This window comes from Natator depressus, chromosome 20 (genome assembly GCF_965152275.1).
Source record: "Natator depressus isolate rNatDep1 chromosome 20, rNatDep2.hap1, whole genome shotgun sequence".
NCBI lineage: Eukaryota > Metazoa > Chordata > Testudines > Cheloniidae > Natator > Natator depressus.
In genome coordinates, this window is record NC_134253.1 from 23153885 (window position 1) to 23293291 (window position 139407).

Consider the following 139407-nt stretch of genomic DNA (forward strand, 5'->3'; position numbering starts at 1 on the left):
AAAGGCCCCAGAGCATCCTGGGAATTGTAGTTCCAGCCAATGAGCTCCAGGAAGGGGAAGCCCTCGCTGGCTAGGCATCATGGGAAATATAGGGTTCGCCCCCTCGGGCTGATGGGAAATGTAGTTTCTAGCGCTAGGCATCATAGGAAATGGAGTTCCAGCCCAAGGCAGCATGGGAAACGCTGCCATTGGTGCGTTTCCCTGTCAGCCTCAAGGCCTGTGGGCGGGGATAACGGACTTCGCGCTTGTATTGGTTGACCTTCTCGGCAGGGGGCGGGTGCAAGCGACGAGGTGGGCGATGATTAGCGGCGAGGCGGGGTCGCGGCGCGCCGATTGGCGGACCCGGAGGCAGGCGGGGGGCGGAGTCTGAGTGGCCGGACCGGGACGGGACGAGGCGGGGCGGCCAGCCGGTGCCCAGGGATGTTCGGCCGGAGCCGGCGGGGGCCCGGGGCCTCGCGGGGGCTGGGGCGGCTCCTCCCGCTGCTGCTGCTGCTCGGGGGCGCCGCGGGCCGGATCCACCGCCTGGTGCTGACGGTGAGCGCGGCCTGGGGAGACCGGACCGGACCGGACCGGACCCGACCCTCCCCCCTCCCAGGGATCAGACCGGACCCGACCCTCCCCCGTCCCGCGACCCGACCCGACCCTCCCGCTCCCAGGGATCAGACCGGACCGGACCCTCCCCCGTCCTGCGACCCGACCCTCCCCCCTCCCAGGGATCAGACCGGACCCGACCCTCCCCCGTCCTGCGACCGGACCGGACCGGACCGGACCCTCCCCCCTCCCAGGGATCAGACCGGACCCGACCCTCCCCCGTCCTGCGACCGGACCGGACCGGACCGGACCGGACCCTCCCCCGTCCCGCGACCCGACCCGACCCTCCCCCTCCCAGGGATCAAACCGGACCCGACCCTCCCCCGTCCTGCGACCGGACCGGACCGGACCGGACCCTCCCCCCTCCCAGGGATCAGACCCGACCCCCCCCACCCGTCCCTGGATTGAACCGAACCGGACCCTCCCCCCGGGTACCGGCACCGTCTTCTCCCACCCCTTGGGAAAGGACCGACCTGAAATCCCTAGGACTGGACTGGGCTGATACCCCCCTCCCCCACGGATTGGTCCCCCCCCCCCCCCCAACCCGGGATGAGACCAGCTCCTGAGCTGGGAACCCCTTCCCCTGGGACGGGACAGGACTGGACCCCCCCTCGGATGGGGATCATAATCCCAGGATGGGACTTCCTGACTCTCAGGACTTGACCAACCCTATCCAACCCTGGGAAGGGACCGACCTACCTTGGCTTTGGGGACTGCCCACAACCCACACCTGGCATGGGACTGACACCCCCCCCCCCCCCGGCTTTGAGCTGCCAGCTTCCCTTCCCCCCCACCACTCTGAGGCCTCCCCTGCATGATTCCCCCCCCCCCCGCCACTTGCTGGGACTTGAATTACCCTTGGGAACACCCCCGGGAATCTCCCTGAGTCCTTCCTCTCTCCCTGACTTCCCTTGCCTTCTCCCCAGCACCTCATGATCCCCCCCCCCCCCCCCAGCCTTCATCTCTCCCCTCCCTGTCTCAGTTACGCCTTCCCCATCGTCCACCTCGGCCCTTCCACAAACCCTCTCCCCTCCGCCACTCCTCCCCGTGGTGCCTGGCCCTGACCAACTTCCCAGACCACCTCCTCCCTTGGTGGCCCCTCACGCAGCAGCCCCTGGACTTCCAGGTGGAAATGCTCTGAGAACGCAGTGGTGGGGGAGTGGGGGGTCTGGGTAGCTGGGGGGACCTGATGTGGACAAGGTCATTGGTGTTTGGGGGATCCCCAGATGAGGTCTGGGGGGAGTCCGGAGTGGATGTGAGTTTGCAAGGTGTTGAGACAATGTCACACGGAGACATGGGCTGCGGTTTGGGCAGCCCAATGTTTCCGGGGTGTGGAAGCCCAGAGAAGTAACAGGGGGTTGGACCCTCAGGCATGGGCGGCTGAGAAGGGTGTCAGCCAGGCTTTCCAAGCTTTCTGTTTTATTTCAGTATGTGGATGACGTTTATTTAGCAACTGAAACGCAAATAACACCGGGACACTAGATAACACAATTAAATGATCAGATGAACTCGTTGGCTACATGGGGGGTTGCTTTATTTCCACATGTTCTGCTGGATGAAGACACCGCCCTGCTCTCACCTCGTGTCCCACCCCTGGCCACCCTCCCCCATTCTACTCACCCAACACCTTAGCCCCCCCGCCCATTTCCCCCAACCTGTTCTTCTCCCTCCTCTCCTCTCACACATCCCAGTCTGATCTCCTTGGGGCAGGAGATCTATTATTTTAATTACAAACGGGCCAGAGCTCCGGTCTAACGTTTGTGTGTGCTTGGAGGGGGTGCTGGTGTCTGGGATTTGCTTTGCCCGCTTAGCAGAGATTGGAGCTGGCTATGGATTCAGGTGTGAGCTTCCCTACGGGCTGGGAGGAGGGCTCAGTTCTCAGGCTTTGATTTAGGTGGCGTCACAGCTGACTCCCTTCTCCGGGAGAAAAACATGGCTCAGATCCTGGGCTCAGTACCGCTCTGAGCCTGTCTGGTGCTGAGCAATGAACTCATCTTCTTTAAGCAACTGTGTCTACGGGAGCAGCCCGTCGCTGTAGTATGTGGGCTGGGTTAGATTTGGAGCAGTCCCGTCCCTATGGGTCACCATATTGCCACATCCCAGGGGACTCCGTGTGACGAAATGGCGCTTGGCTGATGCAGACATGTGATCTGGATCCGAAACCCTCTAATCTCACTCCTGCGCCAGCCTCTGCCCCCCCTGCGCCTCCGGAGTCACTTCCTCTTCTGAAGGGGAAGCAATTCTGATGCCTCTGCAGCTCGGGCGGTGAGATTAATCTGGCTCGCCAAGGGTGGAAGAGGTGTTCTGGGCCCCACCTCTCTGGCTGGCTGCACCAGAGTGACTTTAAAGGGCACCTTGAGGCGCTGCCCTCTGGCTGGAGGCTGCTGCGTGGGGCTGTCCCTTGTTTCCCATCCCTGACCCCTGGAGCCTTGGGAGTGGCGTGGAGCCCTGCCTTGTGTTCTGTTGCTGTTGTAAGCCAGTCTAATGGGCTTGGTTGTGTGATGGCTTCCTGCCTTGTCTATTTCAGGGCGAGAAGAGGGCTGACATCCATTTGAACACCTTTGGCTTCTACGCGAATGGCTCCCTGGAGGTGAACGTGAGCCGGCTGCATCTTGGCCTTGGCAGCGCCAAGCAGGAGAAGCCATGGGTAAGCGCAGCGGCTCTTCCCAGGAGGACTGCAGTCACATAATAGTTCTTGGTGCATGCCAGGAAGCGAACCCCCCCTCTCCTCGCCCATGATTCCCAAGGGGACAGCAGGTGTGGGTATGAATGCGCCGCCCCAGGGTGGTTCACACCTGTGGGGCGCTCCTGCAATGAATCTAGCATTCTCTCCGCTGGGAGCAGAGATGGCTGGGTTGAGCTAAACTTCAGGTCTGAGACACCTGCTGTCCTGGGTTCAAATCAGGCAGAGGAAGAATGGCCCAGGTCCCTAGCCTACAACTGGGAGATCAGTTCTGTGCTCTGCCACCAACTTCCTATGTGACCTTGGGCAAGTCACTTAGATGGAGAATAGAGGCCCAGAGAGACACTTAAAAAAAAAAAAAAAAAAAAATGTTAACAGCACTTGGAAGGTTAAATACATGAAATATTGTGGGGTTGTGTGTGTGTATGTAGGTCATTTAAGTACCTAAGATGGATCAGATTCCTGGCGCTAGCCTATACCCTCAGCGAGGCCAGCTGGGGGAGTGTTTTGTATGTGGATGGGGGGCAGGGGGGGTAGAGGCAACCACCTGAATAAGAGCCCGAGTTACCTCTGCGACTGCGGTGATGACATACCCTAGAAGCAGCCAGCAGGGCTCCCCCTCCAAGGGGCTGTCCGTAAAATTCATAATGCATTAGGGGCTGGGTGGGTCCTTAATTTGGCGGGTTTCAGTATTCCAAGGGGGGGGTGGGTCTGAACACATTTTTTGAGGATGGTCAAGTAACTTATGGACTTCCCCCAACACTCAGTCCATCTGGTAAGAAATCCAAGTAGCCGGATACCTTCGGGCCTCCTGGAGTTGATCAGTGAGCTGGTCTGGAGGGCCGTAACTGTGTATCATGGGGCATCTTGATGCCCTGTGTGGGAGACACCATGGCTGGCTGCCTCTTGGCAGAGTTTCTGTGCCCTGCCCCACCTGAGCCTTCCCCATCTGCGAAAGGCTTAGGGATTTGCCCCTTGCTAATGCAGAGAAGGGCTTGGTTATAACAGATGAATCCTTTCTCTTTCCAGGTCGGCTTCAGCTTGTCCAGGACGAGGATTCGCGAGGCCCTGTCCTACCCAGTGAGTTGCCATTCTCTGTGTGTGCATGCAGACTCTTCTGAGTTTTTCGGAAACGCTGGTGTTCTGGAGGGGGAGTCCTGTTCAATGGGTGATGTGTTGCTGTTGAGTGACCCCTTCTGGCCGATCCCCTGAGCAGCGGTAACTGGCTTCACCGCATGGAACCCAGATGGGTTCTCCAGGGCTAGGCTGTTGCAAAGGAATCTGGAAGGGGGAATGTCCGGAATCTGCCATCAGTTACCTCTGGGAGCCACTGGAAAGACTGCCTGTAGGGGAAGTGAATGTGAATCAGTCCCTTGGAGAGGCAGCAGGGCCTAGTGGGTAGAGCTCTGGACTGGAAGTTGATAGGACCTCAGTTCTATTCCCAGCTGTGCCACTGACCTGTTGAGTGTCACATCCCCTCCCTCCCTCCCTGTCTTTTGGCTATTTAGATTGTAAACACTCTGAGGCAGGGACTGTCTCTTACTATGTACAGCATCTTACACAGCAGGGCCCTGATTTGGGGCCTACTGTAAATCCAGATGGTGGTAATTAGTTAGCTTGTACATGGTTTTTTGTTTTTTTTGTCCGATCTGATGCGGGGCAGTTTTCCTCTCTGCAGGGGAAGGAATCTCATAACTGCACCTTGGAACAAAACGGAGCGGAGTCACGAATCCTCTTCCTCATCGACGTCAACCAGAAAAGGCAAGTGAAATTCTGTCTGCGCTTATCTATATTTCATTGGACTCCTCATCCGGCCTCCCTCTAAATCGACTGGAGCCGTTAACGGCAAGTTAGCCTAGTTCCTAGACTCTTCCGGGTCCAGGGATCAGAGCAGCCCCTAGCAAATATGCAGACAGCTCATGTCACCATCACTGCCTGCAAACACCCCTGATATCAGGTGGTGTGTGAGAGAGGACTAGGATTAGACAGGGAATAAATAAGGAGATGTGATGGTGGTGTATAAATTAATGAGTGAATGGTAGACAGAAGATCAGTCAGGTGCTCCTATGTATCCTCTTGTTACAGGAGGTTACACAGTGAAATGGAAAAGGCAGCAGAAAAATTAAACTGCCACTTTTACTCTGAGCACTAGACCCTCCCAGCTGGGAGTAGAACCCAGGAGTCCTAGCTCCCAGTTATAACCACACTAGACCCCACGTCCCTCTCCCAGAGCTAGGAACAGAACCCAGGTGTTCTGGCTCCCAGTGACCTGAAACAGGAGGCATCCTTTAGTAGGGTGTGTCGGGAGAGCGACCCTTTGCATTACTGATCCCGCCCCCTCTCTTCATGTCCCTTCCGACTCTGGGGGGGGCGAACCCATCTCCATTGTGTCACGCCCTCTGTATTGACGCTTGGTTCTGTCCTTTCAGGGTCCAAGTGCGGAAGCTGGGAGAGCAGAAGAAGCTGCAGATTTATTCCGGTCTGATCCCCGAGGTGCAGAATGGGGGCTCAGATCCGAAACCAGCCAACAATAGCAAGGCCCAGGCTGCTGCCAGTAAAGGTGAAGGAGACTGGAGGCGGCTTAGACACCCAGGTCTTGCTGTCTCCTACTTGCCCGGCGTGAAGCAGCCTTCTCCATGCTGCTCAAGAAGGGGCTAGTTTTCCCCCTAACGAGAGCGCTGCAGTTAATTGCTTAACACGGCAGGTGCATCTGATCCCGCTAGCGTTGCCCCATGCACTCAGTATGTAACTCTGTGTGCTTCTGGGGTACCTTTGTTCCAAGGATCTCAAAGCGCTAGGGGGAACATGGCCAGATTACAGATGTAGCGGGACCCCAGTGCTTGAAATGCAGCCATCTTTGGGGTGGAATGTGGCAGCTATGTAATAGGCACCCAGCACTAGTACTCGTGTTTAGGATAGGAAGTTGAGGCTACTATGGCAGTTAATGCCAAGGAGGCAGGTCATCGTTGTCGGAGTTGGCCCGACGGACGGCTGGAGTTAATGTCAAGTATCCCATAATATGTACTGTATAATCATATTAGTCCTGTCTCAGCCACAGCTGCGATTGAGGCCGTATTGTGTTGGGTGCTGCATAGACACATAGTAAGAGACGGTCCCTGTCTTGGAGAGCTCTGTCTAAACAGACATGGGAAGGCTTTTCCCCAGGGTATAGATGGGGAAACTGAGGCACAGAGCTGGAGTGACTTGCCCAAGGTTATGCAGAGCCAGCGATTGAACCCAGATCTCCTCAGTCACGGTGCAGTGCCGTAACCACAGCCGATCCCTCCTGTCTGGTGCTGGGTTGGAAGGGAGTGTGCCATCCGCTTGTTCATTGGAGGTCTCTCCTCCGCGTAGTAACCCATCCTGACTCTGCTGAGCTTGTGGGATTGAGCAGCTGCACAGCACATGGGGCAAGCCAGCAAGGAGTCTGCCTGGTGCAGGGTGGTTTTTGGGGAGCAGCTGATGCAAGGGCCTGAGAGGAGGTGGGGAGCAGGGGTGGCTCCCAGCCTGAGCCACGCCAGCAGGAGCTGGAGTTAACGCCATCTAGTCCTTGACGAAGGGGCATGTTCGTTCTTTCAGGCACAGAAACACAGCAGGAAGTGCCTGGTAAAGGGCCCAATGCGGGAAGCCCCCAGAAGAAGACAGAGGGCGAAGCCAAGCAGGTACATGCCCTTCAGAGACTGAGCCTAGGGCGGTTCCCAGGCAGCTGTACCAGGTCACCAGACTTCTGCTGGCACCTGCTGCCTCCCGATTCCAGTGCCATTCTCTCAGCAGAGCCCAGGGTGCCAACTGCCCGTTGTGAGGCAGAGAGGCTGGGGAGAGGGGCAGGCTTTGGGGAATCGGGCTGGGTGGGAAGTGGCGAGCGATAGAGTCCTGGTCGTTGCTTGCGGCGGTATGAGAAGCAGCCCTCGCCCACGGACCAGCAGCTGGGAACTGTAGCACGGCTGAGCCGCCGGCGTGGTGGTAAGCCAGGCTCCAGGCGATCCCCGGGCAGAGCAAGCCCCGCTCTTTCCTCCTCTCTCACGGGCGGCAGGGGACTCTCCAGCTCTGTGCGCGTTGCTCCTTACTGGCCTTTCTTGTGCAGCAGGATTCCGGCCACAGAGTGGAAGATCTGGTCCTGGCTCTAGGGAACGTGAACGACTCCTACAACTTCAGCGTAAGTGTCGCCCGGCTGGATAGAGGAAGGGCCCTCCTGGAACAAGCCAACAGCTCGTGTTCTTCCCCTGTGTTTCCCCCCCCTGCCCCCAAGCTCAGACCTGTGGGCCCATCCGGCCTGGCATCTCCCCACCCTCACTTCCAAGGCAGGTCAGCCTGGCCCAACTATCCTGGTATCTGCTTCCCTGTAGCCTGTTCCCCTCTCCTCCCTGACACATCAGATCAAATAAGTGGCCTGGTCCAATGGCATCCCACCTCCTGCTGTGTGGGACGAGCCCCTTTGGTCAGTCTAGTCTGGTATCCCTGATCATTGCTGAATGGGGCTGGACCCAGCTGTCTCGCTACAAGGCCTGTCCTGGCCAGTGAGGGCTGCACACTGCTCCTTAGAACTGCTGCTGGGTTGACTTGCTCCCCGCCCTTCCTGGGCCAGAACGGGCTGCAGCCCAGGGAGGGAGGGGCAGAGCCCCTGGAGTCTTGACGTGTCTGTAATGGGAACTCCACTGAGCAGGGGGGATCCTCAGCCTGTCTCCTGCAACGAGTCAGGCTGGATACTTCCGATCAGAGCCCTGACCGGTAACTTGGGTCTCTCCCCCTCTGTCTTTGCAGTTCCACGTAGTGATCGGCTCGGAGGCGGAAGGTCTGTACAACCTCAACTTTCACAACTGCCACAACAGAGCCCCGGCAAACCAGATGCCTTACGACATCACCGTGAGTGTGCATGCGGGGGACGGTAGCCCCCGCCCCCCCCACGCGGAGGCACTAGAGTTCTGATCCTCTGCTACAGACTTCCCCTCTCTGCCTCCGGGCGGATTAGAAAGCAGAGTAAAGCACTGGGACTGGGACTCAGGAGACCTGGGTCCTATTCCCTGAGTGAGCCACCCCCCCCCCCGCCTCCGTGCCTCAGTTTCCCCATCTGTAAAATGGGGATAATGACACTGACCTCTGCGAAGTGCTTTGAGATCTGTGGCTAGAAAGTGCTATGTGAGCTAGATATTTGTATTGCTGTAGTGGCTAGGAGCCCCAGTCCCGGCCCAGGACCCTCTTGTGCTCAGCAATGTACAGACACAGAACGCAAAGCCAGTCCCTGCCCCAAAGACCTGACCACCTAAGTAGAAGCCCAGGCTGCTCAGATTCCCTACACTGAGCCCCAAACGCTTGTCCTGCTGCCATCGACAGGGTGAATGGGCCATGAGGGGTCCTTACTGGGCTGTGGAGTACAAGTGCCTGGGATTTGAACCCAGGTCTTCAGTGTTCCAATCCAGGGCTTTATCCGCCAGGCACGGCTAGTCTAGAGCAAACTGCAGGCATGCCACGCATTTCCAAAGCCACAGCACGTGGCGGGGTTTGTCATACATCCTTGGTCTGTGTTTGTTGCTCCCAGTCCCATCTAGCCTCCCGCTGCACCCCTGCTGTGGGAGATCAGACCAGCTAGCCCCTCTAGCCTGGTATCCCCCCCTGCATGTTGGATCAGATCAGTGGTCCATCCACTGTTTCCCCCACCACTCCGGACCAAAGCAAGGGGCCCCTCTAGCCTGGTGCTCCCCTGCCACCCTGGATCATACCTCCTGGCGGTGGCATCTCCCCCAGCCATAGCTCCCACTCTGCACTGACTCCGTCTCTGCTTTGCAGGTGATGATCCGAGAGAAGAACCCGGACGGGTACCTGTCGGCTGCCGAGATCCCTCTCATCAAACTCTACCTGGTCATGTCCGCCTGCTTCCTGGCCGCGGCCACCGTGTGGGTCTACTTCCTCTGCCAGCACAAGTGAGCCCCGCCCCTCTGGTCGGCTGTGTCCACACTGCTTTCCCCGGGCAGGCAGCCTTCCTCTCTGTTGTACCCCACCCTGCCCTGTCACGGAGCCGCCATGGGCACCTGCCTGATTGTGTCTCTCTACCTGCAGGTTCAGCGTGTTCAAAATCCACTGGCTTATGGCTGCCTTAGCGTATACCAAGGCCCTTTCTCTCCTCTTTCACAGTGTAAGTAGACAGCTACGCCGATGCAGGTGGGCCCAGTGACAAAGGGCTTGAGAGACCTGGGCGCTAGCCATTGGCCTGCTGGCTGATTTCAGGCAAGCTGCTCCTCTGTGCCTCAGTTTCCCCATCTATGAAATGGGAATGATGCTGCCAACCCTCCTTTGTAAAGTGCTTTGAGACCCATAGATGAAAAGCAATCTGTGAGCTAGGTGTTTGTAGTATGGTTGCTCTTATGAACCCCAGTCATGGACCACGACCCCATTGTGCTAGGTGCGGGACACGCACAGAAAGCCGGTAGAGCCTGGTGTTATTGGACAGCAGCCATACCTGGGTTCACTGCAGTCGGGCTCCCACTGACCCCCATGAGCCTCGGCCTCAGCCTAGTTGGGGTGTCTCTGTCTAAGAGGTGACGTGCCCAGGGCCTGCTGGCTCAGGGGATTGGGTAGAGGAAGACGCTAGCCTGTAAGGTGTTAGCCTGAATCCAGCGCCCCTTGAAAAGCTTCGAGGCAAACTGAACATGGTGGCCTGCCTGGTCCCAGGGTCCTCTCTCCTCTCAGTGCGCTGGCCGGGACAGTGTCCCCCTCCCTCCCTCTAAGCCTGTGTCACCCCTGCTAAGAATCTCTGACCCTTCTCGGGGAAGGGCCGATCTATCTCCAGGAAGACAATGGTGTCTCTCTGGCATGCGGGGCTGAGACCCGTTGGACTCCTCTTGTGCACTGGCTGCCCGACAGCTGTCTCGCGATGGCTGTTACCCGGCCGGGGCACGGAGGTGAATGGCTCTGAGTCCCCTCGGCTTTGCCACCAGCTCTCTAACAAGCAGATGGCCTCTGGGTGGCTGTGGTGGGCGCTCTCCCAGCCTGTCTAGCCTGAATCGGGAGGCTCCAACTGAGACCCCGTTCTCTGTCCTCTCTCTCAGATCAACTACTATTTCATTAACACCGAGGGTCACCCGATCGAGAGCTTAGCCGTCATGTACTTTGTGACCCACCTGTAAGTTCAGAGCGTCCGGTTACGGGGCCTACGCAGAGGGGACATTGATAGCCCGGCATCACGGCTGGCTCCGGGGGTGGGGGCCCTGGGGGAGCCACTGGATAATGGGGGAGCTTGCAAGTATTGTAGTCCCAGTTTCTCTCACCAGGGGGCACTGGCTGGGGGTGCTGCTTGCCACCGCTGGGAGGGTTGCTGGGGAGGTCTCGCTACCACAGTCCTCCCAGCATGAGGGGCCCTGGAGGGTGTCGTAGGACACTGACTGCATGGAGCTGATAATTGCAGGGGATGGTGTAGGAGGGCTGGCTGTGGGTGGAGCTTTTAGCCACTCCAATCCCAGCCTCTCCCAGTAGGGGTCACTGTATAGAGCAGGGCAGGAGCGCTTCCTGTGGGGGAAGCGCCTGGATACTGCAGTTCCAGCCTCTCCCAGCAGGGGGCGCTGTGAGGAGCAGGGGCAGTTGCGAAGGGGGAGGGGGCGTGTCCCGGTTTCTTCAGTCCCACAGCCCCTCTGTGGCTCGCCCTGGGCCCGCCCTGCCTCCCAGAACAGGGCGCCCGCCTGAGTTGCCTCTGGGTCTGTTGCAGGCTGAAGGGCGCCCTGCTCTTCATCACCATCGCGCTGATCGGGACAGGCTGGGCCTTCATCAAGTACATCCTGTCGGACAAAGAGAAGAAGCTCTTTGTGATCGTCATCCCCTTGCAGGTGAGGGGCGTGATGGCTGGGGCGGGGAGCTGCCACTTCTGTGGGCGGCCGCCTCCTCGCCATTCCGCCTTAAAAGCCAGAGCTGTGCTGGGTGGGGATATTGGGCTGGAGTCGGGGTGGGGTCGCTTACGTCCACCCTGAGGTGCCCCCTCCCCACCTCCTAGGGATACCGCAGCCGGATCTGTCCGGGCTCATTTCGGACTCCCGGTGCTGAAAGCGAAAGATTTGGGGAAGCGATTCCCTCGGTGAAGCCCTGTCGGCTCATGGACAGAGCCCTGGGCTGGACCTTGGGGGACGTGGGGTCTGCTCCCCGCTCCGCCCCTTCTCAGCTGGGTGACTTCAGCCAAGTTGCCTCCCCACCCCCCCCTGTGCCTCAGTTTCCCCATGTGCGAGATAGGGATGATGGTACTGCCCTTCCTTGTGGAAGCGCTTGGAGATCTTCAGATGAAAAGGGCTAAATAAGAGCCAGGTGGTAGCGCCCTGCTCTGCCCTGGCGTTTTGGCAAGCGGGGGGAAGATACAGGGCCCACGCTGGGGTGGCAGGTGTTTGGGCAGCGACGGCTAGTGCCCGCCTGCAGGATGCCCGCCGGGGGCTGCGAAGTCCCTTCACCACCCGCCTTTCCCATTGCGCAGGTGCTGGCAAATGTCGCTTACATTATCATCGAGTCCTCGGAGGAGGGCAGCAGTGACTACGCCTCCTGGAAGCAGATCCTCTTCCTGGTGGACCTGCTCTGCTGCGGGGCCATCCTCTTCCCCGTGGTGTGGTAAGAGCCGGGGGGGGGGGGGGGGGTTCTGCCCCGGAGCCCATCTCGGCGGCACTACTGCCTTGGGTTCGGAACCTGCCAGGTCTCGCAAGATAAGCTGCGTCAATGCTTGGATGGGAAATGGAGGAAAACTGCAGGGTGGGGGGTCTGTAGGGGGCTCTCTCCCAAGTCAGCTGTGACCCTGATGCTGCTGTACTGCAGGATGAGGGGGTAAGTAGGGGGTGATCTCCCCTTGGAGTCAGCGCTGACCCCACGGTGCTATGGGGAACCGTCATGGGAGGTTTTGTCATGTCCGTCTCTCTGGGGTCATGGTGGTGCCAATCACTCCCCACCCCCCATACGCCCCCATGGGAAGTGTCCTGTGCAGAGGGGCATCCCGGCTGTGTGCACTAACCTGGGCGCCCGACACAGTGCTGGGGGACCATTGAAGGCTTCATGGGGTGGGGTGAAGGGTGCAAATCTTCCCATAATCCCATGGGAGTCATTGCTTTGGCTTGGCCACGTCCCCTCGGAGGTGATCTCTGCATCCTGCCCCTGTGAGCCATGGGCCCAGCAGGCTCGTCTGCTCCAGGCCGGTGGAGTTGCCCCTGGGAAAGGCAACTCCAGAGCCGAGGGCGGGAACCGCTGAGCATCTGTTTGTCCATCCACAGGTCCATCCGCCACCTCCAGGAGGCCTCCAGCACAGATGGCAAAGGTGAGTCCATCTCGGCTTCCTCCGGAGAAACCCAGCTGCTCCCTCCACCCCCTCACTCTGGGGGGGACTCTGTCCCGCTCCGTCCCCCCCGATGTGGAACCTGCTCCCAGTGCCGTTTGACAAACTCCCCTTGTTTTATTTCCAGCTGCCACAAACCTGGCGAAACTGAAGCTTTTCAGACATTACTACGTCATGGTAGGTGCCCACAGCCCTGGCTCCTCTCTCAGGGACACTGGCAGCACCAGCACTGTGTGCGTGACGGGAGCGGGACCCTGCCCGTGGCCTCAGTCGCTCTCTCTCTCCCCCTCTTCCAGGTCGTGTGTTACATTTACTTCTCCCGCGTCATTGCCATCCTGCTCAAATTCACCGTCCCCTTCCAGTGGCAGTGGCTCTACGAGGTGAGGTTGAGAAGGGGGGGGTGGGGTGGGAGGCAGGATTCCTGGGTTCTATTCCTAGCGGTGTCACTGATCCACTCTAAGATGGGGGACATCTCCCTCCCTCCCTCCCAGCTGGGCTCTGGACATGAGTGGTGGTGAAGTGCTTTGAGATCCATTGGTGAGGTGCTGTATTGTAAAGACGTGTATTATAGGCCGAGTTTTCTTGCCTCTGGACTGGAAGTGGCGACTGGGGATCTGCAATGCAGGTGCCTCTGACCGGTCCCCAGCCTTTGCTTACCCTGCAACCCACCCAGCTGGGACTGTGAGCTGGTGCTAAGTAGACATCTGCTGGGCCAGGAGTTGGCTAGGAGACCACCAAGGAGAGCCCAGCTGCTTCGGGGGATGCTGTGAACTGTGGCACTCTTCCCACTGGCTACTGCAGCAGGCTGGTGCTAGGGGGCGCTATGCTGCACTCGGTCAGATTTAATGTAAATCCAAGGGTCTGAGATAGCTGCAGACATTTCAACAGCCCCCCTTTCCCAGGTCAGTTTCCTGCCCAAATTCCAGGGTGGGCAATACACATTCAGGCCTCGTTGTTGTTTTTTCCCTATCACTCATTGTGTGATTCTTCCCTTCCCTTTCCTAAACTGTTGCTGTGTGCTGTTATGTCCCACCCCAGAGCCAGCTGCATCAACAGCAGCTGCACTGATCTTGGACTCCAATCGCTAGGCCTAAGGACCCTTCTTTCCTTCCTTGCAGCTCCTGGTCGAAGTATCCACCTTGGTTTTCTTCATCCTAACGGGATACAAGTTCCGCCCGGCTTCGAACAACCCTTATCTACAGCTGCCCCAAGAGGACGAGGAAGAGGGGGAGGAACTGCAGATGAATCAGGTGTAAGCAGCTGGATCTCTGGGTGGGGCTGAGAAGAGGGAAGTCAGGCTCATTCCCAGTGCTACTGGGGCTGGTGTAGACTGTGAGCAGGGAAACTCACCCATCTTGTGTCTCTAACATCCTGGGACCAACAGGGCTACACCCAGTTTGCATACATGGAATAGCTATTTGGGCCTGAGTTATGCGCGTTCAGTTTCCCACCTGTGTGTGAACCTGATGAGTAGGCTTGGGAGAATTCGATGTTTATGGTTTTTATCATTTTGATGGATAATATCAATATATTTTTTAAAATATTCTCCCCCCTCCCCCCCCCATTTTTATCACTTTTCAATTTTCACAAGGAAACTAGAAGAGGATCCGGCAAGGGGGCAGACAATAATTAGCTAATGACAGTGGCCATTGAAATTGTCCGTTAAAGTTTTAAACACCAATTGGCAGTGTCCCATGGCAAAATGTACTAAGTAAATAGCCTTCGATCAAACACTGAGGTCTCAAGTTGCATTTTTCTTACTTTGCCTCTCAGTTATCGATGGAAATATTTGTGTGTGTGTGGATGTTGGGTGAGATCCACCTTCCACGTTTACCAGTAAAAATCAAATCCTTCCAAGCTCACTGGTGGAGGTCAGACTAGATCAGTGGTTTTCAACTCTTTTTCTGGCAACCCAGTTGAAGAAAATTGTTGTTGCCCGTGACACAACAGAGCTGGGAATGAGGGGTTCAGGGTATGGGAGGGGGCTCTGGGCTAGGGCAGGGAGTTGTGGTGCAGGAGGGTCAGGGCTGTGGGTGCAGGCTTTGGTGTGGGGCTGGGGATGAAAGGTTTGGGGTGCCAGAAGGGGCTCCGGGTTTCGTGGGAGGCTCAGGGCTGGGGCAGGGGATTGGGGCACGGGCTTACCTCCGGTGGCTCCCAGTCCATGGCACAGCTTGGGTGCAGAGGCAGGCTTCCTGTGCTGCACCCCGGAAGTGGCCAGCAGGTCCGGCTCCTAGGCGGAGGTACGCAAATGGCTCTGCATGGCTCTCGCCCACAGGCACACACCCCCCCCACACTCCCATTGGCCAGGAACTGGCCAATGGGTCCGTTCCCAGCCAGTGGGAGTGCGGAGCCAGTGCTTGGGGCAGGGACAGCGCACGGAGCCCTGTGGTCCCCCTGCCTACAAGCCGGACCTGCTGCTGGCCGCTTCTGGGGCGCAGCGCGGTGTCGGAACAGGTAGGGACTACTGGCTTTTACTGGCCGGCTGCCAGGGTCCCTGGGAGCTGAGCAAGGCGACCCAGTGCCTTGCATTCCGCGACCCGAACTTTGAAAACCACTGGACTAGATCATGAGGGTCCCGCCTGACCTTCAAGTCTGAGTCCTCTTGCTCCTGCTCCACAGCAACCTCTGTTGCTTGTCCGGGGAAGTTCCAGGTGTTAGGTGTAGCGGGTGTTATTGCTTTCCATAAGGGAGGGACTTATCCCTGCAGTTCCAGGAGCTTCAGGACCCTTGCTAGGGCTGTAGAGGAAGCACCCAGATCTGATCCATCCCATCTGAGTCTGGGGTCGTCTGTCTCGCTTTCTCTCTGCAGGGTCACAGAAGCCGGCGTCCATGAGGGTCTCTCCAAGCTGAAGAAGAGCAGGGTTGCCCGTGAGGCAGTGTGAGGCCTATCCACCCAGACTGTTGCTAGCACTCGGACCCTGGGGAGGCTGCCGGGTCCCACCCTGTGGCCCGGCCGAAGACTCCCAAGCGGGACAGAGAAATCTGGGGGTTTGTGTTAAATTCCTGCCTCTCTGCTCCCCTGCCCCACCTTGTGGCAGTGCTGAGAACTGCATGGCCCCGTGCAATTCCAGCCGCTGTTCCCAGAACCAGGCCTGTTCTCCAGACTGCAGGAAGATCAGACGAACTCTGGATGGCTGGGGGCTGCTGTCTCTTGTACGGGGCAGGGGGGGACTTTGGCCAAGCTCCGCTCTTCTCCTGCAAGAGCGGTTTCCAGAGCCGCTTCCTGATCCGTGCATCCCTGCTGCTGGCTTAGATGCATCCTCCACCAGCAGCCCCCACCCTCACCAGCTCTCCCACCCCCTTCTCCTTCACTCCATTGACTAGCTGGGGCCAAGCAGCAAAGGCGGAGCTGGCCTTAAGCACCAACATCTGGCTGGGGTCAAAGAGGTCCTGTACCACTGGGGTGAGGCGATAGATCGTTCCAGGGTGGAGGAGAAGTAGTGGCTGTCTTCAGCTGAGGCCAAGAGCTCCCCAGCCCCACTACATGCTGGTGGTGCTGAGCAATAGGCCAGGATCTAGACAACAACTGAGCAGTGACGCTTGGCTTACGCTCGTCGGGATCTCCGTGGTACCCGGTTAGCTGTGGGCCATGGTTTTCACTCGAGCATTGGTGGTCCCTCCTTCCTGGGAGAAGCAGGTTTTCGGGGGCATGCTGCCCCTGGCTTCTTGCTAGACCCTGTCGGGTGGTAGGTTCAGGTGTGATTCTCGCACCAGCTGGGACTGCAGGGCTTGCGTCTTGGTTGCCTCTCTGTGACTCCAGCATGCTCGCCTGCCGCGTCTGTCTGCTCTGCCCGTCTCCCCGGGAGCTGAGATTGGAGCTGGCTTCGTTCCTGCTCAGACCCCGGTGCTAGATCCTGCCCTTGGTTACCTGTGCAGCTAGGCGGAAACGGGGGTTCCACCCTTAAAGGGAATGAGCAGGGGAGAACCCAGCTTAATTTAGCTCCCAGCCTGCCCCTGTGAGCTGGGGCAACCAACCTCCTCCTCCCGTGGAACAAGCCTCTTTAACCCCAGACACAGAGTAGGTGGGACCCGCTCATGCACAAGGCCTGTACCCCTGCTGGGATTGGCCCAGCACCCCGAAACAGCAGGCCCTTAGCTGCTGTGCACCAGGCCAAAGGCAGGAGCTAACAGTGTGAGGCCACGGAAGAGTTTGGGACCCGGCCCCTGCTTGTGACACTGCTGGAGTTCAGGCCAGGGTAGAACAGCCAGTGTCCTGATCCTCAACGCAGGCTCTGTCTGCATTTATGCGACCTGCTCGGGGGCTGCAATGCGGGGGCGGGAGCCTCCCCACCAGGGAGATCCTACTGCCGGGGTGGGGGTGGGTGCTACCACCCTCTCTCTGGCTGCCTCTGTTCTCTACCGAATAACTCTGCCCTTGGCTGTGATGCCCTTGTAAGTGCGGGCTCAACACTTCTCCCCCCCCCCCCCCAACACCCCTATTGATTTAAATTCCTCATTATTCCTGGGAACTGTGATTATCACACTCCTAACCCCTGGGTGGATCCCCCTTGTCTCAGCAGGGTTGGGTCAATATGCCCACGTGGTAAGGAGTTCCTTGGCTTAATTGTAACTTTCTGCACAGCCTGGCGCGGGAGGTCTCCGGCTTTGTCTTAGGGGGGTGGGCTCTGTGTATAGAGGGCAAAGCCCTGCATTCCATGCTGGTGTATAAATGGCCCTTTCCGTATCTTGGCTCTGGCTTATTCATTTGGGTAAAACAGCTGCTCTGAGATTGAGGCTTCTCGAGCATGGCGTGTGTGACGGTGGGGGCCCGCCCGGTGCCAAGTGTCATGACTTGAACCTAAAGCAGTGTTCATCCTAACGCACGTGGTATCCAGTTCTCAGCTGGGCTCTAGGGTGGAAGGACCTGATCCTGATCCATCAGCCCTGGGGCCTGCGTGGGCATGAGGGCTGAAGGCTCAGCCTGTGCCTCTATTGCAGAGGCATGGATCAGCGTTCACGTCACGCTCCCCCTCAGTACCCAGCTCCGGCCGGAGCAGCTACTGATCCAACCAGCAGATCAACTTTGGTGAGGAATCCTGGGCGGGCGGCTTGTTGCATCTGTGCTAGGAAGAAGATTGCCCTGCTGACGCTGGAAGCTATTTGACTGACGTGGGCAGGCCTTAGGTCGGGCGAGCAAACGTTTTGGCCTGAGGGCCACATCGGGTTTCCAAAATTGTATGGTGGGCTCTGTTAGGGGAGGCTTCCCCCCCCCCTGCTTCTCACCCCCGACGGGCCCCCAGGACTTCTGCCCCATCCAACCTGCCCTGTTCCCTGACTGCCCCACCCCCCGATCCCCCGCCTGCTTGCCTCCTGCTGCCCCATCCAAACCCCTGCTCCCTCCTGACTACCCCCCCGGACCCCTGCCCCCATTGAACCCCCCTAGTCCCTGCCCTCTGACTGCCCTGACCGCTATCCACACCCCTGGCCCTGACCACCCCCCAAACTCCCCTGCGCTCTATCCAACCCCCCCTGCCCCCTTACTGCGCTGCCTGGAGCACCCGTGGCTGGCGGTGCTGCCGTCACACACCGTGCAGCACAGAGCACCAGGTCAGAGTGGGGCTCGCAGCCCTGCCACCCTGGAGCTTGCAGCCTGCCTGCCCTGAGCACTAAGTCGGTGGTGCAGTGAGCTGAGGCCGTGGAGCAGGGGCCGGGGGCTAGCCTACTGGGCCAGGAGCTCAGGGGCTGGGCAGGAGGGTCCCACGGGCCGGATGTGGCCCCCGCTCTGCCTTAGGTGATGCTTGTGTGGATGCAGTGGTGCTGGACCAGAGAACACAAGGCTGCCACTGGGGTGCAATGGAAGCAATTGATTATACATAGGGACTGTAGCCCTGCAGGATCAGCACGGTCTAGGACGTCCAGCATCCACCCCAGCACAGCCCCCATTGTGGGTTATGGCCCTGAGGCCTCCAGTCCTGGAGCTGGGTTATTGCTCAGGCTCTCAGCTCTGCCCCCTCCCCTTGATCTAGGTCAGGGGGCTTCCACCAGGTTCCCCGCTTGCCGTGTCAATTCCAGCAGCTAAGATGGAGTTCCTGGCTTCGTGGCTGTTGCTCCAGGCAAGGAGCCAGGTTCAATGCGGGGAGTGGAGGGTGGCTGTTGGGGGCAGGGATGGTGCTCTCCTCCTGGGGTAGAGCCCCAAGCACAAGAGGGCTTCTCCAGGCAACCATGATATTGCAGGGGTTTGGGCACAGCCACCCTGATCCTGCCTCTGCCACAGCCTTCCTGCATGACCATAGGCACCTCACTTAGCCCCTCTGTGCCACTTAACCCCTACTGCCCCAAGGTGGGGGGGAGACTAAATACACTTGCAGTTGTGAGGGGCTCAGCTACTACTGTAATGGGGGCTGTAAGTACCATGGATGGGGGGGGGGGGGAGGATAACTTATGGGGCAGCTGTAGGGCCCCAGCTGTCCTGCCTCTGCCCTTCCCTCTGCGGACTAAGAAGTGAGAGTTCCCACGCCTCTGCCGGGCAGCTGCCATTTTCCAACGACTTAAAAATTGACCCCAGCCACCAGGCTCCAGCACCTCTGTTTATTGAGGGATTCCTGCACCCCGGCAGGTGGATCGGAGGGGCTGCCTGGGCCCTGAACAGCTGCTGAGGGAGCGAGTCATTGCACGCCCTACAACACAGGCACATGCTTCCAGCGCTACCGGAGGTGCTGGGCAGGGGGCAGCAGCCCCCCCCAGGGGGAGACTGAGGAGAGGGGGAGATCAGGAAACTGGCCTTTGAAGGGTGCAGGGCCATGAGGAAGAGGCTGCAGACTAAACGCTCACCCCCTCTTGGGAGCTGTTGCGGCCCCCAGGGCGTGCCTAAGAGATGCCAGCTAACTCGCTTTGCTGCCCCGAGCCGGGCCACTCAACCCACTTGAACCCAGGGCCAGGAGCTGCATCGAACCCTAGCTGAGAGTCGGCCAAGTCTGGTTGCACTAGTACCCTCCCAGCCTGCCGGCAAACACGGTGCCCCTAACTCCAGCAAGTGCAGTAGTCATCCCCTCCCTGGACGAGCCACCCCGGCCATCTTCCTACAGGCCCCCGGTAGTGTCAGGGGGACACAGCCTGATGCCCCATGGCTCCCTTCGCCCAGGGCTACAAGCCCTGGCACACACCTGCTGGGCTACCTCCTCGTGGAGGATGTCTATCACCCCCCCCGTGGAAGCACAGCTGGGTCCACCCTCACAAGCCGGGGGGGAGGACAACTTAATACATCCAGGGATCTAGCCCCAGCTGTGGAAGGGGAGTGGTGCCTAGTGGTTAGAGCATTGGGACAGGCATCCGGACTCCTGGGTTCAATCCCTGACTCTGGGAACACCTGGGTTCTGTCCCCAGCTCTGGGAAGAGGTTGGGACCGGACTCCTGGGTCCTATCGCCAGCTCTGGGAAGGGATGGGACTCCTGGGTCCTAGGCCCAGCAGGGCCTCATTCCTCTACTTTTTGAAAGTTTTTTTTTTTTAAATCCTTTTAACACCCCAAATTTACTTAAAAAAAAAAAAAAAGATACAAAAGAATCAGCTGGCTAAAAAGAGGGCAAAGTGGGGGGTGTTGCTAGCCCCCTCCTGGATTCATGCTCCTAAACACCCTGCCCCTCCCCTCACCCCCCCCCCCCCCATCACCCACCGTGCTGACGCCTCCCCCTCGGTCCAAGGGTTTGTGCTTTTACAGTGGCTGTCCACACTGGAAGCTACAGAGCATGGGAGCGGGGTGGGGATCTATAGCTGGAGCTGTCTGTGTTGTCCAGGGAGGAGGAGGAGGAGGAAGGGGACTGGTGCTTTCGTCTCAAGGAGACTTGTTATAGGACACGTCCCTCCTCTTCCTCCACTGCAGCATCTTGAGGAGGCTGAGGCTGGCTTTGAAGAGCCGGTCATGCTGGAAGATCATCTGGTGGAAGGTGTTCAGAGGCAGGTTCCCGGTGGGGTCGGCGTGTTTCAGGGTGGTCATGGGCGTGTAGAGGCTGTTGGTCTGGTAGCGAAAAGGCGGCTTCTCTGCCATGATCACCTTGGCCGTATGCTGGGGAGAGCAGAGGAAGGGCCTGCCCGTTAGACGCTCGACCGACACGCTTTGGGCTTAACCCGCACAGGGCAGATCCCCAGTTGGTATGAAAATCAGCCACAGCTCCACTGGGGTCAATGGGCCACGTCCCCAGCTGGTATTTGTACAGCACCTAACACAGTGGGGTCCTGGGCGACGGCTGGGGCGCCCTAGGCTCTACCGTAATACACCTAATAACGTAGAGCACCTAACACAATGGGGACCTGGGCCAGGGCTGGGGCTCCCAGGCACAATGACAATATAAATAATCATGGCTCCATTGGACTCAATGGGCCAGATCTGGGGTAAATCAGCACCACTCGGATTAGCACTTATTGCTGGTCTTGGTAGCGCCTACGAGCCCCAGCCATGGCTCAAGCCCCACTACACTGGCCACTGTATGTTATTTCTTAGGTGTATTATGGTACTGCCTAGGTGATTAGAGTGGGGGGGCTGGGAGCCAGGACTCCTGGGTTCTGTTCCCAGCTCGGGGAGGAGAGTGGGGCCTGATGGTTAGAGCAGGGGGGGCTGGGAGTCAGCACTCCTGGGTTCTATCCCTGGCTCTGGGAGGGGAGTGGGGCCTGGTGGTTAGAGCAGGGGGGCTGGGAGCCAGGACTCCTGGGTTCAATCCCAGCTCTGCAAGTCCCTTCCCTTTTCCATGCCTCAGTTTCCCCCCCTCTGTAAAACAGGGATAGCTGTGCCGAGCTCAACAAAAATGCTTTTTATCTATTGATCTCCAAGGGCTGAGCAGTAACATACTTGCTTCACCACTGGTCACCCTGCCCTTACACAGACCCACACCCCACCCCACCCCACGCGGCAGATGGCTGGGACAGAGGCTGAGCAGCATCTGAAGGTTTAGCCCAGAGCTGATGCTGACAGCCCCGGCTGTTCCCAGTGCCACCACTAGATTTGGGGGTGCTGAGAACCTCTGGCAAGCAGGCCCCTAGGATCTAACTCCCCACCTGTCCTCCCTGGGTCCCCAGTGCCAGTATGGTTAGAGCCGAGTACTATAGGGCTAGGAAGGGGGTAGCGGGTCAGCGCGGGAGGGTGGGGAGATGGCTCCCTACCTCAGCCACCTCGTCTGGCGACTGCCCCAGCACCGTGAAGACTTCCTTGGAATAGGCCATGTAGAAGCCTTGGAATATGTCCAGTGTCTCCTGGTCAACGGCGGACAGGTCCATGCAGGCGGCTTCTTCGTAGAGTTTCCTTTCGAACTCGGTCACCACCGGCCCGGGTTCGATCAGGCTGATGCTGGGGAGGAGCAGGAGACAGTAACACATCACAGCTCATGTACCCAGCCAGGGCCTGGCTCCGGGCCCGTTAGGGCACACGCAGATAGGAGCTGGCATGCAGGGGCAGAGCACTGGGTTGTACAGGTTGGTGCACCACCTCCTTAGGCCAGTGGGCCCTCTAGTCCAGCACCCCACCTGCTGCCCTTCCCATATCAGACCACCCACCCCCCCTCCTTCCAGCCACCCTCCTTCCAGCCCTTCCGCCCTCTACCCACCCACTGCTCCACCCAACCATCCATCCTCCACCTTCCCCTCCTTCCTCCCTCTACCCACGCACTGCTCCATCCAGCCCTTCCTCCCTCTACCCACCCACTGCTCCACCCAACCATCCATCCCGCACCTTCACCTCCTTCCTCCCTCTACCCACCCACTGCTCCTTCCAGCCCTTCCTCCCTCTACCCACCCACTGCTCCACCCAACCATCCATCCTCCACCCTCCCCTCCTTCCTCCCTCTACCCACCCACTGCTCCATCCATCCCTCCCTCCCTCTACCCACCCACTGCTCCATCCATCCCTCCCTCCCTCTACCCACCCACTGCTCCCTGCCTCCCGCCACCTGCTTACCTCCATCCCTTCCTCCCACCAACTCTGGAGTCCCACCTCCCGGCATTGCCATCTCAGATGGCTGGGCCATATAATCCAATATCCTTATACCTGGTGCACCCAGCCTAAGATCCCAGCACTGCAGTCGATACTTCTCCCCTTCCATGCACACACGATGCACTAAGCCAGTGATCTCCAACCTTTTTATGCCCAAGATCACTTTTTGAATTTAAGGGCAACCCAGCATCTACCCCGCCCCTCCCACGAGGCCCTGCCCCTTCCCCAAAGCCCCACCCCACCCCCCCTCTCTCCATCCCTTGCTCTCCCCCACCCTCACTCACTTTCACCAGGCTGGGGTAGGGGTTTGGGAGGGGGTGCGGGCTCTGGGCTGGAGCCGAGGGGTTCGCAGCGTGGGAGCGGGCTCTGGGCTGAGCCTGAGGCAGGGGGTTGGGGTGCAGGAGGGGGCTCCAGGCTGGGGCAGAGTGTTGGGGTGTAGGAGGGGGTGCAGGCTCTGGACTGGGGCAGAGTGTTGGGATTCAGGAGGGGGAGGGGGTCAGGGCTGGGGCAGAGTGCTGAGGTGCAGGCTCTGGGAGCGGGGGTCAGGGCTGGGGTTCAGGAGTGGGCTCAGGGCTGGTTCGGGGTGCTGGCTCCGGGAGGGGGCTGAGGACTGGGGCTTAGGGGGCAGGAGGGAATTCAGGGGGCAGGAGGGGGTTCGGGGTGCTGGCTCCAGAAGCACTTACCTCTGGCGGCTTCTGGTCGGCGGTGCAGCCGCTCCCAGAAGGGGCCAAAGCACTTCCTGTGGCCCCGGGGAGGGGGAGCGTGCACGGCACATGGCTACGCACTGCCCCTCTCTGCAAGCATCAGCCCCGCAGCTCCCACTGGCCGCAGCTCCCCGTTCCCAGCCAATGGGAGCTGCGGGGGCGATGCTTGCAGGCAGGAGGGAGACCCCCCTGCCCCCGGGGCCGCTTCCGGGAGCAGCGTGGGGCCAGGGCAGGCAGGGAGCCTGTCTTACCGGCAGCCCCGCTGTGCCGCCGGAGATTGCGATTGGCCGGTTGGTGACCACTGCACTAAGCCAACAGTGCTAGGATGCCCATGGGGCAGAGGGGAGGGAGAGGCCTTCTTGACCCCACCCCTCACAACCTTGGTGGGTCCGTCCCCCTTTTCTGAGCACCAGCAAAGTCAGCCCTGGTGGGGGCTGCCCAGTCGGCCTAATGGATCAATGGCGCGACCAGGCACCTCCCGTCGGCTCCCTGCAGCCACCTGCCTGCAACCCCTCCGAGCTTCGGACGCGGGGGACGGCTGGGAATGTCCACTGCACCCCTGTAGCACTGGGGCTCATCTCCCCTACACAGCTCTGCCCCCCCAGACTTACTTCACACCAAACTTCAGTGCCTGCAGAGCCAAGCTCTCACAGAAACCCTCCACAGCGAACTTGGAGGCGCAGTAGATGTCATTGAAGAGGAGGCCTGGCGAGCAGAGGCGAGAGCGAGTCAGGTGAAGCAGGGAGAGGGGAGGGAGCTGGGCCGGCAAAGGGCGAGGCTCTGCTCTGCTGGGAGGGCCTGCCCAGAACTTGACGAGGGTTCGGCCGCCGGGGAGCGGAGACACCTGCCCGTGGTACTGACCAGAATTGTCCCACCAGCTCCTTGGGCTCCCACGTCTGTCTCCTGTCTTATATCTCGACTGTAAGGTCTTGGAGGCAGAGACCAGCTTCTTGCTCTGCGTCTGTACAGCGCCTAGCGCAGTGGGGCCCTGGGCCATGGCTGGGGCTCCTAGGGGCTACCGTAATACACCTGTGATGCATGGCTAGAAAGGGTTAAACATCCTGCAAAATAAATAACCCTCAAAAGACCTGTGGGGAGATGATGTTTGTGTTTTTGTGTATTTACAGATGTGTGAGTAGGGTGGACAATGTAATCAACAGTCCCTGTCTACGCTGTATTCTGATCATTCAGAGGTCAAAAGAAGATCCTAGCATTTAAATGAACTGTAAACACGGGATATCTCGGTATTCATCTCTCTTTGAACTGTACTGTGAATGGTGGAGGAACAAGCAAAAGGCCTTATGTTAATTCATTTCGCTAAGCACCGGTGATGGACCTCCTTCAAAGTCATCCTAATTACCTTTTGTTCCCCAAGGAAATCCCAACTTGTCAAAGAGGACATGAAATTGTATAAAAGAGCCTTGGGTCCTGATTCTGTCATCTCAGATCTGCTTAGACTTCATCAGGGGAAGTTTGAATTGCAAGACTGAGGTCCCAGTTATGCAGGTACACCCGGAATATGAGATTTGGATTTGGACATTGGACCTATGAACTATTTCCGAAAGAACTCTTTGCCACTACAAAGCTCACCGTCTCTGCTGTGAATCTGCACCTCAATGGCTTGAACTCATGTCTGTCTGTATATTGATCTTTTAACCAGACTCTCTCTCTCTTGTGTTTTAATAAATTTTAGTTTAGTTAATAAGAATCGGCTGTAGCGGGTGTTTGGGTAAGATCGGAAACGTGCGTTCACCTGGGAGGTGATGTGTCCGATCTTTCGGGATTGGGAGAACCTTTTCTTTTATAGGATGAAATAAGATTTACAGAAATTTTCATCATATTTGACGTGGGTACCTGGATGGAGGCCAAGGCTGGATCACTTTAAGGGAACTGTGTTCTCTGGACTTCTGAGCAGCCAGTGAGGTAATAAAGAAGCTATTTTAAGCTGGTTTGGTAAGTATTGGAATATCCACCAGCTTTTGGGGGTTTGGCTGCCCCATTCTTCACAGCTCACCCTAATTGAGTGACCACAGCTGGCTCCCCATTAGGACCCCGGTCACAACACCTAATAAATAACACACAGCACCCAGCACACTGGGGTCGGTGTCTCACGGGGGCGGGAGGGCTCAGGGCTCAGGGTCCCAGCAGGAGAGTGGGGAAGCGGGGTCCCCTGGGGAGGAAGTCCGGGACTCAATGAGGGGTCCCAGAAGGGGAAAGGGGGGAGGTCAGTGTCCCACGGGGTGGCAGGCTGCGGCTCTGGGTGGTTTCCACACAGCAGGGGCCCCATCACCTCCAACAGGAGCCTGGACCTGTCCCCCACACCAAATCAGCAAGGTGCAGCCGGTCCCCAGGGGCCACAGCCCTCCCTGCCCCGTCCCCCGGTCTCACCTTGCAGCCCCAGCACGCTGCTCATCACCACGATGTGGCCCCGGCGCCGGCGCTTCATGTCGGGGAAGACTTCGCGCACCAGTCGCACCAGCCCGAAGAAGTTGGTGTCAAAGAGGCTCTTCATGGCAGCGACGCTCTGGCTCTCCACCGGCCCGATCATGCCCAGCCCCGCGTTGTTCACTGCAACGGGGGGAGGTCATGTGAGGAACCCCCCAGTGTATGGCAGCTACTGGGGCGGGGGGGAGCGCAGACTGGAAGTGGGGAGCCCCACGGAGACAGGGGGCAGCCGGGATCCTCTTTTCCCCCCGGCTCCGATCACCAAAGGCAGAGGCACAAATGGCCCATCTGGCTCTCTGGCTGGCCCACACCATGGGGCTCCCTATCCTTTCCTTCGGCGGGGCAACCCCACAGGCCTCATGGCCTGACATCCTAGATGGGCCCATCCAAGGTAGTAAGGCATGGGGGCTGGGGGACGCCAGGCTAGATGGGCCCATGGGTCTGATCTCATATGGCGTTTCCTATGCTCTCCCTGAGCAGGGGCTCAGCTCTGCTGGGGAAGGCATCAAGATCCCCACTTTACAGAGCGTCCCCTTCCCTGTTCAGCCAAACCCTCCGCTGGGTCACCACCCAGCAAGGCCAGCCGGGCGCACGTGCGTGAGATCCGGTGTCAGCCACCCCCCCTGCCCCACACAGCAACCTTAGCACCGAAGAGCCCTCGCATTTGTGGCTGGATTTTTAGCGGGGGCTAATGAGCAGGGCGAAGCCACCCAACTCCTCCAGTTACACCAGCCTCCCCTCTGAGCCTCACACCCCTTTACCAACGCGTGTGTGCGCACAGGGCGTGCCACTGACACACCCAGGAGTCGGGAGTAGAGACTCAGGGGGGCAAATGCAGCAGCTACCTGTAAGGGGCTGTGTAAGTTACAGGCGAGAAAAACGGGAGTGTCTAAGTGGGCGGGGTCCAAGGCACCCAAGACAAGAAATTCCTTAGACTCCCTCCCTGGAGGAACCCCCAGCTGCTCCGGCACCCACTCCCACGGTGCGTCTGTAGGGCCAGGAGGTAAGGGAGCCACACTGCCTGCAGGGAAGAGCGCAGCGGTCCCCCAACCTCCCCCACCGGGCACGTTCCAAGGAAGGCGGCCCACGCAGCCCCGAGCGGCCGGGCCGGCTGTCCTACCCAGCACGTCCACCCTCCGCTGGGGAATGCCCTCCACGCAGCGCTGGATGGATTCCTCGCTGGTCACATCCATCTGGCGGATTTCCAGGGTCTTGTCCAACGCCGGCCCCGCCTGCTTCTCCAAGGCCTCGCGCTTGTCCAGGTTCCTCATGGTGGCGATGACTAGGCAGAGAGATGGGGGGTGGCCAGGAGGGTTCAAACCAGCCAGGAAGCTCAGGGCCCCACTCCTGGGCTAAGCAGGCTCAGGCCTGGCCAGTGCTTGGATGGGAGACTTCCAGGGCAAAGATGGGTGCTGCAGGGTGAGGGGCTCAGTAGGGAGCACAGGGGGGTTGGGGGCGGCTGTCTGTGCAGACTCTGATGCACTAGGGGGAACTGTGCTGCAGAACCAGGGTGGGGGCTCAGTAGGGGGTGCTCTCTCCTCGCAGGCTATGCCAGTGTGGCACCAGTGGGTGCTGTGAGGCAGAATGGTGCCATTTAATGGGGCAGGACCAGAGGTGGCTGCATCTCCGCAGTGGCTGAGCAATCTCTGTATTAACAGCTGCTGTAGGTGAGCATAAACTGTTACCACACCTCAACCCAACGGTGGCTGCATTTCAAAACTGGCTGAACAATCTCTGTATTAACAGCGGCCACATCCCACCCCAGAGGTGGCTGCATCTCAGTGGTGGGAGAAGTGATTCGGCACATAGGGCTAAAAAGCCCCTGGGGATAAAAGGCCATAGAAGTAGTAAGATCATTATCATTTCCCTGCCCTATGCCCCATGTTCCTCTTCTTCTCCAGCTCTTTGTAATTCCCATCCCGACCTTCTCACCTCGGAATCTCTTCAGCTCATCTTTAGCCAGCCGGACGGCCAGAGCCAGCCCTATCCCGGAGGAGCAGCCAGTCAGCAGCACGGTCCTGCAGGACATCCCTCTATCTGTCTGTCTGTTACAAACAGGCAAGAGAAGTCAGGTTCAAAGAGGGTTGAGGGAGTGGGGTCTCGTGGTTAGAGTGGGAGGGTTGCAAGTCAGGACCCCTGGGTTCTAGCTGCAGCTCTGGGAAGGGAGCAGAGCACCTAGAGGGGAGGGCGGCATCAAGACTCCTGGGTTCTATCCCCAGCTCTGGCGGGGAGAGTGGGGCTTAATGGGGGCTGGGGGTGTTAGGCGTGAGGCATAGAATCATAGAATATGAGGGTTGGAAGAGACCTCAGGAGGTATCTAGTCCAACCCCCTGCTCAAAGCAGGACCAATCCCCAATTTTTGCCCCAGATCCCTAAATGGCCCCCTCAAGGATTGAACTCGCAACTCTGGGTTTAGCAGGCCAACGCTCAAACCACTGAGCTCTCCCTCCCCGCACTGATCTACTCGGTTGTGCCAGTCCCATCTCCTGCTTCACTGATCTGGTTGCCCTCTGCATGACACCCCCCGATCCCGGTCTCTTCCTAGGAGAGGATTTCCATCAGGTGAAGTGGCGCCAGCCTCAGCTCATCCCCCTCCCGCGGGAGCACATGTGGTTCTATTCTGGAACCGCCTCAGCCTCTTATCCCCGGGGCCGGCTCCGCCCGTCAAACGGAGGCCGACGTGAGCGACCGGGCGCAGGGCAGCAAAGAGCCCAACCCCCGCGCGCCGTAACCAACCACCCTCACCCCTGGTGTAGACGCAGCTAGGCAGGACGCTCCCGTCGCCCAGGGCCGGGGCCGTTCTCATGCTGCCAGAAACCCGCTGCTGCCCGGAGGCTGCGTCTACACTCCAGGGCCCCGGCACCCGCGCCGTGCGGCCGGAGCACCGATGTGGCCACGTCAGCATGCTTGGGAACGGGGGCAGGGGGGGGGGGGGGAATCAGGGCTTGCTGGTGACCCAGCTCTGCCAGGAATCCACAGCACGGGGGGCAGACGAGGGCAGTGGTTCTATTTCCCGGCTCGGCCTCTGGGCGAGCTTGGGCAAGGCACTGCCGCTCTGTGCCTCTTTTCCCTCTCCCCTCCTTGGTCTATTTAGGCTAGGAGCTCATTGGAGCACGGGACTGACTCTCACCCGGCATGACGGGCCCCCGCCCCGATCGCAGATGGGGTCTCCAGGGGATACCACAACAGCCCCTAATAACTCGACAAGTTGGCAAACATCAGGTTTCGTCAGCGGATCCGTTTGACGGGCCAGAGACGACAGAGGGCCCCGAGCCAAGGCAGTCGGCAATTAATAATTACCAGGCAACAGCTCCTCATGGCAACTCCTGCCCTGGATCTCAGTTATTCAAGCCAGACCCGGGCCTTGGGTCTCTCCCCTGACCCAGTTCAGACTCAGCAAAGCTGCTCTCTGGTCGGCCTCAGCATCGGGTGGGAAATTATAACCAAACAAAGGACGGAAGCTGGGCTATTATTGATCTAAGCTTTGATTTCTTTGTGGACGAAAGGCCCATCCTGCTGATCTCACCCGGCTGAGACTTCCCTCACAACTGGGTAGCACAGGGAGGCACCCAAGCGGGCAAAGGGGCCAGGGGACGATTAACGAGGGGGTTGGGCCTGGAAGGAGGAGATCCTTCTCCAGATTTATTCTTGTTCAATTACGCTCTGTTATAAACTGCATTTATATTGACTGAGGAGATAAAAGGGAGCCCGAAGTCCACAGCCGACTGCTGAGCAGGTGGGATATACACAAAACAAGCCCAGTCGCTCATGGAATGAAAGGCCCTTTAAATGCAACACTTCTAGGACTGTAATTTTGTACTTTGGGGCACCTACAAGCCAGAGCTGAGATTGGGGTCCCCCATCACGCCAGGCGCTGCACAGAGTAAGAGACGGTCCCTGCCCCAAAAAATCTAAAGTGACAGGCAGACAAAGGAGAACTGGGCTCAGTTTCCAGCTCTGCCCCACGCAGCCCTGAAGCAAGTTACGGCCTCAGTTTCCCTGCTTGCAAAATGGGGACAATAATAATTCCTTATACCCAGCCTTCCTCTGTGTATACTGTAAAATCTCCAGGGCTGGGACTGTCTCTCACTATATGTCTGTGCAGAATCTGGCATGATGGGGGCCCGTGTAGTGCCTGGCACGATGGGGTGGGCCCTGATCACGGCTGGGGCTCTGTGCAAGGTCCTGACCGATGTGTTTCTGTAATACCAACACTGATGAAATGCAGAGGGCTTGTCAGTGTTTCACCCAGGCCTGCGGGTCAGAGAAGACACAGAAGCCAGGTGAGTCACCCCAGAACCCAGTGAGTACCAAGGGTCGGTACAAACTTTAACTGACCATGGGTACGGTCCAGAATGATGGGCCATGTGACTCAGGGGAACTCCGGGGCTGTGGGAGTCTGATCCAGGTGGGAGAAAGGAGGGGAGATGGTCAGCACTCCCCACTCCCTGGAAATTCGTGGTTACTGCTCAAAATGGCACCAGTCTCAGAGCTCTGTGTCCGTCCCTGGCTCTCCGGGAAAGCAGCAGACACAGCAGCTGTAGCCAGCCTGACTAATCTTCGCTTATTCTGGTGCTAGACCCTGCAGGGTCAGGCTATATATAGAAGATGGGGCTCCGCTCTCCACAGGAAGATCTCCGCCGGGCTCCCCACCCTGGAAGGTGGTTCTCAAGCCACCTCCCCAGAGAGCCACTCTGTACTGTACTTCCGATGGACACCCCCAAAACACCTTGTCACTGCTGCAGGCCCAGTTCCCAACACCCCCATTGCACTTTGCACCCCACTTCCAGCTCCACGTACTGCACCCGCCTCCCAGGGGTCCTTAGTTCCCAGATCTTGCTCCCCAGTGCACCCCTGCTCTCAGAACCACATGGCACCCCGATCTTTCCTGCCCCCCCCAGCTTTTCCCCTTCCTCAATGCACCCCCCGCTCCCCTTAGCTCTCAGCTCTTCCCAGTGCACCCCTGGGTCCGCCTGGGCTCCGATCCGCATTGCACCCCTACCTTTCTTACCCCCCCATGCACCCCAATCTCCCAGCCCCACAGGATCAGGGGAAGGCTGAGCACAAGGCGAAGCCCCGCTTTATCCCCCTCCCCCCCGAGACGGGGGTGGGGGAGGCCTCTTGCTGCAGGATTCAGCTGCCCTTGGAGCAGGGAGCTCGGAGCCCAGCCCCCCGCCTACCTGCACCGCTGCGAGCTGGATCGATCCCCGGCTCAGCCAGTCCCCGCCTTGCAGCGGCTCCAGCTACGGCTCCTTCACCCGACCAGCCGAGGGAAACGCCCCGCCAGCCCGCAGCACGCCGGGGCTTGTAGTCCCTGCAAGCCGGCCTCCCCCAGGTCCCGGGGCGGGGGCAGAGCCTGCCCAGCGCTCCCCTATGCCCCGCCCCTCCTGCCTGTCGCGCCCCGGCGGGGGGGGCCGGCACCCTCTGGTATCCCCGCCCCACTCCAAGGTAACGCGGGGTGCAGGGGGGCTTTGTTATTGTAGGGCTGGAGCGTGCACGTGGGGCTTTGTTTTTGTAGGGTTGGAGCGTGCACGTGGGGCTTTGTTGTTGTAGGGCTGGAGCGTGCACCTGGGGCTTTTTTATTGTAGGGCTGGAGCGTGCACCTGGGGCTTTGTTATTGTAGGGTTGGAGCGTGCACGTGGGGCTTTGTTATTGTAGGGCTGGAGCGTGCACGCGGGGCTTTGTTATTGTAGGGTTGGAGCGTGCACGCGGGGCTTTGTTATTGTAGGGTTGGAGCGTGCACGTGGGGCTTTGTTTTTGTAGGGCTGGAGCGTGCACGCGGGGCTTTGTTATTGTAGGGTTGGAGCGTGCACGTGGGGCTTTGTTTTTGTAGGGTTGGAGCGTGCACGCGGGGCTTTGTTGTTGTAGGGCTGGAGCGTGCACGTGGGGCTTTGTTATTGTAGGGTTGGAGCGTGCACGTGGGGCTTTGTTATTGTAGGGTTGGAGCGTGCACGTGGGGCTTTGTTATTGTAGGGTTGGAGCGTGCACGTGGGGCTTTGTTTTTGTAGGGTTGGAGCGTGCACGTGGGGCTTTGTTGTTGTAGGGCTGGAGCGTGCACGTGGGGCTTTGTTATTGTAGGGTTGGAGCGTGCACGTGGGGCTTTGTTGTTGTAGGGTTGGAGCGTGCACGTGGGGCTTTGTTGTTGTAGGGCTGGAGCCTGCACGTGGGGCTTTGTTTTTGTAGGGTTGGAGCGTGCACGTGGGGCTTTGTTGTTGTAGGGCTGGAGCGTGCACGTGGGGCTTTGTTGTTGTAGGGCTGGAGCCTGCACGTGGGGCTTTGTTATTGTAGGGTTGGAGCGTGCACGTGGGGCTTTGTTGTTGTAGGGCTGGAGCGTGCACGTGGGGCTTTGTTGTTGTAGGGCTGGAGCCTGCACGTGGGGCTTTGTTTTTGTAGGGTTGGAGCGTGCACGTGGGGCTTTGTTGTTGTAGGGCTGGAGCGTGCACGTGGGGCTTTGTTGTTGTAGGGCTGGAGCCTGCACGTGGGGCTTTGTTTTTGTAGGGTTGGAGCGTGCATGTGAGGCTTTGTTGTTGTAGGGCTGGAGCGTGCACCTGGGGCTTTGTTATTGTAGGGTTGGAGCGTGCACGTGGGGCTTTGTTGTTGTAGGGCTGGAGCGTGCACGTGGGGCTTTGTTGTTGTAGGGCTGGAGCGTGCACCTGGGGCTTTGTTGTTGTAGGGCTGGAGCGTGCACGTGGGGCTTTTTTATTGTAGGGCTGGAGCGTGCACGCGGGGCTTTGTTATTGTAGGGCTGGAGTGTGCACGTGGGCTTTGTTATTGTAGGGCTGGAGTGTGCACGTGGGCTTTGTTATTGTACTGTGGCTCACGACAGCCGAGTTGCTACTGCCCTTGATTTCTTTTTATATGCGCACTTTATTTTGAAGTAGCCAAACTTTGAAGCATGTGGCTAAGGTGTCTTTTGAGGTTTGGGCCATTTTGTTGTGCACTTCCAAACAACTGTACCCCAGGGCTGAGCCGCCGTCAGTTTATGCCTCTTGAATAAATTGCACAGCATTAGCATGCCAACATGCTCCTGTACTGGCCATGCCCAGCTCCGATATTTCCAAACACAACTTGCTGGGTCTCACTGTGTCGTGTGAGCCCCTCCCAGTCCTCCGTGTTCTGACCCCGGAAATGCTTTTGAGATTCAAAGAAAGTTCAATGATAAATTCTTTAAAATGATAAAGGGGGACCCTGCATTACTACTCACTACAGTATGTCACCTACCACTTAAATCAGCTTCTGGACCACATGGCTGGAGGATAGCGAACGTGATGCCAATTTTTAAAAAAGGCTCCAGAGGCGATCCTGGCAATTACAGGCTGGTAAACCTGACTTCAGTACCAGCAAATTGACTGAAACTAAGGTAAAGTACAGAATTGTCGGACACACAGATGAACACGATTTGTTGGGGAAAAGTCAACACGGCTTCTGTAAAGGGAAATCATGCCTCACCAATCTACTAGAATTCTTTGAGGGGCTCAATAAACATGTGGACAAGAGTGATCCAGTGGATATACTGTACTTAGACTTTCAGAAAGACTTTGACAAGGTCCCTTGTCACAGGCTCTTAAGCGAAGTAAGCCGTCATGGGATAAAAGGGAAAGTGCTCCCACGAACTGGTTAGAAGATAGGAAACAAAGGGTCGGAATAACTGGTCATTTTCAGAATGGGGAGAGATAAATAGTGATGTTTCCCAGGGATCTGTACTGGTGCCTGAGCTGTTCAACGTATTAATAAATGATCTGGGGAAAGCTGTAAATAGCAAGGTGGCAAAGTCTGCAGATGATAACTACCTTGAGCAATTTTGTAAACCCAAAACTGACTGCGAAGAGTTACAAAGGGATCTCACTAAACTAGGTGACTGGGCAAGAAAATGGCAGATGAAATTCAGTGTTGATAAATGCAAAGTAATGCACGTTGGAAAATATAATCCCAGCTGTCCATACAAAATGGTGGGATCCAAATTACCTGTCACCACTCAGGAAAGAGATCTTGGAGTCATTGTGGAGAGTTCTCTGAAAAGATCCGTTCAATGTGCAGCGGCCGTCAAAAAAGCGAACAGCCTGGTAGGAACCATTAGGAAAGGGATAGATAATAAGGCAGAATGATCACAATGCCACTATATAAATCCAAGGTATGCCCACATCACAAATACTGTGTGCAGTTCTGGTCACCCCAACTCAAAAAAGATGTATTTGAAATGGAAAAGGTGCAGAGAAGGGCAACACAAATGATTAGGGGTGTGGAGCAGCGTCCATAGGAGGAGAGATTAAAAAATCTGGGACTGCTCAGTTTAAAAAAGAGATAACTAAGGGGGGGGGGGGATAAACTGGAGGTTTCTAAAATCCGGACTGGTGCGGAGTAAGTGACTAAGGAAGTGTTATTTACCCCTTCACCGAACACAAGAACTAGGGCTCACCCAATGATATTACTAGGCATCAGGCTTAAAACAAACAAAAGGAAGTATTTCTTCGCACAGCGCACAGTCAACCTCTGGAACTTGTTGCCAGGGGCGGTTGCAAAGGCCAAAACTATATCTGGGTTCAAAAACGAATTAGATACGTTCATGGAGGTTAGGTCCATCAATGGCTATTGACCAAGATAGTCAGGGACCAAGATGCTCTGGGTGTCCCTAAACCTCTGACTGCCAGATGCTGGAACTGAGCAACAGAGGATGGATCACCTGATGATTGGAAGCATCTGGCATTGGCCACTGTCAGAAGACAGGACACTGGGCTAGGTGGACCATTGGTCTGACCCAGTATGGCCGTTCTTATGGTCTTAGTAACAATTTCCCTGCTCACTGCAGTTCTGGGATTTGGCTGGAGCAAGGCCCAGAACCAGCCCAGTGAGAAGCTGCCCACATGGGGGCTTTGTACCCCACAATTGCTGGAAACCCTGGGCTGGGCCCCTGATTCCCTGCTCTGGCTGAGATCCATTCACCACTGGCATCAGGGACGGGGCAGAGGTGAGTTTACACCATTTTTGCCCCTTCCTGCTTAGTTGCCTTGAGGCAACTCTAACCTACACACTGAAGAGCCACCAGGGCTTCCCTGCAGTGATGTGGAGCACAAGTGTGGCCAGAGCCAAGGGGGCATGGCTAGCGCACCACTAACTAATCTGGACTGCTGTTTGGCTAGTTTTTCATGCTGGCCATGCCCACTCCAGCTTGACCACATCCCCTGTGTCAGGAGCTTCAAGGGGTTAGCAGCTCAAGCAATGCCCTCTGCCAGGAGAGATCTCTCAGTTCTGTGGTCCCTTTACTTTGCAACGGCAGCATCAAAGGGGCTGTAGGGCAAGTGAGAATCAAGCCTCTGGATCATGGAAGGCTTTAAACAAACCCGCCACTTGCTGAGATGTGCCAGTTCCGAGCAAAAGCCAACCCGAATGCTCAGCAAAACAGCACGGGAGGGTCCTTTGCCTTTTACCCTAGAGATTGCTTGGGGTTGCTTGATTGCAGGCGGAGCCCAGATGTGCCAAGGCTGGGTCCGTGCTCAGGAATCTTAGCCAAAATGTTCCCCCTTCGTCTTCCTGCTGCGTAAGAAGGGGTGGGCACAGGGGGAAGCTTGGTAATGAAATAACGCCGATTTCTGATATGGTGCTTTTCATCACTGGAACTCAAACACTTCACACTCTTTAATGGGTTTATCCTCGACCCCCTGTGAGGCAGTGCTGTTATCCCTGTTGTTCAGTGGGGGAACTGAGGCACAGAGAGGCCACGTGACTTGCCCAGGGTCAGAAGAGGACAGAGTAGGGAATTAAACCGAAGGCTCCCACATCCTAGGTCAATGCTTTAACCACTAGACCATCATCCTTCCTTGTTTATACAGAGACACTGACTGGAGTAGCTCCTCCTGGATACTCAATTCCAGACCAGAAATCACTTTATTCTGCAAGTATTAGGGTGCTTCTAATGCAGAGTCATTCTGGAATAAAGTCACCTTTATTCCAGGCTATTTTAAATTATTTGTTTGATCACAGCACCCAGGACCGCACCGCGCCAGGCGCTGTACAACCACAGAATGAAAAGACAGCTCCTGCCCCAAAGATCTTACCATCTAGAGCATCCACATGGGGCATTAAGTTTCCCTAGGGGTATAGAGGGCTTGGAGTCAATCTAGAGCAGCCCATGAAATAAATCTCCCCTTAAGGGTGCTGATAGCCGTTTCCCTGCTGCCGCAAAACTTTATTCACATTCGTGGGATAAAACAGGTACAAACCCAGACAGATGCCTCAGGATAGCTCCCTCAGGAGGCACAAAGTTTCTGGATTGAGGATTCAGAGGGGGTGGGCATTGTAACAGGTGCTGTACAAAGGAGTATTCAGTTCAGTTCAGGGACGGTTGAAGTGTGCCACGGTGTAAAGAAATGACAGAGGCCTTGGGTATCTCAGAGGTGGGAACGACCCACACGAGCTACGGTTCCGTGCTCTGTCCTCTGTGTCCAGAGAGCTTGGATCAATAGAAATCGCAGAGTAGGGGGTATTACAAGGATAATAGAGGGTTATGGAAAACAGCAGTGTCATGAGCTGTGTGTACATCCACTGTTGCCCTCTACTGGATGGAATTTGAACTGCATAACTGTGTGTCATAAGCCCATGCTACGAGCAGCTGTAGGAGATTCTCCTGCAGATCCAGAGGCAGGGGACTGCATGCAGGAGGGCGAAAGTCCTACCCCTGCTGCTGTGAAATGTATAGAGGTTCTGCCATGACTCCAATTAACATTATAGATGGGGGCATGGAGGACAAGGGAGACCTCCCCACAGAAAGGGTGACAGCTAGTGACGTTCCTGGGTCCTCCTCTTCTCGGCCTATGAAGGGCAGCCGTTTGTCATCATGTGCTGGGCAAACTCCTCCAGCCCCTTGCAGAGAGCACGGAAATGTCCCTGTTGGCATTCCATGGGGTTTGGCCACAGCTCAACCCAGGAACCGCTCCCAAGCAAGTAAGCCATCCTGGGAAAGAGAGCAGGAGGAAACATTACCACAGCCCTTCGCGGGTGAGGGGGTGACCCCGCATGTCCAGCGTACAGCCTGGCAGAGATCACAGGGCATTAAGGGGAACCACCCCCCATTGTTAGTATGGGAGCTCTTGGCTCAGGGCCCCACTGTTGCTGGGTGCTGCACAGAGCAGGAACTGAGGCATAGAGATGAAGTGACTTACCCAAGATCACATGGGGTCAGTGGCAGAGCTGGGAATTGAACCCACTTCTCCTGCGTCCCAGCCTAGTGCATTAACCACCAGCCCACTCTTCCCCCCTCCTCATAATCCTCCTGCCTCTCCAGGAGCCTGCTGGAGACTCACTCAGTCTTCAGATCCCACAGGTCACTGCTGAGGCCCCAGATCAAGTAGCTTCTGTTCTCCAGCAGGTTCAGGGTCGCCTTGCAAGCCACTGGGCTGATAAATCGACGGGTCTTTCCCTGGATGCCTTGCTCTGTCCCTTTAAAAAAAAAAAGCCAGTGATGCCCTATGAGCATGGGGAGCAGAATGATCACTGATGACAGATCAGCGAACAGGAGCCAGACCCACTGCAGAAGAGTCTGATCTCAGTTAAACAGGTACCAATCCAGAGTGACTCTTGATTTCAAAGGGTCTCTTTTAGTTTGACATGTGCTCAGAATCTGTCTCCCTGGGGTCGCTCTGGATTGAGATTTGGAGGATAGGTCCATCCATGTCTGTTAGCCAAGATGGTCAGGGATGCAACCCCATGCACTGGGTGTCCCAAGCCTCTGGCTGCCAGAAGCTGGGAGTGGAAAACAGGGGATGGATCACTCGATGATTCATTCCCTCTGAAGCACCTGGCATTGGCCACTGTTGGAAGATAGGATATTGGGCTAGATGGACCATTGGTCTGACCCAGTATGGCCCAGTTCTTAGGACATCGGGGCAGGTGAGTTCAAAATCCCTGTCAATAGAGTCACTCCTGATTTATGCTGGTGTAAATGAGATCAGAATCTGGACTCTTCTATCTTGTTGGAAAAGGCCTCCCATGGTCACAAGACATGGAATCACAGTCTTTTAAATAGGGGGCGTTTATTAAAGGAAACAATCAGAGACTCTAACAAACTGGTTTCCACAGAGCTTGACATGCAGCTTTGTCTCTCATGTTTACCAGGGACCACATGCTGTGTGGGCCTCTTAAGTGCACAGTGACAGTGAGTGACTGAAATATATACTGCAAGTAAACGTGCGGCAGGTTTGATATTTAGGCTGGGCTTCTCAAAGGAGTCAAAGGGATTTAGGAGTCCAAATCACACTGACTTGAGTGTCTAACTCCTCTAGTCATCTTTGAAAACATGCAGCTGAATGGGATGAAAGCAGCAGCCAGTTCAGGGCCGGCATCACAAAGGGCCCTGGCTGCCTCTCAGGCAGGGGTAACACTGATCAACGTTTTTTTAACAGGACAATTTTCCATCGCAAAATACCGGTTTGTTGAAATCAGGAGGAACGTGTCGATTCGGACAAAACTTTGTTTAAAAAAAACGTTGAAAGGAGTGTGCTGATTCAGCCAAAATCCTCCACTTTGGGACTGGAATACTGAGGGTTTTTTTGATTCAAAAATTATTTTATTTTCTACTAGAACCGTCGGGAAAGTCAAGATCAGAACGGAAGCGTTTGGTTTGATCGCAAAGGAGCGTTGCCGCTGACCTGAATCAAAATTTGGTTGAGCAGGAAGTTTTGGTTTTTGGCTGTGTTCTGATCTAGAACGAAGACAACGTTTGGAAGTGTCGGCCTCTCCCGCGGAGCCCCTGGCAGGCTCGGGGAGCGGTTAGGAGACTACCAAGGTGGAAGCTGACAACTAAAAGCCACCGGGAGGGACGCGGGGGCAGTGCCACGCTGGAGATAACTGGAGCATTGATCAGTCTGGAGCGTTTTCTAGCCGCGCACCTCAGCGTGACGGGCTCTCGGGGACGGGCAAGGCCGTTTTTCACAACGTCTCTGATGACACGATGGGCATTGGCAGAGCTGAGGGGGGGAACACAGGGCTGGAATAGCAGGGGGGCTGTGGGGTGGGATTAAGGCGCATCAGCAGAGCTAGGGAGAGGGAAGCCCAGGTGTGGCATGGCCGGTACCGGGTTTACAATGATGCTGTGGCGTTGGGCTCACACTCAGAGGGGGCCCTGGCCCCGGACCATGGCCCCGCCCCCTGTGGCCCCACCCACTGCTTGCTCCTCTCCTCCCCCTCCCCCCAGTGCAAGTGGTGGGCGGGGCCTTAGAAGGAAGAGACTGAGCAGGGGCGGGGCCTCAGGGCAGAGCATGGGAGGGGTCTCGGTGGGAAGGGGCTGAGCAGGGGCGTAGCGGGGGACAGGGCCAAGGTCTGGGTGCCGGGGCCCACAAAAGATTAATCCAGCCCTGGGCATAGCAGGGGGTCTAAGGGACATGACTGAAGGTGAAAGGGGAGCCCAGGGGGCTGTGGGTCAGGATGGAGGAGCACCGGCAGAGCTGGGGAGGGGAGGGGGGAAGCCCAGGGCTGGGCTAGCAGGGGGCTGTGGGTCAGGATGGAGGGGCACTGGCAGAGCTGGGGTGGTGGGGGGGAAGCCCATGGCTGGGCTAGCAGGGGGCTGTGGGTCAGGATGGAGGGGCACTGGCAGAGCTGGGGTGGTGGGGGGGAAGCCCATGGCTGGGCTAGCAGGGGGCTGTGGGTCAGGATGGAGGGGCACTGGCATAGCTGGGGTGGAGGGGGGAAGCCCAGGGCTGGGCTAGCAGGGGGCTGTGGGTCAGGATGGAGGGGCACTGGCAGAGCTGGGAGGGGGGAACCCCAGGGCTGGGCTAGCAGGGGGCTGTGGGTCAGGATGGAGGGGCACTGGCAGAGCTGGGGTGGAGGGGGGAAGCCCAGGGCTGGGCTAGCAGGGGGCTGTGGGTCAGGATGGAGGGGCACTGGCAGAGCTGGGGCGGGGGGGAAGCCCAGGGCTGGGTCAGCCAGGGGCTGTGGGTCAGGATGGAGGGGCACTGGCAGAGCTGGGGTGGAGGGGGGAAGCCCAGGGCTGGGTCAGCCGGGGGCTGTGGGTCAGGATGGAGGGGCACTGGCAGAGCTGGGGTGGAGGGGGGAAGCCCAGGGCTGGGCTAGCAGGGGGCTGTGGGTCAGGATGGAGGGGCACTGGCAGAGCTGGGGCGGGGGGGAAGCCCAGGGCTGGGTCAGCCGGGGGCTGTGGGTCTGGACTGTGGGGCATCAGCTGCGTGGACTGACTTCATGAGCCCTCCTGAACTGTGCGGTTCTCAGCTGGTGCCATGTACTCCATCGTTTTCAAGGAGCACTAAATTCACCTCCCCAGATGTAGAGAAATAAAACGCAGGTTAAAAGCCCCTGAGCGGGGGACGGCGGATGAGAGAGGAGCAGCATTGCACCCTGTGATGAGGACAGCTGGCACGCAGGGTGAGACGCGGACAGACATTCACCGCAAGGGCCGTTACCTTCCTTAACGACCTGCACGATCCTCATAGTGAAGTAATTGTACATCCCGTTCTGCTCCACCTTCACCAGCTGAGCTTTATAGACTGGGGGAGAAGATGGCAGTCAGAGATCTGCTAAAGCCCGACGGCGCCATCGCGACCGTCTAGGTGGATCTACAGAATACAGGCCAGGTACCACGGTGATGGAGGTGTCTGCAGGGGACTGGACTTGATGACCCAGAGCGTCCCTTCCAGATCTGTGTCTTATGGGACAAGAACCTATACAGAACAGAATCAAATCCCACCCACTGGGGCAAAGGGGCAACACCAGTTGTCATCTAGAATCCCACTTGCTCAGCGCTTGGCTGCTTCCTTGATCAGTGAGGGTGTGGGATGTAGGGTCCTACATCAATGGGTCTCAGGCACTAAAGGGGAACCTGCAGGTGGGGGTGGGAATGGGCTTGATCCAGGTTGTCTTGCTGTGTAAAAGGCCTGGGGGAAGATACATGATGAATTCAGACTCTTCCCCACCCCCCACCAGAGGGCTCTGTGTTTGCCCAGAGAGCGGATCTCCCAGGCATGGCTGTCCTCAGTCTAATTGGGAACGGGGAGTGGGTTTTATTCAGACTGTTTAAAACTTGGTGGGTTTTAAATATTTAACTCAAATGGCTGAGCAACAGGTGGGGAAAAAACACTTGTTAAAAAAGTTCAGCCATCCATTTCAGATAAATCATTGTACCTAGGTCTTATCATCGTTAGATCTCAAATTAGGTCAGTATCGTTATCCCCATTTTATAGTTGGGAAAACTGAGGCACTGAAGGGATATGACCTGCCCAAGGTCACCCAGCAGGCCAGAGGCAGGAACAGATCCCAGCTCTGCTGAGTCCCAGCCCAGAGCCCCCATCTCTGTATCAGCCAAGGAATGTGGTGGAGTCCACATATACCCCGTTACGTGGCCTGCTGCCACTACGCTCATTGCAATTATCTTTTCCCAGATCAGGAGTTAATTGCCTCTGGGATCACTGGCAGATCTTGCCCCACCACCCCCCAGCTTTGGCCCTCCCTTGGACAACAGCTGATCAGGAGAAATAGGGCCAGAACACAGGGCCTGTCTTACCGTAATCCACCCCAGCCTCACACGCGGCTTCGATGCGGACAGAGATGTCAGCGGGGGGTTGTTTAAATTTCTTGATCAGGCTGCATTTCTCTGGGGACAGAAGCAGACGATTCTAGTGAAGTAGCAGGTTTACAGCCCCTTTCACACCAGGCTTTCGCTGCCCTTTACGGACATGAATGAATTCAGCTTCACAGCCCCCCTGGGTGATAGGTGGGCGTCACCCTCATTGCACAGACAAGGAAGCTGTGGCATAAACAGGGCAATGAGTTTGCCCTAGGTCACATGATGAATCAATGGCAGAGGTGGGAATAGAACCCAGGAGTCCTGACTCCCAGCCCTCCACTGCTCTGACCACTAGTCCCCACTCGCTTCCCAGAGCAGGGAATAGAACCCCGGAATCCTGACACTCAGGCCTGTGCCCCCTCCATGTGGGAAGGTCCCAGAGGCAGCCAGAGATCAGGGCCTGGCCAAGGGGAAGAGCTCACTTTGCATGTTATCTGTGCGAAGGTGGGAGCTGGAAGCGTCCACAGATTCTCCCCACCAGAGAACCACGGAGGGAGAGTTCTAGGAGCGCAATCTGGACCCAGAACCATTAAATCCCCCAAGCTCGCCCCACGCTGAGGGCTGCTGATCCCAGAGCTGCCACGGGCCGGCACCCGGCACGGCTAGTGCATTGGCGCTGCATCCCCCGTGCTCTCACTGGCCCAAGCCCACTAGGTCAGTTGCGGTTCCAACCTGTAGCATAGAAGCCAGTGAAGGGACAGAGCAGAGAAATTTCCCCCTCCCTTTGGTCTCCCTTTACCTTCCATGCAACGGCAGGCGTCTTCCTCACACAGCACCTTCAGCAAGCCGCTGTCTTGGGTTGGATGGTAAAATTTTGTGCAGCGGTTTTCTGAGAGAGAGAGAAAAGGTTTGTTACTAAGTGTATAATGGTAACACCTGGAGTTTGAATCTGCACCATGCACAGACGCACAATGAGAGACAGACCCCCGTGCTGGGAGACGGACACTCACACGGTGAGATCAGGGCCGCCTCGTGCCAGATGCTGCACCAACAGCGAGAGACAGTCCCTGCCCCGAAGCGCTACGGGTAAAGGACGGGTTATTCTGTCCAGAAAATCTGGTTTCGATTCCCTGGGGAATCTCTTTGTGTACTTGAGGATTTTATCCAGCTGCCCATCACTGTAGTATCTGGGCATCTTCCATGTAAAATCACTAGCGAAGTCCTTTGTGAACTTAATGGAGACTCTGGCTTGTCTCCCTTTTTAGAGCTAAAACTCAGCTGGGGAAAGGGTTTGATTTTATTTTTGAGATTTTATTTCTGTTGCCCATCCTGTACTGCCCCCTCCTGGCCTCGTGTGGCACTGCAAGCACCTTCTGCTTCAGGTTCCCTTTAGCACTCCACACAAAATGTATACGTCCAAATTCCCCTGCCGGGGTTCTTCTTTATTAAATACAAATAAAATTGAATTAAAAGCTTTTCCCTTAGGGTCAGGGGGGTTGCACAGCCACCTGCCTTTATGGGGCCTCTGTTTCTCCTGGCACTCCTCACCTTTAGGAGGGCTTCTCTCTATCAGCACCCCCTACTAATGATGGGCTTTTATCATGCCCAGGTGCTCGTTAGTCAATTAACCACCCAGGTGGGCTCATTCCCCTTAAATTAGCTTCTCAGAGGTCTGGATGCTCTGGTTTAAAGAGGCCAGCAAACTGGTGATCATTTCCTTGGGGGGGGCGGGCAGAAGGGGATGGAAGTGTTATTCTGATGGTGGAAAGGCTGTTTCCAGAAAGGAAACTGAGTCACAGAGTGACCAGGTCAAAAGCAGAGCTGGGGAATCAAATCCAGATCTCCTGCCTCTCAGGCTAGTGCCCCAGGCATTGCCCTGGTTTGCCTCCCTGAAGAGCTAGTGGGGTGATAAGGCTCAAGCCTGTCCTGATTGGGTAGCACACTGCACCAGGGTTCTGTCTGACTGTTCGCTGGGGCCAGCGTGCTTTGCTGGGCGCTAATGAGATGAGCGAGTGATGAATGCTCTAACCCAGGGAGTAGTACTCGTACACCATCACGGCTGCCGGCTGGATCAGACCCACTTCGAAGTGCTGGTGAGCTTTAAATTTCAGACAGTCTGTCTCTTTGCTGGACACCTAGCGAGGAAGAGAAAGGCCCTTAGGAGCTGCAATGGCATGGTCATTGCAGGCAGGAGAGAGTGCCAATAGCGTGGCAAAGGGCCCGATTCCCAGTTACTCCACTCTGCACTTGGGACAGGGGGCATAAGGGGGTGGCAGGGGCTTTAAACCCCACCCCCCCTTTGTGCTCCCCATATTGCGTGACTGTGCAGGGCCCCAGTGTAAATTAGAGCCACTTCAGGGCTGCTCTACAGTGTGTTCTGGCCAGGTGCCTGATCTGCCCCCTACACTGGGAGCAGGGTGGGTGCTGGATCCTTATGCAGTTTGGGGAGATCCCCTTCCCCAAATTAGAAAACATTAGCGGGAACATTGCCCCCCACCCCCAATCAGGGACTTCTGGGAGCCACCCAATTACAAATATTGGTCACACTTTGGAATTGAACCTTACTCTGAAGGGCTAATGCATGATGAATGGAGGCTATCCCCATGGCAGCCAGGAGCAGGATGTGCCACAGACAGCTATCAGCGGAAGGAGTTATAGGCCGTGTCTACACAGCAGTTGGGAGGTGTCATCCCCAGCTTGGCCGACGCACACATGAGCTTGTGCCTGAAAACAGAAGCATGGCTGCAGCCTCACGAGTGACAGCAGCTCAGGCTGGTTGCCCAACTCTAGTCTGGTCTGAGAGCTCGGCTGGCTAGCCACTGCAGCCACACCGCTATCTTTAGCGCACTAGCCCGAGCTGGGAATCGCACCTTCAGCTGCAGTGTAGACGTACCCAGAGATGGGTTAAGCAACCTACTGATCTGCTGGGCTCCAGAACAATTGATTGGCCATTTATTAGTAGCTCTGAAGCATTTATTAATCCATTATCCAGTGGGACCTTAATATTAAGTGTGACAAAGAGAGAGAGAGAAGATGGGGAAAGAAAGAAAGAGAAAGAAGGGGGGGCGGGGATGGCCAAGCCGTACCTTGTCTAGATAGAGGATGAGGGAACCTCTCTCAGACAGGTCCGTGTCCAGTTCAAACTTGGAGATGTATTTGTCCACACGGTTCGTGAGCTGGGCATGGAAACCAAACTGATCAGCCAGTAGAATCCGCAAGCTGGACGGTGCCCACTTGGGCCCCCAACTCTTCCAAAGCTTTGGGGGTGCCCAGCTCTGCCCCTCCTGACTTCACACCCCTTTCTCCACCCCCTACTGTCTGCCTCTTGCTCTCTGCTCTGATCCCATGAACAAGGCTTGGCCCACTGACATTCCCAGGGTCTGAGTCCTCTTGTGACACCTGGACAGGGCATCGACCGTGTGAGTTCCGCGCTCCTCACCCTCTCTGGATGTGGTTCAGCCCTGCCTGGGAGGGACCCCGCACTAGGAATGAGAGGGGAGCACCATCTCCATGGCCCATCTGACACAGGGGCTGCCAATGAGGGGGCTGGTTCGTGCCAATGACACAGTGACTTTCCTGTCCCACTAGGAACTGGGCTGAGACCCCATCACACAGCCACCGGCTGAGAACACCTACCGCTGCCCCAGTCTGTGACCGAGAATGACCAAGAGGTGAAAGGCACCAAGTCCCTGAGTCATGACCCAACAAGCATCAGGAGGTTGTGATGCCCTCCCCAGATTGCTAAATTTGTGTGTGTGTGATCCTGGCATGGAAGAGGTTAAAACCCCTGCCCGAACCACCACCACCACCATTCTTAGGTTGGTCCCAGGGGAGCAGCCAACTCCCCACACGTTGAGGGGGTGGGGCTCACCTTATCCAAGTCATCCATGTCTGGAGAGAAGCCGGTGGGCATGGAGACATCTAGGATGGTCATGGTGGAGTCCACCGTTCCCAGGAACCTGGAGGATGCAGAGAGGATTTGGCTAGGAAAACACCCGCCAGGCAACAAAGCGGATCCTCTCTGGAGGCCATCGGCACTGACCAGTGGACGCTGGCTGGACGAAGCCACTGGGGAGGCTGCTAGCCCAGCCGACTGCCTCCACGGCCCTTCCTGGTTGCAGCGGGAGAGGGGACGCGTGGATCCCAAGTAGCACCAATTCAGGCATCAATGGCTGCCGGACAGACCTCGGTGGGGAAAGCAGATCCTGGAGGCCACCCCCTCAAAAAATAACCCCTTGGGGGGCTGTGGAGGGGTGTACTAGCCCTTTAGGGGGCAGTCTGGAGCTTGTACCCAAAACAGCCGGGGTGCAGCCAAGGAGATCTGCCGGCCTTGGGGTGGGCACTATAGCCAGGAAAAGAAAGCCGAACGGGGTGGGGGGAAAGGGTAGGACTGGAAATCATGCAGGTTGTAGGCCCCAGGTTCCAGATCCTCCAAGGTATTTAGGTGCCTAATTCCTATTGGTTATTATTGTTACAGGGACAGTAACCACTAGACCAGGGGTTCTCAAACTTCATTGCATTGCAACTGCCTTCTGACAAGAAAAATTACTACACGACTCCAGGAGGGGGGACTGAAGCCTGAGTCTGCCCGAGCCCCACCGCCCAGCATAGGGGGCCAAAGCCTGAATCCCACCGCCCAGCGCAGGGGTCCAAAGCAGAAGCCTGAGGGCTTCAGCCCCAGGCAGGGGGCCTGTAAACTGAGCCCCATCACCCAGCATGGAGGGTCAAAGCCTGAGCCCCACTGCTCAGGGCTTCAGCCCCAGGCCTCAGCACGTCTAATGCCAGCCCTGGCAACCCCATTAAAATGGGGTCGTGACCCACCGTTTGAGAGCCGCTGCACTAAACGGAGACATGGACACACACCTCAAGCCAGGATCTGACACACTCTCCACCATTCTAGGGTGGGGGGCAGCTGTGGCGGGGGTGATGGCCGCCGGGGATGACTCACCGCATGCAGATCTGGATGAACACAGAGGCCAGGGCTCCTTCCGGCTTCTTGGCTGCAAAGACCCATCAACACAGCAGGGGGGTCACATTCCTGTCTCATCAATGGTGCCCCCCCACACCACCAGACACATTTAAAAATGATTCCAGAGAGGAAACGCACCAGGATCATCCCAAATTTATTCCCAGGGGAGGACTCCCCCCTCCTCAGGGATTCCCCCACCCCACTTACAGACACAGTCACACAAGATGGGCACCAAACTATCCCAGCCTGTTGTACACTGGTCCTTATCCTGCTCCCGTCACCCAGTCGCTCATCTAAGCAACATGATTCTCATCTGTCCTGTGTGGTTACTTGTCTCTCTTTCAGTGCCTCTTTGTCCTTGTGTCTCCTTTGGGAAGTGCCTGGGGCCTGACAGTTAAAGGTACATTGGTGTTTACCTCTCACTGGTTTCAATAGGAGCTAGGAGCCTAAAAACCTTTAAATATCTGTCCCTTTGAGAGCCACTGATGAAAAGCGCTAGATCAGAGCTCCGGGCTATTGCTCTTTCCACACAGGACTTCTCCTCTCTCTCCAAAGTATTTCTCCGGGCCCCATTGCCGTACTATCTGAGCACCTCACAGTCTGTCCTCGTTGTGGGGACAGTTTCCCATTTCCAGATAGGGAAACTGAGGCACAGAGAGACTAAATGACCGGCCCAAGGTCAGACAGGAATCTGTGGCAGAGCAGAATTGAACACGGGTCCTTGACTAGGCTCCTTCCTTTGTATGCATCTCTATCACATCCTCTCAGTTCCTCCCTTCTCATAAACCGCCCTAATCTTTTCAATCTCTGATACAGTTTTCCAGGGAAGTGTCAATTTTGACTAGTTTGTTTGCCAAGTGCAAGTTGCTTCCGTCATGGGAAGAAAAAGGATCTTGTGGTTACTGGCATGCAAATCAGGAGCCCTAGATTCTAGTCCCAGCTGTGGCAGAGGGGTGCGGTCTAATGGTTAGAGCAGGGGGACTAGGAATCAGAACTCCTAGGTTCTATCCTTGGAGGGGAATGGGGGTCTAGTGGCCCAGGTGGGGAATAGGAGCCAGGGTTCTATACCCAACAGTGCTGCTGAGTGATCTCTGCCTTAGTTTCCCCATCTCTAAGCGGCTAACACTTCCCCCACCACACTGGGACCTAATTAGGTTCTGAGATCAAAGCCTGTTGAAGAAGCAATTTTTCTTTTAGTGGGGAAATTCATCCACACCCCAATCTGCTTCCCCAGCCCCTTGCAGCTCCCAGCTAATCATGAGCAATGGGAGCAATTGCTGGGAGAACCCCTTGCTCAAATGCTGCCCGTGCACCCCTGCTCCAAGCAAGCCCCAAGCAAGCAGCTGGAGCCCGGTTCTGAAACAGCCTGAGTCCCAAATAAAGCCCAGATCTTCCCCCGCAGTGACTCTGAAGATGGAGACAGAAGCAACAAGGTCTTTCCCTACAGGGGAGCTTGTGATGCTGTCTGATTGAACCGATGAACGATAATGCCACGGTTACACAATTGCAACAAGTCTTGTACAAAGCGTGTCATATGAGGTGTCAATGGAAAAGTGATGATTTGCTAAGTAGGACTGTCCTGTTTATATGCATGTATCATCTGTGTACCTAAAGTTACGACTGTTGGCCAGGGACTTGTATTTCACACGTGCTGTATTCCTGGGTAACACCCACCAGATAAGATTTACATCAAGGCTAGACAGCTGTGTGGTGATAGCCCATTAAGGACACTTCACTCTAACAACGGGCCACAGGCAATGGCTGCCCCTGTGAATTATCGAACTTCCCAAGGAGGGGTGATCATTGTCCATGGGACCCAGACTCCATCTCAGGCCAGTCACTTTGCACAAACAGGTTTCAGAGTAGCAGCCGTGTTAGTCTGTATTTTCCACTGAATGCATCCGATGAAGTGAGCTGTAGCTCATGAAAGCTTATGCTCAAATAAATTGGTTAGTCTCTAAGGTGCCACAAGTCCTCCTCTTCTTTTTGCACAAACAGAGACAGCACGTCCCTAAGCACATGGCAGAGGAGATAAAAGACCCCTGAGACAGCTTCATTTTGCCACTTTCCTGCCCTGATTCTCTGGCCTGTGGATTTACAGTTAGAAGGAGCATTTTGAACTATATGGACTGCGGACCTTCGAATCTTTTGGAAGTTCCCAGAGAGACTTTACAAGCCAGCGGTCTATTGCATCGTTGCTACAGGACTTTGCAATTATTTGTATGTATATTATCTTTTCTTTTCTTATTAAACCTTTAGTTTTAGTTACTACAGGATTGGCATCAAGATGATTATTGGGTAAAATCTGAGTTACAGATTGACCTGGCTAAGTGGCTGATTTCTTGGGATTAGAAGGAGCCTACAGTTTGATTAAATTGGTTTTCAGTAACCACTCTTCATAAAGTCGAGTGGCTTTTCTTACTGGCTTGCTATAATCTCGTGACAGAATAACCACCAGTGGGGGGTGAGTCTGCTCTAGTTTTTCACCAGTTTATCTGGAATTTGGCATTCTCAGCTGTGACCCACTGAGGCCTAGTGACAGGGCTCTGTTCCTCAGCCAGCTTAGAAAAGGGGTAAGCTGCATGGAGGTTAACCCCTTTCTCACCGGGATATAGATAGCCATCTTGCGGCCTGGCACCCCTCAAACCAGTCCCCTCTCCCCTGATCAGGAATCCCAGGTCTTTACCATCAGGTGCCCTTTGCACAGAGACGCTAAAGTCAAACTTCTTGCAGGCTGCAGCCCTCTCCGTCAGGGGCGCGTAATAAACCGTCATCACCTGGGAAAGAAAGGGGCGATGAAGGGACGGATATTGACCAGGCTGCTCCGGCCCAGGGGTCTATGGGGAGGAGTCTCAGGCAAATCCAGGCTGTCGCAGGATTCCTAGGGCCAGATAGAAATGGCCAGACCTGAGAGAAGCTCGGGTTGGCGGAGAGAGAGACGGAACAAGGGATGCGGCCTCCCCAAAGCATCTCATTGCCCGGCAGCCCTGCTCAGATCCATCCAGCAGGGGGCAGCACTGAGATTGGGGGGGCAGTTGCTTCCCCCTCAGATCCAGGAGGATCCCTGCCAGCTGCGGAAATGGGCTTTCAGAGTCACACGCTGTATGTCCAGGAGCCCCCTAGGCCGATGGGAGGGTTCTCAGCAGCCCATACGTACCGACAGTGTCCCTTTGCCATGTCCCTTGGCAGAGACGGTGAAGCCGTCGGTCAGCTTGGTCTGTGGGGATGGGAGAGGGTAGGTTAGCGACCATGAGACATCCGATGAAGTGAGCTGTAGCTCAGCCCGGTCCCCCCTCTCCACGCCCCTGGGACTTACCCGCTCCGTCCGGGCCACCATGGCATTGTCCCGGTTGATCCTCCAGAGCAGCGGCCTGCTCCGACCCGGCAGGTTAATGGAAACATCCAGGGCCGTGTCCTTGGTTTCCGACACATCCATCTGGTACTGGGCCAGAGCCTGGAAGACCATGATCGTGGCCTGTCGCGAGGAAGGGGCAAAGGGGTTAATGCACACGGACCCAGAGGGACGCCCAGCAAACCGTGCAGCAAGACCCCTGCGGATGGGGTGCAGGGTGGCTGGAAATGCAGTGGCGGCTCTAGGGAGACCAGTGGAAGCTACGGCTTTGGGGAGATGGGGCCCCGAGGAGGCGGATGGGGGTGGCGGCGATTTGCGCTAAAAAAGGGCTCATCAGTAAAAGAGAGAAAATCTTACGCCACGGCCACGAAGGAGAACTGTGCTACTCCTTGGAGCGGTGACCAAGAGCAGGGAGGGGAGTTTTCCTCTGCGTGCGGAACTGGCGAGACTGAAACGCTGCAATGCCGGGGGCGCTGGAATGTGTGGGGCAGGGGGCCATGGCCCCATCACTTTTAAGGCAAGCCACAGTGGGGAGGGGGCAGAGAGGAGTGAGCGGGGGGCAGGGTCTTTGCGGGGAAGAGGCAGCGCAGGGGCGGGCATCAGGGGAAGGGGCAGCATGGGGGCGGGGCATTGGGGGAAGGGGCGGCATGGGGGTGGGGCATCGGGGGAAGGGGCGGCGCAGGGGGGAGGCTGCGCCTAGTTCTGGTGTGTGCAACAAAGGACGTGGGAATATTGGAGCGGATAGAAAAGAGCCACGAACATGATTTGAGGGGCTGGAGAAAATGCCTTTAGTGAGACACAGAAGGAGCTGAATCAGCTTCTCAGAGAGATCAGGAGGTGACTTGATGACAGTGTGTAAAGCACCTTTGTGGGGTGGGGGAGCCCCGGGTTCGAAAGGGTGCTTTGATCTAGTGGAGGAACGCAGAACAAGAACAAACAATAAGGCCAGACAGGACCATTAGACCATCTAGTCTGACCTGCTGGATTTCACAGGCCAGGGAACGTCACCCAGTTATCCTGGCATTGAGCCCTACCACTCTGTTAGGCTGAAGAAGGCCTTCCTGGAAGATGCTTTAGTCATTCTCTGTGCTCTGCGACATGCTCCGTGGACTGCCTGCTTTAGAAAGTGGGCTGCCATCATTAGGGACCAGAGTGAACGCATACTTCTGGTGAGCCACAGCAAAAAAGGAGCAAATAATACTCCATCACCAGCATTAGCTCCTGAGGGTTCAAACACCTCAGTGGGATAGCCAGGGGTCAGCTCCTTTCTCCCACAGCCATGTCAGACTGTCTGCAGACTCAGGCAGGCAGCGCACGCTTGGCTGGCAGTTTCCACAAAAGGCTAGAAGCTGAGATTCCGTGGCCGATTCTGTGGCCCCGGGGCAGATTCTGGGGCTTCATGGGATCCGCTGGGCCCTGCTTGCGCATTGTGGGGAGAGGCCTGACCCAAGATGCAGGTGGTTCAGACGCAGCCCATCTCGATCTCACCGGACCAACCCACGTGTTCACTGAGCTGCTGCCAAGATTTTAACAAGAGGCTCCTACAGCAGCTGCCCCTCAGTCTGTGATTAACCCAGGGCGGCTGGGCTGCACTTCCCCCTTGGAACAAAGAACCGTCTGTCTCCCATGCAGAACACAGGGCTGATAGCAACCTGCCTTGGCAAGGGAGTGTGGGAGAGGCCTTCCTAGGAACTGGGAGGGGTACAGATGGTGCTGGAGGCTGGCAAGGACTGGGGGTGGGAGACGAAGGCTTTGGAAAGGGGATAATCCTGGGGCGGGGGCATAACCCCTCCTTGAGGAGGAAGGCAAGGCTCTGGAGGGGGCAATATTGGGGGGCATATTCCCCTTGGGGGGCAAAGGCTCTGGAAGGGGATAATTCTGGGGTAACATATCTCCTCGTGGGGACTGGGGGTGGGGGGATCCCAAAGGAGATGTATTCCCTCCTAGGGGCAGCGGTGGCAAAGAGTCTGAGGGGTGTAATCCTGGGGGGCGGGGGACAGGAGGAGGGGGTGTATCCTACTCCTGGGAGCTGGTGGGGGAAAGAGGGGGAAGGCCCAAGCCCCAGCAGCAGAGCAATGGCCCACACCTCACGGCCATCTGGCCATGGGGTTTTAGCAAGAAGCTCCCCAGAGCCCCTTCCCATCACCCGTGACGTTGGCAGCTTGCCTAGAGCCAGAGGGACACACTGAGCACCCACAGGCTGGGCTTCGGGGAGGGAAATGCTTTACAAAGGGGGCGGGGGGGCGGGATCACTGTGCTTTTCCGAGGGGGAAAATGAGGCCTGGAGAAGGAAAGGGGCGTATCCAAGGTTGCGGAGTAACACAGTGGAAGAGCTGGGAAAGATCCCAGGCCCCCTGCTCTAACACTAGAGCCCACTCCCCTCCCAGAGCTGGGAAGGGAACCCAGGAATCCTGGCTCCCAGTCCTATGCCCTATCTGCAGGGCCAGGTCACCCCACTACATAAGCCTCCCTAGGATGTGGCATAGTCTCCCATAGGACAAATAGAAGCCCCATGCCAGGAGACGTCCCCAGAGATGGGATGATGCCCTGGACCCGGCAATATGCTGCAGTCAGCGGCTGGGCTAATTCAGCAGAGCCAGCTGCCAGATGGATCCTCACCTGCCATTTCTCATGTCACACGTGGGCCCGCCTCGGGTCTGGGTCAGGGATCCGCAGTGGTGATATTTACCTGGGTTGAGCCGTAGCCTCCTCCATAGTACCGCTGCTCCGTCAGCCACCGGACAATGGGCCCTGTCAGCTCCAACCTCTTCTGCTTCAGCAAGGCCAGCAGGGCGTAAGAGGTGGATTCGATGGAGTAGAGACGGGACTGGGGGTCGGCCCAGTGCGTTCCTCCTGCGGAGCAGCGAGGGACCCGCCCCGTCAGATACACAGCTGGCAGCTAGCACAGAATAGCCCGGTGCGTCTGGGAGCGGGAAGGGGTATCGGGCTGGGTGGGCCCATTGGCCTGATTTTGGGGGCAGGGAGGCAGGATACCAGGTTGGATGGGCCCATTGGTGTGATCACAGAATCACAGAATATCAGGGTTGGAAGGGACCTCAGGAGGTCATCTAGTCCAACCCCCTGCTCAAAGCAGGACCAATCCCCAACTAAATCATCCCGGTGGTGTAGTTATGGGGGGGGAGACACAAGGCAAGGTGGGGCTATTGGTCTCATCTGAGGTGAATAGGCACCGACTCCGTGGGTGCTCCAGGGCTGGAGCACCCATGGGAAAAAGAAGTGGGTGCTCAGCCCTCACCAGCCACAGCTGTTCGGCGGCACCCCCGATCAGCTGATTGGAAGCGCTGCCAAACAGCTGATCGGAGGCGCTGCCAAACAGCTGTTTGGTGTCTGGGGGAGGGCAGCGAGCAGCAAGCAGCAGGTGGGCGGGTGCCTTGGGGAGGGGGCGGAGCATGAGTCGGAAGTGGGAGAGCGAGGGTGGGGGCCTCGGGGGAAGGGCAGGGTGGGGGCAGGGCCATGGGGCAGAGCGGGGGTGGAGCACCCTGGGGAAAAAAAAAACTCAGCGCCTAGGCTGAGATAGCAGGAGATACCAGGGTAGCCGGGCCCATGGCTCTGACCCAATGCAGTGCTGGGGGAGATCTCAGCCCAGCTGGGCCTGTGGGTCTGATCTACACAGCAAAGGAGAGGTGGGATACGAGGCTAGTCAGCCCAATGGCTTGCTCTGTCTCAGCGTCTCTCCTGCTGCCCACCTGAGACGCAGACGTGGATTCTGGAGCCAGAGACTCACTCACCCGTGGAAAGCGCCATGAGCCTGTCTCCTGCTCCAGCGTGGCCCAGCAGCGCCAGCGCGTAGGACGTGATGGCCACGGAGTAGGGTTTCTTCAGGTCTTTCATGCGCCTCGCCAAGTAATCTCCAGCCTTCGTGATGCTTCTGCCCAAGCTCTGAAAAGGCACCGAGACCCCAGAGCCCGCATTAGAGCCCAGAAGGGAGAGAGCGTCGACTAGGGAAACCGAGGCACGGAGAGGGGAAATCATATTTTCCAAGGTTAAAAGGCGAATCAGCAGAAGAACCGGGAATAGAACCCAGGAGTCCTAGCTCCCAGCCCCCTGTTCTGACAACTAGACCCCCACTCTCCTCCCAGATCATGGGATAGAACCCAGGGGTCCTGACTCCCAGACCCCTACTTCAACTACCAGGCCCCACAGATCCTGACTCCCAGCCCCTTGTCCTGACTACTAGACCCCCACTCTCCTCCCAGAACATCCTGGGATAGAACCCAGGAGTCCTGTTGCCCCATCTCTTCCCACCCCAGAGCTGGGAATAGAACCCAGGAGTCCTGACACCCAGTCCCCTGGTCACTAGCCCCCACTCCTACATTCTTGTCCCTACATGAAAAAACGCCACGTGCTAGACTCGGTGGCCTCGCGTGCTGCCCGCATGACTCACCCCCACATACGGCTGACAGGCGTCTCTGGCCTCCACCATCGCAATGACAACGAAGGCCGTCAGAGAAGCGTCCGGCTCCGAACCCTGGTACCCTCCCTAGCAAGAGAAGAGCCAGAGGAAAGGCTGGGTTTCCAGAAGGCTCCGCATCCCGTGCCCTGTGTGCCCCGTTCCCAGGCGCTGCCCGAACTCGGAACCCGGATCCCGATCTCCCAAGCCGCTGCTCCATCATGGAGCAAAGCGACACCAGCTCCAGATCCAGCCCCCCCAGGGTGAGCAGCTCACCACCATCTCCCCGTGGATCACGGGGGCATCCTCCTGGAACGCCCCGTCAGGCTTCTGCGTCTGCAGGATCAGCCACTTCACAGCCCCGCACAGCACCTCGGGGTTGATAGCGATCAGTTCGTTGGCCAAGGCAAAGACCTTCACCACGTAGGCCGTCAGCCTGCCGGGGAGGAAAGGCTTGGGGTGAGCAGGGGAGGAGCAGCCAGCCGCCCCGACCCCATATTAATGTGGGTCACACTTTAAATGAAGGGTACCTTCGTAACGGGTTAATACGCCACGGAGACGAGTTGCATGCCATGTCAATTGCTATCAGCCGTGTATAAAAGCCGGAGACTCTAATCATCTCTCAACCAGTTATTGCAACAGCTCTTAACCGTTTGTTAATCAGTTAAACAGTGACCATACGCTGTCTTATGATTGAACCTAGAGGTCCCCATCTGAGATCACACCCTACCCCCACCTCACTGTCATGCTGGGCACTGCCCGGGATCCCAACCAAGATGGGTCCCCCCCACCCACATCATAATGGGCACACTGCACAACCCCCCAGCTGAGATGGGGTGCGCCATTGTGCCAGGCACTGCACAGACCCCGACCGAGATGGGGGTCTGCGTTGTTTTAGGTGGTGCCCAGACACCGACTGAGATCAGGGTCCCGTTGTGCCGGGCGCTGCACAGACCCAGAGCCAGAGGCAGTCCCTGCTCCATAGGGCTCACCATCGAAAGGAAAGGCCATTAACCCAATTTTACTGACGGGGAACGTGCGGGCCAGATCGACAAAGGGCCTTGCCCAAGGTCCCACATGGAGTTGTCAACAGAAGAGGAAGAATTGAACCCAGGTCTTCTGGGTCCCATGCCAGGGAGACTTTAGTGGAGAGTCTCTGAAGTCAGATGTGTGTTAGGACAACAGCTCAGCCCCAGTTCCCACCACGTTTCTGCCCCCCGCGCCCCATGCTTTACCAGGTGCTCGCTGGTCTGTTTGTGAAGGCTGCATAGGAGTTATCTGCTTTCCGATAAGCCAGCTGCTGGGTGTACCCTGAAATCAAGCGATCAGAGATGGGGCCTGAGCTGCAGAAGTTAAAATCTGGATTCCCAGTTTGAGGTGCTCAGCCCAGCTGTAACACGCTCTGCTCCCGCAGCTGGGAATGGAACCCAGGAGTTCTGAGGCCCACCCCCGCACTGCTCTAGACCACTAGTCCGCATTTCGACTCCCAGTCCCCACTGATACCACTAGACCTCTCTGTAGCTCTTCCATCTCATGAGCTCCCGGGACTCCTTGCTAGCCAAGGAAAGTACAGATTGCCACAGCATCTCCACCCCCCCAGGCATGAGGACCTAGCCACAAGTACCCACATTCCCATCCCCTTTGGGTTAGATTCTGCGTCGCAGTCTCCCTGACACTGAGCAATACTGCCACAAGGCGACTGATGCTGGTGCAGTGCATGACGTAAGCAGCACAGGCCAGGATGAGCCTGTTGCCTTGGTGCTTCCCAGATACTGCCGGCTGCCTATTTGCTTCGGGGCAGACTTTACAGAACTGGGGCTTGATTTCCACTTACGTGTGGGCCCCCTCTAGCAGCATGACGAGGTCATAACAGGGAGAGTGTAACAGACCCCTGAGACTCCCCTTGTGAAGGGGTGATCCCAGCTGGAGTGCAGGGTCTTGCTCCCAGCTGGTTCCCAGCCTCCCAGTGGAGGGGCAGATTGTGGGCGCAGCCAGAGCAGGCTGCAATATAGTTCATCCCTGATTCCCATACCAGAGTAAATCAGAGCAGCCCCAAGGCTGCTGTTGCTCACACCAGGGGCCAGGAAAGGCCCTGCACAGTCCTAGAATAGGGAGAGCACCAAGGGGGCTTAAAGCCCTGCCCACTCGGTCCCTGCCTCAAGCACGGGAACTGGGAATCAGGCCCCTACTTTTAATCCACCAGGTTCCTCAAGGGACTGGGACCCAGCTCCTTTACAGACCCCGGGCTCCTAGCCAGCTCCGCTCTACTCAGACAATTCAGCCAGGGTGGCTCAGTGCCCGGGGGCAGGACAGGGCATTCAGAGCAGCAGGAGCCCCGAGCTATTGCTCTTTGCCCGGCCCAACTCCTCCCCCCGACCCAGAGAGAGATTCACCCCGAGTGATGAACTTGATGGCCTCCGCCCTGCGTTCCACCCCGAGCCTCTCCCATTGCTGGCTGCTGTCCAGGTAGTGGGTGGCGATGACAGCGGGGGTCATGCCGATCATGTTCTGTTCCCCGCAGCCTGCCGGGACCTGGATCAGGTGCTTCAAGTTGGCGCCGTCGATGGAGTTCTCCACCGTGTCGCCCACGATGTCCCCTGGGCAGGCCGGTCGGAGAGGGTGAGAGCTGGGCAGAGCCCCCCCCACTCCCTGCTACCCAGTCCTCACCCACCCAGCCCAGCCCCTTCCCTCCTTTGCCCTGGTGGGCATCAAGCCCCACACCCACCCCTCAAAGCCAGCCCCCTTCTCAGCCGCTTCCCCCCTATGCCCCTAGTCCCGCCCACTCCTCCCATTACCCCCCAACACCAAGCCCAGGCCCCTCCCCACCTTGTTGGGCGCTGTCCCCTCCAACCAGGGGTGCCAGATCAGGGGGTGCCATGGCCCCACCACTTTTTACCCGCCGTAAGGGTGAGCGATGGGGAGGGGACAGAGAGGAGAGAGTGAGGGGTGGGGTCTTGGGGAAGGGGCAGGGCCTCAGGGAAGGAGCAGCATGGGAGGCAGGCCCATGGTTCAGATGCCAGTGCCCCCCCACACTTTTAGGGAGCCTCTTAGGGTTGCCAACTTTCTAATCACACAAAACTGAATACCCTAGCCCTGCCCCTTCCCAGAGGCCCCGCCCCTTCTTGAGGCCCTGCCCCCGCTCACTACATTCCCCCTCCCTTGGTGGCTCGCTCTCCCCCACCCTCACTCATTTTCACTGGGTTGGGGCAGGGGGTTGGGGTGCAGGAGGGGGTAAGGGCTCTAAGTGGGGGTGCGGGCTCCAGGGTGGGGCTAGTAATGAGGGTTCAGGGTGTGGGGGGGAGCTCTGGGTTGGGGCAGGGAGTTGGGGTGCAGTAGGGGGTAAGGGCTCCGGCTGGGGGTGCGGGCTCTGGGGTGGGGCTGGGGATGAGGGTTTGGGGTGCAGGAGGAGGCTCCAGGCTGGGGGGTGGGGCCAAGGGACTTGGAATGTAGAAGGGGGCTGTGGGTTGAGGCAGGGGGTTGGGGTGTGGGAGGGGGTATGGGCTCTGGGCTGGAGCTGCGGTCTCTGGTGTGGGGCCGGGGATGAGGGGCTTGGGGTGCCGGAGGGGGCTCCAGGTTTGGGGGGGCTCAGGGCTGGGGCAGGGGGGTTGAAGCTTGGGGTTGGGGAGTGGGCTTACCTTGGGCGGCTCCCAGTCAGCAGCACAGCGGGGCTAAGGCAGGCTCCTGCCTGTCCTGACACCACGCTGCACACGCCCTGGAAACAGCCAGCCGGTCCGGCACATAGACGGGGGGCCAGGAGGCTCCACCCGCTGCTCTTGCCCGCAGGCACTGCCCCCCAGCTCCCACTGGCCGTGGTTCCTGGCCAACGGGAGTGTGCAGCCGGTGCTCAGGGTGGGGGCAGCGTGCAGAGCGCCATGGCCATCCCCCACCTAGGAGCCGGACCTGCTGGCCACTTCCAGGGTGCAATGCTGAGCCAGGACTGGTAGGGACTAGCCTGCCTTAGGCCCGCAGCACTGCTGACCGGACTTTTAACGGCCCCATCGGCAGTGCTGACCGGAGCCACCAGGGACCCTTTTCGACTGGGCGTTCCAGTCGAAAACCAGACACCTGGTCACCCTAGAGCATCTGCCACTGCTCCCTCCAACCGCTCCTGGACTAATGAAACCGTCTGGCCTTGTAAAATGCCTGATAAAAGCTAGGGACTGTTCTCTCTCTAGCCATGCAGTGGGGGATTCGAGGGCTGATGAGAAACAGCTTAAGTGCCCACTGCCGGGCGAAAAAGCCCTCGATCCTGGTGCTAACGGGTTAAAACGTGGTGGATGGGGACCTCTTGCTGCCATCTTCCCTACCCCACTAGCAGCTCTCTCCCATACCCACCTCTGCCTACCCCCCCCCACCCCCAGGCCTTACCCTTCACGCTGATGAAGGTCACTGGCTCGGTGTTGGGGACCACGTTACTCATGTCCACAGGCGCGATTGTCTCCAGCTGCTCCCCAGAGGCTGCAAGAAACACATGGGTCACAGAGGGAAGCACCCCCGGAACGTAACAGTGCTGGCGTGGTGAGTGATTTTGACCAGAGCGCCCGGGGCGGCTCTTCTGGTCAGTTACCCAGAGCCCTGCAGTGTCCAAAGAAGGCCCCCAATTTAGGGCATTTTAGGAACAGAGGTTTATCTTCCAGTGTGCAATTTTGGGGCCTCCCACATTGCCATGAAACATACATGCTGCTGGGGCTGGGTGTGGGGGGGGACTGGTTATGGGGGGAACCTTCAGAAACATTTCACCTCCTTAAACTGCTCTCATTTGATTTATACTTTGCCCCTACCACCCCCCATGCTAGCTGGGCTAGATCCCCAGAGGCACACTTGAGCTAAAGGATTAGCTCCATTAGCTGGCTGCAATGGTAGGCTGTTATCAGCTGCAGCCCAGCCACTAACGGCAGTCATATCCCACTCAGCGCAGCACGGTGCCTTGTGACTCTGGGGGGTAGGTGGAACCATAAAGCCATCAGCTCCTCCTGACACATTTGATAAGCAACCAAAGCTCCGGAGGGGGGGATTTCAAAGCAGAGCCTCAGACCCACAGGGGCGACGCCCCAGCAGGCCCTACCTGAGCCGCGGGCAGTCGGATCCAGCAGGACACTCTTGATGTTCTTAAAGATTTTCATGCCCTCAGGCTGCAGGAGAGAAAAGCCAGACAGGGGCCAAACTGCTCATTGAGGGGGAGCACACGGGGCGAGGTCTCTGCCTCACCCACCCCCTGATTATCCTTATACCAACCCCCAGCACTGGGAACTACCGACCAATCGCAGAGAACTGACACTGCAGGCTGGTGGGCGTCTCCTAGCCACTCTCCCACACCGGCATCAGCTAGTAGGACCCCCAAGTTGATCCCCTACTGAGCCCCAGGAGCACAATACCCCTCCCCCCCCAGTACCAGGGACAATTCCAAGGGGCAAGCACCCCCAGCTGAGCCAGCCACATTGTTCATTACAGTGCAACTGCCCCAGCACCATCCCCTGCTGAGTTACCCCCACTTCTTCCTTGGAGGCCTCTCAGCTAAATTCTGAACAGGCCGATCCATGCTTAGCTTAAAAACAGCAGCACTAGCCAGTCAGGTGATGCCGTGACTTGTAATCATCTGTCTCTGACACTTACCACCACCCTGAGCTTCTTCTTCACGCCATCTGCAATGGGGAGCCCATGGATGGCCGCTGTCACCTCGATCTCCACCTCCCCCAGCTCAAGGGGGATGATCACGTAGGAGACGGCTCGAGAGGCTCCGGCTTGGACCACCAGCTCCTGCCGGAACCGGCTGTCGCGCCTGCTGGAGCTGCAGATCTTCTCGTTGTACATCAGCTCCACCCGGATCTGCGAGCCACAAGCCAAGCAACCTCATCAGCAGCCACGCTGGGAGAACCATCCTGTGGGTCCAGCTGGCACCGCTCCAGGAACCACCTAAGCCCTCAAAGTAAGGCTAAGCGCCTAGGCCTTGTGAGAACCAGAATCCAAAACCCCAGATCCAAATACCTCCACATTCTAGGGAAGTTCTGATCCAGACCCAAACTGCGTGTCTGGCCCCGGTCTCCATTATAGGTCAGAACCAGAAGCCTGGATCCAAAATACTCCACAAGCTATGGAAAAGTTCTGATCCAGATTAAAACTATGTGTCTGGCTCCAATCTCCACTGTGGATCAGAACCAGGACACTCCAGAATTGTGGTAGGTAGAGGAGCGTTCTGATCCACACTGCCAACTTGGTGGCTGGGGTCTCACCTCTAAGTGTCTTACCTCCAGGCCCCCATTGTGTTCTTCACCCCAGTCTACCCCGCCACCCTCTGATGCACCTGGCATTGGCCACTGTTGGAAAACAGGACACTGGGCTAGACAGACCTTTGATTGGACCCACTGTGGCCGTTCTTATGTTCACCTCAGTATGTCACTGATCACCTCAGTCCAGGCAGTGATATTCTCCACAACAAATCTCCTTTTCATCCATAGCCAATTAACCATTCACCCTCCTCATGTAAAAACCTTGACTCGCTTCACAAGTGTATGTTAATTAACCCTCCCTCCCGGAGGTGAGTAAATATAATTAGCCCCCTTTTATAGAGAGGGAAACTGAGTCAGAGAGAGAAGAAGCAAGCTATTCACGGTGAGAACCTAGCTGCCCTAATTCCCAGCACCAAGCACTAGATCACACTCCATCCCACCTTTAGCAACAGAACCCAGAAGTCCTGGGTTCCTCTTTGCTAATGGCTACACTGCTCTCACTTCTTCAAGGTAGGAATAGATCCCAGGAGTCCTGACTCCCACCCTCCCCTGCTCTAACCACTAGACACCACTCCCATTGCCTTCCTCTACCAACAGGCATCTTCCACCCATCCGCCAGGGCAGGGCTGATCTCTACTCGCCTGGAGAGCCCGGGGTGCGTAGTTGTACAGCACGGCCCGGATGGCCACCTGCTCGTTCCGCACCACGGAGTAGGGCAGCCGGAGATCAACGAAGAACTGCTTCATCACCGTTATTTCATAAGGCTCGGCCACGCAGATCCCTGCAATGGGAAGGGAGTCCAGTCAAAGCCCACCCCTCCTTGGATCAGATCACTCGGCAGTGGGCACCTTCCACAGCCTCCTCTACACGTATCACCCGCAGCGGGGATCCGCGAGTGCTGCGTATATGAGGATCACACCACTGAAGTGCACCGACCTCTGGGGTGGAATAGGGCTGTCCTCCCCCTCTGGGGGTGTGCCTGACTTTGCCATCTAGTGGGTAGGTCCAAAGAGAAGATGCTACTGGTTCGAGCCCTGCAACCTGACCCAAACCCGGCTACAAGTGTTGGCTTAGGTTGGAAAACATCCCGACCCTCCCAGGGTGGGCTCGGGTCGGCTCCCCTCCATGCCCCATGCGAGCCAGCCACCCCCGCCCTCCCTGGGCTGGACGCACACACACAGTGCAGCAGGGCACGGCGGCCGGCAGGAACAGCGCTCCGGGCCGCTGTCGCTCAGAGCTGCCGCCACACCAACCCCCTGGGTAGGACGCAACGGTGCTGCGTGGGGCTCGGGTTGGAAAACCACTCGACCCGCTCGGGTTGCATGGGATTGGCTCCAGTTCGGGCCTGGGTTGGGCCTAAAATTTAGGCCTGACCAGCCCGCAGCTTCTCCTACCAAGAAAGGGAATTTCTGTTTGCTCCCGGGGCAGCATCGTGTCTTTGCAGTGGCAAGTTCTAGTCCCGGCTCCCCAACCATCTGGCCTCATAGGAAAGAGAATCAGGGTGTTATAAATCACAAGATGCTCCAAAAATCTTAACCTGGTTAATCCACAGGATTAACTCTGTTTCAGAGAGAGGGAAACTGAGGCACAGAACGAGGTAGTGGTGATGTGCAGGAGGCGGATGGCATGTCAGTGTCGGAGCTGGGAATAAAAGCTAGGAGTCATAGAATATCAGGGTTGGCAGGGACCTCAGGAGGTCATCTAGTCCAACCCCCTGCTCAAAGTAGGACCAATCCCCAATTTTTGCCCCAGATCCCTAAATGGCCCCCTCAAGGATTGAACTCACAACCCTGGGTTTAGCAGGCCAATAGCTCAAACCACTGAGCTAGCCCTCCCCCCTGAGGCCTGAGGCCCAGTCTGCTGTAACCACTAGCCCTCACTCCCCTCCCAGAGCTGGAGACAGGATCCAGCTGTCTTGGCTCCCAACCCGCTCTAGCCACTACTCCCTCCCAAAGCCAGGAGACCTGACTCCCAGGCCCGTGCTTTAACCACACGTCTGTCCTTCCCCGCTTGGCTAAGGTGGACACACGGCTCCCAGTCTTACCCCTTGTCCCGGAGAGGCTCACGGCCAGCACCTCCCAGGTGGTGATGGAGTCCTCCAGGTACACCGGCACCGTTCTGGAAGCCAGCCTGGAAGAGACGGGAGCAGAACTGATCAGGTTGGGGGACCCTTCTGGCTGCAGAGACAAGACCCCCCCCCGGGTCTGAGTGCGAGTGGAGGCAGGGCATGGGGAGGGCCAAGCAGGGAGGGACCAGACTGGGAGAGGAAAGGGGCATGGCCAGACTGGGAGAGAAAAGGGGCGGGGCCAGAGAACACCCATGCTCTGGGTATCGGGTGCCCCTGCAAAGTCCTGAGGGGGCGACATGGAATATGGGAAGCCCAGCCTGCGCCAGGATGAATCTGCCCCTCAGTGTTTCTCCTTCGCCCTCGAGCGGTGTGACCCGTACCCGTCCGACTCGGCCTCCTGCGGCAGCAGCTCCATTTGCCAGAGCCAGCTCTCGGCAAACTGGCTCCTGGAGACGATGTCCTCGTCCGCCAGGTACTCCCCGTCCTCTGCGACTTCAGCCACAGGCTCCTGGCTCCTCCCGGGGGCCATCACAGGAACGGATGCCGCTGAGGGGGAGCGAAACAGGGGGTCAGCCCAGCCCTGAGCCAGAGCGAGCCCAGTGATGGGTGGGAATTCCTGGGTTTCCCTGGAAGCTACGGGGCCTGCATGCCTGGTGTGTTACAGCCAGGCTAACGTAATAGGCCCGACTGGGGGTTTGAACCCTGGACCAACGGTGCTAAAAATGTGAGCTTTTACCCCTGGCGCTAATATACTGCGGCAAGGAGTCCCTTAGGCTGCTGTTTGAGCCCATTAGCTGGCAGACACAGCAGACTCAAACTTCTTACGAGATCCCAGCTCTCCTAGTGCAGGCGACACTAATCACTGTTGCAACCCATATCCCCTAGTGCAGACGGAGTCTTACCTAACACGTGCTTTGAGAACAGGAACTTCCTGTGGACCTGGAGGGGCCTGTTGAAGATGTGCTTGCAGCAGTCGAGAAAGGCTTGGACGCACTCGCCGCCCTCCAGGATGTACTTGGCTCGTCGGTCGCAAGAGTAGCCCATGGGGTTCTCTTGCATGCCGTCCTGGCAGCATTTCCGCAGGCGCTGGCTCGGATACTGCCTCGCTGCGGGAAAGCAGGGCCCCCTCAGCGCGCGGCACGAGCGCGAGAGAGGGAGAGAGTGCGTGCGAGAGCAGCAGCGGGAAGGGGGCACGTGCAAAGGGCGTGCGAGGGCGTGCAAGCAGAGGGCATGCAAGTGCGTGCAAGCAGAGGGCACGAGAGTGCGTGCAAGCAGAGGGCGTGCGAGTCCGTGCACGCAGAGGGTGCAAGAGTGCGTGCAAGCCGAGGGCACGAGCGTGCGTGCCCGGGCGAGGCCGTGCAGAGGGGCACCCACCTTTGGCAGCTTTTCTCCCTGCGATCAGGGGCGAGCGCCGAAGCCGAGCGGGCTGGGAGCAGCGGGACTCTGGCAAGAGAGAGTAACACACGTCAGCGTCGTGGGGATGTGGCATTAGTCCGGCTCAGGGGAGAAACGCTGTGGCTCTTTCCTGGTCTTGGTTTCACGCTTCTCCCACCTCTGGTAGCACAGTGCTGGGGCATTGGGGTCAGCGCTGATTCAGAGGGAAGAGCGCCTCCTACTGATACTCCAGCCTGCTCCCTGCAACACAGCGCCCCCTAGCACCACACTGGGCTACTGGGGTCAGCGCTGACTAGGATGGGAGCCCCCACCCTGCTCCCTGCAACCCAGCACCCCCTAGAGCAGGGGTTCTCGACCTTTTCCTTCCTGAGCCCCTCCCGACACGCTATAAAAACTCCACGGCCCCCCTGTGCCACAAGAACTGGTTTTCTGCATACAAAAGCCAGGGCCGGCATTAGGGGGTAGGAAGCAGGGCAGTTGCCCAGGGCCCCATGCCACAGGGGCCCCCACGAAACTACATTGCTCAGGCTTCAGCTTCAGCCCCAGGTGGCGGGACTTGGGGCCCCGGGCTTCAGTCCCATGCAGTGAGGCGTTGGCTTTCTGTCCTGGACCCCAGCAAGTCTAACTCTGGCCCTACTTGGCAGCCCCCCTGAAACCTTGTTGAGAACCACTGCCCTAAAAGACCAGGCTGGGTTGTACCGCGGGTGGAAAGGGGGGACTTAATAAAGGGAGGGACTTCTGGGGCTGTATTCGCTCTGTTCCCACGCGGTATGAGCAGCGGGCTCGATCCCATGCTGCCCTGCACTGGAGAGCCCTGTGGCACGACCGGGTCACCTGCCCGCTGGGGCGTCTCAATGCCAACGTTGGTCTGAAGCAGCAGCCCAGCGTCCGCAAACACCCCGACGTGGTCCTTGCCGCTGCCGGGGGTGCAGCCGATGTCGCTCTTCTCCACTGCGTCCCAGATCTGGAGAGACAAGAGGGGACACGATGCCATTCCCTGCTCTGCCCCAGACTCCCTGGGTGACCTTGGGTAAGTCACTTAGCCTCTCTGGGCCTCAGTTTCCCCATCTGTACCATGGGGATAACAGATTGTGAGACGCTCAGGTCCTACAGTAATTGTGGCCCTGTAAGTGTAAGGGGTTGTCCCCTTACTAACATTCAGTGGGGGTGTTTTGGTTGGCTAGCTCCCAGTACCAAAAAGGAAGAGGCCAATGCTCCAGGTCAGCCGGATTGACAGGGCAGGCAGGATAATCAGGGAGTCAGGAGGCCAGGATGGGTTCCCTCCTCCATGTGAGCTGGAATTGTCTGGGTCAGTCAGACTGGGGCCGAGCTAAGGAGAAAGCAGGGGCCCAAGCTGAGCTGGGGAGCAGAGCTGGGCCAGATCCAGAGAGATCCAGAGCAGAGCTGCAGCCCCAGAGCCAGAGGCACAGCCCAGGGAGAACCGACCCTGTGCTGGGAGCAGGGCTGCAGCCCCAGAGCCAGAGACACAGCCCAGGGAGAGCCAACCCTGTGCTGGGAGCAGGGCTGCAGCCCCAGAGCCAGAGACACAGCCCAGGGAGAGCCGACCCTGGGAGCAGAGCTGCAGCCCCAGAGCCAGAGACACAGCCCAGGGAGAGCCGACCCTGGGAGCAGGGCTGCAGCCCCAGAACCAGAGACACAGCCCAGGGAGAGCAGACCTTGTGCTGGGAGCAGGGCTGCAGCCCCAGAGCCAGAGACACAGCCCAGGGAGAGCCGACCCTGGGAGCAGAGCTGCAGCCCCAGAGCCAGAGACACAGCCCAGGGAGAGCCGACCCTGGGAGCAGAGCTGCAGCCCCAGAGCCAGAGGCACAGCCCAGGGAGAGCCGACCCTGGGAGCAGAGCTGTAGCAACCAGAGCCAGAGGGGCCAGAGAAGCAGCCCAGGGAGCTGGAGGCAGGGCAGCAGCAGCAGCCCAGCAGAGACCGAGTGGTGGAGCTGGAGCTGGGGCTGGGGCTGGAGCAGTCTGGAGCTGGGTGCGGTGAGCAGCTGGGGGGAGCGAGGGGGACCCTGGGAAGCAGGCCCAGTGCAGGGAGATGCCCCCAGCCAAGGGGCTTTGCAGGCCAGACGTGGAGGGGGATCGTAACCCCAACGGGGCAGGGGCGACGCTGGGAAGAAGAGTCCTGCCACCTAGAGCCTGAGGGCGTGTGGCCACCGCCAGAGCAAGTGTCCAACCCACAGCATCCCTGCACCACAGCCAGGGCCTGAGAAGGGGCCTGGGACCTACAAGGAGCAGACTGTGAACTGCCCTGACATCCCAGAGACCCTGTTTGTAACGTTCCCTGCCACAGAGCAGGGTGATGTGTTTTCCTTTAACCGTTTCCATTTTTCCCTATTCCTTTTTAAACTAATTGCTGACTAAATAAATTGTATTTGCTTTAAATTGTATGCAGTGATCAGTGAAGTGTCCAGCACAGAGAGAGCACCCCGGAGTGGGGACACCCTAGCCCCTGTCCTGGGTGACCACAGCAAGGTTGGGGGTCGAGCCCCCCCAGGAATCCTGGGCCCAGCCTTGTTGGGGTGACGAGGACTCTGCCAGACAGGAGAGTGGAAGGGGAGTCCTTGAGGGCAGGGAGGCCTCTGGATAAAGGAAGTGGGAGCGAGGACTCAGATCTTTCCGCGAGCCCATTTCACCGGAGTAGTATAGAAGCCAGGAAAGTTCCTCACAATAGCGGGACGATTCCCCCCCGCTTTCATAAGTACCTAGGGTAGATTCATAGAGGTTCAGATCAGAAGGGACGAGCCAGAAGAGTACCCAAAAGTTACCTACTACAGGACAGGCCCAACAAAGAAAATAACAGAACGCCACTAGCCGTCACCTTCAGCCCCCAGCTAAAACCTCTCCAACGCATCATCAAGGATCTACAACCTATCCTGAAGGACAACCCATCACTCTCACAGATCTTGGGAGACAGGCCAGTCCTTGCCTACAGACAGCCCCCCAACCTGAAGCAAATACTCACCAGCAACCACACACCACACAACAGAACCACTAACCCAGGAACCTATCCTTGCAACAAAGCCCGTTGCCAACTGTGTCCACAGATCTATTCAGGGGACGCCATCATAGGACCTAATCACATCAGCCACACTATCAGAGGCTCGTTCACCTGCACATCTACCAATGTGATATATGCCATCATGTGCCAGCAATGCCCCCTGCCATGTACATTGGCCAAACCAGACAGTCTCTACGCAAAAGAATAAATGGACATAAATCAGACGTCAAGAATTGTAACAGTCAAAAACCAGTCGGAGAACACTTCAATCTCTCTGGTCACTCGATTACAGACCTAAAAGTGGCAATTCTTCAACAAAAAAACTTCAAAAACAGACTCCAACGAGAGACTGCGGAATTGGAATTAATTTGCAAACTGGATACAATTAACTGAGGCTTGAACAGAGACTGGGAGTGGATGGGTCATTTCACAAAGTAAAACTATTTCCCCTTGTTTATTTCCCCTCCAGCTGTTCTTGTCAACTGCTGGAAATGGCCCACCTTGATTATCACCTCCAAAGGCTCCTCCTCCCGCCCCCGCTGGTCATAGCTCACCTTTCCTGATCACTCTTGTTACAGTGTGTATGGTAACACCCATTGTTTCATGTTCTCTGTGTATATAAAATCTGCCCACTGTATTTTCCACTGCATGCATCCAATGAAGTGAGCTGTAGCCCACGAAAGCTCATGCACTAATAAATTGGTTAGTCTCTAAGGTGCCACGAGTCCTCCTTTTCTTTTTGCGGATACAGACTAACACGGCTGCTACTCTGAAACTAGTCAGACCTTGAACCCCACAAGCAGACTGGCAGCAGTAGGATTCAACCCCTCCCAAAGAAACCAGCGCTTTAATGCAGCACCGGAGCCCACCAGGCCTGGGCATGCCTGTAGGTCGAGAACACATGGTGGAGCAGCTCCAAGTCCAGACAGCAGGGGGCAGCAGTGCTCACGCGCACGCACAAAGCCAGCTCACAACTTCCTTTAGGCCTCCCCCAAGTCCGTTCAATTTGATCCTCCCGTGGATGAAACCGGGCAGTCGTCCTCCCTCAGACCCATCATGGGTGTAGTGGGGAATCCAGCCTCGCAGGTCATGCCAGCCCTAAAATCCTCCTGCAGTCAACACCCTCTCCCTGACGGGCATCCGTGTCAGAGCTGGGAATGGAACCCAGGACTCCTGCCTCCCAGCCCAGCCCCTACTCTTGCCCCGCTCTAACCACTAGGCACCACTTCCCACCCAGAGCCAGGAATAGAACACCCCAGTCCCCTAAACCCACTAAACCCTATTCCCCTCTATGAGCTTGGGAAAGACCCCAGGGGTCCTGACTCCCAGCCTCCCCGGCTCTCACCCACCAGACCCCATTCCCTTCCCAGAGCCAGGAACAGAACCCAGGAGTACTGAGTCCCAGCCCCTCTGCTCTAACCACTAGACCCCACTCCCCTCCATCACCAGAGGTATAGAGACCTCAGCCTCTCATATAGCCCATCCCCCACTGCACGTGGTACTCTGGCCTCCTCCAGGGGTGGACACACAGGTCCCCGGTTCGGTCCCCATGCCCGACCACTCCCTGCCGGTACGCTCACCTTGGCTTGGGAGAATTTATATTTCCTGTTTAACACATAAACAGCTTTATCCACAGCCACGAGCCCGACCCTGGCGCCGGGATCTCCCTTCACTCGGAGATTCATCTTCCCACCCGGCACCTGGACATCGTTGTCTTGCTCCGTCGCACCTGTTACCTTCAGCTTTCATGGAGACGAGAGGAAAGAATGAATCAGCCACGTGAGGGTGACTGCTGAATGGGGAGACCTCCCCATGGCCATGGGGCTCCCAGGGTATGGAATCCCCACGCTGCCCCTGGGATTTGAACCCCGCTCCTTGGGCTGTAGAAACACAGACATCACCCACTGGAGCTAAAGAAGCGCTCCCCTAGCAGTTAGAAGTGGAGGAGACTTGAGCCAATCCCTTTCTCAGGCAGCATTGAATGGGAATTTTTCAATGAAATGGTTTTCCGTCAAAAAACAATCCTAATCTGTCAAAGGCAAACCATCTCTTGGGCAAGGGGCGCGTCCTTTCTGTGGAGAAAGATTCTCAGGTAGCGTGTAATTTCTGCTCAAAATGAGACAGCGAGAGAGAGAGAGAGACCCCAAAAGAGCTAATAAAGTTCAAATCACTGCTCTGCCCAAGTTGGCGGAGGGGCTTGAAATGGGTCTCCCATATACCAGGGGAGTGCCCTAACCATTGGGCTAGACATCTTTTGCTCTCCTCCAGTGAAGATTTAGTTATCTACATGAAATGGAACAGAGCTGAGACCAGCCCAGTGGGATATGGGACCCCCAGGTTCACATCCCTCTTTCAGAGCAGAGACTTGGACCCATGCCCTCCCCCAGCCCAGGTGAGCGCCCTGGATACCAGGGTGGGGGTGGTCTCGCTCTGATCTTTTTTGTGAAAGACTGCAAGATCTCTGGTTTGTTCCTGAGCAGAACGGGAACCTTTTTGACAGTTCTGCTCCTGTCACCAGGGAGAGCTGTGCCTGAGGAAACACAGAGGGCCTGATTCTCCTTTTGCCTCCATGGGGTGTAAATCAGGAGTAACTCCACTGAAGTCAGTAGACCCGATTCTTCTCCCACTGGTGTAAATCACTGATAACTCAGTGGGCCAGATCCTCGGCTGGTGTAAACGGATGTCACTCTGAAGAATTTCAGTGGCCCTTAGATGATTTACGTCAGCTGAGGATCTCGCCTAATGGCCTCGCTTGGCCTCCCACTGGGGTAAATCAGGAGTCACTCCACTGAAGTCAGTGGAGTTATACCCTGGTGTAAGCATGAGGCGAGAATGTCACTATCTATCTTATGTTTAATCAGCGAGTAAGGACTGAGTCAGATCTACCCTGGGAATAGCTCACCATTTCTCCCGCTGGGAACCTGCTCTCCTCTCTCAACCAGAATCCATCAGGTCATTTAAATATATTGACGTAAGTGCCAGAGAGAAGATCAACCCACCGTTCCCATACAGGAATCCTGGATGTCCAACCAGACCGAGTCTGCCACGATCTCCTTCTGCCCTACGTGGTAGTAAGCCACGATTCGGAAAGAAGGGATGAGGTCTGGGGTGATGGGCAGGAACATGGTCACCAGAGTTTGTCCCGCTTGCCTGGCCTGCCTTCCAGCCTGGATGATCTTCCCTTTGTTCAGGATCTGATGGGGAAGCAGAAGGCATTCACTGTCCCTGGATGAGTCTCCATGATACCGTTAGCACAAAATCACATACAGCCAGGAAGGAAACCCCGGAGTCCTAGACTCCACTCCCCGCCCAGTGCTGGGACTAGACCCCAGGAGTCCAGACTGCCAGCCCCCTGTCACCTCCTCCTCCCCTGCTGCGCACACAGAGATGCTGCCTCTTACCAGGTAGGTGAAATAGTGGATCTGCCCCTGAATGCCAGCATTACTGTTCCGCAAACTGAAGCTCACAGGCAGGGCGTTCCCCGGCTGGAGCTGAGTGGCCGGCACCGAGATGTGCAGGTAGTTCCTCGAGCCCCCTTGCGACCCGTAGGCTACCATGGCCCAGACCGCCGAGCTCTGATGCTCCCGCCGGAGATTGGCAACCACAGTTTCCACCTGGGGGACGATGGGGGACGGTCAACAGACTTTCTTCGTCAGAGACAGCTAAGGACCAGGTCTAAAAGGGGCCAGATCCTGACACGGCTGGAGTCAATGGCAGAATTCCCACTGACTTACATGGGCCCAGCACTAGATAGTTGGGATCTTGCGGCCCAATGTGGATGTAAGCCATCTTTGTGGTCCCTGCATCTTGGGCCCAGACCCCAGTTTCAGTTTAGAGCAGCCTTAGGCCTGCTTTGACCTACCCTCTGCTCCCAACAACCCCTATGGGCCACCACAAGCAGAGACTAGCCAGAGCGCAGCAGCCGTGGCATCTCCCTTCTCCAGCGTGCCCCTGGCACTGGGGTCTAGAGGGGAGAAGGCAGGGCTATGTCAGCCAGGAAGGCCCATTGCTCTGCGGGTGGGTCTTAGGTGGGATGAGCAATAGAGAATCAGACCCAGTTGCCTCCTGCCTTTGACATTGGCCAGAGCCCAGGACCTGTAGGGTCCTAGATCAGACCTGTCCCCAATCTGGTCCACTTCCATCATCAACAGAACGGGTAGGGAACCAGCACCAGGACCCAAGGAGCATCCTGCCCCAAGTGACCTGACATGCACCTTCACTGAGAATTGAGATGCATCTGCTGGAGTGTTGATCGCCAGCTGCACTGTCCCATCAGCCTGTGTCAAACCGCTGGCACCTGTCCCGCTGCGCACGGGGACCTGGGGGGCGGGGGACCCGTCTGCGTTCACCACGGAGACCTGGTCATCAGATGACAGGAGAGAGGATGGATGTGAACTTAGTGATGGTTGACGGTGCCCGGTGGGTCTCGTTGGAGCCTGATGTTCTCCACATACTCCCAGCCCAGGCATGTAACCTGCAGGTCAGCGTCCTCCCCTGTGCCGGATCTGGTCAGTTACAAAGCCTGGCTCTCGGCAGGTCCCTGATGCTGGGAGCAAGATGGTTGGGGGGGAGGGATAGCTCAGTGGTTTGAGCATTGGCCTGCTAAACCCAGGGTTGTGAGTTCAATCCTTGAAGGGGCCATTTAGGGATCTGGGGCAAAAATTGGGAAATTGGTCCTGCTTTGAGCAGGGGGTTGGACTAGATGCCCTCCTGAGGTCCCTTCCAACCCTGATATTCTATGTTCTATGTTGTTTGTCCTGGCTGTACCTATGACAACAACGCTGCTCAACCCTGCACCCCCTCCACTTAAGGGGAGCTCAGTCAATCCTGGGCCTCTATGCTGAGCCATGCCCAGTGGGGCCAGCCTGCACCAGCAGTGGTTGCAATGCAGACACCGGTCTATTTTTGCCAGCTCCAATGACCACTTCCAGGTAAGATTTCTTGTGAACCACTGAAGAGAGGCTCTCACGCTGTACACCGTTAGAAAGCGAATCATTCCTGCTCTCCAACGGCATGCAGATCTGTTTGCTAGCCACATCAGGCTGTAAGATAACGTTATGAAGGTTATACGTTGGCAATGCCACTGGCTGGACGTACCACCAGGTTAAAGGGCAGCCCGGGTTTGAAGTACGTAGCAGATCTGGAGAAGAGGATTTTGTAGGGAGAGGTCACAATGTGGATCCCGAATTTCTCAGCCTCCACCATGTCACTCCCTTGGGGATTAAAAAAAAAAAAAAGAAGAAGTTTGGTCTTGAGATGATGGCTGGACTGGGACTCAGGGGATCTGGGTTCAAGGCCTGGCTTTGTCACCAACTCCTGTGTGTGACCTTGAGCAAGTTATTCATCGCTCTGGGTCTCAGCTCACCATACATCAAATGGGGATAGTGATCGTTCCTCTGTCTGTTTAGACTGTGAGCTATCCAGGGCGGGAACTGTGTGTCTGTGCAGCGCCCAGCCCAGGGGGCCCTGATCTCAGCTGGGGCAGAGACTGTCTCTCCCTGTGTGTCTGTGCAGCGACCAGCACCGGGACCCTGATCTCAGCTGGGGCAGAGACTGTCTCTCCCTGTGTGTCTGTGCAGCGCCCGGGACAGGGAGCCCTGATCTCAGCTGGGGCAGAGACTGTCTCTCCCTGTGTGTCTGTGCAGTGACCAGCACCGGGGGCCTGATCTCAGCTGGGGTTCTGCTGTAATACAGAGAACAGGAACTCTGAGGTTTGAAACACAACAGCGATGAAGATGAGTCCATGTTTTGCTGCTTTTAGGATACAAAGCAAAACCCAGCCCTGTGCTTCCCCTATCCCCAGTAACAGAGGCACTGGAAAGATCAGAAGGCCACAGCCGTGTGCCAAGCCTGCTGGGGTTAGCCATGCATCACTTAAGCTCTGCTCTGGTCTGAAAACCCAGCAACCAGCCAAGGGAACCACTCCTTTACCTGTGTCCGTCAGCACTGTCACTGTCACATAGATTGAGTGACCGAGAAGCTCGCTGGGTCTGGGGAACCTGCTACGCAACATTTCTTTGGTTAGCTTAGCACAGCCTTTGCCATCCTTGATCTGAAATTGACAGGAAAATAACATGTTTCCATCACCTGGCCTCTTTCTTTCCTTCTTTCAGTTTTACCATCTCCATCTAGTTATGGGCCTGTACCACTGCTAGGATATTTTTGTTCTTAATGTACTTTAAAATACTCCTTATTGTTCTTAGCTCTGCCAGCCATGGATTTTTCCCAGCTGTCTTTAGCTTCCCTTATCAATTTTCTATCCTTCAAAACTTCTAATTTATATTAATTGCTACCTATTTCCCCTTTTCCCCCATTTGCTATACATTGCCGGAGACGGGATATTTGCTGTATTTGGATATGGATTGAAACTCTACCTTTGGCTCCTGCTCTTATCTCAGACTCTGAAAGCAGAGCAGATATCCCCCAAAGCACCCTGCTCCACTACAGCCCCATCAGTGTATCGTAGCCAGGAAGCTACATTCAGGGGCAGGGTTCTCACCGGGACTTTGTTGAGTGAGTTCACGATGCTCTTTTTATCATTATCCACCATCACTCCAAAAAGCGCATAGGCTTGGCCTTGAACTGGCTTCCCATATAGGAACCTGCGTGGAAAACAGACCGTGGCAGGGAGAGAAAATACTCAGCATTACTCCTATTTAATGGATAGAAGAAACTGAGGCACAGAGGGGCTGGTGAGCATCAGGACACAAAGCCTGAACCATTTGAGCGAAAGAAGTAAATCCACTCGCTGGTAGCGGTAGTAGGCTGTTATCCACTTATGTGGAGTAGCCCCCAGGGAGAGACACAGCAGGTAACCAACGGACTCCAGCACTGAGGCCATTAACAGGAGAAATAAGTGTACTACAAAGGAGCAGCAGGTGTCTGGAGACTAGGGTGACCAGATGTCCCGATTTATAGGGACAGTCTCGATTTTGGGATCTTTTTCTTATATAGGCTCCTATTACCCCCCACCCCGTCCCGATTTTTCACATTTGCTGTCTGGTCACCCTACCGGAGACACCGATGAGCGCAGATTAGAATAGGTCAGGATGTGAGCCGACCGTTAGCCCCCCCGCAGGAGATTATATACTTCATGCGCGAGCCCCAGAAGTCTGCCCCGCAGCTCTGAACCACAGCAGAAACGCCAGAGAGAAAGAGGGGGACCCACTTGGCTGTAATGTCGATGCTAAGCTCATTCTGGTCAACAAGGAAGAACTTCTGGGAAGGCTCCAGGGTCACTTCGAAACTAGGCAGCACTGCAAAAGATCGGAGACACCGCAACAGTCACCTGAGGGCCCAGGGCCATCTGGCTGGAGGTCACAACCCCCACGGGGCAGGGGGTCCTAGGAGACGGTGTCCAAGATACACAGTGGGAGAGGGAGAGACTCTCCCAGCAAGCAGCTGATGGCCATAAGCCATGGAGAGATGGATCAACGAAGGGAATCGGAAGGTTGGGATTGATTCGGACACCTCAGGTGCTGGGTCTCTCGGGATGCTCTCCCCGTAGGTAGCTGGCCCTCAGAAAGGCACCACTAAGAGGTGCTTCCTCTAGGACTGTGGTCCTCTGCTGCTACGTCAGGCTTTTTCCCAGCATGCTCTTCTCTTTCAGTGAGAGGCGAGCCCGACGGGGGGGCTAATTTAACCTCTAGCTGCTGCAGCTGGTCTGCGGCTCCTGGCATGTCCCTATTCTCTCTCTTATTCCTGAAGAGGTGGCTGATGGGGCTTAAAAACCACCTAGAAGGTGGGAAGGATTGAGGCCTTACACAGCCTGCAGCTCACCCCAAAACTCAGGCAATCTTCGGGCTCCGGTCCCTGCTCACCCTGTAGGACCGGACCACAACACCCCCTCTGCTCAGTGCCCTAAGAGGTTCCACGGTCACACGGACCCTCATCGAAAAGGGCCTCCCCAAAGTTCTTCCCACTGTGCCCGGGAGGTGGGAGTGGAAGGGATAGAAATTCTTCCTGGATCCCGAAACCAGCCAGCCATTCAGCTGCGATAAGGAAACACCCTCCTGTTAGGGGCAGGGCAGGTACCGTATTCCTTGACTTCAAACTCGGCGGTGAAGGCCTCCTGAGAGGCATGCTCGTACTTGGAGACAATCTTCCACACTCCGCTGCTGCAAGACACAAGCCCAGACCATGCGGTGGGGAGCAGGATCTGTCTAGCTCAGTCAGGCTGGTGTGGTATGCTAGTGGACCTAACGCACTGGGCTGGGACTCAGGAGATTGGCATTCTGTTTTCTATTCTGGGAGGGGAATGGGGTACAGTGGTTAGAGCAGGGGGCTGGGAGTCAGGGCTCCTTCATTATGTTTTCAGCTCTGGCAGGGGAGTGTGGTCGAGTGGGTTAGAGCAGGGGGGCTGGGAGCTAGGATGCCTGGGTTCTATCCCGGTTTGGGGAGGGGAGTGGGGTCTAGTGGTTAGAGAGGTGGGGGCTGAAAATCAGTACAGCTGGGTTCTAGTCCCAGCTCTGGGAGAGGAGTGGGGTCCAGTGCGTTAGAGCAGTGGGGGCTTTGGGTCCCACACCCAGCCCTGCCACAGACACCATGTGTGACCTTGGACAAGTTCCCAAGGGGCAGATTTTCCAGCAGAGCTCAAGCTCAGCTCCCATTTAGGCACAACTTGTCCTGGGCTCTTTTGATACAAATCTGGCCATACTGGGAGCAGATGAGTACTAAGTGCTTGAAAAATCTGAACCTTAAAATCTCTCTGGGCCTCAGTTTCCCCATCTGCAAAATGGAAATACTAATATTTTGACACCTCCCTGGGGTGTTGTGAGACTATCACAATGCAGTCAGGTATCCTAGGGATGTGGGAAGCTGACAAGTAAATAGATAGAGGCATCCTTTCCTTAACTGGAACCTGCAACATTAAAAAAACAAACCCTTGGGAAACAGAAGTAAAAAATGGGCGATTATTATACAGAAAATGTGGTGGCAAAGTGCAACAAAAACACATTGGAACATGGATGTGCGGAAGCCACTCCCACTTAGTGTCTAAGTCACGCCCACTCTGTGTGGTACTCTGTCCCCCTCTAGTGGTGGCGAGGGCTCATGCAGAGATTGAGGTGCCTGCTACAGCCTTGGCTAAGAAAGCTGGTCCTTGTAGCTCAGGAAGTATACGAAGATCCTATTATAACCACCTTCCCCCGACTGTTACAGCTTACTTCACGATATCAGGGATCTTGTAGCTCCTGGAGATGATGCCACCTTGGTCCACCGAGGACACCATGTTCTTCTCTACAATAATCCCATCCGGATTCTGAAACCAAGCACCAGAAAGAATCAGTCTGAAACCACCGTGCAAGGCGCTGTACATTATTTATTAGGTGTATTACTGTAGTGCCTAGGAGCCCCAGTCACGGACCAGGCCAACTCACCAGCCAGCTACATCCAGGAAGCTCCCTCCAGCCTGGGTATTTCAGTCCCTTTTCCCAGGGACACATTTACGTTTCATCCACAGTTCAATGCCAACCAGAACAGGTACCTGTCCCCTCCCACTGCCCCTACAGCAGCTACCCTCAGCCTGGTTTTTCACCTCACTGGGATGCAGCGAGCCCGGTTCTGGGTCCCTTCTCTGATCCAGGGTCTCCTGTTGCAGCCCAGAGTCCTCTCTCTCAACTGAGCTATTTGCTGGCTTCTATTGGACCAGAAGACCGACAAGCTATCACCTGATCCAGGGCCTCAGGGGCTGGGCATCAGCTGGGAGACAGCTGGTTAGTCACAGGCAGGACTGGATCTAACTCCCCTTAAAGGGCCCGCCACCCGTGACAAGCGGTTAGCGCAACCTCCTGGCCTCTAGGCTTGCTAGTCCATGAAAGGAAGTGAAGCAGAGAGATCCGCAGAGGAGGAAAGCTGGGTAAATAGAAAACATCTTACCATGAGCTCCACAGATACCACCTTCAAGATGGGGTCCAACATGTGACCCACAGTGAAAAGCCGGTACCTCACTACCGAAAGAGAAAGTCAGTCAGTCGGCACAGTCAGTTGGCACAGTCAGTCGGCACAGGCAGGGGCAATTGGGGCAATAATGGGACCTAGTCCAGGAACTAGCATCGACATTTTTAGATGTTAAGGCTAGAAGGGACCACTGTCATGCCTAGTCCAGAGTTTCACAACACGACCCCCACCCCATTACATTTACCATTGCTCAGTTGTGACGAAGTGGGACTGTTCTTAATGTTTCCTCTGAATAGTGTGGGGGTGTCTCAGTTTCCCCTAGGCAGTTCTTAAGTATCTAGGGGGTGGGGTAAGGGTGTATGATCATTGCAGAGCCCTAGAGAGCAGGTGTGTGCAGGGGTCTGGACACAGAGAATGGCCGACACCCTGTTTCCTGGCAACTGATGGCCTGGGCCCTTCCCCCCTGCAAGGTGAGAGCTAAAGGGTTGGAGAACAAAGGGATCCGGTGCCCTCCTGGCCCGGGAAAGGGACAAAGCCCAGAGGAGGAGGGGCTGGAGAGAGTTTCAGTTCGGGGCTGGCTGGAGACATGGAGTGAAGGGCAGACGTGGTTGTCTGGCTCACTGCCCCCAGAGATGACCCAGCTGAGGGGTCCTGTTCTCTGCACCTACAAGCTCTGTTTTAGACCATGTCCCTGTCATCTAATAAACCTCTATTTTACTGGCTGCCTGAGAGTCACGTCTGACTGCGGAGTTGTGGGGCAGGACCCTCTGGCTTCCCCAGGAGCCCCGCCTGAGCGGACTCGCTGTGGGAAGCGCACGGAGGGGCAGAGGATGCTGAATGCTCCGAGGTCAGACCCAGGAAGGTGGAAACTGTGTGAGCTTTGTGCCCTGCAGACAGGCTGCTCACAGGAAGGCGACTGCCCCAGAGTCCTGACTGGCTTCATGGGGAGCAGTTCCAGAGCATCGCCATCTATTAGATGTTAAGGCTAGAAGGGACCACTGTCATTGCCTAGTCCAGAGTTTCACAACACGACCCCCACCCCATCACATTTACCATTGCTCAGTGCTAACGCTGCGGCGCCCGTGCAACTGGGTGTTTTTCGAGAGGTTGACAGAGAACACTTGACCTGGACAGGGAAGGGGGCAGGGGGACTGGAGGACCCGGAGTCCCTCGGCTCCAGATTGTTAGAACATTTTCAGCACCAGCAGCTGCTGGCCGGGCGCCCAGCTGTGAAGGCCACCACCAGAAGCAGCATAGAAGTAAGGGTGGCCTGGTACGGTATCGCCCCACTTACTTCTGTGCTGCCTTCAGAGGTGGGCAGCCGGAGAGTGACGGCTGCAATACTCCCCTCCCCCTCCAGCTCACTCTTCCCCCCTCCCCGGGCAGTGTCCTGCATTTGGGAACTTGCAATATGGTAACCCGACCTGAGGACATCAAGAGATGGAGAATCTACCACTTCCAATGGTTAAAAAACGTGGGAGCCTTATTCTGAGAAAACCATCTTAAAATGCGTTGATTTGGCGCTACAATTCTAGGGGCCGATTTCTGTCTTCGTTCACATGTTACGTGCTGTTACGGGAGTCCTCTCTAAATGAGAGATGTCTGTATATATGAATACGGGTAGTTCATAGACAAGACAACTCTGCAGAATATGGAGCATAGTTCCTCTGGCTTCTTGTTGTGCATTGAAAGTGGCTTTTTGTGCTACATTCTTCACCCACACCGCCTCACTGAATTCAGCCCCACTGAAAAGGAGGCCCTTGCGGAGGGATTTGGGGAGGAGTAGTAGCCCAGTAAAGGGAGGTGCTCAGAATTAGCAGCCACTTCTGAAAATGTTGACCCATGTGTTTAGACGCTGATGCAAAAGGTAGAAGAAAAGCCCCAGCCAAGGACTGACCTGTAGACCCAGGTGTGTAGATGGTCTTATCCGTCTGGATGAAGATGTAGCCGCTGTGGAGTGAAAGCAGAACCACCTTCTCTAAGGTGAACAGGCTGCTCTTGGCTTCGATGTAGACATACTGCTTCTTCTGGGCATCCTTTGGCAGTAGCTGAGCAGGAACCTGGAGCATCGTTATATCATGGGAGAAGATCCTTCATTACGACCCTAACTCTCAGCTACTGAGATTTTAAAGCCATTGGTAGACATGGGAGGTCACTGCTGTACTCAGTGACTTATACCAGTGCCCTTACAGAGACTCATCTCTCCGCACCTGGGTTGCCTTTGGCTTGGACTACCTTGAGCAGTCTGAGCCATGAGCCATTCCCCTCACCTAAGTCACTTAGGTGCTTTGGAAAAGGTTCCCCCCAGTATTAAGAGGGAAAGGCTTGGTATGCCATGACCTGTCCCTCAAACCATCCAGTTCTCTTCTGATTTACCATCTTATAAGACAGAGGTCAGCGTTTCCCGCCCAGATAAGCGTAGCCTCCCGCCAGCCCCACCTTTATTTTGGCAGAGTTCATCATGCCGTTCCCAGGGCTCAGGCTGACTGTGGTCGAAACCAAGGCACTTTTCCTCTGTGGGAAGTCATACACGGTGATCCTCGCCTCGATCGGGCTACGGTGGCCATGAGCTTCCACAATGACCATCTCTTCGCTGTCCACACGCAGGACACTTGGAGTGATCAGCGTGCATCTGGTAAGGGAAGGGATGAGATGGTAGAGCAGAGTCAGCCAAACTCCAGCACCTTGCACCTGGCTTGAGCTACTTTGAGCAGTGATCTTTGCCGCCATCAGAAGGTAAGCAGCTGGGGCCTGGTGGTTGGGGAGCTGCCAAGACCCTGACCCCAGACCCCGCCAAGTGGGTAAACTGAGGCACAAAATGCTCATGTGACTCACCCACAACAGGGTAGTAATAGAATTAGGAGTGGTAGAACCCAGGAGTCTTGACTCCTGGTCTTTGTGCTCTAAATTCTGGAAAATATTCCCTCGCTGTTCTGAGAATCGGGCTAGGAGCTAGGGCTCCTGGGTTCTCTGCTCTAAACGCTGGACAATATTCCCTCCCTGTTCTGAGAATAGAACCCAGGAGTCCTGACCCCTAGTTCCCTGTTTCAACCAATAAACATCACACATATATGGACATAGCTTCCCACACGCAGAAGCAGAACAGAGAAGACCTTTGTCTCCTGCCTTGATTATGCAAATAAATCAGACAACTTGCACCTCTTGTGTTTTTATAATTTTTTTTGGCCTATATGTTTTGCTTTTCTTTCTCATTCTTTGTGTCTCTATTTTTATGTCTAGCCTGTTTGTCAGAGCTTCTTTTAATTACGTTCACAGGCAAGAAAGGGGCTGCAATGTATCTTCTTTCTTTTTTTCCAGCGGGAGAAGCCCTCGTCACAGTGGAGCAATCTGCAACTTCAGATTATTTATTAGGTATATTACAGTGGCACATAGGAGCTGCCTCCCTTCATTGTGCTAGGTGCTGTATGAACAAAAAACAAAAAGTCCCTGCCCCAAAGATCGTACAGTCTGATTATTTATTATGTGTATCACAGGAGCACCTAGAGGCCCTGATCAAAAATGGAAGGTATCAGGTTGTAGGTGCTGTACACCTGCACAACAAAGAGACAGTCCCTGCCCCGGAGAGCAATGTGAGCCTGGGAGAGGGACGGGTCAGAGTTGGAAAGTTCAGCACATGAGTGTTTGCAGGATCAGGGCCTGAGTATTAGGGATGTTTACCTTGGCTTCAGCTTTGGCTTTGAATTTCTTGTCAATTTCAGGGGTAAATTTGGGGCAGCTGGTGCCGTAACCCAGCCCGGTGACACAAAACTCTGGCCACCTTCTTTCCCCCTTGCAAACATTCAGTGCTTAGAACTGTCCCATTGTAACATTGTAATTGTTGTGGGGCAGCCTCCTCCCACGCATCCCCTCATGGCCTCAAGCCAGTCCAGCAGGCAGCTCCCTGCCTCAGTTTCCCCCTTTCGAGGGGCTTCTGCAATAACTCACAAGCCCTTTCACAGCCCATTCCAGGTTTGGGTTTATTCAATTAACAAATATTTCAAAATAAAGTTTGCCAGTCCTTCCTCAAGTGCATCCATGCGCACCTCTTTATCAGGTCACCCCCAGACTTTTCCTGCCTGTTGTCCCACTCCTGACGTCCCAGCTGGCTGCACTGGAGTCTAGTCACACCCTACAGCCTCTGTGCTAGTCTCTGCAGTCAATGATTTTAGTTTAGTATCCATTTATTGTGTGATGTTATCATTAATCAATGTGTTATATTACATATATTCATTGTATGTTCACCGGAGTTGATTTGTAGGATTATAAAAGTATAAGATTGATCAGTATTTAGGGGAACGACGCAGTAGACATGAGTAAGACAAGCTGAAACGCAAGAACCTCTAGACTGAGGCCTGCAAAACTTTAGCTTAGCTATTTTAGGCATTGGAGAGAAGAAATGATGGCGCAAGGCCATGACCGAGAAATAACCCGAAAACTTATGGGAAAGAGGTACCAACTGGTAATATTCCGAAAGTATAAGGTCTTAAATTTAAATAATAAAATGCTGTAACAACAGATATTGTCTCTAACACGTGCCTTAACCGCAAGATAAAGATGGTACGCCAACGTTAATGAGAACCTACACGGCCTATAGAATTCAGGGTCCCTTGTGTTTCCAGGGGACACAGATAAATAAGAAAGAGCGGGTTGGGGGTGCCCAGAGCAAGAAAATTGAGCTTCCTGTGGGAAATTCCCACAGGAACCACGCCCGTATCGATCAACCCACGAGCGGGCCAACAGACTCTAACACCATCTAGGAGCATGTGGGTATGTCGGTAGGTATAACTGGTCCATGGTACTTATCTCTAGGAATTGTATATGCTGTGACATTTATCACTTTGCTGGTGATTTTAATAAAACTACTAAAAGGCAGACGCTCTTGTAATTGTCGGTGTTATTTACCTATGGTTTCATGTGTTCCTATGAACTCTAGATCCAGAACAAACAGAGATAACTCTCTATTGAACTTGAGACTGTAGCTGACAGAGCTGGCTGATCCCACTGAAATAGGATTAACATGACATAGAATAAAAGGCCCCATTTCCCTAGAAATTTCCTGCTCTCCACATTCCTGCTGCTCTCAGCTCTTTAGAGGGAAATCAGCTGACCCCTGCTCAGCTGAGCCACCTTAGCAATTAGGGTTGGTTGGCCCCAGGCCTCTAGCCCTTCACAGGCCAGCCACCCACAAGCCTGATCCCACATGCAGAGTCAAAACTGAGAGCATGTGGCCAGTGTTGCCAACTCTCATGAGTTTACTGCAAGTCTCGCAAGATTTGGTGTTTGCCTTGAAGCTCCAGCTTCCCAGAGGGCTGTGACTGTGTGAGGATCTCGGCTTTCGTTGACATCAAATGCAAGTTTCTAGCACTGCTGATCGGGGACGAAAGCTTGAAAACATGGCCTGAGCATGACTCTAAAAGGCTCAGAAACCCAAAGATAAATAAGAACTCCCAGTTTGTTGTTTTTATAAAAATCTTGCGAGTGTCCAGCCAATCCCAGGATTTTGGGGGCCTGACTTGTCTTTTGAAGGCTTTTCAGCAGCGACTAGTCATTTGGGGCCCTTGAGTTTTCAGCACCTTTATAAGGGATCTTGGGATTTAGAGCACCCGCCCTTCTGAAAATCAGGCCTCCAAAGCGCATCAAGTTGGGTGCTTAAAAACTGCAGGCCCCCCCCCCTCCAACTCCCCATTGCGAATCTTGGCCAGGGTCTCTTCAGGGAAATGCCCCATTCCCACACATACACTTTGATCTCCACTGATCATTGCTTTCGAATCCCGGGGTTACTTACAGCGGCTGGCTGTGAGACACGGCTGATAAGCTGAATGCAAACACAACCAGCAGGTAGACAGCAGATCCTCCCATGGCACCAGAAGACACCACTTCTCCCAGAAACATCTGCTTTTTGTTTGGATGCCTCTTCTGTTGCGAGCCACCCCCTGGGCAGTGGTCAGTATATAACTGCAGAAGCTCCCGGACCCCCAGCACTGACTTGATCTCAATACAGGGGGGACTAGCGTCCCTGCCGCTCAGTCGGGAAGCAGAAGAGGCTACTTTAAGAGGATGATCTTAGTGAATTTCATGCTGGGGGAAGGTAATAGACCAATGGATTGATGGTCTCTATTTATAGCCGGGGTACAGGACGTCTCTTGGCAATGTGCCTCCAACCCTAATCTAGGAGATAAGGCCCTCTATTGGCAGGATGGGCAATTCCAGCTCTCTGGTCTATTCCCCTGCCTCCTTGTGCCTGTGATTTGGTAACGTGTGCGCGTTTTATCTAGGTATTGCACAGAGAACTCCCCCCCTACCCCAACATTTCAGGTGGCTAAAGCAGGACGCCGCGCCACTCGGGTTTTTGGCCCACTCGCCCTCTTTGGACGGAGGCGGATGGGCCAAATGTGAGTGGTGTTGCAGCCTAGCACCGGGGCTCACAACGCCACTTACGTTTGGCTCGCCCGCCCCTCCGTAGGTGGCGTCAGGGGCCGGGCAGGCCAAACCTGAGCAGCACTGCAAACCCATGCACCAGGTCGCCGTGCCACAGAGTTTGGGGGCCCCCTCAAACTGGGGGCCCAAGGCAAATGGCCCCTTTAGACCCTCCCCTCTGGGCAACCAAGAATGCAGGAAATGTTCACTCCATCAGGAGAGGGGACTTGGGGGGGTGTCAAAGTAGGACCGTCCCATGAACCCCAGGGCTGTTGGGAGGTCTGGAACACCCGCTCCCCCCCCCCCCCAATTCAGGAATGACTTTCAGACACTTGGAGGGGAAATTAACCTTTTTAACGACATTCAGCCAAACAACAACCCCCTGAACAACCTGTACATGCTGCCAGTTCCCTGGCAATGCAGTGAAGGGGAGGGAGCAGAGTCAGGGCTTCAGAGACGCTGGGACAGAGGCAGGGTGGGATGATTGTGCTCACTGTACAATCCACAGAGAACATACCTGCCAAGATAAATCTGTCTGTGCCCTAAGGTCTTGTTTACCTTTTACATCAAGGAAGAACCAGGAAGGGGAAGAAAGATGGTCTTGTGGTTAAGACACAAAACTAAGGAGTCAGGACTCCTGGGTTCTACTTCTAGCTTAAAGAGGGGGCTGTGATCTATGGGTTAAAGAAGAGGATTGAGTGGTCAGGGCTCTGGGTTCTACTCCTCGCTATGGGAGTACGGTTTAATGGTTAGAGAAGAAGGGGGTGGGGCAGGACACCTGGTTCTGTTCCTGTCATGGGCTTGCTGTGTGATATTAGCCAAGATGCTCAGAACCAAAATAGGAAAAGCAGCCTTTAATTCTGAATGCCTCTGTTTTTGGGGGTGCCCAGTGTGAGCTATGAAGGCCTGGGTTTCACCGGGGCTCAGGATCCACAAAGCCCATTGTCAGCGCGGCCTGGGACACAGCGATCCTACCGGGGAACCTGAGAAACAGCCAACCCTGGGGAAAGGAAGCTGGCCTCGGATGCCTGGTATCTGGTTATTAGTTTGCTAATAAAGTCAACTTCCAGGAAGAGAGTGAAATTGGCTGTGTATAATGTGTTTGGAACAGGCTGGGAGTGCCATCTGCTCACAGGTTCCCAGAATCCTCCTCACCAAAATGCTGAACCTCAGATTTGGAGAAATCTCTGAATACGTTTGAGAGTAAAAATTCCTCTATTTCCCATCAATCCTGGGTAAACAGTGAAGAAATCAAGGATTGTGAGGCGTTGACAGGAACTGGCAATGCCAGAGCTGACGTGGATTCAGGAATGGGAGGGTATCTGGGGGAGAGTGGGGGAAGTGCCTTGTACTTTCCAGTGTAGCAACATGTTGGAATTTCCTTGTAATCTCTGTGGACGTGAGGTGTGGGGCGTGCCAGCCTCTTAGGAAACCCCAGGAAAAGAAAACTCAGCAGTTGCCCGTCAAAGAGCAACAAAACAAAGGTTCTTCTGTATCTTAAATGGGTAGGGAATGGGGTAGGTTAGAGCAAAAAGGCAGCGCACCAGGACTCCTGGGTTCTGTTCCAGCTCTGGCAGGGGAGTTCGGTCTAGTGATTAGCGCAGTGTGTGTCCTGGGACTCAGAACTCCAGAGTTCAACCCCAGCACAGGGAGGAGAGTGGGGTCTAGTGTTTAGCGTGGTGTGTATACTGGTACTCAGGACTCCTGGGTTCTTGTCCTGGCTTGGGGAGGAAAGTGGGGTTTAGTGGCTAGAATAGTGAAATGAGAGTCAGGACTCCTGGGTTCTAATCCTGGTTCTTGATTTGGAGTGTTTCCTCATTCACTTTTCACTCACATAGCAAGGAAGACACTTTGCATGGTCAGTGCCCTTTACAAACACTGTCACTGCCCTGGGAGGAAGATAGGGGAGTAAGCAGACTCCAGCGTTCCTACCAATAGGTATTAAGCCACTAGCCACACGAAGACAGGATCAGGGGAACTCCTGGCTGTCAATTCCCTTCTCAGTCCATTGCAATCTTTCAAATAAGGATGTAATACACTGGCATTGCGGGTATGGTCATGTCACTCTCTGATCCTCAGAACCCTGACCCTCAGAACCATGACAATCGCCTGCTCATTACTCATTGCTAAGGTTAGACCAAGTAGCAGGAGATGTTGTGTTTGGCTCTCAGGCCCCATGCTGTAATCCCACCAGGTGGAGGGCGCTCCCTACCTTACAGGGCTGGATCCAAACCATGGAGGCTAAATACAGTATAGGGAGAATCTTGCAACATTACTTCCCTGAAGCACTCTCAAGACACGCACAAGAATGTGTGTGTTTCCTAGCTGATGCAGCTAAGACAGCAGGTGAGCTGTAAGGCCGTCCAGCTGCTAGCAAACTGGCACGCAAATAATCTGATCTGCAAATAATGGGGCATGCAATTAAACACAGTGGTATGGCATGCCAAGAAACCACTATGAAAAAAAATTAGTATGCAAATCAGCAGCATGCAGCGATGCTAATGGGGTTCTTCCAGCTTTCCTGTGAGCACAGTAATAGCAGCTTCTAGCCCCTGGTACTAAGGCACTGCCTTTCACTGAAAATCCCCATAGGTTTCCCCTTCTCATGTTCCCCCTTGTTTGCAAATTGCAGCAGGAACCTGTTGCCCAATAAATCCTTCCTCGGTCGAGTGTTGAACCCAGCTCTTTAGCCAGCCGAGATCACAGTCCACCCATGTGTTTGTTCAATAACATGCGCAGGTTGTCTGTAGACTGGAGGGTCAGGGCCATGTTCATCTGAATCTATCTAATATGAAATGATTCAGTGTGAAAGGTGGAATTTTCCAGAAGCCTGTGTCTGAAATTCAGCAAGTGTGCCTAGAAGCATGCAGTCCCGGGATATTTCCCACAGCAGCTCCAAGGTGGCTCGTTAATCCTGCAAATCGCACATATTGGACACACTGCATTTCTTTCACATTCTTTCTGTAGCAACTTGTGGCAAATTTGGGTGACCAGATCGGGACTGTCCCGATATTTAGTTGTTTGTCCCGCGTCCTGACTGATGTACGGTCGGGACGCCATTTGTCCTGATATTTTGCTTCAGAGGCACGCTGGCTTTTTTATTTTTTTTTTTGCTTGGGGCAGCAAAAAACCTAGAGCCGGCCCTGGTGGGGGAGAGGGGGTGAGCATGTGTCCTGATATTTTCTTCTTGTCATTTGGTCACCCTATGGCAAATGGTATAAAGTGCAGATCTTAAACTGCAATTCATGGGGGCCGCCTCAGGCTAAAGTTACTGTTATGATGTTTATTTCTGTTTTCCATGTCGCGCTGTTTGGCTTTCGTGTTTTCACGTTTCACTTTTCATCATCGCGCCGATCTCACTGAGAGCATTGTTTTGATGTGTTGCAGAGCAGCGATTTAGTACGCACTTGAGTGCAGGCTTTACGAAACGGGGCCCAGAAATAGTTTTTGGGAAATTCTGGACGACTACTCCTACCTAATCCCCTGACGTCCAATTACATTTTTCAGGAGTTCCCTTCCTGAACTTTCAGAAGTATGCGCTGAAGTGAACCAAATACTTTATTTCATAAGTTGAAATACACCCCTTGAATTCTGCTTGCAGCTCTGGTCGCCCCATCTCAAAACAGGTGTATTAGAAATGGAATAGCTACAGAGAAGGGCAACAAAAATGATGAAGGGATTAAGCTTCTGTATGAGAAGAGATTAAAAAGCCCGGGGCTCTTCATCTTGGGAAAGAGATGACTAAGGAGGGATATGACAGAGGTGTATAGAATCAGGACTGGTGCGGAGAAAGTGACTAACGAAGTGTTATTGACCCCTTCACCTAACACAAGAACCAGGGGGGTCACCCCATGAAATTAATAGGCAGCAGGTGAAAACAACTAAAAGGAAGTCCTGCACACACATCATGCAGTCAACCTGTGGAACTCATTGGCAGGGGATGTTGTGAAGGCCAAAACGATAATGGGGTTCAAAAAGAGAACGAGATAAGTTGATGGAGGATAGATCCATCAATGGCTATTAGCCAAGATGGTCAGGGATGCAACCCCATGCTGTGGGGGTCCTTAAGCCTCTGACTGCCAGATGCTGGGCCTGGACGACAGGGGATGGATCATGTGATAATTGCCCTGTTTTGTTCATTCCCTTTGAAACACCTGGCGTTGGCCACTGTCGGAAGACAGGATACTGGGCTAGGACCATTGGTCTGACCCAGTATGGCCGTTCTTATGTTCTTATCTTAATAATCCTCTTTCCACTGCTGGGAAGTCATCGTTAAGACAGAAAGGGCAAGATGAACCCTTTCATTGCAGGGCCACTGATCCCCCACCAGTCCTAGAATAGTCAGAGAATTATTGTATAGTACAGCCTGGCAGAGTGGACACGGTCCAGCCTTTGTCTGTCTTCCTTATTCAGATTGTAAACAGTCTCTCATCATGAATCTGTGCAGCACCTGGCACAATGGGGCCCTGATCTCAGCTGGGGCAGGGGCTGTCCCTCACTAAGTTTTTGTGCAGTGCCTGGCACAACGGAGCACTGATCTCAGCTGGGGCATCTAGGCACTGCTGTGATACAAATAATAACAAATATTCATTCATGACGGCACAAAATCTACTTGCCCATTGATAGTGGGACAACTAATGACATTTTACCCGCCTGTTAAAATAAATTTGCAAGGCTGGTGTGTGGATTATGGATTAGATATTGTATACTCACCCCCAAATCAAGACCGGATACCTTTCTGGAAGGTATATGCTTTAGTCAGTCACTGGTTATTGGGCTCAGTACAGGGGTAACTGTGTGAAATACAATAGCCTGTGCTTTGTGGGAAGTCAGTCTCGATGATCAAATGGTCTCTTGAAAATCTGTGCGTTTTCGACTAGATTTTACCTCTGTCAGTGTCATTCCACTGACGGGAGTCAGGGTAAACGGCTTGACATCAGCTGAGGATCTATTCCCATTCAGTACTCAATACTCATTCAATACAGTAACTCCACTGAGACCAGCCTGTGATCTGACCCTGAGTGTATAAATAAATCCTTTGGGGAACAGACTGCATCTTGCTGAGTGTAAATGCAGCACCTAGGATAGTGGGCCCCCGATCTCAGCTGGAGTTACCATAATACCAGGCCATGAACACAACTTGCTCCCCTGTCAGCCTGATGGAAAAATTAAAATCTGGCTTGTAAAACAAAGGGTGAGGCTGATTATTACAGTAGATTCAAGTCTTACGCGTTGGGCTCACACCCGGATTTGGGGCTAGCGTCTCGGCTGCTGCAAACCAGCATTGCTCTAACGAAGTCAATAGAAGTAGGGTTGTTTACGCCAGCTGAGGATGTGGCCGTCTGGCTTTAAATGTAGCTAATGATGGCAGCATCTGCCTAGCTCTGTATTTATTATTCATATAGCATTAGCACTTCGAAGGCCCAGCATGCTAGGCGCTGGTCATACATAGCAAGGGGCAGTGGCTCTGTCCCCGAGATTCATCATCCAGAGGCAATGCGAGAGATCACACCGCAGGTCAGGGGCAGAGCCTGGAAGAGAATTCAGATCTCCTGGGTCCCAGGCGACTGCCTTAGCCATGGCACCATGTTGCTTTTACTTTCACCGCTCCCATTCCACTGAGCCCTCCTTGGTCCCGCTAGCCATATGGCATTGTCACTGCTCAGACTTGTGACACCCGTTGTTAGGTAAGCCCAGTCCGCTGCTTAGCTGTAAGTAAATATGTTGCAACTGGATGTCTTTGGATATTGTCCAGACTGAAGCCCTGTCCAAACACCACTGCCAGGAAAAGAAACCTGTTACTGGAAGCCAGCTGATAACGTGCCTTCCCCCATTAACCCTTCCCTGGTTTGCAGTGGTTTGCTTTTACCCAGAGGAAGGGAAAAACAGACTCTGAGATGAGTGATCTCAGTGGGGCTAGGCGGGTTCATACCAGTGGAGGATCCGGCCCAGAGATCTGAAGGTCTGGTTCATCAAGGAGGTTAACCTCTAAAAGGCCAGGGACTGGATTACAGGGTTATTGCAGGTGAAAAGCAATAGGTTAACCGGTGCCTGTGCAAATTGCTGTTTCGAGCTTCAAAGCAACCAAAGGGATTTTGATACCCATCCGCCATTAAAATGTGTCTGAATCCTCTCCATGGCTTTGAAGATGCCAACCATGATGTATTTTTCAGGGGCACAGGAAATGCCACACCAGATCAGATCATAGGGTCATCGCCAAGCATGGCTATTACCAGACATTTCAGAGCCAGGTGCAAGAAACTCTACTGTGGACAATTATAGCCTGCCCAGGGGGACATTACCTCTCATGTGGCAATGAGTTCTGGAGGCTAATTCCACATTATTATTTCCTTTGATCAGTTTTATGTTACCTGGCAGTAGCACCCAAAGGCCTTCTTTGTGCTAGGTGCTGTGCAAACATACAAAGCAGGTGTAGATGATGGGTGGTCGAACATGCCGGTGCCCTGTCTTTATTAGCACTCCCACCATTGCTATCAGCAGCGTAGATTCCCTCATAGAGTGTAGAGGAGTCCTGGCCTAAGAGACAGTTTCTGCCCCAAAGGTTTTACAATCCAAGCGAGTGGGATAGAGAGAGATCTACCCTTCTGGGGCTCCCTTGAGGACTGGGACCGCTTTCCCTACTGAAACATCCCAGGACTTGCCCAAGGTAAAAGAGGGTCAAAAGGGAGATCCAGGAACAGAATCCAGGAGTCCTGATTCTCAGCCTGCCCCCTTGTTGTAACCCAGTAGATCCCACTCCCCTCCCAGAGCCAGGAATATAACCCAAGCGTCCTGACTCTCAGCCCCCCCTGCTTTAACACACTTGAACCTATTCCTCATTCACAGCTGGGAGCAGAACCCAGGAGTCCTGACTTCCAGCCCCAATTCTCCATACTAGGCCTGAACTGTGGTATTGATCAGCGCCCCACCATTCTGATCTGTGGCTAGCACCTTGGCATGGAGTAAACACAAGCACAGCCTCAGGTCCCTAATTCCAACTCCAGCCCTTGGAAAGACAAATAAACCCTTGTGTCAAGGGAGTGAAGAAAACATCTTTTGTTCTGAACTTTTCAGGTTTCCTGGGCTCCTCCTGGTCACTGACTAACCCGCCCAGCTGTTTGCACAAGGGCTCATCTTACAGGCAACTCTGAGGATAAATAGCCCAGGAGGAGCTACTTCTCCTCACGCTCCTGTCCTCACCATGGGGGGCTCTGCTCTCTACCTGGTGGCCGTGTTTGCTTTCTACTTCCCGGCTGTTTCTCACAGCCAGCTGTAAGTACCCCCGCGCTTCTGCCACGGTGATGAGGATATTAACCAGGGTTTGTTAAATGGCTCCCAATGGAAACAAAGCTCAATTTTCCTCTCTTCTCTGCTACTGTGTGTGGAGTGGGAACAGGCTGCAGAAATTCTCTTCCTCACCTGGTCCAAGCCTCTTCTCCCTCGCTCAGTTCCAAGGCTAATTTTGGGATTTGGAAGACGGAATTTTTAAAAAAGTATAAACTGGATTTTGAGCCTCGTTTGATCTAAGTGAATCAGGTATAGACAAGGAGTAATTCCATTGAAAACAATGGGGTTGCACCCCCCTGAAATGCACTGAAATCAGTGGGGTTGTCTTTCCCTTGGCTCCAGTGGGCTTTGGATCAGGCCCTAAAAGAAACCAGAATCAGGTTCTACGGGGCCATATTTTGAACTCCTTGCTCAGTTTCTACATCCGCAAGACACCCCGTGGGAATAAATTCTATTTTCAGTGTGTACTGGTGCAAATCTGGAGTAACTCCACAGACTTCAACGGGTAGTTAGTTACATTGGAGTAACTCCACTGGCTAAGGGAATTGCTTATGGTGCATGAGGCAGACCAGAACCCAGTTCACTTCCAAGGGGTTGGTGGGCTTCCGAAGCACAGTGGTCCACCGCTTGGGCACTGCACTGGGAGTCAGGACTCCTGGGTTCTATTTCCAGCTGTTGGAGGGAATGTGCCTCAGGGGCCAGAAGATGGGAATGGGAGTCGGAGCTCCTTGGTTCTACCTGATGCTCTCACAGGGAGGATATCCAGGAGACGCCTGGGTTCTAGGAGGGGGATGATGTCTAGTGGTTAGAGCCGGGGGGTGTGACTTGGAGTCAAAACTGCTGGGCTCTATTCCCAGCTGAGTCACTGACTGGCTGTGTGACCTTAAGAAAGTTCCTCCCCTTTTCTGTGCCGGCCTCTCCCTCCTCTGTGAAAGGGGGATCATGACACTGTAAAGTGATGCGAGATCTATGCCTGGCTAGTACTTTGAGTGTGACCCCGGGGCTAAGCTTCTGTTGTCCATCTGACTGATTGGCTGCCTGGCATGGTTACTGCCTCCCGGCCTGTTCATGTCTGTGCTGGGGTGGCCAGATGAACAGCCCCGAGCCAGACCAATAGCCCATGTGCTTGGCTCTAAAGCTGGGAAGGGATCTTGGTGCAAGGGGGTGGCAGCAATAAAAGGGAGGAGGCAGGAACATGTAGTTTGATTTGATTTGGTGCCGCCCCCTGTGGCCAGGCCAAACGATGGACATGACACTGAGCAGGAGACAGAAGGAAACTCCGAGGGATGTCTCCCTTCAGAACTGCAGGGAGGGAGCTGCTTAAAGGTTCATCCTACCTCAGGGGCCTGCTGAGCCAGTGAGAAGCCAGCAGCTGCATGAGAGATGCTTTGATCTGTCAGGATGACCCAACTCACATACGGAGCCTATGTCGGGTCCCCACCTTCCCCATGGGGCGGGAGGGGCTGCCGTCCGGACGCCAGACTTCGGGGTGATAGACAGACGTCCAGATGGGGGTTTGGGTTTTGCAGGGTGACCCCACTGGGAATGCACCACGGTGGGCTGCAGGCCAGATGTGCAGACCTCGGTGCAGCTTTCCCCAAAGGGTTCCAGAGATTTATGAAACCTGTTTCTGAGCCTGGGCCAACTTTCAGGAAAGGAGGAGGGGGGTTCCCCCAGGAGGGAGAGAGGAGATTTGGTAGCCACCATGCAGCGCTAACTCCAGGTCTCAACCCTGACCTGTGTCTCTAGGATTTCTAGAAGGAACATCAGGGGCCTACCTGGTCCATTTTGACAGCGCTCTGGTGCATGGCTGGTACCAAGCGGACGCCCTGCTTAGATGCTCCTGGTATTGCCTGAGGAAGCGATGAGCAGTAAACGTGGCCCATGCTCGACGACTCCCCAGCGCAGCGTGCTCCTCTCTAGGAAGGGTCATAGAATCATAGAATATCAGGGCTGGAAGGGACCTCAGGAGGGTCTAGTCCAACCCCCTGCTCCAAGCAGGACCGATCCCCAATTAAATCAAGCCTGACCTTAAAAACTTCTAAGGAAGGAGATTCCACCACCTCCCTAGGTAACGCATTCCAGTGCTTCACCACCCTCCTAGTGAAAGAGTTTTTCCTAATATCCAACCTAAATGTCCCCCACTGCAACTTGAGACCATTACTCCTTGTTCTGTCATCTGCTACCACTGAGAACAGTCTAGCTCCATCCTCTTTGGAACCCCCTTTCAGGTAGTTGAAAGCAGCTATCAAATCCCCCCTCATTCTTCTCTTCCGTAGACTAAACATCCCCAGTTCCCTCAGCCTCTCCTCAGAAGTCATGTGTTCCAGTCCCCTAATCATTTTTGTTGCCCTCCGCTGGACTCTTTCCAATTTTTCCACATCCTTCTTGTAGTGTGGGGCCCAAAACTTGACACAGTACTCCAGATGAGGCCTCACCAATGTCGAATAGAGGGGAACAGACATGTCCCTCGATCTGCTCGCTATGCCCCTACTTATACATCCCAGAATGCCATTGGCCTTCTTGGCAATAAGGGCACACTGTTGACTCATATCCAGCTTCTCGTCCACTGTAATCCTTAGGTCCTTTTCTGCAGAACTGCTGCCGAGCCATTCGGTCCCTAGTCTGTAGCGGTGCATGGGATTCTTCCGTCCTAAGTGCAGGACTCTGCACTTGTCCTTATTGAACCTCATCAGATTTCTTTTGGCCCAATACTCCAATTTGTCTAGGTCCCTCTGTATCCTATCCCTACCCTCCAGCGTATCTACCTCTCCTCCCAGTTTATTGTCATCTGCAAACTTGCTGAGGGTGCAATCCACACCATCCTCCAGATCATTTATGAAGATATTGAACAAAACCGGCCCCAGAACCGACCCTTGGGGCACTCCACTTGATACTGGCTGCCAACTAGACATGGAGCCATTGATCACTACCCGTTGAGCCCGACAATCTAGCCAGCTTTCTATCCACCTTATAGTCCATTCATCCAGCCCATACTTCTTTAACTTGCTGGCAAGAATACTGTGGGAGACCGTGTCAAAAGCTTTGCTAAAGTCAAGGAACAACACGTCCATTCCTTTCCCTTCATCCACAGAACCAGTTATCTCGTCATAGAAGGCAATTAGATTAGTCAGGCATGACTTGCCCTTGGTGAATCCATGCTGACTGTTCCTGATCACTTTCCTCTCCTCTAAGTGCTTCAGCATTGATTCCTTGAGGACCTGCTCCATGATTTTTCCAGGGACTGAGGTGAGGCTGACTGGCCTGTAGTTCCCAGGATCCTCCTCCTTCCCTTTTTTAAAGATGGGTACTACATTAGCCTTTTGCCAGTCGTCCGGGACCTCCCCCTATTGCCATGAGTTTTCAAAGATAATGGCCAATGGCTCTGCAATCACATCCGCCAACTCCTTTAGCACTCTCACGGGTCAGGCCGTGCAAACCGTATGAGCGCAGTTGATGGAATGCAGGAGGACACAGCCTCGCTCTCTCCCAGGGGCACTGGAGTCAGCACGAGCTCAGACGGGAGAGCTCCTTCTACCGAGCCCCCACCCCTCTTCCTGCAGCACAGCGCCCCCTAGCACTGCACTGGGGCATTGGGGTCAGCACTGACTGCTAGGGGACAGCACCCCCTGTTGAGCCCCCACCCCTCTTCCTGCAGCACAGCGCCCCCTAGCAGCACACTGGGGCATTGGGGTCAGCAGGGACTGCCAGGGGAGAGCGCCCCCTGCTGAGCCCCCTACCCTTCTCCCTGCAGCACAGCGCCCCCTAGCACCGCACTGGGGCATTGGGGTCAGCAGGGACTGCCAGGGGAGAACGCCCCCTGCTGAGCCCCCCCACAGTGCCAGATTAAAAAATTCTGGGGCCCTGTGTGCACTATGGAAATGGTGGGTGAGTGTGTGACCGGGGGGGGGAGGGGTTGGGTCCTACCCCTAGGGGGTGGGAGGACCTAGGAGGGTATTGGAGAGTGAGGCCACCCCGCAGTCACCCCACATGGTGGCTCCTGTCCCATGGGGCTGGCCTGGCTCCCTGCTCCAGCCCATTGGCTGTCACCATAGTGCACTGGTGGGGGTGGGGCCTCTGTTCCCATCCTGGTCCTGGCACCATCGGCTCGCCCACCCGAAAGTGGACTGTGATGGGCCAAAACAAATAATCTGACAGGCTTTGTTCCCTCCCCTCTCCCCCACCGGGTGGACAGGCACCCCCAGAGATGGGGGCCCAGTGCAAGAGCACTGAGTACACGTGGGTTAAACCGGGCCTGCCCCCACCAGCACAGCACTAGCCTCCAACTGGGGCAGCAGGATCAGCATAGAGTTGGAAGAGAGACCCCCTGCCGAGCCACCACCTTGCTCGTTGCAATGCAGCACCCCCAGCACCATGCCGGGGCATTGGGGTCAGCACTGACTTACAGGGAAGAGCATCCCCGACTGTATCGGTGTACAGCTGGGCGCCCCATTTCAGAAAAGTGACAACAGCAATGTCTTTTATGACAGGATTAGGCTGGGGGACACATCCACTCACAGCAATTTTCCGTAGGGACAGGAGCACATCATGTCCTGAACTTTTTGCCTACGTGTGTGTGCATATGATCTTTATCTGGTATGAAAAAATCAAGTCCCATCATCCATCACCCTTCCTACTGGCATGACACACAGACAACTTGGCTGACATTTAGCAAAACTTTTTATTTCCCCCCAGGCCTACTTCCTTGTGAATTCACAACACTATGGGTGATGTCATCAGTCAGTTATTTCACCTGGAAGACAGCAACCCTGCTTTAACTCCATTGCCTGAGGGGGGATTTTCCAGACAGCCTAGGTGATTTAGCAGCAAAGTCAACTGGACTTGGAAGGGCTTGTCTCCGTGAAGAGTTAGTTCACAGCAAACCGAAGTGTAAATCTACCCCACACTAGCCCACTGCACACTAACTGTCTGTGTGGACACTGTTAATGTGTACTAACAGTTCCTTAGTGCACTTTGTCTTCGTGCACCTTGGGCCCCGAATACTGTGGCTCTGCTGCAATTTTTAGGCACCAGCTCGATCAGAGCTAGCACCTGTATGCCTGGGTCTACATTTAACATTTACGTCAACCTAGCTACATTGCCCAGGGCTTTAAGCCACAGTGTAGTTAAGCCAACCTAACTGCTGGTGTAGTTGAGGCTAGGTTGATGGAGGAATGGATGGTGCATTATCTACACCGAGTAGAGCCTGTAGTGTAGACAAGCCCTATGTCTACCCAAATTGGGAGTCATGCCTCCCAGCGGCTGTGTAGACATACCCCTAGGGGCAGGAGCTGTCTCTTACTCTGTGTTTTTTACTATGCATCAGTCGCTGTTGGGATTTTGAGATGCTGCTGTAAAGCAAATAATAAATTATAAACCGTGGTAACAAGCCTGGTATAAAACCTCCTTCGGGACATGGGACTTGCAATCAGTGGGGTTTTAAATACTGACTGAACTAATCACATCGACCTTTTTGCCATTCACAGCTACTCCCTGATCACGCCCAATGTCCTGCGGGTGGAGAGTGAAGAGAAGGTCGTGGTGGAAGCCCATGGCCTCAATGCCCCAATCGCGGTTACAGTCACCGTGCATGATTTCCCGCATAAGAAACACGTCTTATACCAGGTCCGAACCGACCTCAACCCTGTGAATGGGATGATGGGCACAGCCATAATAAAGGTGGGTAAAACCCCAGGCTCAGGTCATCCAGTGAAACAAAGGGTATCATTTTCAATAGTGTCCCACTCATTTTAGGAGCCTCCAGTATTTTGGTTCCCCAACTCTGCAATACCGAGACGTTCAGACCCCATCCAGGTTGGATGTCGTTCCAAAAGAGACACTCTAGCCCAGCACAAAGTTATGAGTTTGAAATGCTGGGTGAAAGTCTATGGCCTGTGTTATACATAGGGCCCTACCAAATTCACAGTTGTGAAAAACGCATCATGGACCATGAAATCAGACCTCCTCTGTGAAATCTAGCTATTGGAGGGGAGGAGAAGGGGCAGGGCTGGGGGGTGTCCCAGCCGGGGGCTCCTACCATGCCCCTGGCTCCAGCTGTTAGTCCCCTCAGGGCTGGGGAGGGACAAGACTTACTGTTACCCTGCACAGCTGCTCTCTGGGGGAGAACAGACCCATGTCTGTCCTGTCCCTCCCCAGCCCCGCCGAGACTAGCAGCTAGGAGCCCCTGGCTGGGGCGCTCCCAGAAGCACGGGGGAGATCAGACCCACCTCCACCTCTGGGAACCTCCTGCGGCTGCAGGAAGCTGAGGGCATTGCAGAAGTGAGGGTGGCAAACCTATGACCCCCCTACAACAGGTTTGTGACCCCCCCCATGAATCCCTTTTGGGTCAGGATCCTGCCAGTTACAACACCCTGAAATTTCAGATGTAAACATCCCAGAACATGAAATTGACTAATTTTCAAATCCTAGGTCCATGAAATTGACCAGAATGGACTATGAATTTGGTTGGGCCCTAGTTATACAGGAGGTCAGACGAGCTAGCTGATCATGTTAAACGTCTACGAATCTATTTGTGATGGGGGACGTATAGCTAACTAGTTAGATAAGCACAGTGGGGGTCTCTTGTGGGGCACCTAAAAACTGAGGTGCCCCTAGGGTGAACAGATGTCCTGTTTTTATAGAGAAAGTCCTGATATTTGGGGCTTTTTCTTATATAGGCTCCTATTACTCCCCACCCTCTGTCCCGATTTTTCATACTTGCTGTCTGGTGAGCCTAGGTGCTCCAAATTAGGAGGTAGAAGAAAAGTTGAGAGGAAGGATGGTCGAGTGGTTAGGGTGCTAGCCTAGGACTCAGAAGACCTGGGTTTGGTTTCTAGCTGTGTCACAGATTCTCTCTGAGCTCTTGGGTAAGTCACTTAGTTGCTGTGTGCCTCAGTTTTCCCATCTGTGAAATACTGATAATAGCGATTCTTTCTTTTGCTGGGGGGCAGGAGGGGACATGCTGTGAGGGTAAACGCATTGCACTTGGGTAATAATATACTGACACAGTAATAGGGGCCATATAATAACTTAAATAGATACACTGAATCACAGTGAGATCTAACAGCAAACCACACTGGACAGATATTAATTCCGTTGCTTAATGCATGGCTGGGAGATACTCAGGTATTGCAGTGGTGGGGGCAGTACAAGAACCTGTATTGAACAAAACATGCAAATGACATGATTTTGTTCATTTTTTGGCATTTTCCATTGCAAATTAAAAAAAAAAAGACGACAATGAAATGGTTAAAGTCACAAGAGTTTTGATGAATACCTTGGTCTTAATTCCTGTTGACACGTCAAAGCCAATTATTTGTGTCTCAGCTGACTTGGGAGCTACTTCATTCAATGCACCGAGGCTGTGTGGTCAGGTACATAACCATATGCACTGGGGCTCGTGTTTGCACTGCCTGGGAAACTTGCTCAGAGCTTGCCAAGTCCTGTCCCTAATCTGCGCTGGGCACAGCATCATTTCTGGGTGGGGTTCCCTGGTGGAGCAGGATTCTCATTTTGACTTGATCCAAAGTCCTGGCCAGGAATGGAGAGTTGAGGGACAGAGGGAAGGTCTCTAAAATGTTACAGTTTTAGGGGAGGACAGTAGGAATAGTCGGGAGCACATCAGTGCAGTAGAACTGACTTCAGCAGAGCACCCATGGGATGCCCTTTGGTTCACAAACATTCCATATAACAGGAGGTGATCGGACAATGGGTACAGGGCTGTCCAAATGGTCTGGCCTGACTCACTGGTGGTGACCTACGCTGACTCTGTGTCATCCTGGGAATCCCCCTCCACCTGGGGCATTCCCCAATGAGGAGACCCACCATCTTCTGGCAGCTGTGTAAGCTGCTGGAGGAACTGCATGTAGAGCAGGTTAGTAAAAGGCCATGATTTCTTATGGATTCGTTCCATGTATAACTTAAGCATCGTTAACACTGCAAAGGTCTTTTGTGTAGAGCATCCCTTGTGGTGGTGAGTAAAAGCAGGAAGAACTTATCCATGCTCTTCTTCTCATGCAGGTTCCCACCAAAGAGATAAAGAAAGATTCCAGACAAAACCAGTATGTGGTGGTCCAGGCTAAGTTCCCTCAGCAAACCCTGGAGAAAGTGGTTCTGGTCCATTTCCACAGTGGATACATCTTTATCCAGACGGATAAAACCATCTATACACCTGGGTCTACAGGTACTGCCTTCCCCTGGTTTCTTCTAATGGGAAGGGATGGGAGCTGCTGATGTCATGCCATATCTACAGCAGGGCTGCAGGGTCCATCCTGTGCATATGGCTTTGCTTGTTGTCTGGCTGAAGATGGAGCACAGTTGGAGCAGAGACTCTGCCACCACCAATTTGCAATATTTCACCCTTCACCATCGTCCCAGTTGGGATGTCCCACTGAGTGTTAGATACCGAAAGACTGGGTGGACCATGGGATTGAGAATGGGCGATGGAACTTTTCAAATCCCAGTGACTGGTTCAGCTCCATCTTGTATTGAGATACATGCCCCCATCTGACAGCCGTCCCAAAGCCTGTGTGAAATAGGGGCTGCTAATCCCAGCTCATTCAGAGCAGGACAGGTCCCTGCAATGACAAAGCCCTCCCACCTGGTACTTAGGGACAGGGGAGAAAAGCAAGACAACGCCCTAAAGAAAAAAGCCATGGAGATCTCTGACTTTAGAAAGTGGCTATTGTGAAACAACCCCTGATGGGGGCTGATGGCTCAGATCCTCCGTGGAGTTAGGCACCGAACTCCCGTTGGTTTCAATCGGACGTAGACACCTAAGTAGCTTTGAGGATCTGGGCCAAGGTGTTTATCAGTTAACAACGTCCCTCTCTTCTCTCTTTATTTTCTCAGTCCTCTACCGGATCTTCACCGTGGGTCACAAACTAGAACCAGTGTCCAAAACAGTGATCGTGGAGTTTGAGGTGAGGTCGCTGTTCTGAGTGAGCCCGTGGGGGGATAGGTGGGTTTAGCCACTTGTCTGGGTAACGCGCAGCAATTTAATGTGTCTGAGGAGGCTGCATACAACCCCTGCGTGTAGCAGCAACATGGTACGGCCGGGAGAAAAGCAAATGATTGTCTGAGGTCCCTCCTTGCAAACTTCTGGTGTGCAAATTCTCCTCCAGTCATGAGGGAGGTTACGAAGTTTGCAGGGGCAGCAGCCAGGCAGCTCTTGCGAGAAGTCCCGTGGTTCTGCAATGGTGTTAACCCTTGAGGAAAGTTGCATGGAGTTCTTCGGGAAGAGCCAAGCAGGTGATTGTCTGGGAAGGCTGAAGACAAGGAGCCACTGCAAGGAGCCCTTTGAAGGACGTGTAAAGTGGTGGCAGGAACAGAGATTAGAGCTCCAGGCGTTAGTCCTCTTAAGGCCCTTTCCACTGGGCTTTATGATCCATAAAATAAAGTAACTCAGCTGCAAAACCCTGGGCAATAATTCTCAGGGGGTTCCCTCACCTCAGCCAGCTGGGAGGGGACAAAACACGCCTGTCCCTTCAGTTCCTCTTTGACTCAGTTTCCCCTTTCTTTGACACTCTGCCCTGAGCAGCAGCATAACCAGCTGGGGCCTTGAGATGGGGAGCAGCTGTGGTTGGCAGAGTGACCCAGCCCTTTGGGCAGCTCCAAGGTTTGCAGAAAGCTCAGGGTTAAGCCCGGCATCTGCAAGATTCTGCCATGGAGGTGCTTCAGTCTTCCGAGCTGCTTCCTTGAGTTCTTTGGTGACCTCGCTGAGCTATCTCAGAAGGTCAGGAGAGATTTGTCGGTTTTTCCCGGGTCTCTGGCTTGTTAAGAAATTCAAACCAATCAGTGGAATCCAGACTGTTACATGCTATTGTTGGAAGTATGGAGAACAGTCCAGTGGCCCAGGAATGTAAATGTGGCAGATGATGCTGTTAAGAGCAATTGACAGCATTTTTCTCCCTAAACTCTTAACTTGTTTGCTTTTCAGACCCCTGAGTCCATTATTGTCAAGCAGATTCCCATCTCCGCCCCCTTGAAATCAGGCATCTTCTCCCTGAACCACAACTTGCCGGAGATTGTCAGGTAGATTGGCCTGATGTTACTATGCCTGGACGGAGCAGAGCTTTGCAGGAGTTGGGCAGAGAAGCAGAAGAGATGATGTGGAGCTAATTACTGTGTGTGGCCCATCAGCTAGATCATCTCCTACAGGCATTTCCAAGTGACGTGGAGAAAACAAACTCTCCTGCCACATACCCAGTCTTGGCATAATTTGATTTGTATTTCTTATCGTTTTGATGGATAATCATGTTTATTTGTAAGCCTTTTTTTTCAGTTTCGATCACTTCAAATGCTCAGTTGTGCAAAATTAAATTATGGGTTTTTATCGTCCCCCATTCTGAGTTTTAGCAATTTAAATTTCACAGGTGGGGGAAAACATGGGGGCCAGACCACGGTGGTGGGGTCTGATAATAATTATTTAATGACAGTAGACACTGAGATTCAAAAAAGTGAAAGCTTTATAGCCATTAAAACACAAATTGTCAACATCGTATGTCCAAATACGCCAAGTATAAAGCCTTAAATCAAACTGTAGTAAGTTCTCATGCCGCGTTTTTCTTGCTTTGCCTATCTGTAAATTTCCATATTATCGATGGAAATGTGTTTTTGTTGGTATGCGTGTGCACAGTGAAATCAATGACATGTATCGATAAAAAAGTCTACACAGTCACCAGAATGAAGCTGCACTGACTTCCTTGCCATTACTCGTGATTTATTCCAGAGTATGTGAAGGCAGGATCAGGCCCTATTGGCCTGTTTTTCAAAAGTGCTGAGCACCCAACCTCCCATTCAGTGGGATTTATGAATGTTCAACTACTCTGAAAATTATGTCAGTGAGCTGGTGAGTGAGGGGCCTGATTTTGGTATGGATCGGAGTTTCCTTAAGTTTGGGGGTGTTTGGATTTAGGGTTTTGGTCCATGCAGACTGTAGAAACAAGTGCTGGCCACAAAGTTTAGATCGAAACTTCCCAAACCTTGCTAGCCAAAGGTTGAGGGGATTGTGGATCAAATGTTTTGTTCCAAGTACCTACCTCTAGTTCTGGTTCATGAAATCATCAAGGTGCAGAAAAAAATGCCTTGTATGAGATTCCCTGTGGTTCCCTCAAGACGGCTTGAGTTCCACGTATGGCTCAGATTTAGCTTATGGGGCAGATAAAATTACCGGAGAAACAAGTGAGCCAGGTGGACCTTGCGAAATGTGCGTTTTAAGTGTATTCAGTGTTCCCTCTTATTTCCTTCCTCCAGTCTGGGAACCTGGAAGATCACGGCCAGGTATGAAGACTCCCCTCAGCAGACCTTCAGTGCGCAATTTGATGTTAAGGAGTACGGTAAGAATCCAGCACCCACTGGGCCCAGGCTCAGGGAGTGGGTCTGTCTCTACTCTCCTGATACCATCTTGGAGCAGACTCTCCATTCGGCTAGGCTTTGCTGGCAACCCACCCTCTCCTACAAGCTCAATGTTCTCTTCTTCCCCTCTCGTTTCTCCAGTGTTGCCGAGTTTCGAAGTCATATTGGAGCCGGCTGAGAAGTTTTTATACATTGATGGCAATGAAGACTTCAGGGTTTCTATCACTGCGAGGTGGGTGGAAGGGATCAGCCAACTGGGGTAGCAACCACAGGTTTTAGTGCAGAAAAAAACCTAAGTCTTGCATCACTTTGGGAATGTTTTCCACTAAATGTTTTTTTTTCCCATGAAGAGTCTCCTTTTTCCATGGGAAATTCTGATTTCTTTTTTCATCCAAAAACCCAATGTTCAAAAATGGAGAAAAAAAAATTGGCTGAAAACCTTGTGATTCAGAAATGCTGGCGCGGTGCTTCATGGGGGTTGCCATTCGGGTGCTTCATTCTTCCGTTCTTCACCATGGGCTGGGCTTGCTAGCTGGACTTAAACTCCCATCATGCACCATAGCCATGATTGTCCACTTCTCCTTACCATGGTGGATCATGGGAGATATAGACCGACCAAGGAGCTGGGCCTATAGAGGAGAATGGTGGCATAGGGCCATAATATTCAGCGATAGGTTTCCTTGTGGCTTCTCTTACCCATCCTTATCTCCTCCAGGTATCTATATGGGAAAAAACTAGATGGCAATGCTTTTGTCCTCTTTGGGGTGAAGATGGATGATGAGAAGAGGAGTATCCCGCAGTCTCTCAAGAGAATCTCGGTAATTCGTGTTCTTGGCTGGAGGGCGGGGGGAGGGATTCATGCCTCCTGGGAAACTCTGTGGGTGAGGTCATGAAACTCTCTCTCCCTTTCTAGATAGAAGATGGAGACGGGGAAGCAACACTGACGAGACAGATGCTGCAGGCTCGGTTTGCCAACCTGCAAGAACTGGTTGGCCATTCGCTCTACATCTCTGTCACCGTTTTGACAGAATCTGGTGAGCATCAGCAATAAGTGCAAAGCCAAGTGCTTTATTCACGGGGTGTTCCAAAGTGGTGCCGAGTGCAGTTCGAGGTGTTGATTTAGATGTATAAAGCCCTATCTACTTAGGGTTCTGCAGATCTTAAAGGCTGCAGGCCAGATTCTTATCTCATTCGCTCTGGGGTAAAACTGGTGTGATGGGTTGCTCCCCCCTCCGGGGTGCCAGCTGATGTATTGGGGTACCACTGGGCCCGGCTTTTCCACCAGCCTGGGCTCGCTTACACTGTCCTGATGAGCCAGGCCCTCTCAAGTCTCCTCCAGCACACACACAGGAAGGGACATGCCCAGCTGCAGGAAGACAGACACTGAAATCAGCTGCATAGGAAGGCTTCAGCTAAGGAATTTCCCAGCACTCACGTGCACACCCCTTCTGGCATGTAAACCCAAAATGGTACTGTCTTGCACTGCACAGACAACTGTACAGCGTAAGCTCATGAAATTCGCCCCCTCTCTCAATGTGGAGGATGATATGCACAGCTTTTTGCTCCCCAGTTATGAATTCCACAAACTGGTTTTAGAGAAAACAAAAACAAGTTTATTAACTACAAAAGATTTTAAGTGGTTATAAGGGATAGGAAACAGATCAAAACAGATTACCCAGCAAACAAAACAAAAACGCAATATAAGCTCAGATACTAAAGAAACTGGTTACAAGCACTAATTTCTCACCCTAAATGTTGTTTTAGGCAGATTGCAGAGTTTCTTGAAGGCAAGCTGCTCTTGCTTGCAGCTTAAAACTCCAAGTATTTCTTTTACAGGCTAGACACCTTCCGTCTAGCCTGGCAGTCCTTTCTTCCCAGATCAGTCTTAGATGTTTACAGCAGTCATCTTGGGCAAAGCTTCAGTGAAGAACCGACCCTGATTATCGCACTTCCCTGCCTTAAATAGGTTTTACATATGGTGGGAATCCTTTGTCTTCCAGTATGATTCCCACCCCCGGATAGTGGAAAAGGACAAATTTTATTATGGAGTCTAGTATCAGGTGACTTAATCACATGACCCTGCAGCCATAACTCACACAAAGGAAGTCCATTTGCAGCATCCCAGGAAGATGGGAGATTACCCTCTTCAAAGTCCTATTGTTCTCCCTAACAGTCTATTGAATTGTATCCAGCTAGCCAGCCAGATTGATTGCATTTTGTCTGGTGGGTATTCTCCGGGTGCAAAAACTTTTGTAGTACAGATGTAGGGTCAATATTCCTAACTTAAGATACAAAAATGATATGTGCATACAAATGGGATAATCATATTCAGTAAATCATAACCATTCCAATGATATCTCACAAGTCCCATCTTGCATAAAACACATCTTAGTTATGCTATAATCATATAATAACAATATTTCTCTGAAGGATATGGGGTGTAATGTCACACCTGGAATAACTCCAGATTTACACCAGCGAAAGTAGCTTGAAACTGTTGCACCTTTGTTTTCTGTGCATTGCACCTTTCCATTTCTAAGAGTTCTGGGTCAGCTCTTAGGGATAGTCTAGGCATACTTACTCCTGCCTCAGTGCATGGGATGGACTAGATGGCTTCTTGCAGTCCCTTCCAGCTCTACATAGCTCTGGTCTCTTAACTTTCCCTGCAGAGGGAGCAGCCATTCTGTTCCGAGCAGCTGTAGCTTGTTACAGAGGAAACTAGTAGCTGAAAGCCTGTGCTGTTGCACGGGTGTGGCAATTGGGCCAAGTAATCCAAACAACCAATGAAATTACTGCATGCAAATTAGTTGTAGAGTAAAGGTGGTGATTGGTTGGTTGAGTTGTGTCTGATATCACAATGGTCTAGGGCTCTTGGCATGCCACATGCCTTACTGGAGTTGTACACCAGGCTTGTAACGTCAGAATGGCTGGGGACTTAAAAATTGGCTGGTAACAGACTGCAAATCCCAGTGATAATTGAACCTGGCGATATTGTAACTAAGAAGAGCCCTTCTCTTGCTTATATAGCTGCTTCCATCACTTCACACAGACGCAACAGAGTTCTAGGCTTCAGAGTGGTACAACCTCAGAGTGACAGTCCTGGAATCTTATTATATAGATAGATACACAAACACTGTGCTCTCTGTCTCCCAGAGACTTTGTTTTTGTTCTTTCTTGTTGCTTCTTTAAAAGCTAAAATAAGTCGTTTTAGCATGAAAGGGACTGATTCTGTTTTCACTGCTACAGTGCCACTGACTATAGGGGAGTTATTCCTGATTTATACTGGCGTGAGAACAGAATCAGGCTCAACGGCCTGCAGTAATGCCAACCCCAAACATGCAAAAATCACAAGTCAGTCCCCCAGCTCCCAAAATCACGAGATCACATTAAAAATCATGAGGTTTTTTTTTAAATAGTAAACTTCGGTTGCTCTTTCTTTCCCTCCTGGCTTTTGAGGCATTAGATCGCACGTGGGACATGCTTTCAAGCTTTTCTCTGCAACCAGAAGAAACGTATTTCTTCTTTTAAATGACAGCTGAGATTCTCATGCCATATGGTGATTCTAGCAGCTGGGGCTTGAAGACAAGGAATTAAAACAGGAGACTCATGATAAAATCACAAGAATCAGCGGCACTGAATCAACATCTGACCATGGCCTATTCCTTGTGTTTTACCCTGGACCTTAAGGACAAAATTTGTATTCCCTAGCTCAGTTTTAATTGACCCATGGCTTCTCTCTGCAGGCAGCGACATGGTGGAAGCGGAGAACACCGGAATTAAAATTGTGACATCTCCCTATCAGATCCACTTCACAAAAACACCCAAGTACTTCAAGCCGGGGATGCCCTTTGAACTCATGGTAATATCTCTTCTTCTAGATCATGCCTGAGGTGTATAAAGAGGAGAGAACTATGGGTACTAGGGTGATGAGGGGGGTATAAGAACTTAGAATAGAACAGAAACAAAGGGCCACATTCCAATCTCAGTTACACCAACCTAATTCCAGTGTGACTCCACTAAATGCAATGGAATCACTCTAGATTTACACTGGCCTAACAAGAGCAGAATCTGGCCCAAAAGCTGACAGCAAATACAAGGTGTGAAATGGCACCTAGCTACAGGTCTGGCCCAAAATGTGCCCTGGGGTCACTCGTGTACTGTGGGATAATATTCCCTGGACTGTGTGTTAATTGCTGGCACTTCAGGGTTTTCTGACTATAGAAGGGAATTGGGCACAGGTGAGGAGTTCCAAAGGGGGGGGCATTTGCAGAAATAGGGGGCAGAGGGACCACTGTGGATAGGAGGATGAGAGGGAATTTAAAAATTGGCACGGACAGAATGATTCTTCTCCCAGCGAGTTAAGCTGCATTACAGAGGGAGAAATATTATGCTCCTAAAATTCTGAATCAATCAGCATCAGTCCTCTTGTCCACAGAGAATATGGTTTTAAGGTCCCACACTCCTCTGGGGCTGAAGAGTTTGTGAAGGGAATTTAGTATTTTTCTGTCAGCAGGCACTTAAGACTATACATTAGCAGAGAACTGAAGCAATTATCTTTGGCTGCAGACCAAAGGTGCACAAACGAGTAATTGACCACAGTAATGAGCAGGTTAAGTCCATTTCTAATCTGGATATTTGCTTTACATACAGTGGTGAATGGGATAAACATAAAAAAGAGTCAAAGGGCTGAACCTTAAGATCCATGCAAGTAGCTGTCCGTTTTTCTTGTGTGCATGGGGGTAATTGAATTGCACCGGCTCTCTGAATGCTTAGGGCTAACGTGAGTGCTCACATTTTATACACTGTAGAAATCTGGGGCTGGAAAGATCTTAGGTCCAGAGGTGCTGAGTTTCTGATTTCCCAGGGGCTGCTCGACCCCTGCTCCATCCCAGACCTCGCCCCCACTCCACTCCTTCCCCCAAGACCCACCCCGCATCTTCCTGCCCCCACTCTGCCCTGCCTTCTCCTCCCCCTGCCCCCCAGCACCTCCTGCCCACTGCTGAACTGATCCTCGGCAGGCGGGAGGTGCTGGGAGGGAGGGGGAGGAGCTGATCGGTGGGGCCTGTCGGTGGGTGCTGAGCACCCACTTTTTTTCCCCCCGTGGGTGCTTCAGCCCCGGAGCACCCACAGAGTCAGCGCCAATGCTTAAGTCATTAGAGGTAGAGCAAAATACATTCGTGAGGAGAATGCTTGATCTTCTCAACTAAAGCCCAGCTGATTACGTAGGACAGAGGTGGGTGAGTGTTCCACTGCAGCCAAAGCCCAATAGGTAAGTGTCGGTTTCAGAGTAGGAATGAATTTACTTCGGCCACCAAGGTTATGTCAGTGTGACCATAGAATCATAGAATATCAGGGCTGGAAGAGACCTCAGGAGGTCATCTAGTCCAACCCCCTGCTCAAAGCAGGACCAATCCCCAACTAAATCATCCCAGCCAGGGCTTTGTCAAGCCTGACCTTAAAAACTTCTCGGGAAGGAGATTCCACCATCTCCCTAGGTAACGCATTCCAGTGCTTCACCACCCTCCCAGTGAAAAAGTTTTTCCTAATATCCAACCTAAATGTCCCCCACTGCAACTTGAGACCATCACTCCTTGTCCTGTCATCTTCTACCACTGAGAATAGTCTAGAACCATCCTCTCTGGAACCACCTCTCAGGTAGTGGAAAGCAGCTATCAAATCCCCCCTCATTCTTCTCTTCTGTAGACTAAACAATCCCAGTTCCCTCAGCCTCTCCTCATAAGTCATGTGTTCCAGACCCCTAATCATTTTTGTTGCCCTTCGCTGGACTCTCTCCAATTTTTCCACATCCTTCTTGCAGTGTGGGGCCCAAAACTGGACACAGTACTCCAGATGAGGCCTCACCAATGTCGAACAGAGGGGAACGATCACGTCCCTCGATCTGCTGGCTATGCCCCTACTTATACATCCCAAAATGCCATTGGCCTTCTTGGCAACAAGGGCACACTGCTGACTCATATCCAGCTTCTCGTCCACTGTCACCCCTAGGTCCTTTTCCGCAGAACTGCTGCCTAGCCATTTGGTCCCTAGTCTGTAGCGGTGCATTGGATTCTTCCGTCCTAAGTGCAGGACCCTGCACTTATCCTTGTTAAACCTCATCAGATTTCTTTTGGCCCAATCCTCCAATTTGTCTAGGTCCCTCTGTATCCTATCCCTACCTGCCACTGTATCTACCACTCCTCCTAGTTTAGTATCATCTGCAAATTTGCTGAGAGTGCAATCCACACCATCCTCCAGATCATTTATGAAGATATTGAACAAAACCGGCCCCAGGACCGACCCTTGGGGCACTCCACTTGATACCGGCTGCCAACTAGACATGGAGCCAATGATCACTACCCGCTGAGCCCGACAATCTAGCCAACTTTCTACCCACCTTATAGTGCATTCATCCAGCCCATACTTCTTTAACTTGCTGACAAGAATACTGTGGGAGACCGTATCAAAAGCTTTGCTAAAGTCAAGAAACAATACATCCACTGCTTTCCCTTCATGCACAGAACCAGTTATCTCATCATAGAAGGCGATTAGATTATTCAGGCATGACCTTCCCTTGGTGAATCCATGCTGACTGTTCCTGATCACTTTCCTCTCGTGTAAGTGCTTCAGGATTGATTTCTTGAGGACCTGCTCCATGATTTTTCCGGGGACTGAGGTGAGGCTGACTGGCCTGTAGTTCCCAGGATCCTCCTTCTTCCCTTTTTTAAAGATGGGCACTACATTAGCCTTTTTCCAGTCGTCTGGGACTTCCCCCGTTCGCCACGAGTTTTCGAAGATAATGCCCAATGGCTCTGCAATCACAGCTGCCAACTCCTTTAGCACTCTCGGATGCAACGCATCCGGCCCCATGGACTTGTGCATGTCCAGCTTTTCTAAATAGTCCCTAACCACTTCTTTCTCCACAGAGGGCTGGCCACCTACTCCCCATGCTGCAGCAAGTCTGAAAAATCGGGATGGGGGTGGGGGGTAATAGGGGCCTATATAAGACAAAACCCCAAATATTCGGACTGTCCCTATAAAATCAGGACATCTGGTCACCCTAGGCTATGTTTGTAGCAACAGCGTAATAGATTTAAACCTTTAAAGTATCTTGGCTTTTGCAAGGCCATTGATCTCTGCAGTCTTCAGGGTTTTCAGAACCAGGTCCAGTCAACACTCAAAGGGTATGTCTCGACTGCAGTCACAGGGTGGGACTGGAGCTCTAGCTGACATCGCTGAACTAGCTTCCATCACCCTGTGACCGTGTAACACCGATGACCAGGGTCTGCCGGGGCCAGGATCGAACCTGGGGCCTCCGGAGCTAAATGCATGAGCCGCTACTGCGTGAGCTAAAAGCCACATGGCACTTAGCTAAGGCTGTAGTAGACTCATTAATCTCTAAGTGGTCTAGGTGCCACTAGAGGGGGACAGAGCACCACAGCCAGCAGGCATGGCGTGCATACAACTGCAGCCTAGACATGCCCTAAGTCACAGTGTGAAAACTTTAATTAACCTCAGAGTTGAAGATATTTGTAAATAACTGGACACGACAGATGTTAGCGCAACAAATATGTCTCCCTGCTCCCTTAGTTAAAGAGCATCCATAGATTCAAGCAATATTTGGAAGCCTTGACTAACTGGCCTGACTCCTCCAATGAACTCTACTCCCATCCACTTCCTCTGTGTTAATTGCCACTTGAGAAATAAATGGCTATCTCCAATCTTGGCTCAGAAGCCTTTTGCCTCATTCGCTCAAAAAGCAGAATATTTGTTGGCAGTGATCGTGTTTTGGTTCGATTGGCAGTTGCCTTATTTGCCTGGGGCCAAAACAAGAAAAGACTAGCATGAAATTAATTTCCTCTCTGGCCTACATGAATTAATTTATTCTTAATTTTTGTATATTGTTTTGTTGGGTGTTATAAAAGCGTAAACTGATTTTAGGAGAAGGGTTGAAGTTGTGGTTTTTATATTTTTTTATGTTTGTACTTTTTAAAATGTGTATGCATTTTGTGGTGTGATACAGCAGATCATTAAGGCCCCATTCCTGAAAGTTATTTAGGTGCTTAATTCCCATTGAAATCCACGGAAGTTAGGCACCTAAATACCTTTGAAGCTATGGACCTGAGATGCCGTACATGCGATTTGATTTGAAGTTAGGATGCAGGGAGCGCTGCACCCCTTATTCGACGCATCCCTTTTTGATTGTGCCCCTCAGGTCTACGTCACAAACCCCGATGGCTCCCCAGCCCCTCGTGTCCAAGTACAGGCCGAAGGATTCCAGTCGGCTGGGTCGACCCAGGGAGATGGAACTGCCAAGCTGATTATAAACATGCCTGGGGATAAGCAGCAGGTTCCCATCACGGTGAGTAACCTTCTACCACTGAGGCTGGGCTAAGTACTATATGTACTATATGCACCAGAGGGAAATGCCCTGTTGGCGGCATTCACTCCCCTCTCATGCACTGAGCAGGAGGATAACTGAACTCTGTGCATTCCATCTGCACCTGGGGTCAGTTTCCTGTATGCCACTGGGTTTTGGAGATGCTCCAATCACCATGTAACCAATACTCTATTGTGGGGCCAGAAGAGATCCCAGAAAACATTGACATGGGCATAAAGAGGTCCTGATTAGTCCCCTTGCCACCCACCATGCAGCAAAGGAGGCCTGTAGACAGCTCATGGCTCCTTAGTGTGAAGACCCTGTGAGGTGACACCAGGCTCAAGCTATAAAGCCCGAGAGAACACTGGAGCTATCTGTGTCCAGCCGCTTCAGGAGAGAGTCCTTCTTCATATTCATCTTGCAAGGGGCAAGACAGTTTCCTCTGTTCAGAGACATGTTCTCTTACAGTCCAGAAATCTGGAGTCCCAGCAGGACTGTGCTGAAGCGACGGGCCAATTAAAAGTGGCATTTGGCGTTTCTCTGAGGTGTCATGCCTAGAATGGCTGTTAGCAGCAGAATCCACCAACAATGGCGTCTCAGGGGAGCTTCCTTTGCTATTGCTCACAGCGTGACCCAGCGTGAGAGGCTATAGACCCTAAGCTCACTCCCAGATTCAACTAAGATTTTATCTCCACCTCCCCTGCAGGTAAAAACTGCCCATCCCAACCTCCCAGCAAACCGCCAGGCTTCTAAGTCCATGGTGGCTGAAGCCTATCAGTCCCAAGCACAGTCTAAAAACTATCTCCATCTGGCGGTGACGGCTTCTGAGCTCAAACCTGGAGACAACTTACCTGTGAATTTCCACCTGAAGAGCGACAAGCTAGCTGTTCTGAATCAGATCCACTATTTCACCTACATAGTAAGTGCTGTGTCCCTGGGTACTGGGATCTCCTGGAACTTGGGCATTATCTGAGTTTCCACCTGCCCTTTAATATTCCCACTGCATGTAAGGGGAACCTGTAGCAGAGAATTCTTCCCAGTCAGGCAGTATATTGATTGTGTGTGTAGCAGAGTGTGGCAGGGCCCCCTTGGCTTCTGCTAGATTCACAAAGTCACTCTGAGACCCTGGGTTTAGTAACCACTGGTGCACTTTATTCTCAGGCTTGTTCCCACCACCATTTCACCATGTACAAGTAACCCTTCACTGTCTGCAGGCAGGAGGGAGGGGAAGCTACTTCCCTGCTTTCATTCCCTGCCTTTTTCCTTTTCTCCTGCTCTCCCCTGGCTTCCTTCCCCTGAGGCTTTTGTGCAGCCACAGGCTAATTAGGTAGCAGCTGTCTCCGCCTCTCCAACTAGGGCCAGGTTACCTCCAGCCCACTCTAATTTGTTCCCCTAAACAGAAGCGGGCGTGACAGAGGGCTGAAGCTTCAACCCTTTGCCCAGCACCCTGTCACAGTGTGAATGAAATAAAGTCAGTCATGGGGACAACCTCTTATCCACTTCTGGTTACTGACTCCGGGCCCTGTGATAATCAATAAAGCCGACTTCCTCCAGGAGCTGGAGATAGAACCCAGGAGTCCTAACAACCATCCCTCTGTACTCGCTACTAAACCATACTTCCTCTTGGACCTGCAGATGGAACCAGGAGTCCTGACTCCTCCCCATGTACTCACTAGAGCATATTTCCTCTTAAAGCTGGGGATGGAACCCAGGAGTCCCAGGTCTCAGTTCCCTGCTCTAAACACTAGATTTCACGGCTACTTTTTCAACGCAGAGTAGTAGGTCCACTCTGTTGGTTTTAGAGCTGGACAAACCAAATAATAAAGTTGCCATGTTGCATGGATATGAAGTGTAGTTGGTGAGTGGGATGGGGGAAAGGAGGGGTGGTCTCTGTTGGTGAAACAAACAATATTCAGATTTGGGAATCAGATTTGTTGAATATTAGCACCACTGCCTCTACAACCTATTCCTGCAACACATGGATTTTAGCTTATTTTCCTCTCTCCGCTCAGATGTAAATGCCCATTTGAAAAGTTGCAAGTGACCATCTCTTAGTAGTAGAAAACAGGTAGATGGGAAGATTCATGGAATCTGAATGACCCATTGTGTTAACCTTGTGTCCTTTAACAATCCACATCTCATGTTTCCCTGTTAGATCCTGAATAAAGGGAAGATCATTCATGTAGGGAGACAGGCCAGGCAGCAGGGACAAAATCTGGTGACCATGTCCCTGCCCATCACTCCAGACCTCATCCCTTCATTCCGCATCGTGGCTTACTACCAAGTAGGAAATTCGGAGATTGTAGCAGACTCGGTCTGGCTGGACATCAAGGACACTTGCATGGGAACGGTAGGTTGATATTCAAGTTGGCCTTCCACGTGTTAATTCCTATGAAGGTGTCATTATGAGGCACTTTTTCCTAGCCTGAAAGTGCTGACTGACTCTCAAAAGGGACTCTAAAAATGACACCGTGGGGCTTCTCATTGACTGTCTCCCAGCAAATTCTAGATCAGATTTGACCAGTTTACATGCACAAAGAAGTTCCCCAGCCCCCACAAGCCACTGCTGTCAACCCACTCTAGGATCTGGGAGTCAAGCTATGGTTCCTTCTAGCTCAGCAATAAAGACTCCGTGGATTGAAGTGGATGGAGCTGTACTGACTTGCGCCAGCTGAGTATCTGGCTTTGTATCTGCACCATAATTAGCCATTTTGCTGATGATGTGGCAGTCAGAATTGATTCCAGCTCCGTCTCCCAGGGCTGGGCTGGTTCTTCAGCAGATGTGACTCCAAATACCTATAGGGGACCTGACTATAATGTAACTACAATGCTACGCTGCTGTAACTCCAGTTAATTGCTCCTGATTTACACCAGTGTGAGATCAGAATCGGGCCCATGGAGCAGATCTATTACAGTTCAAACATACTTGTAAATTTCTCAGGGCTGCCTGAGGGACAAAGTCACCTTCCATCATGGCTGGAACAAAGGGACTGCATGGACATTGGGTCCAATTCTGCTCTCAGTTTACACCAGCATGAATATGGAGTAACAGCACTGAAATCAGTGGAGCTACTCCAGATTTACACAGCTGCCCCTGAGATCAGAACCTGGCTTTTGGATGCTCAAGGAACATGAAGTCTTACCTCCTTTTCTCCTATGTTTTGCAAAGGACGGGTTCTTAGCTGCTCTCTCTGCTTTAAATCAAAACCTCTCCCTTCACTGTCTTTCATACAGCTTGTGGTGAAAGGAGCCACCAACGAAGACAGGAGAATCCATGAGCCGGGAACTCCAATGAAACTCAAGCTGGAAGGAGACCACAGAGCTTATGTCGGCCTGGTGGCCGTGGACAAAGGAGTCTACGTTCTGAACAAAAAACACAAAATTACACAATCTAAGGTGGGGCATGAAAGACGTTGGTCGTAACTTGTAATGTTTTATAGTGGGAAATGCAGCTCGGCTCTTATCCTTGCTTGACGCTCCAAGATGGCGAAAAGCGAAGTGAGCCTTTTGTTTGCAAACCTGCCGCTTGGGGTTTGAGCTCCACTGTACTTTAACTGAGCTGGGCCGGGCCAGGTGAGTACTTGGATGGGAGGAAACCCAGTGAAACCCAGGGTACTGCAGGGAGTGCTGGTCTGGACATACTAAAGGACACCCTCCCTTTGGACAGTGTTGAACCAGATGGTCCTGGGCTTTAGGGAACTGTGTGGGTGTTGCAGTAGGGGGCGCTCTCCCCTCAGAGGTAGTTCTCACCCCAGTGCTCATGGTGGTGCTGTACATCAGGGAGTGGCGGTGTGCTCAGTAGGGGGCCCCAGTCAGAGCTGAACCCAATGCCCCAGTGCGGTGCTAGGGGGCGCTGTGCTGCATTGAGTGGAGCGGGAGCTCAGCCTGGGGTGCTGTCCCCTCCCAGTCAGAGCTGAACCCAATGCCCCAATGCGGCGCCAGGGGGCGCTGTGCTGCATTGAGTGGAGCGGGGGCTCAGCAGGGGGCGCTGTCCCCTCCCAGTCAGAGCTGAACCCAATGTCCCCGTGCAACATTCGTGGTTGCTGTGCTGTAGGGAAAAAAGTGTTAGTGACTGAAAAGAGGGAGCGCTTTCTTCTGAGTCAGCACTGATCCCCGGGCCCTATCAAGGTTTTAGGGGACGCAATGGTACTGAAAGTGCCATTTCTCAGCTGAAATATCAAACAGAGCTTCTGGTCATTAAATGTCCTGTGACTCTTTCCACAAGGGTCAGGGCCCAGGTGCGCTGGCTGAATTCTAACTTGGGTATTTGATTTCTCTCTGCCTAACATCCTCTGCTGTCTGGGTTCAACTGGCTGCATAATTCTCTCTCTCTCCTCCTAAAATCGGTTGTGTTGCTGGGGCAGAATGGCTGTTGTGCTCCATCCCAGAGGCGGACGCATTTCCGTGGGGATTGAGTTGCAATAAATACTTTACTTACGTCTCAGATTTTGCTTTCATTTACACTGCTGCAAACACAGAGCAAGTCAAAGGAAGTCAGTGGAGTTACTCCAGATTGCGCGATTGTACCTGAGACCAGAATCCGGCTCACAGCCCATATAAGGCTTTGGGATCATGCTGGATGGCACCATATAAATGGGAAGTGTCATTGTTAACAATAATCTCTCAACCTTTGTATTTGCGCCTCACAGATCTGGGACTCTGTGGAGAAGAGTGACATTGGCTGTACGGCTGGCAGTGGAAAGAACAATCTGGGGGTATTTACGGATGCTGGACTGGCCCTGGAGACGAGCAATAGGATTTCCACAGCCCAGAGAACAGGTATCACTCTATAGAGCTGAACGGTCGCCATGAACAATGGAGGAAGGGAGGAAAGAATCAGCAAAGCAAGGCATAGTAACCTACGGCATGAGCCGGGGGTAGGGACATCAGTCTAGCAGGGCAAATCCCACTGGAACGGCCTAGGAATGGAAATGCTGGGGTTACCACGGGGGATGAGAATAAGGTCCTGAATTCCCACTGGCCCCCCACCTATTAAAAGAGGGATTAATTTTAAGAATGGGGTGGTTCTGAGGTGGGGATTCAAAGACCTTCTCTGCTAGTCCACTGGGTTTCTCCCTCTTCCAAAGTATCTTTCTCCCCCGTGGCCAGGAAGAGACGGGCAGATGGCTGGTGCTTCTCTCTGCTCTCTCTGCCCCAGGCTGCAAGCTTTTGGGGGCAGCACACGAGGAGGGAGGGAGGAATGAAGCCTCCTTCACTGTCCTCTCCTTCTGGTTGCCCTGGCTGGCTGAGCATCTGCCCAACAGCTCTTATGTGGCTCCCAGCCAGACAGGAAGGAGCAATATGTTAAGTGCCAAACTGGCTTTTCTGGTTTTCTGGTTTGCCCCTAAATCAACGGGGTTCCGCTCATTGAGGCCTAGACCATTCTCAGAAATTTGGGAACTGACCGAATGCGGTGTTCAAATGTTACCGTGTTACATCCAGACAGAGAAATGGCATCAAGTTGAGTGGAGGGCCTCACTCGGTGGGTGGGTTTTTATTTTGTGTTTCTCACTTCCTTCTGCAGATCCAGAGTGTCCCCAGCCAGCAAAACGCCGGCGTCGCTCCGTTCAGCTCATTGAGTATAAGGCAATCAAAAGTAGGTACTAATCAGGGGGTTTGCTATCCTTGATCAAAGCAAGCATGCAAATCAGAAATGTGATTCCCTTACATGACCAGTTTCACCCTGCTACAGCCTCCTGCCAGCTGCATTTCCTGTAACAGGAGACGGGGGAGTCAGGATAGACTTCCATATGAGGAGAAATTGGAACTGGTCAATTTATAGAGGGGATGCGATAGAGATGTAGAAAATAATGAATGGTAAATTGCTCTTTGGGGCACGGACCGTCTCTCTGTTCTGTGTTGGTACAGCACCCAACACAGTGGGGGTTTGGGCCATGACTGTGGACCCAAAGTGCTACTGCAATTCAAATAACAACAGGAACATTGTTAATTACCCATTTAAGCACAAGGAGACACTCAACCCAACTGAATGGTTTCTTACTACGAATTTATAAAAGGAACTATTTTCATACACAATGCATAATTAACCCACAGTACTCACCATCACAGGATTGTACTGAGGCCAAGAACCTAGCAGGATTCAAAAAAAGGATGAGCCATTTACATGGAAAAGGAAGAGATGTTCACCATTCCATAGGATAGGATTTTTAAAGAAGAGCTATACATCCTCATGCTTCAGGGCATGAGCCAACCTCTAACTGGGGTCAGGAAGAAACTTCTCTGTGGGTAGGTTATTCCACTGTGGGGTTTCTTGCACCTTTCTCTGAAGCTGCTGGTGCTAGTGACTGTTAGAGACAAGATACTGGATTAGACAGAGCAGAGTGCTAGTTCCTATGTTCCTTCTTTGGCCATGTCTAGTAGTAAATTAATATGAGAGAGAGAGAGGGGACTAGAAGAAGCTTGGTAGGAATGACCTTCTGGCTTTTACATTTCAGCGGCGGAGTATCACGATCGGAAGCTGAAGAAATGCTGTGAAGATGGGATGTATGAGAACCCCATGGGGCACAGCTGCGAGAAGAGGGCTGGGTACATCCTGGATACGGATGAATGCAAGAAGACCTTCCTTGACTGCTGCAATCATATCAAGACCATACGGGACAAGATGCAACGGGAGCTCCACCTGGAACTTGCAAGAAGCAAGTACTAGGGTTTCAATGTCACTCAGAGGAGCAAGGCTGGGGGAATTGTTAGAGAAATAAGACCACGCCACATGAACCAACCCTGCCCATGTTCACAGATCCCCCAGGTAGGAGATGAACATGAATGCAGTGGCAGCAATCCTGTTAGTGTTGCACCATGTTGATATGGAGACCCAGATGAGTCAGGGTAATAACCTCTTCACAGGTCGCCACCGAGGTTTAACTTTTGTTTCTAAAGCACAGTCCTCTACCACTTGAGCTAAAGGGGTACTCTCCTAGCTAGGAATAGTAGTAGGCTCTTACCCTTTGCAGAAAATCCACTAGAGGGCGCACATATAGCACTGAGCCAGTGGCTTATACCAGTGTTATAGGACCCCAGAAAAGGCTAGCTCATGGGGAAACAGCAAGGCAGGCACGGAGAGGAGAAGAAGCCAAACTCCAATTCATGCTTTTCTGGGCTGGCTGCATCTAAACTTGGCAACATAGGTCAAATCACGGATGCTTTCAGGTCATTTCTAGAGCAGGCCAACCCCCGAATCCTTTCAGGTTTGCCCCATCCCAATCAAGATCCCAGCAGAGCCAGATGGTCTGTGATTTGATTTCCCAGGTGACTTGGATGAAGATTTCATGTCTGACGAAGATATCACCTCAAGGAGCCAGTTTCCAGAGAGCTGGCTGTGGCAAGTGGAGCAGCTGACTGAGCGACCAAATGAACTGGGGTAAGAGCATGTGGCCGTACCACTCCCATTCATCAAAGGGCCACATTCAGACGTGGTATGGTGTAGCTCCCACTGAAGTCAGTATCTCTCCACCAACAAGATCCCCAGTGGAGCCGGCTGAAGAATTTGTCATGATTTAGGGCCAGCATTCAGGAGCTGATCCATATTCATAGAATCACTCCTACATTTTAAAGCGAGAAGGGCCCTTAGATCATCTAGTCTCACCTTCTGTATAACAGAGACCAGAGAATTTCATTCAGTTTCTCCAGTTTTGAGCCCATATTTAGGTACATAAAAGAACTGGCCCGACTTCCAGAGGCACTGAGCAGCCAGTGGTATCCCCTGGCTCCAGCCCTAATGAAAAACCAGGCTGCTGATTTAGGTGCTAGAATATGGATGTAGGTGTCTGGCTGTATAGTGTTAGCCTTTTCTCCTGTTCGGGAACCGTTCCTCATTTCTGTTTGTTATTCAGGGTGTGTTATTAGGTTAATGAGTCACATGATATTGACAGTGCTTTCTAATTGGATGGCAGAACTTTTTTTGGGGGGGGGGGTTACATTGGTAAATGAAGTGCTGGGCCAGGCCCCTCTCCACTGGAATGGATTACAATTCCCCTCCTTGGATTAGACCGGGACACTAGAATTAATATCCCTACCCTTGAGAGCTTTAAAACAGGTTGTGTCCTCTGCCTAGTGCAGAACGTGGACCGCGAGTTCCTCCCCAAAGATGGCTCTATAGTTCAGTGGGTGGGTGAAGGCTTTACCATGGACCTCAGTCCTAAGATAGGAGGATCTACACCTTTAGTTGGGGAATGTCCATGAGTCCTAGCTCCATCCTTCTGTAAAAGACTCTGTCTTTCTCTTTCCATGTAGAATTTCTTCCAAGACAGTGCCTATTTTCCTGAAGGATTCCATCACCACCTGGGAAGTCCTGGCTGTGAGCCTTTCAGAGACCAAAGGTGAGGAACACCACGAGCTCTCCAGAGAACAGGCAGAAAAGCTAATGGGGAAAAGACCCCAGGCCACAATGGGCCTTGGAAATGTCACAGTCAGATGGAACAATCGAGGAGACAGCAGACACATTTCAGGGCTAAAGTATAAGCCCCCCTGTCTCTGACCCTGGGTCTTTCCCCATTGCAGGGCTCTGTGTGGCTGACCCCTATGAGATAACAGTAATGAAAGATTTTTTCATCGATCTCCGGCTGCCCTACTCTGTAGTGAGGAATGAGCAGGTGGAAATCCGGGCTATTCTCTACAACTATCGGGAACACGAAATTAAGGTAAGCTCACTGCCTCATGGGGCTCTGCAATTGACCTGAGGTGTCAAGTCTTTGACAGACAGCCAAACCAACACAAAATGGTGGAAGGCTTGTTCTTCTAGGGCCTGATCCCTTTGGGGCTGGACACCCTTGTCTCCCATTGACCTTGTTGGGTGCTCAGCACCTTGCAGGATCAGGGCTATGGAATCCACCCAGTTAAGACCATAAGAGCAGCCATACTGGGTCAGATCAATGGTCCATCTAGCCCAGTATCCTGTCTTCTGACAGCGACCAATGCCAGGTGCTTCAGAGGGAATGAACAGAATAAGTAATCATCAAGCGATCCATCCCCTGTTGCTATTCCCAGGTTCTAGCAAGATTGCATGATATAGAGGGAGATAAAAAAATACCCTTCTGGCTGCCACTCTTCTCTGTCTGGGCCTCAAATCTGTGAGTAGGTACCAGGTTTGGAGCTTTCTGTTGACTCACACCGGTAGCCAGACCAGGTGGGTCTCATTACTTCCACTCAGGAACACCACAGACTGAGTTCCTCTCTGAGGCAGGATAGGACTGGGAGGGGGGCAGTCCTGAAGGGCCTCTCAGGAAGGAGGTCAGGATACAGTCATATGCTTTATAAGTACAGTCCTGTCTGTTGTTTATTAAGATTAAAGGCAAACTCCAGTCAGAGGGTATGTTTTGGATCAGTGCCCTACAGTGTCATGATGTGCAGACTGCCTGTTCACGAATCTCTGTTTTCTTCTCAGGTCCGGCTAGAGCTGCTGTACAACCCAGTTTTCTGCAGCGCATCCACTTCCAAGGCTAAATACCGGCAGATCCTTGACATCAAAGCCAAGTCCTCCCTGGCCGTGCCATTAGTGATCGTCCCGTTGCAGCTGGGATCTCACGACATTGAGGTCAAGGCAGCGGTGTGGGGCAGTTTTGTGTCTGATGGTGTGAAGAAGAAACTGAAGGTTGTGGTAGGTATCAGGTGATGGGGATGTGATGTCTGCTGGAGGGCAAGAGGCTGGAGGCCAGATTGTCTGGCTTCTAGAATCCGTGCTGTTAATTTAACCTGTTAAATTAACACCTTGCATCTCTATCCTCATCCCACTTCCTCCCCTCCTCTGTGGCAAATACAGCAGGGCTGGGGCTGGCCTGGTTATCTTGCACTCGATCCTCTGAGTCTTCACATAAAAGACCTAGGTTCAGTTCCTCAGGCCCAGGGTCTTGCTCCTTGGACCAGCGGGTGCTGGAATCAATGCAGATTCAGTGCACCCAGGGAGAACCTCATCTCACTCAGCAGAGAGAGCCAAGCAAAGGAGCAGCATTGGTGGGTTGTGAAGGGTGTCCCGTTGGCCTGCCCCAAGAGACCACTGCTAGGCTGGGTGAGAGGAAGATCCTCCACTGAAGATCAGGGAGTAGAAAAGTCCTTCAGGGAGGTCACAGAGCAACGATGGCACAAATTGAGCTTCTCACTTCCTCGCCCTGCCAGACTCTGTTGGCCAGGTTCATAAGAACATAAGAACGGCCATACTGGGTCAGACCAAAGGTCCATCTAGCCCAGTATCCTGTCTTCCGACAGTGGCTATTGCCAGGTGCCCCAGAGGGAATGAATAAAATAGGTAATCATCAAGTTATCCATTCCCTGTCACTCATTCCCAGCTTCTGGCAAAAAATTCCTGCCGTTCATCTGTGCTGGAATCAGTGGTATTATGCTAAGGATGAATTTGGCCTAGGGACTTCTTGGATGCATCCTAACCAGGATCCAAAACAAAAGGGGACGCTACCTGAAGTTAAGGTCAGATTCCAGACTTATTGGGTCGGAGCCTGATCTCAGTTTCACTTGACCGCTGACTTCCAGTGGAGCCACTGCTGATTCACGCTGATCACAAGATCAGCAAGTCGCTCACCTTTTCCTACTGCTCTTCATTGTCTCTGAGCGCTACTGTGCTTACTATGCTCTTGTCATTCCTGTCTAGCCTGAAGGGATGAGGATGACCAAAACAATTACATCTGTCGTATTGGATCCATCCAAGAAAGGAGCAGGTGAGTAGCCGCACTGCTTTGCCTTTACGTGGCGCCTTTCATCCTGAAGGTCTCAAAGAATTCCACAATCTATATCTAAGTGAGGCCATCTCTGTTTTTGGAGCCCTTGTATCTAACCCAAACATATAATCGAATCTGCAGCAAACTTCCCTGAAAAATTCTACCCTGGCATCCGATAATGCGTGGGAGATTTCAGAGGGATTGGTTTCATGTTGTCTGAGATGGAGGTCAAAATCAGGCTCATCACGGAAGACTGGAATCAGCAATATGCAGAGCAATTCAGCTGCCACTGAAAAGCAGCCACCTCTGCCTGCCCCATATTTACAGCTTCCTGATTCCCATCTCAGCTGCCCTCTCCCTCCCTTTGCCCTAACACATCAGTGGATTGTGCAGGGTTCTCTGAATGTTGTAGACTATTACTCAAGAACCGGCAGCAAAGCTCAGCCAGCTGGACGGATGGCATTTCACTGTCTCTTCTCCTCGTCCTTCCTTTTCAGGGGGAGTCCAGGAAGAGAGGGTGAGAGCGGCAGAGATAGAAGACATTGTTCCAGACACAGAATCGGAGACCAAAGTCAGCATCCAAGGCAAGGGCCTCTGATCTGAAAGAGTTTTATGCTTTAGAAACAGAGTGAAGGGAGCAATGAATTCCTTTCTGGTAGCCACACTCGCAGGAGGTAGACCGATTACCCACTTGGTTCTGTTACAACTGTCTACGTGCACTATCGAGCATTAATGGTCAAGATACATCAAAGTCATTGTTGGCATGAGGCTAAACAAGGTGCTCAGAGGAGAGACAGGTGCTCAGAAATAAGGAGCACCCAGAGAGTAGCCTACGTCTTTGGACAGGATGGCCTAGTGGTTTGAGCCCTAGCTTAGTATTTGGGAAACCTGAGTTCAAGACCTTGCTCTTCCACAGACGTCCCTGGTGACTTCAGGCAGCTCCCTTAGCCTGTCTGAGCTTCAGCTCCCCATCTGGGAAATGTGGATAATAGCCCTTCCTTTGCCCCCATTTAGCTCAATCAGCAAGGGCTGTTGCTTTCAGAATAGGAGTGTCCAGGTTCTATCCCCACCGCTGGCAGGGCTGGAGTGAAGTAGCCTAGGAGGGATTGGTGAGAAATGCTCAAAGTAGTGCGGGGGACCTTGTCAGCACACAGGACCCAGATCAATTGTTGCTGGGTTAGGATCTGACCTTCATGGGCTTTGGGTGTGCTCAGCCCATGGATTGAGCTCTCAATCCGCCACTGCCTGCAGAGAGGTCTGTCTGTCTCTCTGTCCCCACCTGCTCTCTGTGCTTGAATTCATGCCATGTTATTTCCTTGGCCAGGAAACCCCGTGGCAATCATTGTCGAAAACTCCATCGATGGGGCCAACCTGAAGCACCTCATTGTGACGCCGTCTGGCTGCGGGGAACAGAACATGATCGGCATGACCCCCCCCGTCATCGCCACCATCTACCTGGACAGCACCGAGCAGTGGGAAAAGATCGGAGTGGAACGCAGGGCAGAATCCATCAAGTTGATCATGCAAGGTAAATACTTCTCATGCCAGACAGCAAATCCCTCTTTAGGCTCGCGTTAGGGACACGGGAACTGCCGCACAGGACCAGCCCCGAGGTCCCTCTAGCCCAGTAGCCTGTCTCGGAAAGTGGCCAGTACCAAATGCTTCAGAAACCTCATGTTAAGCACATTGGGCAATAGATAGAGAGTCCAGGGATCAGGCAGCTAGCCTGGCACTCAGGAGACACCAGTTCAGTTCTCTGCTCTGCCACAGACTTCTGGGGTGATGTTGGGCAAGTCACCTAATCTCTCTGTCTCTCCATGTCCCCCTCTGCAAACGGGGAGAGTTGCAGTGCCCTGCTGCACAAGGGGGTTGTGAGGGTAGACGGCAGGAACTCCGCAAACTCCCACCGGCACCCGGATTGTGGCCCTGCCCCCGCTCTGCCCTTCCCCACGAAGCCCTGCCCCTGCTCTGCCCCACCCACACTCCTCCCCGAGGCCCCATCCCACTAGGCCTCTTCCCCCCAAAGCCTTGCCCTTGCTCCATCTCTTCCGGCCCCTGTTCTGCTACTCACTCCTCTCTGTCCCCTCCTCCCCGTCACTCACCAAGAATGCAGGAAAAAAGTGGGAGGGGCCATGTCCCCCTGACCCCCCAGTTCCGGTGCCTCTGGTGGTTACATTGCAGATTGTGAGGCACCCCTGTACTATGGGAATGGGGGCCAGATAAGCTCCTAAAATAGAGAGAGAATCTGCCTTCCACTTTAGGTCTCCTACTCTCTTTAGAGGTTGGTTTGAGACCTGAAGCATGAAGTTTAATATCCGTCCACCAGTCTACATTGGCATGAGTCATTATAGCTCTGAATAGACCTTCCTATGCAGAGACCCCGTTTTCAGTCCTGCTGGGCTTTTGGCCTCAGTTCATTGCTGGCCTATGGCTGTTATGCGGGGGATGGGATGGTCGTGGGGTGGAGGCCATTCACTCACAGTTCAAATCCGTTTCAGGTTGGCACTTGGTAGCGAGGAAGGATAGAGAAACTCATGACCATTGAGAGGATTTGGTAGGTTTCAACAGGTGTCCCTTTCACTACACCACAGTCCCCTTGTGGCCCCCTTGTGGGCTGCCTAAATTAGGTGTGGAGTCTGAACTAAAAACATCCCATCCATTAAGCTTTTACAATATGGGGAAACTGAGGCAGACAGTGACTTGCACAACATCACATCACGCAGTGAGTGACAGAGCTGAGAACTGAACCCAGGAGTCCTGACTCACAGCACCTTGCTCCAAACACTAACCCACCCTCCCCACCCGGAGCCTGGTATAGAACCCAGGCATCCTGCCTCCCAGGTCCCCATATACCAAAATCACTTGGCCCCACTTCCACCCTGGAGGGAGGATTCATGCTGGTGAGGAATGGGGCAGTGTCCATGCCAATTGGCTTCACCACCAGACATCTTTCTGCCTTTGCTTCCCTTGAGTTGCTGTGCTGTGTCCCTGCAGAAAAAGGGGGAGCCACAAAACTCAGATGCAGCAGCAGGGGTCACAGCTCTGACTTCGTTTGCCTTATGCATGTTAAGTCCTCTTTAGAAGCTCGGCAGACATTGCACAGCTCCTTCATACTCTCCCTGTTTCAGGTTACACGCAGCAGATGGTTTACAAAAAACCCGACTTCTCATACGCCGCTTTCAAAGACCGGCCGGCAAGCACTTGGTGAGGACAGTGGGTTTTCTAATGCACCTTCTTGATCAGCATTAGCCTGACCCTACACATGCAATATGTGAGCCAGAGCAAGTCAGTCTCCTGCCCAAAACCAGAGGGCAAAGGTTAACACACACACAATGGGAAAAAAGTACCCAATCCAACTCCCACAGATGGCAATGGAAAGACTCCCAAAGATGAGATAGGCACCTGGCAGGATTTACAAAAGCACCTAAGCAGAGTAGGGGCTTAATTCCCTTTGAAAGTCAATCAGAGTTCAGTGCCTAACTCACTTAGGCACTTCCGTAAATCCTGCTGGGTGCCTATTTTCATCTTTAGGTGCCTAAATGCCTTGTTAATGTGGCCCCTAGTGATTTCAGTGACAGTTCAGTGTGGGCAAGCGGATGGCCTGAGGGATTGGTGATGAATAAGGCGAAGATTTAGTCATGGGTATTTTTATTAAAAGTCATGGACAGGCCACAGGCAATAAACAAAAATTCACGGCCCATGACCTGTCCATGACTTTTACTAAAAACACCCCATCAGGGTGTCACACCCCTGACTAATTCTTAGCTGCTCCTAGGATGCCGCTGCTCTGGGGGTCTCCGAGGTACTGCTGCTCCGGGGGTCCCTGGGGCACCATTGCTCTGGGGGATCCCTGGGGGATGGCAGCTGGCTCCTGCTCTGGCGGTGGGGGCTGACTGCGTCTGGCCACCCACTGTTCTGAGGCCCCTGGGGACTGCTCTCCAACGACCTCCAGGGCTGCCCCCAGGCTGCAGCTGCAGCCGCTGCTCAGACTGGCCCCAGGGTGGCCCCTGCTGCTGCTGGGGCGGTCCCCGGGACTAGCCACACCAGCCGCTGCAGCTGTGGAATTCATCGAAAGTCACGGAATCCACGACCTCCGTGACGGATTCCCAGCCTTAGTAATGAACTCCAGGTCCTTTCACTTTTAACTGGCTAGTTTGTAACTGGCTCAGAGTAACCATTACCATCTTGACGGCTGTTCACTGGGTTGTGTGAAGTTGAGTTTGATGACGCTCCAGGCCAGTTCCCAGTGGCCAGCTGTCCACAGCAGGCCCCCATCCCGACCATCCTGGTCATACCACTGCAGACGGCGAGAGCTCGGCACATCTCAAGCAGAGCCAGCCGTAATAGGGAGCAGTGTCTGGATGCGCTTTCCTGGACAAGCGGTGACATTTTCCCTAGCTCCATGCTCACTCAGATTACCATAAACTGACCCACATGAACCTCCCTCCATTTACTGCTGTGAAACGTCTCACCTCATACCTGAGTGCAGACGGTCCAGCTTCCACACTGAGGGCAATTCTGGGAAGGCAGGAGTGACCGTGATGTGATTGATTCTGCCCTCAGGCTGACGGCGTACGTGGCAAAGGTCTTTGCCATGGCTAAGAAACTGGTGCCCATTGAAAACCAAGTTATCTGCGGGGCGGTGAAATGGCTGATCCTGGAAAAGCAGAAACCAGATGGGGTCTTCCAAGAAGATGCCCCCGTAATCCACAAAGAGATGGTTGTACGTGTTTCCTTTGACTTTTACACACCAATCACTACCCACCTCAATCATCACAGCAATTTGTTGGTTCATAATTCAAAGGGAGATTTTACTGGGCTACATCTCAAAGTCTGTGCTCACACAGACTGATCTCCTCTCTCTCTCCCTCCCATCAGTGGAACCACCCAGCGCAGTTACCTGGGCAGCAGTGAATGGAGATTTAGGCCAATGAGCCAGATTGTATCTATTTAGTCCTTAGTGGACTTCATGGAGTCTTTGGCACTTCTCCCTTTTTGGGGGTAAACATTCTGCTGGGGGTAGATCATTTTTGGTTTTGTTATTATTCAGGGTTTAGGAGTGGAAGGGGCAGTCATTGTTGGAGCTAGGGGTGTCACGTTTGGGATTTATGGGTGCCAGGGTTTAGGGCGTGTCAGTGTTAAGGTTTATTAGGTAAAAGGGGGTGTCGGTGTCAGGCTTTTAGGGGTGTCAGAGTCAGGATTTAGGGGTCTCAGTGTTAGGGTTTAGGGTAGAACGGGTTGTCAGTGTTGAGGTTTGGGGGTTTCAGTGTCAGGGTTTAAGGTGTAGAAGGGGGTGTCGGTGTCAGGATTTAGGGGGCATCAGTGGTGAGGTTTAGGGGGTTTCAGTGTCAGGGTTTAGCAGAGGTGCTGGAACTAGGGGTGTGTGCGGTGCGGCAACACCCCCTGGCTTGAAGTGGTTTCCATTATATACAGGGTTACAGTTTGGTTCAATGGCTCTCAGCTCCCCCACTATAAAAATTGTTCCAGCACCCCTAGCTATCAGTGGGTTTAGGGCTATCAGTGTCTGGGTTTAGGGCTATCAGTGTCTGGGTTTAAGGGGTCTCTGTGTTAGGGTTTACGGTAGAAGGGGGTGTCCATGTCTGGGTTTAGGGGGTGTCCGTGTCTGGGTTTATTAGATAGAAGGGGGTGAGATTAGTGATGTGGGTGTTCTCATGGTGGAAAGACATCTCCAAAGGAGATAGTTTTGCAGCGTTTACTAAAGACGCGTAGGCTCTGGCCTGGCCTGATCTCCCCTGGGCATTGGTTCCCCAGCCTCTCAACTGAGAATGCCTTGTCCTCACCTCTCATGCGCTTCGTCCCGGGCTTAGTGATTTGCATTGCCCCAGAGGAGCGCAGCTGTCTTGGTGATTCACAGGCCAAAGTTTGGTCTCTGATGTCGCTGGGGCTTGACCCATTAACTGCACAGGAAGCTGCCTGGGAGTTAGTGGCGGGACCTGAGCACTGGCCTGGTGAGCTAAATTCTCTCACGCTGGTTTAATACGAAGCATCTCTATTGACTTGGATGGAGTTCCTCCACACTGACAAAGGCGTAGCTGCCATCGGAACCTGGCCCATTGCACGACAGGTGTTCATTAGCCAAAGGGAGGTTCAGCGATAGGTCTGGCCGTGACTGAGAGTCCATTCTTGGGTAGCTTTCTAGGAAGCATGTGTTCTGCTATAATTTCCTATGCTGAGGGCCTGGGATTAATTCTTTCTTTTCATGGTACTCGGGGGACTTTCTTATCCCAAACCTGTCCTTTGCTCCCCTTTAGGGAGGGTACAAGGGTGCTGAGCCTGATGTCTCTTTAACGGCTTTCGTGCTGATTGCATTGGAAGAGGCTAAGGACATCTGCAAGGATCAAGTCAATGTGAGTATCTCTGCACCATATATGCACTTCTGTGTTCATACCCAGGTTTTCCCATCTTTCCATCCCCTATGAACCACACCCCGTGGCATGTGGAATTTGCTGGGGAAGGAGCTAGTAAATCTGTATTTATTCATGCCATGTATAAGCAAATAAAAAAATGGTTTCCTCTAAGCTTATAGAAACAAAGTTTATAGATCCAGACCATTCTAGGAAGTTAGTGAAAAATGAATCCACATACGGAATACCAGAAACATTTTACTTCAAACATTCGATTTTCCCTTTTGTCTTTAACAACAAAAACAGCACCCTCGCCCAAGCCCAGCAGCCCGGGCGGTCACCTGGATTGCCTCCCCCTAAATCTGGCCCTGGTCTGTGGCATCAGACCGAAGCTGCAAGAGAGGAGGATGAGATGACGCGGTGGGCCCGTACAAAGAGGGGATGAAGAGAATCATAGGCGCGGATGCTGTGGGTGCTCTGGGGCTCAAGCACCCATGGAAAAAAACCCGGGGGTGCTCAGCACCCACCAGCCACAGTGATTCCGCCCTGGCTGGCTGTCGATCAGCTGTTTGACAGGTCCCTGGGGCTGGCCACTGATCAGCAAGCGGCTGGCGGGAGGCGCTTGGGGGAGGGGACAGAGAAGAGGGAGCAGCAAGCTGGTGGGGGGCGGGGACTTTGAGGAAGGGGGTGGAGCGGGGATAGGAAGAGGTGGATAAATCATGCATGCGAATCATGCATCAAAGTCGTGAAATGGGGGACAAATACAATAAAAAATAAGGTATTCAAAAATTTAACAAATAGAGGAGGGGGATGCCGAAGACGCTCTGGGGCGCCATTTTGGCTAGGGCCAGCCCTGCCACAGACTTTGGTCTCACTCCTGATGACACTCTGCATGTGGTCCAGAAATGTCCCCTTTCGCTGCCCTCACATATCTCACTTCCATGCCTTCCTGCCTCTTCTGTCTTTCCCCAGCACAAAATTCACTCTGAAATTTAATAAAGCTGGAAGCCACACAAATTCGTAATGTCTTAATGTAACCCAGACACCTCCTGGGTGTGGTGTTCCGTCCCATCTAGTGACACTGAGGCCACTTAGAGAGAGATTAATGAGTCTGCTCTAGGGCCTTTCAGGCTTTTAGTTCATGCAGTAGAGGCTCATGCATTTAGCTCCGCAGGTCTCAGGTTCGATTCTACCCGCCGACGACCAGGTTCTGTTAATGTTACATTAACACCACCCGAAACCTCAGCCTAACTCACGAGTTTGATTTTCTTTTGTTTTCTTTGTCACCTCCTAGAGTTTGGAAGGCAGCATCATCAAAGCCGCTGACTACTTAGCCCAAAGGTACCAGGCTCTAACCAGACCTTACACTGTGGCTCTTGCGTCCTATGCCTTAGCGATGGTGGGGAAACTGAACACCGAGAAGGCACTCATGAAAATTTCGAAAGGTAAATCAGGGCATCTTATCAACTCCTGGAAAGATATGGCCAAGTCAGGATGGGGTTCAGGGAAGAGAAGCAAAGGAGGTTGGAGAGGGACTAATTTATGAGGAATGAATAACAGGCATAGATTTGTTCCTTTTGACCAGATTTGAGATTGATCGGATTGGGTGTAAATCCAGAGTAACTCTCCTGGGTTGAGTGGACTTACTCCAGATTTATACTTGTGTGTCTGAGATCTGGATGTGGCAGAAACATATGGTATTACTTGACCTCAGGAGGAATCTGAGAGCCCTGTGTATATATATATATATATATATATATATATATATATATATATATATATATAAAGGATGTAAACCCCAAAGAGAAAGAGAGAGAAAAGGGTGGGTCAAGAGGATGTAACTGAGCAAAGGGGAATTTCAGAGGATATAGAATAATATTACCCACAAGGAAAATTGAGTTTGCCCCATTGTTTGGGAAAGTTAAAACAGGGCAGGACAAAGCTGTTGTCTCTATATATCAATGTTATGTTGAAAGGTGCCAGGTGGGTCTTTGATCCTAAAACATTCACAGACCTTGGTGCCACAGGGCGGAGGCTCACCCGGCAGCGCCTCCTGCTGGTCCTCTTGGCGAATGAGCATCCAGCCTCTGGAGCGCCCTCTTCAGGCCGGTGTCTTGCCGCCCCTGGCCCCCGTGTCCCTCCCAGATCCCGGTGCCCTTGTCTTGGGTGCTGCCCCCTGGCAGTACCCCCACAGTTCTGGGTCTCCCCCTCCCAGGGGAACCCCCACCCACTATCCCCAGCTTGCCTAAGTCTTAGGCTACTGCCAGTCACCAACTAGCCTCCACTCCCTGGGGCAGACTGCAGTATAAGCCAGTCATCACAGGCGACGGGGTTTGGACCTGCTGCCTCTGCCTACCCGTGGCTGCCCCTGCAACCCCCTTACCTAATAGGCCTTCCCAGGCCTGCAGCCTGGGGCTTTCCTAGGCCCAAGCTCCCCGGCTCCCTTGGCCTTCCCCAGCCCTGCTCCCACTCTAGGTACTTTCTCAGCCCTTGCAGCCAGGTCCCTCACCCTCCAAGCTACAGAGAATCTCTCCTGGATCTTCTGGCTCAAAGCCTTTATAGAGCCAGCTGGGCCCTGATTGGGGCATGGGCCCCAGCTGCTGCCACTTCCCCCAATCAGCCAGGGTTTTACTTCCTTCCCCAGCCCCAGCCCTCTGCAGGATGTTTCCAACCCTTCAGGGCTGGAGCGAGTGCTCACCCTGCTACACTTGGCCATGTCTACAGTACAGGGACTATAGTGACACAGTTATGGTGCTGCCGCTATGCTGGTGTATCACTCCATGTTGTGGACGCAGACTGCACCAAGGGAAGGGGTTTTCCATCTCTGTAGGAACTCCACCACCATGATCAACGATTGCGAGCTCAATGGAAATATTTTTCCATTGACTTAGCTGTGTCTACACTAGGGGCTAGTTTGGCATAGCTATAGCGCTCCGGAAGGGTGTGTGTGTGTAGATTTTTTCACATGCCCTGAGTGACTCAGCTATGACGACCTAAGTTTTAAGTGTAGACCAGGCCCTTGTTAATGGGTGTGCCAGGCACTCTTTCAGACTCAGTGGAAGGAGCAATCAAGACTCTTTCGTGTAGTAGACACTGCTAAAAACAATGTAGCACAGCAAGGTCAAGAGCTAAGCCACGTGGGCTGAGGGGTTTCCCTGATTACAAACGCAGGGGCTAGTATGTTGGTTTTGCACCCTGTACATTAGAAGCAGAAACAGGCTGAAAGCCTGGAGAAGTATTGTGAAACAAGCAGAGAGACATTGCTTGTTGGGCCTCGAACTCACTTCAGAGGCGGACTTGGGGATTTCTCAGCGAGGAGGTTGCCGCTGTTGGTTTCTCTTATGCTCTCTTATTTCTCTCTCTGCATTTTCTTAAGCAATCAGGTTTAAAGCAGAGAAGGTATCTGAGGCCTATGATCAATTCCTCATTGTAATTGAAACAATCCTCTAAGACCCCAAATATTGGGTAGCTGCTCAGCTCGAAAGGGGCAACAATCGGTTTGACTTACCAATCATCCGTGCAGAAAGTTGGGGAAGGAGTCAGGCGATGGTATGGCCCAGTCAGATCTGCTCAGAATGAGTGGATGTCCTGGGGAAGAGTCCTTTAGCTCGCCTTCTTTGCTGCTGCCTAGAGGGAAATCGCTGGGAAGAGCGGAACGCCCGCACCTTCAACATTGAGGGCACCTCGTACGCGTTGCTGGCCTTGCTGAAAATGAAGAAGTATGAGTTGACCGGTCCCATAGTCAGATGGCTGAGAGAGCAGAACTACTACGGAGGGGGATATGGATCTACCCAAGTGAGTATTATCCTTATAGTCCAGGGTATCCTTCCAAGACTGTGTTTTGTGGGAAGGTCTCCCCTCGGAAAAGATGGGATTCCGATCACTTGAGTCATTGTAGAAAGCCCTGGAGAATGACCAGTAGAGAACAATCCTGCATTGCCTGGGAGATGGGCAATGTGACCTACCAGGTCGTTGCCATTGTTAAAATAGGGCAGAGACCAGCATAGGAGCATGACTGAATCTTCTCACTTGAGGCTCCATCCTGCCAAGGTGATGGGTGCAAGCATGCTTCACTTTAAGACAGCGAGTTGTCCCCGGGGAGTCAATGGGCCTTCTCTTCTCATGGGCAGAATCGCATGGGCGTCTGGACTCATTCTAGCATTTATTTGGTTTTTGGCCGTTGGTCTGGAGACATGGTACCAGGCGTGTAGGACCAATGGCCTGAGTCCATAAGACAAAGCCAGGGTGGATCATGACTAATCTGAATCGATTTGGGTTTAATCCATCTCTAAGTAGAACTGTAAGGTTATGGTTTTTGGATTCTTTTTTTTAAACTGTGCTTACACAAGCCACTGGAGAGGATAAAAACCCTGCTGCTAGTGACAGCTAAATAATGATGGATTGTCCTCAGATATCGCTCCCTTCCCTGGAATATGGGGGCCACTAGGAACTATAAGGTCTGTCTGTGTCTAGCAGCCTCAGTAGAGAAGCCCCTTTACATTCCTTGCTACTGAGTCTTGTCTTTTCTTTACCTAAAAGGATGCTACAAGCTCTGCTGGGAGCGGTCTGTATTTTTGGAGTCACGGGCAGTGTGCTCTATCCCTAACGCTGTGCTGTGTGTGCCATAGATGTCTCTATATGTGTAACCCACACACCTTTTGGGTGTGGTGTTCTGTCCCCTCCAGTGGCACCGAGACCACTTAGAGAGAGAGATTAATGTGTCTTCTACAGCCTTAGTTAAGGGCCACATGGCTTTTAGCTCATGCAGTAGAGGCTCATGCATTTAGCAAGAGGTTCCACGTTTGAGTCCCTGACAAGCCCCCACTTGTAATACCGATAGACCCCGGTCGTCGGTGGGCGGGATCGAACTTGGGATCTCTGGAGCTAAATGCATGAGCCTCTCCTACATGAGCTAAAAGCCACATGGGCCTTAGCTAAGGCTGTAGCACACTCATTAATCTCTCGCTAAGTGGTCTCGGTGCCACCAGGAGGTGTGTGGGTTACATACACATAGAAGGAGCCACTATCTTGTTGTGCTCTGTCCAGGTGACAATTGGCCCCTGTTAATAGCTAGGGCAGATGGGAAACTAATTGACCATGCAGGATTTACTTATTGACCATGGGTTCTATTCCTGACTTGGCCACGTGCTTCCTGGGTGACCCTGGGAAAGCTACTTCCCTGCCCTGTGCCTCCGTTTCCCCATCTGTAAAATGGGGTTAAAGATATTGTACTGTTTTGTAAAGTGCTTGGGATCTACTGATGAAACACACTACAGAGGAGCCAGGTAATATTATTATATAACCCTTTGCCTGCGTGACACCCAGTGGAACCCTGGTGTTTTCTTTCATTGTATTTTTGGTTCCTCTTCATTAAAAAGTCTCTTTAGAAGCTGTCAGATGTCCAGCACAATAGGACAATAAGGTGTAACCCTCTTGTCTTCCTCCTGATGTTCTAGGCTACCATCATGGTGTTCCAGGCTCTTGCGCAGTACCAGATAGACATTCCGCAGCACAAAGACCTGAATTTGGACGTTTCTATTCTCCTGCCACGCCGTGCTAGTCCGATAAAGTACAGAATCTTACATCAGAATGCTCTGGTGGCCAGAACAGCAGAGGTATCGTGCTTCTCTGTGTGATTAGTAGAGACCACTGATCATAGCGAAAGGGGATTTGACTAGAATCTCCTATCCAAACCCTTTTGGGAGTGGGAGGATTCAGATTCCTGGCACCAGCTCCAAATGCATCCACACTTTTGACTCAGATTTTTAAGACCAGAAGGGACCATTATGATCATCTCGTCTGACCTTCAGCAGGTCACAGGCCGGAGAACCTCACTTACTAATTTCTGCATCAAGCCCATAACTTCTAGCTGAGCTGTGAGATGTCTCTTAGATAGATATCCAGCCTTGACTGAAAGACTTCAAGTGATGGAGAATCCACCACATCCCGTCAGGCTCTAGGGTCTAGGCAGTCAGGCCTGGTGGTTGGAGCTGGCTGTAGAGTTGGGACTGGGCCAAGGGCAATGCTGAAATCAGGGTCTAGGGACAGGCCATGGGTCAGAATCCACAGACAAGCTAAGTCAGGATTGAAGTCAGAGTCCGGATGCAGGCCAACGGTCAAAGCCAGGTTGGAGTCAGTCCGAGGGCCTGGGGGGGTCAGGAGGTGGATGCAGGCTGGAGCGGGTCTGTAACAGGGCTGGAATAAGGTCCGAGCAGGGCACAGATGAGGCTGAAGTGGGCTGGAACAAGGCTTGGGCATGGCTGGGGCAGGAACAGGAACTGGATCAAGGGCAGGCCAGAAGCCTGGGACATCTGTAACACTGCAAGGCCGGAGGAAGGTCCCTGGCCGACTAGTGGTGTTGTGCAGAGTAACTCGCAGCTCTGATGGGGACAGTAAAATACTTGTGCCTGGGGGTTATCTGGCCCAGGGCCTGACCAGGGATTGTCACTGCAGGCTCTGTTGGATGGGTGAGTCACTGCAGCTGAGTGAGCAGCCCTGGGCTGGCTGGGGTTTGCCTCACACATCCCGAGGTAAATTGTTCCAGGGTTAGTGACCTGGACTGTGTGGTTTGGAGCTGAATCCAGAAGTAGGAGGGGATTGGTTGCTTTAGGCTTGGCTCTGGAGAAGCGATACATCTGGAGATCAAAGAGTTACTGCCTGGTAAGTAACCTTTTTTCTCCTTCATGCTAATGCCTCTGCAGAGTACCCCCAGCCCCTCTGGGCCAGTGGCTGTCATTCATTTTCTTCATTAGCTTCATTTGCCCTGTCTTTAAATCATCATAATAATAATGAACTACAAAAGAAAATTAACCTTGGATCAACTTTACAGACCAAATGGAATGAAGACTTCACTGTGAAGGCAGAAGGAACTGGACAAGGGACCTTAACCGTAACGACGATTTATAACGCAAGACTACGGGAGGATGAATCTCAGTGTAAGAAGTTTGACCTGAGAGTATCAGTCGAAGAAGCCCGGGGTGGTAAGTAACCGCCCGTCTTTTGTCTTCTGAAGCTTGCTGTCAATCCTCAGATCTGGACAAATTTGGCTCAGTTACACCAGTTTAACTCCACGGACAGCAGCGGGTTTACACCAACCAACCACCATCTCTGCAATCACATTCTTAACTTTGGAAAGTATTTTTGTGAAGCTCCTTCAAACTCTCCCAGTTCCCAAGTCCTACAAAATTATACCCATAGGGCAGGCACTAAATTATTACAGCTACCACATGTTCTAGGGTTGCAACTAATACAGGGTCATTCCAGATAAGGGAGCAGATGCTGCCTTCTCTCATCATGGTGCTTGTTAGCAGCAGAGTTGGAGAATCGGATGTGGATGGGAACACAGGCCAGCTATTCTGGGTATTGTCTCCCTCTGAAGTAGAGATGAGCCCATGGCAGGGAGTCTGGTTAGAGTCCCAGACTTCCAGTGAACACATTTCCAGATAGCATGGGGGTGAAATCAGCATGGGACAGAAGGCAGGATCTTCAGCACCCAAAACACAAGCCTCTGCGGCTTGGTCTAAAGGAGCAATTTCCTTGAGCTGGGAGTAGCTGATCGTTAGAGTTGCTAGGGCTGGCCAGTAGAGGGAGCCATGACCACACATTAGGCCAGCATATGATAGAGGGATCCAGGATTTTGGCTCCTCTTGTTACAGAAACAGGAGCCAGCAGTACATTGTTCTGAACTTTCCCACCTGTCCAAGTTCACACCCACGGGTTCTCTCTGTTTCGGTCTCCTCTTTCTGCTAACTCTAGACCATATTTTATTTGTGCCACCCAGCTGGGAGAGGCTTTTTAGTTTGCGTTCCAGGGATGGGAAGAGTTATTTATGGATTGCTGGAAGGGAGGGGAGGTTTATTGAGGGATTTTTCACACCTACTGTAGGACTTGTTTGATTACTAAGCCCTGTTAGTGCAGCTAAAAAACAAAAGAGGGTTATTCTGGCATGAAATTTACACTGAGATATTAATTTCTTTTCTCTTCTGCAATGTTTCTAGTTAAGAAGCCGGAAGGAGCAATGCGTTCAGTCTATATTAAAATCTGCATCAGGTGAGAACAATGCCCTTTAACGATAGATGATAAATAGATGAATAGATGCAGTGGGTAGATGGACAGATGCAGGGGGTAGCTGGAAAATCCTGGGCTAAGAATTTTTCTATGGAATTGCCAAAAAAGTTATGATAAAGCAATGGAGCTGGTGGAGTGATAGCAAAATCAATGTTCAAGTGATGAATTCTGATCAAAAGCGTATTTTCTCTTCCCCTCGTTAGGTTCCTCGGTGTGGTTGATGCCACAATGTCCATCATCGATGTCTCCATGCTCACTGGCTTCTCACCAGACATGGAGGATCTTAAGAGAGTATGTCTGTATAATCTGAGAACAGGGAACGTAATAAACAATGCAGTGGTTTGGCTGGGGCTTTCAGATAAAAAATCCTAGGCACCAGGTGAATAGTCAGGCTCCAGGGTTAAACCTGGAGGGAGACCAGATACTCTAAGGATTGGTAACAGCTTTAGCAACCAGTTCTCTCCATCTTGAGGATGGAATGTCATCTCCCTCGGGCAGTTTTTGGGGGCCTTTTTGGGACTCAGCTCAGTTTCCTTGGGGATGGGTGTTCACATCTCTGTAACCAGAACCACAATTGGTGGGCCCTTTGTTGGCATTCATAGAGGAGATGACAGGGGATGAATAGGCTATGAGCCTAACGTCCAAATTCACACACACAGTCAGGGACCGGGGCAAGTTTTGCAAGTTGTGCCAGCTGCTTTGAAAATCTGGCAATACAAATCTAGGTCAGTTCAATCCTACTTTATTGGATAGCAGATTGAGGGGCTGCTGTCATTTGACTGTGCATGCCAGAGCAGACTGCATTTGATACAGTCTCTTGTACGGTGGGGCCAGAATTTAAAAAAAATGGCTTCCCTTTAGACCCTCTGACCTACACGGTGCGGAGTTATTTGGGCCGGGAGAACCGTGGATATAGAAAAAAAGGCTGCACAAAAAAGCCAGGCCCCGAAGGAGTCACTGCAGTGAATTGCTGCCCTGGTATAAAATGAGGGTGGATTATTAGGCAAACAAACCCAGGGATGTTTCCAGCATTGGTGTTCTCCTCCTGCAGCTGCATAAAATCAGCCAGAATGCCAAACCAGAACCATAGTGTGCCCAGAGTTGCTGCTTGGCTTGTACTGAGCATGCTCAGTAACAACTACTGGCACTGCTGCCCTCAGTGGCACTGCTCCCCCCTCCCCCCATCTGCAGGTCTGGGTCATCTCTGGCTGCGTACGCAGTGCTTCATGTGTGCCAGGGCTGAGCCCCGGCACCTCTGGGCCTGGCAGTTCAGAGCCCCGGCACCTCTGGGCTTGCTGTGTCAGTATGAAAGTAAAAAATAAATAAATAAATTGCTTGAGCCCCGGCACATCTTTCATTACAAATGTAGGCACTGTGCATACGTACACTGTGGTCACTGAACCTGGGACCTTTATCATGGAAAGCTCAACTTTTTCAGCGATAGTACCAGCTCCGTTAGCTGTGGATAGAGTTGCCAACTTTCTAATCACACAAAACCGAAGACCCTTGCCCCGCCCCGTCCCTGAGGCCCCCCCCGGACTCGTCCCTTCTTCAACATCTGGCCCTCTGCTCACTCCATCCCCCCTCCCTCTGTCCCTCACTCTCCCACACCCTCACTCACTTTCACCAGGCTGGGGCAGGTGGTTGTGGTACAGGAGGGGGCAAGAGCTCTGGCTGGGAATGTGGGTTCTAGGGTGGGGCTGGGGATGAGGGTTTTGAGGTGCAGGAGTCGGTCCGGGTTGGGGCCAAGGGGTTTGGAGTGTGGGAGTGGGCTCAGGGCTGGGGCAAGGGGTTGGGGTGCACGAGGAGGTTCATGGTGCGGGCTCCAGCCAGGCAGCACTTACCTCAGGCGGCTCCTGGAAGCAGTGACATGTCCCTCCAGCTCCTAGGCAGAGGGGCCAGGGGGCTCTATGCACTGCCCGCACCCGCATGCACCGCCCCTGCAGCTCCCATTGGCCGCGGTTCCTGGCCAATGGGAGCTGCAGAGCTGGCGCTCAGGGCGAGGTTAGTGCACTGAGCCCTTGTGGCCGCTCCTGCGCCTAAGAGTCGAACATGCCGGCCGCTTCCGGGAGCTGTGCGGAGCCAGGACAGGCAGGAAGCCTGCCTTAGCCCCATTGTGCTGCTGACCAGAGCTGCCAGGGTCCCTTTTCGACCAGGTGTTCTGCCTGAAAACCAGATGCCTGACAACCCTAGCTGTTGAGTAAGTAGCAGGCTAGTATCTTCCATGCAGATCCTATCATGGGAGACGTAATCACAAGCATGACACCACTGAGTCACGTAGTGAGATGATGGATTTTTTTCACCCAGCTGCAGGACTTTCACAGAGATGGTGCCTTACCCACAATGCCTCTTGCTTTTCCTTCTTCACATTTAGCTTTCCCAAGGGGTCGACAGATACATTTCCAAGTTTGAAATCGACAAAGCCCCATCCGACAGAGGCACCCTCATGATCTACCTGGACAAGGTAAAGACTCGACAAGGGGCTTCTCTGATCCTGTGTTCATTTCATGGGCCCCTGCTGAGCCAAACTGCATTCCCAGATACACCCTGGCATCCCCACAGACGTCAGCAAGTTGACAAACTGCAACCCCTTTGACTCACTGGCCCAGATTCAGGCTTTGCACTAGGAACAACTGAATGGGCCAGATCCTCAGCTGGTGTATGTGGATGTAGGTCCATTGACTTCAGTGGGAAATACAGCATCCGACATTAAGGCTGAATTTGCTTCTCTGTTCCATTCACTTCTTCTTTCCTTGCTCCTTTCACTTCTCTAGTTCTTCTTTCCTCCACCTGCCTCACTTTCTCTTTGCCCTCTTCTTTCCCCAACATCTCCCTTTCTTTTATTCTTTTTCATTCTCTCTTTTCCATCCAGCCACCCTTCGGCCTAAGCAATCCTGTTATTTCCCCTCCACCCAGGTTTCGCACAGAGAAGATGAATGCCTGCAGTTTAAAGCTCACCAGTTTTTCGAAGTTGGTCTCATTCAGCCGGCATCCGTCACAGTCTATGACTATTACACCATAGGTAACAGATCGCAGCTCTCCTCACCACTAAAGGCACCATGGCTTCAAATTCTGCTCTGGGTTACATTGGTGTCATTACTTCTTGCAGTCTTTTGCTGAAAGACTTGGTTATCATTATCCCCGTGTAACAGAGGGGATGCACTGAGATGTTAAGAGATTTGCCCTCAGGTAAGCCCTAGACAGCTAGTAGCACAGCTGGGAGCAGATTGCCAGTTCAGAGCTCTAAGTACAGTGTCCGCATACACAGTCCCCTCCCACCACTGGAAATAGAACCCAGGCGTCCTGAATCCCAATCTCCTGCTCTACACTAGCTCACACTCCCGTCTCTACTTTCCCAGATTACTGTCAGGAGTCTGATTTGTCGTGCATGCCCAAAGTTTCACCTCACTTAAAAATGACTTGCTTACAAAATCAGACATAAAAATACAAAAGTGTCCCAGCCACACTAGTACTGACAAATTGCTGACTTTCTCATTTTTTACCATATAATCAATATAAATCAATTGGAATAGAGACATTGGACTTACATTTCAGTGTGAGACCTGAGCCTGTTTTCGCTTGTGAGCCTTGTCATTCGGCGGCTGGAGAGCGGCAGCTGCTGGCCAGGTTCCCAGCTCTCAAGGCAGCGCCGCCGCCAGCAGCAGCGCAGAAGTTAGGGTGGCATGATCTGATATTGCTACCCTTACTTGTGCGCTGCCCTTCCGTGCTGAGCGGCCAGAGAGCGGCGGCTGCTGGCCGGGGAGTTCATGTTCTTTGTGGTGAATGAGGACTATTTTTTCAATCCTGCTCCCACCCCGCCCACAATCGCTACTCCCACTCCCACCCGCTCCTGCATTGTTTGTTGAATTTTTATCCTGCTCCCGCTATTACGGCAGCGGGACCTGTGGGATCCCAGTCCTGCTGCAGGGCTCTAGAGCCTGTTGTAAAACTAGGCAAATATCTAGATAAGTTAACATATCCCCTGGGGTACCGCTAGGGTATGTGTCGCCCTGGTTGAGAACTCCTGGATTAGAACTCAGGGGTTTCAGACTCATAAACATTAAGGCCAGACGGGACCATCCTGATCATCTAGTCTAACTTCCTGCCCACCTCCCAGTTCCTCCTGTTCTAACATTACCCCATGCTGGAAATATATGGTCACACTCATCACGTTAACACACCCATGCAAAGGTAGGCAAAATAATAAGGGGAACCTCTGACTACAGGCAATAATGATCCTACTGGCCCTCTCCCCCCATTTTACCTCCAGAGGTGAATTTGCTGCTAGCGTGATTAAGAGGGTGTCTCCAACAAGCACCAGCCCATCATTTCAAGTTGATGGTTTCCTATAGCTAAGAAAGTTGTTCCCACAGACTGCTGCTCCCTTCCCC

The 139407-nt window shown here is 53.6% G+C and overlaps 4 protein-coding genes across 6 annotated transcripts in view; 2 read left to right on the forward strand and 2 right to left on the reverse strand.

Moving 5' to 3' along the window:
* Window positions 1-413: 413 nt before the first annotated feature.
* Window positions 414-16981, forward strand: GPR108 (G protein-coupled receptor 108). Of its 2 annotated transcripts, none has more exons than XM_074934885.1 (18): window positions 414-534; window positions 3119-3238; window positions 4304-4354; window positions 4953-5035; window positions 5704-5834; window positions 6854-6936; window positions 7359-7430; window positions 8036-8137; window positions 9059-9192; window positions 9329-9404; window positions 10318-10391; window positions 10971-11088; window positions 11721-11851; window positions 12502-12545; window positions 12691-12740; window positions 12860-12943; window positions 13682-13815; window positions 15373-16981. In XM_074934885.1, exons 1-18 carry the CDS (start codon window positions 421-423, stop codon window positions 15443-15445), a joined length of 1674 nt encoding a protein of 557 aa, XP_074790986.1. In that variant the 5' UTR covers window positions 414-420; the 3' UTR covers window positions 15446-16981. The 2 variants fall into 2 exon arrangements, with proteins under 2 accessions (XP_074790986.1, XP_074790987.1); XM_074934886.1 differs by having other exon boundaries at window positions 7362-7430.
* A 3211-nt stretch (window positions 16982-20192) lies between these two features.
* LOC141974846 (retinol dehydrogenase 8-like) lies at window positions 20193-30962 on the reverse strand. 2 transcript variants are annotated; one of them, XM_074934862.1, is made up of 7 exons: window positions 30810-30962; window positions 27562-27674; window positions 26750-26911; window positions 25573-25752; window positions 23796-23889; window positions 21655-21838; window positions 20193-20563 (listed from the first exon to the last, which is right to left on the reverse strand). In XM_074934862.1, the coding sequence occupies exons 2-7, from the start codon at window positions 27656-27658 to the stop codon at window positions 20333-20335; spliced, it is 948 nt and encodes a 315-aa protein (XP_074790963.1). In that variant the 5' UTR covers window positions 27659-27674; window positions 30810-30962; the 3' UTR covers window positions 20193-20332. The 2 variants fall into 2 exon arrangements, with proteins under 2 accessions (XP_074790963.1, XP_074790964.1); XM_074934863.1 differs by lacking the exon at window positions 30810-30962 and adding an exon at window positions 28930-29044.
* Window positions 30963-35712: 4750 nt separating this feature from the next.
* LOC141974845 (complement C3-like) lies at window positions 35713-82477 on the reverse strand. Its single transcript, XM_074934861.1, has 41 exons — window positions 82252-82477; window positions 78906-79098; window positions 78364-78526; window positions 76446-76516; window positions 75734-75828; window positions 74604-74686; window positions 73738-73825; window positions 73069-73171; window positions 72501-72621; window positions 71667-71782; window positions 70784-70927; window positions 69971-70183; window positions 69569-69763; window positions 68150-68311; window positions 64391-64520; window positions 63536-63604; window positions 63064-63267; window positions 62542-62707; window positions 62138-62223; window positions 60735-60874; window positions 59480-59692; window positions 58932-58998; window positions 58235-58324; window positions 56260-56463; window positions 55102-55177; window positions 54143-54302; window positions 53861-53956; window positions 53205-53355; window positions 52145-52308; window positions 49420-49578; window positions 49261-49320; window positions 48790-48880; window positions 46083-46134; window positions 45006-45093; window positions 44221-44310; window positions 43164-43269; window positions 41934-42023; window positions 41132-41221; window positions 40035-40118; window positions 36927-37062; window positions 35713-36577 (listed from the first exon to the last, which is right to left on the reverse strand). Exons 1-41 carry the CDS (start codon window positions 82356-82358, stop codon window positions 36436-36438), a joined length of 5058 nt encoding a protein of 1685 aa, XP_074790962.1. The 5' UTR covers window positions 82359-82477; the 3' UTR covers window positions 35713-36435.
* Window positions 82478-90040: 7563 nt separating this feature from the next.
* The window catches only part of LOC141975034 (complement C3-like), a 54942-nt gene continuing 5575 nt past the window's right edge, over window positions 90041-139407 (forward strand). The window contains exons 1-35 of the mRNA XM_074935182.1: window positions 90041-90155; window positions 95657-95849; window positions 98190-98352; window positions 99021-99091; window positions 100108-100202; window positions 101424-101506; window positions 101667-101757; window positions 102241-102343; window positions 102439-102559; window positions 105269-105384; window positions 109738-109884; window positions 110609-110821; window positions 112058-112252; window positions 113137-113298; window positions 114552-114681; window positions 115427-115498; window positions 116358-116558; window positions 117169-117280; window positions 118153-118238; window positions 118420-118559; window positions 119303-119515; window positions 120518-120584; window positions 121082-121168; window positions 121909-122112; window positions 123713-123788; window positions 125148-125307; window positions 126857-126952; window positions 128244-128394; window positions 130581-130744; window positions 132406-132564; window positions 133779-133929; window positions 134947-134998; window positions 135220-135307; window positions 137391-137480; window positions 137933-138038. Coding sequence (XP_074791283.1) covers window positions 90085-90155; window positions 95657-95849; window positions 98190-98352; window positions 99021-99091; window positions 100108-100202; window positions 101424-101506; window positions 101667-101757; window positions 102241-102343; window positions 102439-102559; window positions 105269-105384; window positions 109738-109884; window positions 110609-110821; window positions 112058-112252; window positions 113137-113298; window positions 114552-114681; window positions 115427-115498; window positions 116358-116558; window positions 117169-117280; window positions 118153-118238; window positions 118420-118559; window positions 119303-119515; window positions 120518-120584; window positions 121082-121168; window positions 121909-122112; window positions 123713-123788; window positions 125148-125307; window positions 126857-126952; window positions 128244-128394; window positions 130581-130744; window positions 132406-132564; window positions 133779-133929; window positions 134947-134998; window positions 135220-135307; window positions 137391-137480; window positions 137933-138038 — 4429 coding nt within the window. The 5' untranslated portion in view covers window positions 90041-90084. The remainder of the gene's footprint in view (window positions 90156-95656; window positions 95850-98189; window positions 98353-99020; window positions 99092-100107; window positions 100203-101423; window positions 101507-101666; window positions 101758-102240; window positions 102344-102438; window positions 102560-105268; window positions 105385-109737; window positions 109885-110608; window positions 110822-112057; window positions 112253-113136; window positions 113299-114551; window positions 114682-115426; window positions 115499-116357; window positions 116559-117168; window positions 117281-118152; window positions 118239-118419; window positions 118560-119302; window positions 119516-120517; window positions 120585-121081; window positions 121169-121908; window positions 122113-123712; window positions 123789-125147; window positions 125308-126856; window positions 126953-128243; window positions 128395-130580; window positions 130745-132405; window positions 132565-133778; window positions 133930-134946; window positions 134999-135219; window positions 135308-137390; window positions 137481-137932; window positions 138039-139407) is intronic.

Coding starts and splice junctions, on each gene's coding strand:
- GPR108 (XM_074934885.1), top strand. CDS start 421: ATGTTCGGCCGGAGCCGGCGGGGGCCCGGGGCCTCGCGGGGGCTGGGG. Junction 3,239..4,303: donor CCAAGCAGGAGAAGCCATGG/GTAAGCGCAGCG, acceptor TTCTCTTTCCAG/GTCGGCTTCAGCTTGTCCAG. Junction 11,852..12,501: donor ATCCTCTTCCCCGTGGTGTG/GTAAGAGCCGGG, acceptor GTCCATCCACAG/GTCCATCCGCCACCTCCAGG.
- LOC141974846 (XM_074934862.1), bottom strand. CDS start 27,658: ATGTCCTGCAGGACCGTGCTGCTGACTGGCTGCTCCTCCGGGATAGGG. Junction 26,912..27,561: donor TGAGCTGAAGAGATTCCGAG/GTGAGAAGGTCG, acceptor CTCTCTGCCTAG/TCATCGCCACCATGAGGAAC. Junction 23,890..25,572: donor CAGCGTGCTGGGGCTGCAAG/GTGAGACCGGGG, acceptor TCTGCTCGCCAG/GCCTCCTCTTCAATGACATC.
- LOC141974845 (XM_074934861.1), bottom strand. CDS start 82,358: ATGTTTCTGGGAGAAGTGGTGTCTTCTGGTGCCATGGGAGGATCTGCT. Junction 63,268..63,535: donor AGGGAGAAAAGCTGCCAAAG/GTGGGTGCCCCT, acceptor GCTTTCCCGCAG/CGAGGCAGTATCCGAGCCAG. Junction 55,178..56,259: donor CATCAAGTTCATCACTCGGG/GTGAATCTCTCT, acceptor GCTTGATTTCAG/GGTACACCCAGCAGCTGGCT.